General features: G+C 38.2%; 3 long non-coding RNA genes and 3 pseudogenes across 6 annotated transcripts; 1 reads left to right on the forward strand and 5 right to left on the reverse strand.

Moving 5' to 3' along the window:
* The first annotated feature begins 10,514 nt into the window (after positions 1-10,514).
* Positions 10,515-21,818, forward strand: LOC137581657 (ubiquitin conjugation factor E4 B-like; annotated as a pseudogene).
* A 2,676-nt stretch (positions 21,819-24,494) lies between these two features.
* On the reverse strand, positions 24,495-39,000 carry LOC137581661 (ubiquitin conjugation factor E4 B-like; annotated as a pseudogene).
* Positions 39,001-48,047: 9,047 nt separating this feature from the next.
* LOC137581662 (ubiquitin conjugation factor E4 B-like) lies at positions 48,048-85,118 on the reverse strand (annotated as a pseudogene).
* Positions 85,119-97,184: 12,066 nt separating this feature from the next.
* Positions 97,185-102,303, reverse strand: LOC137581658 (uncharacterized). 3 transcript variants are annotated; one of them, XR_011033218.1, is made up of 11 exons: positions 102,063-102,303; positions 101,491-101,868; positions 100,447-100,732; positions 100,196-100,372; positions 99,802-100,143; positions 99,555-99,736; positions 99,395-99,498; positions 98,426-99,201; positions 98,067-98,353; positions 97,358-97,999; positions 97,185-97,229 (listed from the first exon to the last, which is right to left on the reverse strand). It is a non-coding gene; the product is annotated as an uncharacterized lncRNA (long non-coding RNA). The 3 variants fall into 3 exon arrangements; XR_011033216.1 differs by lacking the exon at positions 102,063-102,303 and adding an exon at positions 101,925-101,972 and having other exon boundaries at positions 99,395-99,736; XR_011033217.1 differs by lacking the exon at positions 101,491-101,868 and having other exon boundaries at positions 97,187-97,229; positions 99,395-99,736.
* A 483-nt stretch (positions 102,304-102,786) lies between these two features.
* On the reverse strand, positions 102,787-106,306 carry LOC137581659 (uncharacterized). Of its 2 annotated transcripts, none has more exons than XR_011033220.1 (7): positions 106,161-106,306; positions 105,768-106,086; positions 105,361-105,702; positions 104,165-104,460; positions 103,684-104,078; positions 103,325-103,611; positions 102,787-103,257 (listed from the first exon to the last, which is right to left on the reverse strand). It is a non-coding gene; the product is annotated as an uncharacterized lncRNA (long non-coding RNA). The 2 variants fall into 2 exon arrangements; XR_011033219.1 differs by having other exon boundaries at positions 105,768-106,109.
* A 2-nt stretch (positions 106,307-106,308) lies between these two features.
* On the reverse strand, positions 106,309-108,007 carry LOC137581660 (uncharacterized). Its single transcript, XR_011033221.1, has 3 exons — positions 107,775-108,007; positions 106,412-106,697; positions 106,309-106,337 (listed from the first exon to the last, which is right to left on the reverse strand). It is a non-coding gene; the product is annotated as an uncharacterized lncRNA (long non-coding RNA).
* Positions 108,008-138,139: the final 30,132 nt, after the last annotated feature.

Consider the following 138,139-nt stretch of genomic DNA (forward strand, 5'->3'; position numbering starts at 1 on the left):
CCAGTACTATTCACACTATTAACAAGACCTCAAGTACTTGATCGCCCATATAGGCTTACAAACAACAAAACAAATTGGCTTAAATTTAAAATGTACATGAGTGCCCACATTGACTGTTCGCCGAAACTGAATGCTGCAGAGGACATTGATATGTGCGTCTCTGCACTTGAGTCTATGATGGCAGCTGCAGCAAAAGTATCTACTCCACCTGCCTCTTCTTACACTAAACCTGTTGACAGGCCTACGAACCGGCGGATAGAACAATTAGTAACGGAAAAACGACGTCTAAGAAGAGAATGGCAGATTACTCGCTCACCAGCAGCAAAACTTCGCCTAAGGCATGCTAATCGCAACCTCTCCAAGGCGTTAAGACAAGAGGAAAGCTGGGCTCAAAGAAAATACATAGAAAAGCTCAGCCCAACCAGCACTAAACATCCTCTGTGGAAAGCCCACCCAACTTTAAGCGCTCCTGCAGAGACAATTTCACCGATAAGGAGTCCAACCGGTGGATGGGCCCGCAGCGACGAAGAGAGGGCATCCGTATTTGCCACACATTTTAAAATGGTTTTCCAGCCAAATCCAACATCAAACTCATCTGTACTTCCCCCTTCGAGCACACTAACGGATAGTGAGTACTCGGAACTCCAATCGGACGAGATCACTGCAGTTATTAAAAACCACATAAAGCCAAAAAAAGCCCCTGGCCATGACCTAATCACACCGAAAATGATCCTGGAACTCCCTATCATTGCCATACAATACATCTGCAAACTGTTCAACGCTATAATAAGAATTGGCTACTTCCCAAGAACATGGAAAAGGTCCACTATCATCATGATTCCTAAAGTGGGAAAGGACAAAACCCAGCCATCATCCTATAGGCCAATTAGTTTGCTGCCATGTCTTTCGAAGCTTTTTGAAAAGGTCCTGCAGATCCGACTAAACTCATTTCTGGCATCGGAGAACACAATCCCTTCACACCAGTTCGGCTTCCGCGAAAAACATGGTACAATTGAACAAGTCAATCGCATAACATCCGAAATACGAACAGCATTCGAACTAAAAGAATACTGTGCGGCTGTCTTTCTCGACGTTGCCCAGGCTTTCGATAGAGTTTGGCTGGAGGGTCTGATGTTCAAAATCCGGCAAAAACTGCCACAGTACACCCACAAACTCATGGAATCTTACCTTTACAATAGGCAATTCGCTGTAAGATGTAATGGCTCATTCTCGGCTGATTTTGAAATCAAAGCTGGTGTACCGCAAGGCAGTGTACTCGGCCCATTGCTCTACCTACTGTACACTGCAGACTTACCAACGAGTTTAGGACTTACAACGTTCACTTTTGCCGATGACACGGCAATCCTCAGCAGATCCAAATGCCCAATACAAGCCTCTGCAAAATTAGAGGAACACCTCAAGGTGGTAGAGGAATGGCTAGCAACCTGGCGTATCCGGGTCAACGAGCAGAAATGCAAACATGTTACATTTACGCTTAACAAAAGAATCTGTCCAGCTCTAATGCTAAACAACGTACCAGTTCCTCAAGCCGAGGATGTCACTTACCTTGGCATCCACCTAGACAGAAGACTAACTTGGCGCAAGCACATCGAAGCAAAAAAAGTCACAGCTTAAACTGAAAGCAAGTAGCCTACATTGGATCATCAATGCTCGGTCCCCTCTACGTCTGGAATATAAAGTCCTCCTATACAACACCGTACTGAAACCCATCTGGACTTACGGAGCCGTACTATGGGGGAAGGCAAGTACCAGCAATGTCGATATTATACAAAGAGCGCAGTCGAAAATTTTAAGATCAATCACGGGGGCCCCGTGGTACATACGGAACGACAACATTCAAAATGATCTAAATATACCTAGCGTAAAATCTGAAATAGGTAGTCAACAACTAAAGTATTCTGCGAAACTGGATGCACACCCAAATGTTCTTGCCAATTCCCTTACGCGAACTAATAATAGAACTCGTCTTAAAAGAAATGACAGACCAACCCAATAACAAGTGATTCGGGCCGCCTGCAATATCCCCAGGATTTATCTTAAGTACTAGATTAAGAAAAATATCTCAAACTTGTTGTTAGGCTCTAATTTAAGAGTAGATTCAACAAATATATATTAAACGTTAAAAAAAAAAAAAAAAAAAAAAGGACTGCAAGGGTATATAAACTTCGGCTTAGCCGAATTTAACTTCTTTGATATTTTTTTTACATATTTCCTACCTATAGTTTCGTATAGCTTTACGGGATTCACTTCTAAACGTGCGGAAAAGGTTCCGCAGGCTTTTACAAAATTATTGTTTTATATTTAATTAAAATATGTATGCCATGTATTATCCTCTGCATCCTCTGCGTCAGCTGGTCGTCGCCGGTTGGCTGCACTGACGCTCCTTCGCAGGCGAAAGTGGCGGTTTGTCCCTCTCGCTGTTGTTGTCCTGGGCCTATGGGCTCAGGCGGGGTTGGGCTTGGGATATTCGGTTTTGTTAAGGTTTTTTGTTTTATATCTTTTAACTGATGTGCTGAGTGAGTTGTGACTTGTGGTACTCTATTTTGGAGGGTCTCTTTTAAAAATTCAAGCTCATTGTAAAGTTTTTGCGCCGTCGTCCATGCGGGCGGTGTTGATTGAGCAAATAGCAGCCACTTTATGTGTGCTATTCTTTTGTTAATTTTGTTTTTCTGACCTCCACGTACCATCACGCACACTCTACTCTCTCAGACTTTTTTTTTTTTGTGTATCCTAAACCAGGAGGTTTAGTTGCCACAATCCTCCCGATGCGCTGCTCCTTGTGACTCTAGTCACGGTCGCCATGTATTATCAGTAAGGTGTTGATTGATTGAATGTCTTTTATTGTATGCATTTGGTTCTCTTAGCTAAAGGCTTGCTAGCTGTCGGCGCAGCGGCAGAGCAGCCGTTTTATACAAACATTATATATAAGTAAAGTAACAATATGTAAGACGGGCAGAGAGTGTGAGTTATGCATGCACATATGTATATAAGCGGTCAGTATGGGAAACATGCTGACCTGGCTCTAAGCGATGAATGCAATGAGTGCATATCATATTACGTTTGCACTTGAAATGTGTGCAATAACTTGGCACGCTGTCGCTGAGTGACAAAGACAATGCCCTCTGCATATTCGGCTAACAAAGTGTTGCCGCTCAATATTTATGTTGAGTAATAAGAACTCGTATGTGCATACACTATACTACAACATAAATTTGGTATCAAACGAAAGAGAAAAATTGCACGAGCACTGCTCTGGCAGCCGAATACTCCCTCGATTTTATAATTCAATATTTTAGGTACGGCGTCGGCCACTTGATATCCTGCCGTAGAGATCTTTTGGGTTAGTTTAAAAGTTTTTTTTTTACAAAGTCTGTGGCTGAATGTGATTCTAGTCATTAATAGGTAAGTTGTTTGGTGAAGCCGCTTCACTCTAGAGCCTAGACAGGCTGCGTTTCTATAGTCTGCGAAGCTTATAGAAAATTGCTTCAGCAGACGGCAGAACTTTTTGTTGTTACAGGCGGATATACCCTTGCAGAGGGTGTTTTGAAATTGGTCAGATGTTTGTAACGCCCAGAAGGATACGTTTCCGACCTCATAAAGTGTATATACAATTGCGAACTTAAAAAATAGCACCACTTGCTGAGGTCACGTGTTCAAAGGATTCCTAAGCATAGTTTAAGGTTCAAGGAACGTTTGAATACGTTTTTGAACGCTTAACATTTCCTACTGATGGAAGCAAAAAATAATTATATTATTATCCAACGTTTTGAAAGTTTTTTATAAAACTTCTTAAAAAACTCAACAAATATCCGAAACTAAAAATAGCACCACTTGCAGTATTTTGCAAAAAACCGTCATATTTAGCAGGATTGCAATATAAAATATCAAAGAAGTTAAATTCGGCTATGCCGAAGCTTATATACCCTTGCAGTCCTTGACAATAATAATTTTACATGTTCAAAATTTGTTTTCTGCAACTCAATTCATCAATATACAAACAAACCAATTTTACTCTTCAAACTGCGTGTGTATGCATGTGCTCTGTTGATTTGATGATGACGTAGTATGCAGCAAGCAGCGCTGCCGGCAGCAATTGAACCGATTTATATTGACTGTAACTTGTGTTCTATTTATCCGATCGGATTGAAATTTGGGATGGGATCTCATGTTTTATATCCAATACTATCACATTAGCAAATTTCATGGGGAAACTCAAATTTTTATGAAAATGTTTCTTCAACGCATACACACGGACGGACAGACGGACATGGCTATATCGACTCAGCTTCTCATGCTGAAACGTCTCCTTTTGCAAACATCTGACCAATTTTGTAATACCCTCTGCAAGGGGATCAAAATTAAATTAACGTTGAAATGAAATGAAATATATGTACATATATTTAAAACACATTTTTATTCTTTACAATTTGGATAGCAGTTTCTAATCTTCCTCTTGGGTAATTGACATCATTGTTGAACTTAAAGTAGACTTCAAATTCGATGATGAATCTGCACTTTCTGGAGCAGAACTATAAGCTGATGGGATGAAATTCTTAGTCTGTTCCTTTTATGCAGCACGTAAGCCTAACTCTGTTACTAACATTTGCGAATTCTCGAATTGTACAGGGCCATGTTGCTACCTGTTCAAGCCGAAAAGGTGAAGATATGTCCATTAGCTTCGATCAACTGCCATCCGTACCGGATCAACAGCAAGTAGAAACAAGTGACAATTCTGGTCTGAATTCACGGTGAGAGACTTCAGAGTAAGCGGGAACCGGATGCAATAGGATAAATACAAGTTGTGACTAAAAAAAATATAAAACTATAAATATAGTTGATTGTTGGCCATAACTGTCATCGTTTGCAACCGTAGTTTAATTTAAAAGTCGAAGTTATTGTTCGCTCTTTAACCGTACCGGGTAATGCGTTTAAAAAAAGTTAAATTTAAGAAAGGTAAAGGAAGGGAAAAGTAATACCAAAAATAGTTTAAGTTGCTGTTGCTCTCATCTCGAGAGCCAAAAAGCAACTGTTTAAGCGTCACACAATTCGGCACCACGTGTACTGTTAGGCATGGGCAAAGCTTCGATTAACAATCGATAAAAAACAATCGATATTGAAGGGGTTGTCGGTAAATATTGACTTACTCGAGATTTCAGTGTTGAAAAGCGGAAATAATCGGCTAAAGCTGGATTTCAGTGATGGCAAACGCCAAATATTAGGCGAATATTTTACTCAAATTATAAATTCGAGGAATATTCAGCTGCTCTGGCAGCCGGATATTGTATTCTGAACTATTTTATTATTATTATTTTTTATTATTAATTATTATACAAAATAATATAATAACTAACGGGTTAAAAGTGCTAGCTGCTAAGGCCATCGACTCGACCGTTAACTTATATCTTATTGAGTAAGTTATTTACATCTAGGAAGTTGATTACTAATTTTATGTTATTGGGTGTGGGTGAAATAAGAAGAGAGGTGGGTTGGGTTTGGCCAAATGGACAAATCCTTGAATTATGCAGTTGTGGGCAGGTATCCAATATGTGTTTGGTTGATAATTCTCCCTCGCATTTCGGGCATCTGGGCATAGCTTTTCCATTTAGCAGATGGTCGTGGGTTAAGGCGGAGTGCCCCGTTCTGAGGCGGGTGATGATATTGCAATGTTTTCTGTGGCATGAAGGTGGGTATCGGACTGGTTCCATGCTTGTGTTAAATTGTTTAAGCCTATGATCGTAACTGTCCCATTGAGTGATTTCCTTTTTTCTTAGTATCTCCTTAATGTTGCGCCATAAGTCTTCTCTAACACCAGGGGTGACAGTTTGGCCGCTGCATCTGCAAGCTCATTACCTTTTACGCCCATGTGACCAGGAGCCCAAAGGAGTTTTATTTTGCTAGCGTGTTTTATGCAAAGATGTCGAATTTCACATATCAGGCTAGTTTGGTTGTATATGTTATTGACTGCATTGAGTATAGAAAGACTGTCGCTGCATACTATGAATTTGCCTTTGAGTTCGAGAGCGTGTTTAATTGCTTTAAGGATTGCAACCGCTTCGGCAGAAAATATTGAGAAGTATGAGGGGAGAATTCCAGATGAGACGAGGGTTCCAGATTGGCTAACGACTGCGAAGCTCGTGGAGTCAATTGTTTTCGATCCGTCACTGTAAAGCCAGATCCAGTTGGGAACTTTTTCCGTTTCGGCAGCTAGCATTTGCTGAAATACATTTTTTGTTGTTTTTGATTTTTTTAATAAGTTGAGAGACGTGTTCACGGTGTGGCCCAGAAGTTGCCAAGGAGGAGATGGGCTGATTTTGTTCCAACGATATGGCATATCCGGTTGATGTTTTTTGAAGAAACTGGAACATCTGCGTATAGTAGACATGACTTTGAAACTTCGTCGCTGTTTAAGCGTTGTATTGAAGTCTTTTAGCAGAATTTGGTTGGTCGAGCAGAGAATTTTAGGTATAAGCTTAAAAGTCAGTTGCGCGGCTCTCGTCTGTATTTCAGGAAGCCCGCTAAAAGGCTTTTCGTCGGAGTTGTGTGGAAGGCGCCAATGCTACGCCGTACTGCTGCATAGTATGCGGGGAGAACAATTTGATGTTGGATGGCGCACACCATCCAGTATTAGGGCTCTTGTCGCATGAATTAGAGATGTTGTTTTTTTACAAATATGAAATAATTTACATTTGTTTAAGGCAAGAGTGGCCCCTGAGAAATTACCCCATTCAACGATATCCATGATTATTTGTTTAAAAGTAAGAAATAGTGAATTTGTATTTTTGCAGTTGCTGTATATTATAGCATCATCCGCGTAAACGGAGAGTTGTATTTTTTTGTGTTTTAGTATTATATTGTCTAGGGAGTGGAAGGCAATCATGAACAATACCACTGAGAGTGGTGATCCTTGTGGAATGCCGTTGTGTAATGCATAGAAATTAGTTAAAGTATTATTAACTCTAACACGGATGGATCGCTTGGTCATGAAAGCCTTCACTAGCCAGTAGCCAGAATGGTCACATGATTTTTGGTGGAAAGAGCATCTGACGCGTAATGATGGATATGCAATAGTGAGTCCATGGTACTGTGTTGTTGTTTGAATGCAGTTTGGTTGGGGCTGATAAGTTTATTTTTGCTAATAAACCACAAGATCCTTTTGGCAAGAATTTTTTCCAGTGTTTTGCTCAAGCAAGAGAGTAGGGATATGGGACGGAAGGATGATAATTCGTGGGAAGGTTTGTTTGGCTTAGGGATTGGGATTATTATGGCCGTTCTCCATGTATGCGGATAGCATCTAACATTTTGTTGTAAATTTCTAGCAATCTTTGCTTTCCTTCTATTGGCAAGTTTCGAAGCATAGGGTATGAGATGCGGTCATAACCAGGAGATTTCCCCTTAGCGTGCTGCAGGGATGTGATCTGAGCATCATGATACTTAGCATCTGCGGAAATGTGATTGGGCGAGTATGCTAGAGAGAGGAAGTTTTCTTTATTTACTTTATACACATTAGAGAAGTTTTCATCGCTGGAATAATTGGACCACATAGCTCCAAAAGCATTACCAATATCAACCGAATTTTGTAGCTCAACATTATTATCTCTGATGGATTTAAGGGGGAAATTCCGATTTTAATTTGTTTATATCCGCCCATAATTTTTTTGTTGTCGAAAGTGGGTTAATGTTAAAAGTAAAATTGCAAAAAGAATCTCGTTTATCTCTAATAGCTTCTCTTTTAAACAGGGCTCTCGCTTTTTTGTAGGCTACTAAATTGGTGGAGTTTCGAATGGTTTTATAGTTATGCCAGAGAGTCTGCTTTTGTTTTCTAAGATCTTGGAGACTTGGGCTGAACCAAACATGGTTTCTTATCTGTTTTTTAGGATTGCTTTGTGGAATGGATACGTTGGCTTCTGTTTAATTCTGGCAACGAAGAGGTTCAAGTCGTTGGTCGAAGGGAACTGGAAGTGTTTTTTATAAACCGATTGGAAGATATTCCAGTTGGCGTAGTCAGTTTTGAACCTAATTATAGGTGGAACCTTTTCAGGTTTTAAATGAGTCAGAAGGTTAATATATAATAATGATCGCTCCCGCGTAAATTTTGGGAAATGGACCATTTGCTGTATGGTACTAGCGATACGGAAGTCATACTCAGATCAATGTTAGTAAAAGAGTTGTGAGTTGAATGGTGGGTGGCAGAGCCGTCATTTAAAATAGCTAAGATTGTTTTGACTATGAGATCTTCAACTTAATAACCTTTGGGATTGCGAGAGCTGGACCCCCAAAGAGGACTCCAAGCATTGAAGTCCCCGACATAGACTATAGGCTTAAGAGCTGACTCTACAATATTTATTAAATCTGAGGCTATTAGTCTTTGGTTGGGGGGGTATATAGGAATTAAATATTATAATATTAGGGTGGGATAAAACCTCGATGCCCATGGAGCAAGTGATCGAGATTATGTTGAGAGTTTTGTGTGGGATGTTTTGACGTATAAGTATACCCACGCCATGCTTCGCATGGTGATTGGGAGAGTTATTGAAAAAATAACCAATAAATAGTTTGGGAGTTGCAACATTAGTATTGTTAGATTTGATATTAGTCTCTTGTAGGCATATAATATCCGGTTTTGCTTGTTTAATTAATAATACTAGATCGATGTAATTGTTTAAATAACCGTTTATATTCCATTGCAGAATTGTAAGGGTCATTATTTGGAAGGCGTAAAGTGGATACTATATGCAGTGGAAAAAGTTTATATCTAATTACGTATCAGAGTCCTCCATAGACTCTTCTGATGTGGTGTTATATTCTTTTTGAGTTAAATTTGTGGAGGTAGTTGGGAGGTTTGTGTTAGAGAATTTGGTAATTTTGTTAGTTTGGGGTTGTTTTAAATATTCAGTGGTTTTAGGCGAGCAGCCCAGAGTAGCATAGTCGAAATCGGCTGAAGCGTTTTTGTTATTTTCGTGTTGTTTTTGCTGATAAAACAGCGGCATAGAGGTGTTTAATGATGTTGTTGTTGTTGTTCCTTCATTTGTGACAGTAATTGTCTTATCTTTGCTTAGTTTGTTGTGATTTGGGCTTGAGTTGTAGTTTTTGTTGTTATTTTGATCAGATGTTTTTTCGTTTCTATTGTGTCCAGCCATCGTCACTGCAGCGTAGGAAGAAGGGTTGGATTGCTTTGTTGTTGTTGCATTGAAGATTAACTTAGCTTCGCGCATTGTACATTTTTTTGCTGTCTTAATTTTCAAAATTTGTCTTTGCTGCTGATATTTGGGGCATTGGCGAGAGTAAGATGGGTGATCTTCTGAGCAGTTGACGCATTTCGTTTGTGTGCAGTTATCAGGCGAATGGGGAGGTAAAGCGCAATTACCACAAAGTGGTTCATTATTGCAGTGTTTAGCTGTATGGCCAAGCAGCTGGCAAGTTTTACACCTCATTGGGTTTGGTATATAAGTTAACACATCCGGCCTGACATAAGTCATCGGCCTAAATTCTGCATGGGCAGCAAACCTGCAACTATATTTCTGCTTCCCATGCAATCGCTTCTCCGCTGACAACGCTACACGCGCGGACGTCGCGACGAACTTGATCCATGCAGCATAATTGCTGACACAGCGATTTTACATAGGTCAGGGCTAGCTTTTTAGTTTTAGTTTAGTTTTAGTCTTTTACATATGTAGGTACAATAAACGGAATCGGTTGATCCAAATTAGTTAAAGAACTATATTAACTGGCGCCCAACTAATTGTAAAAAAAAGTACTCAAACACCCTGAGCAAGAAATCAACATCGTCATTACAGCATTTGAGTTTGCAAGAAAAAAAAAAAATAAATAAATCAACAAGTTATAAAAATAACTATTAAAAAAAAAATCAGCAACAAAAAACCAACAAGAAAACACAAAAAATCAACAACAAAAAACCAAAAAATAACTAAAACGAAAGCAACAACAAAAATCAACAAGTTATATAAAAAAACTAAAACAAAAATACAAAAAAATCATCAAAAAATTAAGAAGTTAAAAAGAATGAAGTAAGTCGACGAGTCGACTTGGGTATACCATACACCAGGTGAAACAAATATTTCAAATTTCGAAAACCAAATGTTTGTCTATTAAATTGTTTTTACATGTCTTATAATATGTGCTATCTCGCTCACTCTACGAACACACGAGCACTCTAGCGCCGCCACTAGCCAACGGCCAATTTCTAGAAATACATAGATAAGATTAATTAGTCTGCCGAATTTGAATGCGATAGTCAAAAAATCGGTTTTTTCTAAATTATGGAGGCGGAAGTGGGCGTGGCAAAATATATATATACTCTACGCGCATGCTTAGCCAGTGTACATACTAAATTTAGTGACTTTAGCTTTGTTGGTTTTCGAGAAAATCAGTTTTGTTTAATTTGCGGGGGCGGAAGTGGGCGTGGCTAAATGTTTAAATAGCCAATATCTGCGCGTCTATTAAGCTAGTCTGCATACCAAATTTGACGTCTCTAGGGCTATCTATTCAACGGTATCGCCAGAAAGTGTGAATTGCAGAACCTCATCGATGAATTGGATCGTCCCAAAGTACATTGGGCTAATTCACGTCATCCCAATCGTTATACTACATAATTAGAATACATTTTTGGATTCTGGATTATTGCAACGATGCCTTGAATTCTATTCCACTGTTTGCGAATTTATGTTGTACCAACTTAACGGTCGGCCCCTTTGAAGGGCCATTTATATCCCAGTTGCCTCTGCAGCAACCCACACCGAGTGATGCGCTTTCCGCACTGCCCGAATGGTATAACGATGATATAGCTGAATTTATATTGTTTACGATGCAGAATGCCATTGTGGATTTACGCCAGGGTGTTGATCATTCAACTATCACATGGCTATTGACTCATGAGTGTGCCTCGCATCTGATTATTTAAACTAACTCGGTCCCCTTGGTAAGCTCTGAGATTCTAGAAGAAAGAAACGACATCAAGTCAAAGCTCAGAATTCTGTGATAAGTTTAAAATAAAATACCATATTAGCCATTTGTTGAAATCTTTGTGGAAAGGTCCTATTTGTCGTCAGGCAGTCATCTGTGAATCGCGTGTGGGCAATCAGCTTGTAAAATTCGCCAATATGCTGATGAATGATACTACATTCTTGCCTGATGAATCCTTGGAGAACTTGAAGCGTATACATCTGACGCAACAGTTATTGCCGGACAGACAGTATTTAAGTAAAATGAGCGCTGATCAGCAACAGAGTCGTCTCACCCAATTGGCTGCAGATTAGCGTTGATCTGTTACACTATCTAACTAGTGACATCAAAGAACAATTTGGCGCGCTAAGTTGGTCGATCAACTTAGCTGTATGCTTAATTTTTAATCTAATACAATTAACTGGCCGCAAATGCTAAGATCTGAAAGTAAGGAATTCATCGAAATAGGGTTGGGAGCCGCGTAGTTTACTTAGATCTTTGATTAATATCTCCGCTTGGACTGTGATAGATTCGCTTAGGCCTTGGCTGCCGATGAGCGTTCCTTTGATGTGCGTATCTGCAATGAGGCGGCCTTAATAAGAATCAAACCTCTAGCGCTAAGCTCAGCCTTTGAGGTGGAGCACTGTAAGGCGTTAACGCTACGAGCCCATGAGATCTATGTTACCATTCAACAGACTAAAGATGAGTGTACCGATGCACCTGATGAGTTTAAGGATCCCTTGATGGATACTTTGCTGCTCGATCCAATGGTCGGTCTTACCCTCCGGCACTGTTATGGATCGTGCTATTATCACATGACCTTAGCTTAAAAGCTGCACAGATCCTTTTAATCGTCAGGCCCTCACCGAAGAGATGTTGATACCAAATATTGAGCTAAGCAGTGATGCATGGCGTGCAAAAGGGCGGCGAATCAAACTGTGTTTTCGTTTAGTGTGCAGTTTTTCTTTTTAGTGTCTACCCATACTTCTTTGTACTTGTGAAATTGTGTATAATTTTATGGATAAATATTTATTTGAATTTATGTATAAATGTGTAAACTATGGAAAGATTTAATGTGAACGTGAACGGAAACACCTTTCATTTGAGAATTGTTTATTATAACTTATAAAACTAGAATAAGTTTCTCTTGACACAATTCATTGTGTTTGCTTTGTTTTGAAAATGTTCAATCGTTACGAGGGCTGCTAAATGTGTATATATCTGGCCTAGGCAACACTAATTGAAAGTGTTGCAAGGTGCAATCTGTATTTTCCATTGCACTGTGGTCCAGACGAGGTTATGTTTTTGGCAAATGGAAACTTGGCAAAAGAAAAAGGTCAAATTTTCCAATGCATCTTTATAGGTATAAACAAAGCAACAATCGACCGTGTGGGTGTTCGAGGACAAATGGTCTCCTGATTCTTCGGCAAAACTGGTCAATTCCATGTGGTACACCATAATATGTTTGCCAGAAGTATTCTGAGAAAAAACGAACAAGAGAAGACATAAAACTTTTTTGAAAATCATGTTAAAACACAGGACAAATCGCATATTGTCATTGATTTATAATCCAGCTAATCCGGAATCTGCGATCAGTTTTTTTGGATCAGCTTTAGTTCTTGAGATTCAGGTACGATCTTGAATTTCGGTGGAAATGTAATGGCATGAAAGCCTTTTTGGCCTCTTGTGTGTGTGTGTGTGAAGCCTTTTTGACTCAAATGTGTGTGACTCTAAGAAACGAATGAATGTTTGTCCTTTCTTATGAATATCCTTTGAGGCCTTAGGAGTTCGCGCAAAGTTTTGGCAGAAAGTTGTATCGGAAGGTGTTTTGCTTAAAAGAGCAACAATACATTTTTTTAATGGCAACTATTTGTAATTAAAATGCTAGAGTATTGGCATTGGCAAACATAAGACCATCTACGCAAAACTCAGAAAACAATTATTAAATTGGAATATTTTAGCTCCTACAATATGGCACCATAATCCATTAATCCACATCCATATGATAAGAAACACTTTGATAAAAAGATTTGCATGTACAGTTATGACAATCCGCCACTAACTCCCAAACTTTTACCCCACGAAACACAAAGAAGATGTAAAAGATAATTTGCAGCCATCACGCTTTTAATTGATTCGGATGAAGAATAATTAAATTAGATAACCAAACTAAAAAAAAAAAAATTAAAATTGGCAAATATTTACTTAAGCTACTTGGGTCCAAAACGCTGCTCGTACTATTCTCAACAAACGAAAATATAGTTGAGTTTACAATATTTCTTGATTTTATAGAACAAATATAGTTGAGAATACAATATTCGGCTGCCAGAGCAGCTGAATATTCCTCGAATTTATAATTTGAGTAAAATATTCGCCTAATATTTGGCGTTTGCAAACACTGAAATCCAGCTTTAGCCGATTTTTTTCACTTTTCAACACTGAAATCTCGAGTAAGTCAATATTTACCGACAACCCCTACAATATCGATTGTTTTTTTATCGATTGTTAATCGAAGCTTTGCCCACACCTAATAGTACACGTGGTGCCGAATTGTGTGACGCTTTAACAGTTGCTTTTTGGCTCTTGAGATGAGAGCAACAGCAACTTAAACTATTTTCGGTATTACTTTTCCCTTCCTTTACTTTTCTTAAATTTAACTTTTTTAAACGCATTACCCGGTACGGTTAAAGAGCGAACAATAACTTCGACTTTTAAATTAAACTACGGTTGCAAACGATGACAGTTATGGCCAACAATCAACTATATTTATAGTTTTATATATTTTTTTTAGTCACAACTTGTATTTATCCTATTGCATCCGGTTCCCGCTTACTCTGAAGTCTCTCACCGTGAATTCAGACCTGAATTTGTCACTTGTTTCTACTTGCTGTTGATCCGGTACGGATGGCAGTTGATCGAAGCTAATGGACATATCTTCACCTTTTCGGCTTGAACAGGTAGCAACATGGCCCTGTACAATTCGAGAATTCGCAAATGTTAGTAACAGAGTTAGGCTTACGTGCTGCATAAAAGGAACAGACTAAGAATTTCATCCCATCAGCTTATAGTTCTGCTCCAGAAAGTACAGATTCATCATCGAATTTGAAGTCTACTTTAAGTTCAACAATGATGTCAATTACCCAAGAGGAAGATTAGAAACTGCTATCCAAATTGTAAAGAATAAAAATGTGTTTTAAATATATGTACATATATTTCATTTCATTTCATTACGCTTGGTCATGATTATGAAAAGTAATTTCCTTACCATTACCAGCCTTCCCGGATTCCATGATTAAGTTAACAGTCAGCATTTTTTCACTTTTTTTACTTTTCAGTTTTCACTTTTTACTTTTTAGAATCTTCAAAGGTAAAGTTTTTGTTTTATTTTTGATGTTGACTCTCTGAGGTCACGAAGTTGAATGATTTATTTACTGTACTCCCTGAACGGGTCGAATTTTCCAAACATCCCAGGCCTTCTTGGATCTCAAAAATTGTTCAGTTACTTCTGTCTAACTGAAAAACAAAGATATGTCGGAGACTGAATCAAAGCCTACTATGGTTCGTTTGTAAGAATAGTCACAATTTTCTTGCGAATGCTTTCCAACTCAGTAGTCGAAACTTTCCTTCCTGATGTTAGGGAATACAACGGCTTTATGACTTCAAAGCATCCGGGTACGAATTTGCGAAAATAGGATGCAAGACCAATAAACTGTCGTACACCATAAACCGTCTGTGGCGGTGGCAACGATGTTAACGCAACAATTTTCGCGAGTTTGGTCGAATTTCCCTGCTCCTACTTCATATCCCAGATATTGAACGACTGTTTTTAAGAAACTACATTTGTTAACATTAAAAATGATCCAGCATCTGTGAGAATGTCTAGTACTATTTTTAACCTTTCCAATCCTAATTCGACTGTGGGTGCCGATATGATATCGTCCTGTAAACAATCACGTATGAATAGGCCAAGTCACCCAAGGCACGCATGACTGCCGTTCTAGTTAAAACTAAATGACTAATTGGCAATTTACATTTAATAAGAGAGTATTGAGTATGTGTACTTTCATGTGTATGTATTTATAGGTAAAATCAAAGTAGGCCAAAAATCAGTTCTGCTGCGAATATTTATTCGACTGCTGCTTTGGTGACTTTAGCTTTGTTCGTTTTTGATAAAATCAGTTTTGTTTAATTTGCGGGGACGGAAGTGGGCTTGGCAAAATTTTTAAATAGCCAGTTTCTGTGCGTTTATTAAACTAGTCTGCATACCAAATTTGATGTCTCTAGCTATTATACTTTTTAAGAAAAACAGTTTTATATATACTTTATAGGGTCGCAGAAGCTTCCTTCTGCCTGTTACATACATTTTGGCGACTTTAATATACCATTTCACCCTATGGGTGTATGGTATAAAAAACACGTCTGTACACGGCGGCAGTTAAATTATTATTTTGAATAGTGTTTCCCCATATTTGTGATTTGGCGTTAAGATCTCCTCCTATGATTGCTAAACCATTAGTCTGGTTTGCCCTCATTAGAATATCTTTGCATCCTTTCTCAAAAAGATCATCATTAAAACTTTCTTAGTGGACACTGAAATTACCTCTACTTCACTAATGCAATTTAATTGCGTAAATTTTATATATTTTTTTAGATATATGTATGTGTGCCTACTCCACCATATCCATCTGCTCTGGGGTTGCAAATAAAGTTGTCATTCGCTAAACTACAATTAGCATTATTTGTAACCCAGATTTCAGATATAATCGCTATATCAATGTCGTTGTTTATTAAAAATATTTCTAGTAGATGTTTATTATTGTTATGTGTTAAGCTCTGTATATTGTACTGTAGAATCTTCATATGTCTATTATAATAAGATGTTAAGTGTAAGGCACTAAGTAAGGATTAAGGTTTGAATTGAATTAAGTTGGTTTATTTTTATAATACCTATCTATTTTTGTGTTAGTTTGTGCGATTCTATTTCTTAGTGTCTCTAAAAATTTATGGTGGTCTGAATTTAGTTGAATGTTCGGATTAGTTATAAATGAGGAGATGTCTATAGCCAGCGTGATTAGCCTTCTTCTGCCATTTCAAGAGCAGAGGGGCTGTCAGTAAGCTGATTAGATTGGGATGTAATGGGTGGGAGTGTTGGTTTAAATCTGTTGTTTGCATGTGTGTTATTTCTCATTTAAAGTAATTTTGTGTTCATTTAGAGTCGCTTTCCAGGTACTCATTGTTTCAGAAGAGTTTCTCTCTTCGTTTCGTCTGTTTTGCATGTTTCCTAATGTTTTATTGTATGGGATGTGAGCGTGTAGTTGTTCTGTTGATAATTTTGTGTTGTTCTGCAGAATTGGGGTTGTAGATGTCTTTTGCCATGTTGGAATGGCAAACTGTGTTGTATCATTAGTGCCTATCGTATTTTGTCTTTGGAAAAGAGCTGGATATCTAATTTTTAGCTCATTTCTGGATAGATTCTCCATTGTCATACATTTCTGTATGGCAAATGCTCTCTTGCGAGCTGGGCAGTCGATTGAGGTAGCTTGGTGGTTTTCTTTGCAATTGATACAAATATTTTGTGTGCAGGTTTCTTCTTTATCATGTGACAGTGAGCATTTGCTGCACTTTTGGTCTAACTGTTTGCAGTGCTGCGCAAAGTGATTAAATCTGAAGCATCTGTAGCATTGACTAAAAGGTACAAAAGGACTTACTGGAACTTTTGACTATAGGAAAGTTATTTCTGTTGGTATTTGAGATCCTTTAAAAACTATTTTAACTCTAGATGTTGCAACTAGATTGTCCTTCTCCTTTCTACGCACACGAATAATCTCGTGTATGTCCACTGGTGCTGAGATATACTCCTTAAGTTCTTCGTCTGCGAATCTTGTGGGGATCTGGAATATGATTCCAGGTTTGTATAGGAAATGCTTTAGTAACTTGGGCGATTAAAATTCTACCTTGCAACGTCCATATCCTATTTTATTGACAGCTATTGTGTCTTTGACTTTTAGTTTAAACAAAACTGCATTTAGCTCTAATGGATTAATTGGTAATCTGCATTTACTGCTCTCTTTGTTATTTTCATCTACTCTGTCTACATACACCACAAATGGTCCCTTGTGTGTATTGTTATAATATGGCAAATCGGTTTTTTGCTTCTGCTTTTGCTGTCAGATTTTCTGATTTCGGTTTTTATACCATACACCCATAGGGTGAAATGGTATATTAAAGTCGCCAAAATGTATGTAACAGGCAGAAGGAAGCTTCTCCGACCCTATAAAGTATATATATTCTTGATCAGGATGAATAGCCGAGTCGATCTAGCCATGTCCGTCTGTCCGTCCGTCCGTCCGTCCGTCCGTCCGTCCGTATGAACACGCAGATCTCGGAGACTATAAGAGCTAGAGCCACCAAATTTGGTACGTATACTCGTGTAGTATGCACATATTCAGAGTTAATTGGAATTTCGGCCACGCCCCCTTACGCCCCCAGGAATCACATAAAACTGTTTTTCTTAAAAAGTATAACAGCTAGAGACATCAAATTTGGTTTATATACTCGTTTAGTTGGCGCGCAGAAACTAATTGTTTAAACTTTTTGCCACGCCCCCTTCCGCCCCCGGAATTTTCATAAAACTGATTTTCTTAAAAACTATGACAGCTACCGACATCAAATTTGGTATGCAGACTAGTTTAATAGACGCGCAGAAACTGGCTATTTAAAAATTTTGCCACGCCCACTTCCGCCCCCGCAAATCAAACAAAACTGATTTTATCAAAAACAAACAAAGCTAAAGTCACCAAATTTAGTATGTATACTGGCTTAGTATTCGCGCAGAGTATATATATTTTCATATTTTGCCACGCCCACTTCCGCCTCCATAATTAAGAAAAAACCGATTTTCTCCTGTAGTTTTTTGACTATTGCATTCAAATTCGGCAGACTAATTAATCTTATCTATTTCTACAAAACTACCAAATTTTATTGAAATCGGACAAGAAACATGCAAAATATGAGTATGAACGTATTTTACTACGCGGTCCACAAGGCCAGAATTGGCCGTTGGCTAGTAGCGGCGCTAGAGTGCTCGTGTGTTCGTAGAGTGAGCGAGATAGCACATACTATGAAACATGTAAAAACAATTTAATAGACATACATATGTACATTTGGTTTTCGAAATTTAAAAAAATTTGTTTCACCTGGTGTATGGTATACCCGAGTCGACGAGTCGACTTACTTGCTTCATTTGCTGTTGCTTTTGCTTCGACTATTCATAGTTTTCGAAGCAGAAGCCTCAGCACACAGAAAAACTGTCGACAGTTTTCGCAGTTTTCAAACCCTGAATTACACTCACCGCTCGTGGTCCTTAACTTTTAATCCGCCACGCCTTTCTACACGCCATGCATCGATGCACTGCTTAGCTCAATATTTGGTATCAACATCTGTTCGTTGAGGGCCTGACGATAAAAGGATCTGTGCAGCTATTAAGCAAAGGTCATGTGATAATAGCACGATCCTAACAGTGCCGGAGGGTAAGACCGACCATTGGATCGAGCAGCAAAGTATCCATCACGGGATCCTAAAACTTGTCAGGTGCATCGGTACACTCATCTTCAGTCAGCTGAATGGTAACATATGTAGATCTCATGGGCTCGTAGCGTTAACGCCTTTCAGTGCTCCACCTCAAAGACTGAGCTTAGCGCTTGACATTTGATTCTTATGAAGGCCTCATTGCGGATACGCACATCAAAGGAACGCTCATCGGCAGCCAAGGCCTGAGCGAATCTATCACAGTCCAAGTGGAGATATTTATCAAAGATCTAAGTAAACTACGCGGCTCCCAACCCTATTTCGCTGAATTCCTTACTTTCAGATCTTAGCATTTGTATTAGATTAAAATTGGGCATACAGCTAAGTTGATCGACCAACTTAGCGCGCAAAATTGTTCTTTGATCAACTGTCTCACGTACCACCGTTAAATAGGAGACGCTCATCTGTAGCCAATTGGGTGAGACGACTCTGTTGCTGATCAGCTCTCATTTTACTTAAATTCTGTCTGTCCGTCAATAACTGTTGCGTCAGATGTATAAGTTAATATAGTTCTTTAACTAATTTGGATCGACCGATTCCGTTTATTTGTACATAAAAGACTAAAACTAAAAGTACAAAATGTTCTTATGCTAAGCTAGCCCTGACCTATAATCGCTGTGTCAGCAATTATGCTGCATGGATCGTTCGTGCGACGTCCCGCGTGTAGCGTTGTCAGCGGAGAAGCGATTGCATGGGAAGCAGAAATATAGTTGCAGGTTTGCTGCCCATGCAGAATTTAGGCCGATGACTTATGTCAGGCCGGATGTGTTAACTTATATACCAAACCCAATGACGTGTAAAACTTGCCAGCTGCTTGGCCATACAGCTAAACACTGCAATAATGAACCACTTTGTGGTAATTGCGCTTTACCTCCCCATTCGCCTGATAACTGCACACAAACGAAATGCGTCAACTGCTCAGAAGATCACCCATCTTACTCTCGCCAATGCCCCAAATATCAGCAGCAAAGAGAAATTTTGAAAATTAAGACAGCAAAAAAATGTACAATGCGCGAAGCTAAGTTAATCTTCAATGCAACAACAACAAAGCAATCCAACCCTTCTTCCTACGCTGCAGTGACGATGGCTGGACACAATAGAAACGAAAAAACATCTGATCAAAATAACAACAAAAACTACAACTCAAGCCCAAATCACAACAAACTAAGCAAAGATAAGACAATTACTGTCACAAATGAAGGAACAACAACAACAACAACATCATCAAACACCTCTATGCCGCTGTCTTATCAGCAAAAACAACACGAAAATAACAAAAACGCATCAGCCGATTTCGACTATGCTACTCTGGGCTGCTCGCCTAAAACCACTGAATATTTAAAACAACCCCAAACTAACAAAATTACCAAATTCTCTAACACAAACCTCCCAACTACCTCCACAAATTTAACTCAAAAAGAATATAACACCACATCAGAAGAGTCTATGGAGGACTCTGATACGTAATTAGATATAAACTTTTTCCACTGCATATAGTATCCACTTTACGCCTTCCAAATAATGACCCTTACAATTCTGCAATGGAATATAAACGGTTATTTAAACAATTACATCGATCTAGTATTATTAATTAAACAAGCAAAACCGGATATTATATGCCTACAAGAGACTAATATCAAATCTAACAATACTAATGTTGCAACTCCCAAACTATTTATTGGTTATTTTTTCAATAACTCTCCCAATCACCATGCGAAGCATGGCGTGGGTATACTTATACGTCAAAACATCCCACACAAAACTCTCAACATAATCTCGATCACTTGCTCCATGGGCATCGAGGTTTTATCCCACCCTAATATTATAATATTTAATTCCTATATACCCCCCAACCAAAGACTAATAGCCTCAGATTTAATAAATATTGTAGAGTCAGCTCTTAAGCCTATAGTCTATGTCGGGGACTTCAATGCTTGGAGTCCTCTTTGGGGGTCCAGCTCTCGCAATCCCAAAGGTTATCAAGTTGAAGATCTCATAGTCAAAACAAACTTAGCTATTTTAAATGACGGCTCTGCCACCCACCATTCAACTCACAACTCTTTTACTAACATTGATCTGAGTATGACTTCCGTATCGCTAGTACCATACAGCAAATGGTCCATTTCCCAAAATTTACGCGGGAGCGATCATTTTCCTATTACTATTAACCTTCTGACTCATTTAAAACCTGAAAAGGTTCCACCTATAATTAGGTTCAAAACTGACTACGCCAACTGGAATATCTTCCAATCGGTTTATAAAAAACACTTCCAGTTCCCTTCGACCAACGACTTGAACCTCTTCGTTGCCAGAATTACGAGCATAAAACAGCAGCCAACGTATCCATTCCACAAAGCAATCCTAAAAAACAGATAAGAAACCATGTTTGGTTCAGCCCAAGTCTCCAAGATCTAAGAAAACAAAAGCAGACTCTCTGGCATAACTATAAAACCATTCGAAACTCCACCAATTTAGTAGCCTACAAAAAAAGGAGCCGTTTAAAAGAGAAGCTATTAGAGATAAACGAGATTCGATTTTTTGCAATTTTACTTTTAACATTAACCCACTTTCCACAACAAAAAAATTATGGGCGGATATAAACAAATTAAAATCGGAATTTTCCCAGGGCCTCTTAAATCCATCAGAGATAATAATGTTGAGCTACAAAATTCGGTTGATATTGGTAATGCTTTTGGAGCTATGTGGTCCAATTATTCCAGCGATGAAAACTTCTCTAATGTGTATAAAGTAAATAAAGAAAACTTCCTCTCTCTAGCATACTCGCCCAATCACATTTCCGCAGATGCTAAGTATCATGATGCTCAGATCACATCCCTGCAGCACGCTAAGGGGAAATCTCCTGGTTATGACCGCATCTCATACCCTATGCTTCGAAACTTGCCAATAGAAGGAAAGCAAAGATTGCTAGAAATTTACAACAAAATGTTAGATGCTATCCGCATACATGGAGAACGGCCATAATAATCCCAATCCCTAAGCCAAACAAACCTTCCCACGAATTATGATCCTTCCGTCCCATATCCCTACTCTCTTGCTTGAGCAAAACACTGGAAAAAATTCTTGCCAAAAGGATCTTGTGGTTTATTAGCAAAAATAAACTTATCAGCCCCAACCAAACTGCATTCAAACAACAACACAGTACCATGGACTCACTATTGCATATCCATCATTACGCGTCAGATGCTCTTTCCACCAAAAATCATGTGACCATTCTGGCTACTGGCTACTGAAGGCTTTCATGACCAAGCGATCCATCCGTGTTAGAGTTAATAATACTTTAACTAATTTCTATGCATTACACAACGGCATTCCACAAGGATCACCACTCTCAGTGGTATTGTTCATGATTGCCTTCCACTCCCTAGACAATATAATACTAAAACACAAAAAATACAACTCTCCGTTTACGCGGATGATGCTATAATATACAGCAACTGCAAAAATACAAATTCACTATTTCTTACTTTTAAACAAATACTCATGGATATCGTTGAATGGGGTAATTTCTCAGGGGCCACTCTTGCCTTAAACAAATGTAAATTATTTCATATTTGTAAAAAAACAACATCTCTAATTCATGCGGCAAGAGCCCTAATACTGGATGGTGTGCGCCATCCAACATCAAATTGTTCTCCCCCGCATACTATGCAGCAGTACGGCGTAGCATTGGCGCCTTCCCCACAACTCCGACGAAAAGCCTTTTAGCGGAAGCTGGGCTTCCTGAAGTACAGACGAGAGCCGCGCAACTGACTTTTGGGCTTATACCTAAAATTCTCTGCTCGACCAACCAAATTCTGCTAAAAGACTTCAATACAACGGTTAAACAGCGACGAAGTTTCAAAGTCATGTCTACTATACGCAGATGTTCCAGTTTCTTCAAAAAACATCAACTGGATATGCCATATCGTTGGAACAAAATCAGCCCATCTCCTCCTTGGCAACTTCTGGGCCACACCGTGAACACGTCTCTCAACTTATTAAAAAAATCAAAAACACCAAAAAATGTATTTCAGCAAATGCTAGCTGCCGAAACGGAAAAAGTCCCCAACTGGATCTGGCTTTACAGTGACGGATCGAAAACAATTGACTCCACGAGCTTCGCAGTCGTTAGCCAATCTGGAACCCTCGTCTCATCTGGAATTCTCCCCTCATACTTCTCAATACTTTCTGCCGAAGCGGTTGCAATCCTTAAAGCAATTAAACACGCTCTCGAACTCAAAGGCAAATTCATAGTATGCAGCGACAGTCTTTCTATACTCAATGCAGTCAATAACATACATATACAACCAAACTAGCCTGATATGTGAAATTCGACATCTTTGCATAAAACACGCTAGCAAAATAAAACTCCTTTGGGCTCCTGGTCACATGGGCGTAAAAGGTAATGAGCTTGCAGATGCAGCGGCCAAACTGTCACCCCTGGTGTTAGAGAAGACTTATGGCGCAACATTAAGGAGATACTAAGAAAAAAGGAAATCACTCAATGGGACAGTTACGATCATAGGCTTAAACAATTTAACCCAAGCATGGAACCAGTCCGATACCCACCTTCATGCCACAGAAAACATTGCGATATCATCACCCGCCTGAAAACGGGGCACTCCGCCTTAACCCACGACCATCTGCTAAATGGAAAAGCTATGCCCAGATGCCCGAAATGCGAGGGAGAATTATCAACCAAACACATATTGGATACCTGCCCACAACTGCATAATTCAAGGATTTGTCCATTTGGCCAAACCCAACCCACCTCTCTTCTTATTTCACCCACACCCAATAACATAAAATTAGTAATCAACTTCCTAGATGTAAATAACTTACTCAATAAGATATAAGTTAACGGTCGAGTCGATGGCCTTAGCAGCTAGCACTTTTAACCCGTTAGTTATTATATTATTTTGTATAATAATTAATAATAAAAAATAATGGTAAATGTTTACTATTACTACTCGGCCAAAACGCTAAAAAATACAATATTTTTGTAAAAAAAAAAAAAAAAAAAAAAAAAGAACACAACCCCCGCCCCCCCGTTTTTTTATTTTTTTAATAAAAAAAAAAAAAAAAAAAAATTTTTTTAAAAAAAAAAAAAAAAATATTTTAAAAAAAAAAATTTAATTTTTTTGAGTTGAATATTAATAAATTTTTTTTTAAAAAAAAAAATTTTTTTTTTTTTTAATAAATATAGTTCAGAATACAATATTCGGCTGCCAGAGCAGCTGAATATTCCTCGAATTTATAATTTGAGTAAAATATTCGCCTAATAATTTGGCGTTTGCCAACACTGAAATCTAGCTTTACCCGATTTCCCACTTTTCAACACAAAAATAAAAAAGAAAAAAAAAAAAAATAAAAAAAAAAAAAAAAAAAAAAAAAAAAAAAAAAAGGCTGGGCAGCTAACCAATAATTTGGTAAATATTTTGTTTGCAACTGAAATCCAGCTTTAGCCGATTATTTCCGCTTTTCAACACTGAAATCTCGAGTAAGTCAATATTTACCGACAACCCCTTCAATATCGATTGTTTTTTATCGATTGTTAATCGAAGCTTTGCCCATGCCTAACAGTACACGTGGTGCCGAATTGTGTGACGCTTAAACAGTTGCTTTTTGGCTCTCGAGATGAGAGCAACAGCAACTTAAACTATTTTTGGTATTACTTTTCCCTTCCTTTACCTTTCTTAAATTTAACTTTTTTTAAACGCATTACCCGGTACGGTTAAAGAGCGAACAATAACTTCGACTTTTAAATTAAACTACGGTTGCAAACGATGACAGTTATGGCCAACAATCAACTATATTTATAGTTTTATATTTTTTTTAGTCACAACTTGTATTTATCCTATTGCATCCGGTTCCCGCTTACTCTGAAGTCTCTCACCGTGAATTCAGACCTGAATTTTCACTTGTTTCTACTTGCTGTTGATCCGGTACGGATGGCAGTTGATCGAAGCTAATGGACATATCTTCACCTTTTCGGCTTGAACAGGTAGCAACATGGCCCTGTACAATTCGAGAATTCGCAAATGTTAGTAACAGAGTTAGGCTTACGTGCTGCATAAAAGGAACAGACTAAGAATTTCATCCCATCAGCTTATAGTTCTGCTCCAGAAAGTACAGATTCATCATCGAATTTGAAGTCTACTTTAAGTTCAACAATGATGTCAATTACCCAAGAGGAAGATTAGAAACTGCTATCCAAATTGTAAAGAATAAAAATGTGTTTTAAATATATGTACATATATTTCATTTCATTTCATTACGCTTGGTCATGATTATGAAAAGTAATTTCCTTACCATTACCAGCCTTCCCGGATTCCATGATTAAGTTAACAGTCAGCATTTTTTCACTTTTTTTACTTTTCAGTTTTCACTTTTTACTTTTTAGAATCTTCAAAGGTAAAGTTTTTGTTTTATTTTTGATGTTGACTCTCTGAGGTCACGAAGTTGAATGATTTATTTACTGTACTCCCTGAACGGGTCGAATTTTCCAAACATCCCAGGCCTTCTTGGATCTCAAAAATTGTTCAGTTACTTCTGTCTAACTGAAAAACAAAGATATGTCGGAGACTGAATCAAAGCCTACTATGGTTCGTTTGTAAGAATAGTCACAATTTTCTTGCGAATGCTTTCCAACTCAGTAGTCCACGCAAAACTTTCCCTTCCTGATGTTAGGGAATACAACGGCTTTATGACTTCAAAGCATCCGGGTACGAATTTGCGAAAATAGGATGCAAGACCAATAAACTGTCGTACACCATAAACCGTCTGTGGCGGTGGCAACGATGTTAACGCAACAATCTTTCGCGAGTTTGGTCGAATTTCCCCTGCTCCTACTTCATATCCCAGATATTGAACGACTGTTTTTAAGAAACTACATTTGTTAACATTAAAAATGAATCCAGCATCTGTGAGAATGTCTAGTACTATTTTTAACCTTTCCAATCCTAATTCGACTGTGGGTGACACGATCATGATATCGTCCATGTAAACAATCACGTATGAATAGGCCAAGTCACCCAAGGCACGCATGACTGCCGTTCTAGTTAAAACTAAATGACTAATTGGCAATTTACATTTAATAAGAGAGTATTGAGTATGTGTACTTTCATGTGTATGTATTTATAGGTAAAATCAAAGTAGGCCAAAAATCAGTTCTGCTGCGAATATTTATTCGACTGCTGCTTTGGTGACTTTAGCTTTGTTCGTTTTTGATAAAATCAGTTTTGTTTAATTTGCGGGGGGCGGAAGTGGGCTTGGCAAAATTTTTAAATAGCCAGTTTCTGTGCGTTTATTAAACTAGTCTGCATACCAAATTTGATGTCTCTAGCTATCATACTTTTTAAGAAAAACAGTTTTATATATACTTTATAGGGTCGCAGAAGCTTCCTTCTGCCTGTTACATACATTTTGGCTACTTTAATATACCATTTCACCCTATGGGTGTATGGTATATAAAAACACGTCTGTACACGGCGGCAGTTAAATTATTATTTTGAATAGTGTTTCCCCATATTTGTGATTTGGCGTTAAGATCTCTCTGAAATTACCTCTACTTCACTAATGCAATTTAATTGCGTAAATTTTATATATTTTTTTAGATATATGTATGCCTACTCCACCATATCCATCTGCTCTGGGGTTGCAAATAAAGTTGTCATTCGCTAAACTACAATTAGCATTATTTGTAACCCAGATTTCAGATATAATCGCTATATCAATGTCGTTGTTTATTAAAAATATTTCTAGTAGATGTTTATTATTGTTATGTGTTAAGCTCTGTATATTGTACTGTAGAATCTTCATATGTCTATTATAATAAGATGTTAAGTGTAAGGCACTAAGTAAGGATTAAGGTTTGAATTGAATTAAGTTGGTTTATTTTTATAATACCTATCTATTTTTGTGTTAGTTTGTGCGATTCTATTTCTTAGTGTCTCTAAAAATTTATGGTGGTCTGAATTTAGTTGAATGTTCGGATTCTTCTTCTGCCATTTCAAGAGCAGAGGGGCTGTCAGTAAGCTGATTAGATTGGGATGTAATGGGTGGGAGTGTTGGTTTAAATCTGTTGTTTGCATGTGTGTTATTTCTCATTTAAAGTAATTTTGTGTTCATTTAGAGTCGCTTTCCAGGTACTCATTGTTTCAGAAGAGTTTCTCTCTTCGTTTCGTCTGTTTTGCATGTTTCCTAATGTTTTATTGTATGGGATGTGAGCGTGTAGTTATTCTGTTGATAATTTTGTGTTGTTCTGCAGAATTGGGGTTGTAGATGTCTTTTGCCATGTTGGAATGGCAAACTGTGTTGTATCATTAGTGCCTATCGTATTTTGTCTTTGGAAAAGAGCTGGATATTTAATTTTTACCTCATTTCTGGATAGATTCTCCATTGTCATACATTTCTGTATGGCAAATGCTCTCTTGCGAGCTGGGCAGTCGATTGAGGTAGCTTGGTGGTTTTCTTTGCAATTGATACAAATAGTTTGTGTGCAGGTTTCTTCTTTATCATGTGACAGTGAGCATTTGCTGCACTTTTGGTCTAAGTGTTTGCAGTGCTGCGCAAAGTGATTAAATCTGAAGCATCTGTAGCATTGACTAAAAGGTACAAAAGGACTTACTGGAACTTTTGACTATAGGAAAGTTATTTCTGTTGGTATTTGAGATCCTTTAAAAACTATTTTAACTCTAGATGTTGCAACTAGATTGTCCTTCTCCTTTCTACGCACACGAATAATCTCGTGTATGTCCACTGGTGCTGAGATATACTCCTTAAGTTCTTCGTCTGCGAATCTTGTGGGGATCTGGAATATGATTCCAGGTTTGTATAGGAAATGCTTTAGTAACTTGGGCGATTAAAATTCTACCTTGCAACGTCCATATCCTATTTTATTGACAGCTATTGTGTCTTTGACTTTTAGTTTAAACAAAACTGCATTTAGCTCTAATGGATTAATTGGTAATCTGCATTTACTGCTCTCTTTGTTATTTTCATCTACTCTGTCTACATACACCACGAATGGTCCCTTGTGTGTATTGTTATAATATGGCAAATCGGTTTTTTGCTTCTGCTTTTGCTGTCAGATTTTCTGATTTCGGTTTTTATACCATACACCCATAGGGTGAAATGGTATATTAAAGTCGCCAAAATGTATGTAACAGGCAGAAGGAAGCTTCTCCGACCCTATAAGGTATATATATTCTTGATCAGGATGAATAGCCGAGTCGATCTAGCCATGTCCGTCTGTCCGTCCGTCCGTCCGTCCGTATGAACACGCAGATCTCGGAGACTATAAGAGCTAGAGCCACCAAATTTGGTATGTATACTCGTGTAGTATGCACATATTCAGAGTTAATTGGAATTTCGGCCACGCCCCCTTACGCCCCCAGGAATCACATAAAACTGTTTTTCTTAAAAAGTATAACAGCTAGAGACATCAAATTTGGTTTATATACTCGTTTAGTTGGCGCGCAGAAACTAATTGTTTAAACTTTTTGCCACGCCCCCTTCCGCCCCCGGAATTTACATAAAACTGATTTTCTTAAAAACTATGACAGCTACCGACATCAAATTTGGTATGCAGACTAGTTTAATAGACGCGCAGAAACTGGCTATTTAAAAATTTTGCCACGCCCACTTCCGCCCCCGCAAATCAAACAAAACTGATTTTATCAAAAACAAACAAAGCTAAAGTCACCAAATTTAGTATGTATACTGGCTTAGTATTCGCGCAGAGTATATATATTTTCATATTTTGCCACGCCCACTTCCGCCTCCATAATTAAGAAAAAACCGATTTTCTCCTGTAGTTTTTTGACTATTGCATTCAAATTCGGCAGACTAATTAATCTTATCTATTTCTACAAAACTACCAAATTTTATTGAAATCGGACAAGAAACATGCAAAATATGAGTATGAACGTATTTTACTACGCGGTCCACAAGGCCAGAATTGGCCGTTGGCTAGTAGCGGCGCTAGAGTGCTCGTGTGTTCGTAGAGTGAGCGAGATAGCACATACTATGAAACATGTAAAAACAATTTAATAGACATACATATGTACATTTGGTTTTCGAAATTTAAAAAAATTTGTTTCACCTGGTGTATGGTATACCCGAGTCGACGAGTCGACTTACTTGCTTCATTTGCTGTTGCTTTTGCTTCGACTATTCATAGTTTTCGAAGCAGAAGCCTCAGCACACAGAAAAACTGTCGACAGTTTTCGCAGTTTTCAAACCCTGAATTAGACTCACCGCTCGTGGTCCTTAACTTTTAATCCGCCACGCCTTTCTACACGCCATGCATCGATGCACTGCTTAGCTCAATATTTGGTATCAACATCTCTTCGTTGAGGGCCTGACGATAAAAGGATCTGTGCAGCTATTAAGCAAAGGTCATGTGATAATAGCACGATCCTAACAGTGCCGGAGGGTAAGACCGACCATTGGATCGAGCAGCAAAGTATCCATCACGGGATCCTAAAACTTGTCAGGTGCATCGGTACACTCATCTTCAGTCAGCTGAATGGTAACATATGTAGATCTCATGGGCTCGTAGCGTTAACGCCTTTCAGTGCTCCACCTCAAAGACTGAGCTTAGCGCTTGACATTTGATTCTTATGAAGGCCTCATTGCGGATACGCACATCAAAGGAACGCTCATCGGCAGCCAAGGCCTGAGCGAATCTATCACAGTCCAAGTGGAGATATTTATCAAAGATCTAAGTAAACTACGCGGCTCCCAACCCTATTTCGCTGAATTCCCTACTTTCAGATCTTAGCATTTGTATTAGATTAAAATTAGGCATACAGCTAAGTTGATCGACCAACTTAGCGCGCAAAATTGTTCTTTGATCAACTGTCTCACGTACCACCGTTAAATAGGAGACGCTCATCTGTAGCCAATTGGGTGAGACGACTCTGTTGCTGATCAGCTCTCATTTTACTTAAATTCTGTCTGTCCGTCAATAACTGTTGCGTCAGATGTATAAGCTAATATAGTTCTTTAACTAATTTGGATCGACCGATTCCGTTTATTTGTACATAAAAGACTAAAACTAAAAGTACAAAATGTTCTTATGCTAAGCTAGCCCTGACCTATAATCGCTGTGTCAGCAATTATGCTGCATGGATCAAGTTCGTCGCGACGTCCGCGCGTGTAGCGTTGTCAGCGGAGAAGCGATTGCATGGGAAGCAGAAATATAGTTGCAGGTTTGCTGCCCATGCAGAATTTAGGCCGATGACTTTGTGTTAACTTATATACCAAACCCAATGAGGTGTAAAACTTGCCAGCTGCTTGGCCATACAGCTAAACACTGCAATAATGAACCACTTTGTGGTAATTGCGCTTTACCTCCCCATTCGCCTGATAACTGCACACAAACGAAATGCGTCAACTGCTCAGAAGATCACCCATCTTACTCTCGCCAATGCCCCAAATATCAGCAGCAAAGACAAATTTTGAAAATTAAGACAGCAAAAAAATGTACAATGCGCGAAGCTAAGTTAATCTTCAATGCAACAACAACAAAGCAATCCAACCCTTCTTCCTACGCTGCAGTGACGATGGCTGGACACAATAGAAACGAAAAAACATCTGATCAAAATAACAACAAAAACTACAACTCAAGCCCAAATCACAACAAACTAAGCAAAGATAAGACAATTACTGTCACAAATGAAGGAACAACAACAACAACATCAAACACCTCTATGCCGCTGTCTTATCAGCAAAAACAACACGAAAATAACAAAAACGCATCAGCCGATTTCGACTATGCTACTCTGGGCTGCTCGCCTAAAACCACTGAATATTTAAAACAACCCCAAACTAACAAAATTACCAAATTCTCTAACACAAACCTCCCAACTACCTCCACAAATTTAACTCAAAAAGAATATAACACCACATCAGAAGAGTCTATGGAGGACTCTGATACGTAATTAGATATAAACTTTTTCCACTGCATATAGTATCCACTTTACGCCTTCCAAATAATGACCCTTACAATTCTGCAATGGAATATAAACGGTTATTTCAACAATTACATCGATCTAGTTTATTAATTAAACAAGCAAAACCGGATATTATATGCCTACAAGAGACTAATATCAAATCTAACAATACTAATGTTGCAACTCCCAAACCATTTATTGGTTATTTTTTCAATAACTCTCCCAATCACCATGCGAAGCATGGCGTGGGTATACTTATACGTCAAAACATCCCACACAAAACTCTCAACATAATCTCGATCACTTGCTCCATGGGCATCGAGGTTTTATCCCACCCTAATATTATAATATTTAATTCCTATATACCCCCCAACCAAAGACTAATAGCCTCAGATTTAATAAATATTGTAGAGTCAGCTCTTAAGCCTATAGTCTATGTCGGGGACTTCAATGCTTGGAGTCCTCTTTGGGGGTCCAGCTCTCGCAATCCCAAAGGTTATCAAGTTGAAGATCTCATAGTCAAAACAAACTTAGCTATTTTAAATGACGGCTCTGCCACCCACCATTCAACTCACAACTCTTTTACTAACATTGATCTGAGTATGACTTCCGTATCGCTAGTACCATACAGCAAATGGTCCATTTCCCAAAATTTACGCGGGAGCGATCATTTTCCTATTACTATTAACCTTCTGACTCATTTAAAACCTGAAAAGGTTCCACCTATAATTAGGTTCAAAACTGACTACGCCAACTGGAATATCTTCCAATCGGTTTATAAAAAACACTTCCAGTTCCCTTCGACCAACGACTTGAACCTCTTCGTTGCCAGAATTACGAAAAGCATAAAAACAGCAGCCAACGTATCCATTCCACAAAGCAATCCTAAAAAACAGATAAGAAACCATGTTTGGTTCAGCCCAAGTCTCCAAGATCTAAGAAAACAAAAGCAGACTCTCTGGCATAACTATAAAACCATTCGAAACTCCACCAATTTAGTAGCCTACAAAAAGTAAAGAGAAGCTATTAGAGATAAACGAGATTCTTTTTGCAATTTTACTTTTAACATTAACCCACTTTCCACAACAAAAAAATTATGGGCGGATATAAACAAATTAAAATCGGAATTTTCCCAGGGCCTCTTAAATCCATCAGAGATAATAATGTTGAGCTACAAAATTCGGTTGATATTGGTAATGCTTTTGGAGCTATGTGGTCCAATTATTCCAGCGATGAAAACTTCTCTAATGTGTATAAAGTAAATAAAGAAAACTTCCTCTCTCTAGCATACTCGCCCAATCACATTTCCGCAGATGCTAAGTATCATGATGCTCAGATCACATCCCTGCAGCACGCTAAGGGGAAATCTCCTGGTTATGACCGCATCTCATACCCTATGCTTCGAAACTTGCCAATAGAAGGAAAGCAAAGATTGCTAGAAATTTACAACAAAATGTTAGATGCTATCCGCATACATGGAGAACGGCCATAATAATCCCAATCCCTAAGCCAAACAAACCTTCCCACGAATTATGATCCTTCCGTCCCATATCCCTACTCTCTTGCTTGAGCAAAACACTGGAAAAAATTCTTGCCAAAAGGATCTTGTGGTTTATTAGCAAAAATAAACTTATCAGCCCCAACCAAACTGCATTCAAACAACAACACAGTACCATGGACTCACTATTGCATATCCATCATTACGCGTCAGATGCTCTTTCCACCAAAAATCATGTGACCATTCTGGCTACTGGCTAGTGAAGGCTTTCATGACCAAGCGATCCATCCGTGTTAGAGTTAATAATACTTTAACTAATTTCTATGCATTACACAACGGCATTCCACAAGGATCACCACTCTCAGTGGTATTGTTCATGATTGCCTTCCACTCCCTAGACAATATAATACTAAAACACAAAAAAATACAACTCTCCGTTTACGCGGATGATGCTATAATATACAGCAACTGCAAAAATACAAATTCACTATTTCTTACTTTTAAACAAATACTCATGGATATCGTTGAATGGGGTAATTTCTCAGGGGCCACTCTTGCCTTAAACAAATGTAAATTATTTCATATTTGTAAAAAAACAACATCTCTAATTCATGCGACAAGAGCCCTAATACTGGATGGTGTGCGCCATCCAACATCAAATTGTTCTCCCCCGCATACTATGCAGCAGTACGGCGTAGCATTGGCGCCTTCCCCACAACTCCGACGAAAAGCCTTTTAGCGGAAGCTGGGCTTCCTGAAGTACAGACGATAGCCGCGCAACTGACTTTTAAGCTTATACCTAAAATTCTCTGCTCGACCAACCAAATTCTGCTAAAAGACTTCAATACAACGGTTAAACAGCGACGAAGTTTCAAAGTCATGTCTACTATACGCAGATGTTCCAGTTTCTTCAAAAAACATCAACCGGATATGCCATATCGTTGGAACAAAATCAGCCCATCTCCTCCTTGGCAACTTCTGGGCCACACCGTGAACACGTCTCTCAACTTATTAAAAAAATCAAAAACACCAAAAAATGTATTTCAGCAAATGCTAGCTGCCGAAACGGAAAAAGTCCCCAACTGGATCTGGCTTTACAGTGACGGATCGAAAACAATTGACTCCACGAGCTTCGCAGTCGTTAGCCAATCTGGAACCCTCGTCTCATCTGGAATTCTCCCCTCATACTTCTCAATACTTTCTGCCGAAGCGGTTGCAATCCTTAAAGCAATTAAACACGCTCTCGAACTCAAAGGCAAATTCATAGTATGCAGCGACAGTCTTTCTATACTCAATGCAGTCAATAACATATACAACCAAACTAGCCTGATATGTGAAATTCGACATCTTTGCATAAAACACGCTAGCAAAATAAAACTCCTTTGGGCTCCTGGTCACATGGGCGTAAAAGGTAATGAGCTTGCAGATGCAGCGGCCAAACTGTCACCCCTGGTGTTAGAGAAGACTTATGGCGCAACATTAAGGAGATACTAAGAAAAAAGGAAATCACTCAATGGGACAGTTACGATCATAGGCTTAAACAATTTAACCCAAGCATGGAACCAGTCCGATACCCACCTTCATGCCACAGAAAACATTGCAATATCATCACCCGCCTCAGAACGGGGCACTCCGCCTTAACCCACGACCATCTGCTAAATGGAAAAGCTATGCCCAGATGCCCGAAATGCGAGGGAGAATTATCAACCAAACACATATTGGATACCTGCCCACAACTGCATAATTCAAGGATTTGTCCATTTGGCCAAACCCAACCCACCTCTCTTCTTATTTCACCCACACCCAATAACATAAAATTAGTAATCAACTTCCTAGATGTAAATAACTTACTCAATAAGATATAAGTTAACGGTCGAGTCGATGGCCTTAGCAGCTAGCACTTTTAACCCGTTAGTTATTATATTATTTTGTATAATAATTAATAATAAAAAATAATAATAATAAAATAGTTCAGAATACAATATTCGGCTGCCAGAGCAGCTGAATATTCCTCGAATTTATAATTTGAGTAAAATATTCGCCTAATATTTGGCGTTTGCCAACACTGAAATCCAGCTTTAGCCGATTATTTCCGCTTTTCAACACTGAAATCTCGAGTAAGTCAATATTTACCGACAACCCCTTCAATATCGATTGTTTTTTATCGATTGTTAATCGAAGCTTTGCCCATGCCTAACAGTACACGTGGTGCCGAATTGTGTGACGCTTAAACAGTTGCTTTTTGGCTCTCGAGATGAGAGCAACAGCAACTTAAACTATTTTTGGTATTACTTTTCCCTTCCTTTACCTTTCTTAAATTTAACTTTTTTTAAACGCATTACCCGGTACGGTTAAAGAGCGAACAATAACTTCGACTTTTAAATTAAACTACGGTTGCAAACGATGACAGTTATGGCCAACAATCAACTATATTTATAGTTTTATATTTTTTTTAGTCACAACTTGTATTTATCCTATTGCATCCGGTTCCCGCTTACTCTGAAGTCTCTCACCGTGAATTCAGACCTGAATTTTCACTTGTTTCTACTTGTTGTTGATCCGGTACGGATGGCAGTTGATCGAAGCTAATGGACATATCTTCACCTTTTCGGCTTGAACAGGTAGCAACATGGCCCTGTACAATTCGAGAATTCGCAAATGTTAGTAACAGAGTTAGGCTTACGTGCTGCATAAAAGGAACAGACTAAGAATTTCATCCCATCAGCTTATAGTTCTGCTCCAGAAAGTACAGATTCATCATCGAATTTGAAGTCTACTTTAAGTTCAACAATGATGTCAATTACCCAAGAGGAAGATTAGAAACTGCTATCCAAATTGTAAAGAATAAAAATTTAATGTTTGTTTTAAATATATGTACATATATTTCATTTCATTTCATTACGCTTGGTCATGATTATGAAAAGTAATTTCCTTACCATTACCAGCCTTCCCGGATTCCATGATTAAGTTAACAGTCAGCATTTTTTCACTTTTTTTACTTTTCAGTTTTCACTTTTTACTTTTTAGAATCTTCAAAGGTAAAGTTTTTGTTTTATTTTTGATGTTGACTCTCTGAGGTCACGAAGTTGAATGATTTATTTACTGTACTCCCTGAACGGGTCGAATTTTCCAAACATCCCAGGCCTTCTTGGATCTCAAAAATTGTTCAGTTACTTCTGTCTAACTGAAAAACAAAGATATGTCGGAGACTGAATCAAAGCCTACTATGGTTCGTTTGTAAGAATAGTCACAATTTTCTTGCGAATGCTTTCCAACTCAGTAGTCCACGCAAAACTTTCCCTTCCTGATGTTAGGGAATACAACGGCTTTATGACTTCAAAGCATCCGGGTACGAATTTGCGAAAATAGGATGCAAGACCAATAAACTGTCGTACACCATAAACCGTCTGTGGCGGTGGCAACGATGTTAACGCAACAATCTTTCGCGAGTTTGGTCGAATTTCCCCTGCTCCTACTTCATATCCCAGATATTGAACGACTGTTTTTAAGAAACTACATTTGTTAACATTAAAAATGAATCCAGCATCTGTGAGAATGTCTAGTACTATTTTTAACCTTTCCAATCCTAATTCGACTGTGGGTGACACGATCATGATATCGTCCATGTAAACAATCACGTATGAATAGGCCAAGTCACCCAAGGCACGCATGACTGCCGTTCTAGTTAAAACTAAATGACTAATTGGCAATTTACATTTAATAAGAGAGTATTGAGTATGTGTACTTTCATGTGTATGTATTTATAGGTAAAATCAAAGTAGGCAAAAAATCAGTTCTGCTGCGAATATTTATTCGACTGCTGCTTTGGTGACTTTAGCTTTGTTCGTTTTTGATAAAATCAGTTTTGTTTAATTTGCGGGGGCGGAAGTGGGCTTGGCAAAATTTTTAAATAGCCAGTTTCTGTGCGTTTATTAAACTAGTCTGCATACCAAATTTGATGTCTCTAGCTATTATACTTTTTAAGAAAAACAGTTTTATATATACTTTATAGGGTCGCAGAAGCTTCCTTCTGCCTGTTACATACATTTTGGCGACTTTAATATACCATTTCACCCTATGGGTGTATGGTATAAAAAACACGTCTGTACACGGCGGCAGTTAAATTATTATTTTGAATAGTGTTTCCCCATATTTGTGATTTGGCGTTAAGATCTCCTCCTATGATTGCTAAACAATTAGTCTGGTTTGCCCTCATTAGAATATCTTTTCCTTTCTCAAAAGATCATCATTAAAACTTTCTTAGTGGACACTGAAATTACCTCTACTTCACTAATGCAATTTAATTGCGTAAATTTTATATATTTTTTTAGATATATGTATGCCTACTCCACCATATCCATCTGCTCTGGGGTTGCAAATAAAGTTGTCATTCGCTAAACTACAATTAGCATTATTTGTAACCCAGATTTCAGATATAATCGCTATATCAATGTCGTTGTTTATTAAAAATATTTCTAGTAGATGTTTATTATTGTTATGTGTTAAGCTCTGTATATTGTACTGTAGAATCTTCATATGTCTATTATAATAAGATGTTAAGTGTAAGGCACTAAGTAAGGATTAAGGTTTGAATTGAATTAAGTTGGTTTATTTTTATAATACCTATATATTTTTGTGTTAGTTTGTGCGATTCTATTTCTTAGTGTCTCTAAAAATTTATGGTGGTCTGAATTTAGTTGAATGTTCGGATTAGTTATAAATGAGGAGATTCTATAGCCGCTGTGATTAGCCTTCTTCTGCCATTTCAAGAGCAGAGGGGCTGTCAGTAAGCTGATTAGATTGGGATGTAATGGGTGGGAGTGTTGGTTTAAATCTGTTGTTTGCATGTGTGTTATTTCTCATTTAAAGTAATTTTGTGTTCATTTAGAGTCGCTTTCCAGGTACTCATTATTTCAGAAGAGTTTCTCTCTTCGTTTCGTCTGTTTTGCATGTTTCCTAATGTTTTATTGTATGGGATGTGAGCGTGTAGTTGTTCTGTTGATAATTTTGTGTTGTTCTGCAGAATTGGGGTTGTAGATGTCTTTTGCCATGTTGGAACTGGCAAACTGTGTTGTATCATTAGTGCCTATCGTATTTTGTCTTTGGAAAAGAGCTGGATATCTAATTTTTACCTCATTTCTGGATAGATTCTCCATTGTCATACATTTCTGTATGGCAAATGCTCTCTTGCGAGCTGGGCAGTCGATTGAGGTAGCTTGGTGGTTTTCTTTGCAATTGATACAAATTTTAGTTTGTGTGCAGGTTTCTTCTTTATCATGTGACAGTGAGCATTTGCTGCACTTTTGGTCTAACTGTTTGCAGTGCTGCGCAAAGTGATTAAATCTGAAGCATCTGTAGCATTGACTAAAAGGTACAAAAGGACTTACTGGAACTTTTGACTATAGGAAAGTTATTTCTGTTGGTATTTGAGATCCTTTAAAAACTATTTTAACTCTAGATGTTGCAACTAGATTGTCCTTCTCCTTTCTACGCACACGAATAATCTCGTGTATGTCCACTGGTGCTGAGATATACTCCTTAAGTTCTTCGTCTGCGAATCTTGTGGGGATCTGGAATATGATTCCAGGTTTGTATAGGAAATGCTTTAGTAACTTGGGCGATTAAAATTCTACCTTGCAACGTCCATATCCTATTTTATTGACAGCTATTGTGTCTTTGACTTTTAGTTTAAACAAAACTGCATTTAGCTCTAATGGATTAATTGGTAATCTGCATTTACTGCTCTCTTTGTTATTTTCATCTACTCTGTCTACATACACCACAAATGGTCCCTTGTGTGTATTGTTATAATATGGCAAATCGGCTTTTTGCTTCTGCTTTTGCTGTCAGATTTTCTGATTTCGGTTTTTTGCTGTTCGTTTTTGCTTCGACTATTCATAGTTTTCGAAGCAGAAGCCTCAGCACACAGAAAAACTGTCGACAGTTTTCGCAGTTTTCAAACCCTGAATTACACTCACCGCTCGTGGTCCTTAACTTTTAATCCGCCACGCCTTTCTACACGCCATGCATCGATGCACTGCTTAGCTCAATATTTGGTATCAACATCTCTTCGTTGAGGGCCTGACGATAAAAGGATCTGTGCAGCTATTAAGCAAAGGTCATGTGATAATAGCACGATCCTAACAGTGCCGGAGGGTAAGACCGACCATTGGATCGAGCAGCAAAGTATCCATCACGGGATCCTAAAACTTATCAGGTGCATCGGTACACTCATCTTCAGTCTGTTGAATGGTAACATATGTAGATCTCATGGGCTCGTAGCGTTAACGCCTTACAGTGCTCCACCTCAAAGACTGAGCTTAGCGCTTGACATTTGATTCTTATGAAGGCCTCATTGCGGATACGCACATCAAAGAAACGCTCATCGGCAGCCAAGGCCTGAGCGAATCTATCACAGTCCAAGCGGAGATATTTTTTAAAGATTTAAGTAAGTAAACTACGCGGCTCCCAATCTTATTTCGCTGAATTCCCTTCTTTCAGATCATAGCATTTGCGGCCAGCTAATTGCATACAGCTAAATTGATTGACCAACTTAGCGCGCTAAATTGTTATTTAATGTCACTAGTTAGATAGTGAAACAGATCAATTGCCTCACGTACCACCGTTGAATAGGAGACGCTCATCTGCAGCCAATTGGGTGAGACGACTCTGTTGCTGCTCAGCGCTCATTCTACTTAAATTCAGTACGTCCGGCAATAAATGTTGCGTCAGATGTATACGCTTCAAATTCTCCAAGGATTCATCGGGCAAGAATTTAGTATCATTCATCAGCATATTGGCGAATTTAACAAACTGATTGCCCACACGCGATTCATAGATGACTGCCTGACGACAAATAGGACCCTTCCACAAAGATTTCAACAATTGGTATTTTATTATAAACTTATCACAGAATTCTGAGCTATGACTTGATGTCTTTTCTTTCTTTCCATTCGTGCTGTGCGGAAAGCGCATCACTCGGTGTGGGTTGCTGCAGAGGCAACTGGGATATAAATGGCCCTTCAATGGGCCGACCCTTAAGTTGGTACAACATAAATTCGCAAACAGTGGAATAGAATTCAAGGCATCGTTGCAATAAACCAGAATCCAATAATGTATTCTTACTGCAAGTTTTTGACCCATTGCTTCTCCCAACGCTCTGGGAACTAATTATGTAGTATAACGATTGGGATAACCTGAATTAGCCCAATGTACTTTGGGACGATCCAATTCATCGATGAGCTTCTGCTATTCGCACTTTCTGGCGATACCGTTGAATAGATAGCCCAAATGATGAGCCTGAAGGAGGACCGTCTTGGTGATAAATCGCTAAGACTGAAAGTATGCTATCTGTACTTCAAAGTATGAATTACACGGGTTTGAAAAAAACCCAAGTTGTCAAACAAATATCTGCTGACAATTCTTGATGCCCGCAGATAGTCTTGAGTTGTCATTCCTAAGTGCCATAGCTCTTTTGCTGTTTTGTACTTATACCACGCACCCATTGGGTGAAATGGTATATCAAAGTCGCCAAAATGTATGTAACAGGCAGAAGGAAGCTTTTCCGACCACATAAAGTATTTATGTATATTCTTGATCAGTGTCAACAGCCGAGTCGCTCTCCCTCCGTCTTTCCGTCCGTCCGTCCGTCGATGTGTCCGTCCGTATGAACACCTACATCTCGGAGACTATAAGAGTTAGAGCCATTAAATTTAGTATGTAGACTCGTGTAGTATGTACAGTGATAGAGTTTACTTAAAATTTTTGCCACGCCCCTTTCCGCTCGCGGAATTAAAAAAAATCGGTTATCTCAAAGACTATTCTAGCTAGAGTCACCGAATTTGGTATGTAAAGGAATAAATTCGGCACACTAGTTAGTCTTATAAATTTTTACCAACCTACCAAATTTGATTAAAATCGGACTAAAAACGTGTGAAATATGCATATAAAAGTGTTTTACTAGGCGGTTCAAGAGGCCGGAGTTGGCCGTAGGCTAGCGGCGGCGCTAGAGGTGTGTCTATTATTGTGAGTGAGCAAGATAGATTAAGCTATAATAAAACATGTAATATAACTAGCTAGCCTCCGATTAGCCTGTTATCTGCCTCTGCAAACAACGTTCTTTCTGGCTCATCGGCACTTGTTGGCGAGTCAAAAAACTAACTTCGTCCCTAACTCTGGGCTATCAGAATGTACGTGGACTAAAGTCTAAACTCTCTAGACTATGTAGATAGATTAGCTTTTGACTTTCATATTCTTGCCTTTACTGAAACTTGGCTGAAGCCTGATATTGCCGATGCTTCAATTTTCACTTCAAAATATTTAACATACAGACATGATCGGACTATCCGTAATGGTGGTGGTGTTTTGATCGCTGTTGATTCAGCGTTCTCGTCTGAAATTGTCCAGTCTTCCAATCAGAAGATTGAATTTGTTTGTGTTAAAATTTTTTAAAACTCTTTTTCTGCCTATATTACTTGTTCGATTCCACCACAGTCCGACTTGGCACTATACATTCACCATCTGCAAGCTATTCAACTTATTTCCTCATATCTCTCTGACAAAGACTTGCTCGTTGTTTTGGGAGATTTTAATTTACCTGAGATTGCCTGGACCCTTTCATAAGATTCTTTATTAATGTTGCCCTCCTAGTCACATTGTTTCATAGATGGTTTGCTTGAGTTATCCCTAACTCAAATCATGTCCGAAATAGTCGTGACAGATCACTAGATCTGGTATTTGTGTTGGATTCTTCCAACTGCGATGTTTCCAGGACTTATCCCTTAGTCATCCCTGAAGACAACTTTCATCCAACTCTGGATGTAACCATTGACCTTCCTTTTGGGGTTATGACTAAATATAATAACTCGATGCCTCCAACCCGATGTTTACTAAACTCAAAAAACTTTTGTTAGCTAATGATTGGTCATATCTGTATACTTGCACGGATATGGACTCTGCCATTTCTGTCTTCTATAAAACTCTTAAGTCGTTCTTCAATGTTTGTGTCCCGCGTGTGACCCAAGGATGGTGTGATAGACCTCCTTGGTTCTCACGTGAGTTATGTAACTTGAAGAACGTAAAATCAAGATGCTATAAAAGATTTCAAAAATCCGGTAAAGCATCGGGTTTTTCCCTTTATGTACTTGTTCGATCAAATTTTATGCTGCTAAATTCACAATGCTATAAAGATTATCTTAAGCGTTGTTAACTTAAGTTTCCTCGCGATGCTAGCAATTTTATAACATTGTCAATGTAAAACTTAAGACATCAGTGCACCCGTCTTACTTGTCTTCCGAAAACAATAAAGCTGACACTGATCAGGCAATTCCCGCTATGTTTGCTGATTCCTTCAAAACAACTTATTCCTCTTCGATTTATCAAGCAAATCCTCCTTACCTTCATCACTTGCAATCGTTTAGCTGCATTTTAGACCCTGTGCTTGATGAAAGTTCGGTTCTTAGCGTGCTCAGTTCCGTAAAACCAGTATATGCACCTGGCCCGGACGGAATACCAGGCTGCGTGTTAAGGTTTTGTGCAGAGGCCCTATGTAAGCCAATACTTAAGTTATTTACACTGTCCGTCACATCTTCCGCCTTCCCGTCTACATATCTGGAAGGAATCATATATTATTCCTCTTCATAAAAAGGGCAAAAAGTCCGAACCCTCCAATTATTGGGGCATTTCTAAATTGTCTGCCATCCCCAAAGCATTTGAGAAAATAATAACATCTCAATTGCAGCATTTTTGTAGCTCAATTATTTCGTCATCGCAACATGGCTTAAAGAAACGTAGATCGACAACTACTAACTTATTAGAATTTAAATATCACTCTATCAAACTGACGTCATTTATACTGACTTCAGCAAGGCCTTTGACTCTGTTAATCATACTTTGCTTTTATATAAGTTGAACACACTTGGCATCCCTTCCCTTTTGCTTGATTGGATTCTTCTAAACGTATTTTTCTAAGCGTACACAAAAGGTCCTCTTTAAGTCTTCATTTTCTAGGACTATCGATGTGACCTCTGGAGTACCTCAGGGTAGTCATTTGGGTCCATTGCTATTCACTCTTTTTATAAATGATCTTTCATTGATAGTGACACATTCTCGTATTCTTATGTACGCGGATGATGTAAAGCTTTACTTCAGTTTTAAAGACATATCGTCTTCTTGCCTGCTTTAATCCGATCTTAATGATCTTCAGAGTTGGTGTGAAACCAACCCATTAAACCTCAACGGCTCTAAATGTAAAGTTATGTCTTTTTATAGATGCACTCCATACTTAGCAACTTATTATCTAAATGGCACTCCCTTAGAGCGGTTAGATATTATCAATGACTTGGGTGTTCTTATGGACCATAAAATAACTTTTAATCCTCATATTTCTGCTACTGTTAGTAAAGCTATGAATGTTCTTGGATTTGTGAAACGATGGTCAAATGAGTTTGACAATCCGTACACAACCAAAATTCTGTATACTTCATTAATCCGTCCTATCTTAGAGTACGGATCCTGCATATGTTCACCTCAATATGAGACGCACCAAAGTAAAATTGAATCTGTGCAAAAGCAATTTCTGCTTTTTTTCTTCCCCTGTTTAATATCGCAATGTCAATTTGCCATCATACTCCAGTAGGCTTCTTTTAATCATCAATCTTCCTTCTTTAATTAATCGTAGAATAATGTTTGGTACTATTTTTATTCACAAACTTTTAATTAAAGAAATAGACTCTCCTGAGCTATTGAACTAGTTAAACCTATCTGTACCTACTAGAAATTTTATTCCTCTATCCTTAAAACACTGTACTTCTAACTATTCCCTGCGTGAACCTTTTCATGTCCTATGTTCTGATTACAATCTTCTGCATCCCGTAATCAGATCAGAAGCCTCGCTTCCCCTTGTAAAAACCTCTATCTTAGCAAACTTAGCTCGTAATTAGCTGTAGTTAATAATATTTTATTTGTTTGTCCGTTTTATTTGTATTTGTAACTGCCCCGTATATTTCGGGTTGGAGAATTTTACTGCTGATCACATCCGGAAACCTTCCATTGACAAGGATGAGTACCACGTCATCGGCATTGGCGATGGTCTTCACTGGGCCCACATTTCACATTCGCAGGGCAAGACAGCTCCTTGGGTTGTGTCTCTGCTTACGTTTCGAGTGGATGTAAGGTCTAAATTGTATAGTAAAGTGAGATGTTATCTTCCTGTGTTTGAGCACCACGGATATCCGGGAAAAATAGGATAATGAATATTTGGATCACAATGGATTTGAAGGGATTGAGGATATTATTTTAACTAGAATGACAATCCAGGCATCGAAATAAGGTACCCAGGTACGGCCAGGGAAGGGCAGCTGCTCCCCAAAAGCTAGGGGGGCGTTTAATTTCTTAAGAATTCAAATCAAAATGTATTACAACCAGAGGGCCGGGTCTATTCGATTTGTCAAAGTAGAAGTTCTTGAACCAACTATATTAACGGTATGTGCTATACCTCATAATAAACAAACTGCGCCGATTCAAGAGCCGAGTAGCAAATTCCCATCAGGCATCTTTCTCTGTTAACATTTTCGTTTATCGTATTCATATATCGTATTTTGTAGAAAATGAATCGAAACTTGGATAGCTCCTGTTGGCGGCAGTGTGCACTCTCTGTGGGCAATATTCGCTAGGGGGCGGTTGGGGAAAAGTAGTTGAAATCATTTGCGTACTTTTAGGCTGACTTTTTAATTGGTTACGAAACTATTTAAACCTATTTACTTAAGTTACTCGGGCCCAAAACGCGCTTTAACTACATTGTATTATCAGTAAAGTGTTGATTGATTGAATGTCTTTTATTGTATGCATTTGGTTCTCTTAGCTAAAGGCTTGCTAGCTGTCGGCGCAGCGGCAGAGCAGCCGTTTTATACAAACATTATATATAAGTAAAGTAACAATATGTAAGACGGGCAGAGAGTGTGAGTTATGCATGCACAGATGTATGTATATAAGCGGTCAGTATGGGAAACATGCTGACCTGGCTCTAAGCGTTGAATGCAATGAGTGCATATCATATTACGTTTGCACTTGAAATGTGTGCAATAACTTGGCACGCTGTCGCTGAGTGACAAAGACAATGCCCTCTGCATATTCGGCTAACAAAGTGTTGCCGCTCAATATTTATGTTGAGTAATAAGAACTCGTATGTGCATACACTATACTACATCTCCCTCCTTTTGAAAAATAACGTAATTTCATGAAGTTATTTTAATTCTTATTATCTATAAATTTAACAAATTTTATTTATTTATTTTTTTTTTTTTTTCTTTTTTTCTATGATGTACTTAATAACGATAAAGAAAATGAAATGATCAAAAATATTCATATATCAAAAAAAAAATTATATATATGCGATTACCTATGTATGTATGTTATTAAAAAATAAAAAGTTTTAATCTATCTTTATGAACTATCTGTTTTTTGTTTTTGTCATTAACTATTATAACATTATTCCTATCTCGCATTGCCGTTACTTTATACGGACCAGTATATTTATAATCTAACTTATGACCTGTTTCATTTCTTAGTAATACTTTATCTCCTACTGTTAAACCTATATTGTTTACTTTCTGATTATACAGTACCTTATTTTTATTCTTATGCTCTTCTAGCATTACCCTAGCTCTTTTATATGCTACTTCTAATCTATATTTGCTTTCTTTAGCATAATCATCTATATTATATATTGCTTCTACGATATCTATGCTATTAAATTGTTTTGGTAAATTATTTGTTTTACCAAATACTAGCTCGTATGGACAATAAGTATTTGCCATAGAGGGGGGTGAAACAGAAGACAAAATGTGGAAGCCATACGTCCCAATCAGTTTTATCAACCGATATGTAGGATCGTATGTATTCATTAAAAGTTCTATGACTTCTTTCTATTGTTCCAACTGTCTGGTGGTGGTGTGCTGTAGATGTAATATTTTTAATATCTAAATATTTTCACAAATTGTCTATAATTGAATTCTTGTATTCTGTTCCCATGTCCGTAATAAACGTCTTCATTGGACCGTCAGGAGAAAAGATTCAAATATTGCTTTAGCGACAGTATTAGCATTCTTATTCGGAACAGGCATGGCAACTAAATATTTAGTTAAATCACATATTAAAGTGACTGCATACTCGTTTCCATTTTCTGATTTTGGTAGTGGACCAATCGTGTCCACTATCACTCTGTCGAAAACATTTATGGGTGTTTCTGTTAATGTTAACGGGGTCTTACTATGTTTCGTTATTTTAGCTTTCTGACATTTTTCACATTTTCGTATGTACTCAGTGATATCACGAGTCATATTCTTCCAAAAATAATGTCTTTTGATTTTTGCTAGAGTTTTTGAAATGCCAGTATGATCTCCTTGCATGGGATCGTCATGGAAGTTAGACAAAATAGCTTCTTTATCTTTTTGTTTATCTATTAGCGTCACCGGGTTGAGTAGCGCTACTCTTAATGTTTTTAATATTTTATTGCCCATTAATTTGAAATTATCTATTGAAGTATTTTCAAAGATATTTTCCCACGGTGCCACTTTGAGTTGTTTGATTTTATTTATACCGGCTTGCAGTTCAAGCCTTTGGAAAAATGGACCTAAGTCTAGGATTCCATTGGTATATAAATCGCTAACATCATATCTTGCAGTAATTTTTCTGCCATGTTTAAATAAGCATAACATATCTTTTACATGCAATGTCACTACTTTGCGTACTTTGTCATTGTTTATGACTTCATATACGCTGGGCTTAGAAGCTGTATTTAAAGATTGCGTAGGCAATTCTTGTTCTTTATTTTCCGCGCGGATTTTCTGTCTATTCTGATATCTTGTAGTGACTTTATTGATATTGCCAGTTATATTTTGTAGGTCTTTGATGGTTATTCTTGATAACGCATCAGCTACATAGTTGTCTTTTCCCTATAAGTATTCAACTGTGAAACCATATTCTTCTAATTCGAGCCTCATACGTGTCAGTTTAGAACTGGGATTGATCATTGAGAAGAGGTATGTTAAAGATCTATGGTCTGTTTTTATTAAGAAATGTTTTTCATATATATATGGTCTAAAGTGTAATATTGCCCAGTGTATTGCAGCTAATTCCTGCTCAGTAGTACACTTATTACTTTCTCCTTTAGTGAAAGATCTAGATGCATAGGCAATGGGAAGTTGGAGTCCATCATGGTTTTGAGTTAAAACCGCTCCACATGCATGTTTGCTTGCATCCGTAATTATACAGAATTCTTTATTAAAATCGGGGTATTGTAACAATGTTGGTTCCATTAGTTTACTTTTTAAATATTGGAATGCGTCTTGGCATTCAACTGACCATTCAAAGGGAACATTCTTTTTACATAATCTTGTTATGTGTCGGGAATATTCGGCGAAGTTTTTAATGAATCGTCTATAATAATTGCAAAAGGCTATAAAACGTCTAGCGCTATCCGCATTGTGCGGGACTGGGTAATTCATGATGACGTCATATTTTTTGTCATCTGGAAGTATTCCTTTATCTGTGCATCTATGACCAAGAAAAGTCACCTCATGCATAAAAAATAAACATTTTTCTAGATGTAGCTTTAGGTTGTATTCCCTGCATTTGTCAAAAACATCTGTTAAGTTTTTAAGCATGTGTTTTTCGGAACAACCTATAACTATTAAGTCATCCATGTAAAGGAATGCTTGTGAAGGTTCTAACCCAGAGAATGCAATGGTCATCATCCTCTGAAATGAGTTAGGCGCTATTTTTAAACCGAAAGGTAATCGCTTGAAACGAAACGAGCCGTTGTTCGTTGAAAATGACGTTATATCTCTTGAACTTTTTTCGAGTTCAATTTGGTGGAATCCTGACATAAGGTCGAAACACGAAAAATATTTTGCTCGCCCTAGTTGATCTAAAATGTCATCAATTCTAGGGAGTGGAAATTTATCGGACAATAATTTTTTGTTTATTTGACGATAGTCAATCACTAATCGCCATTTCTTTGAATCTGAAGTCGGAGATGATTTTTTGGGGACAAGTAATAATGGGCTTTTATATTCAGATACAGAAGGTTCGACTATTCCGTCGGTTATCAATTTTCCGACTTGCTTCTGTATCTCGTTCACCTGACTGTGTGGGCTTCGATAATTTTTGACATATACTGGTACATCATCCTTTAATCTCAGTTTCTGTTTGTAGAAATTATTTGTAGTGATTGGTTCTGTTTCCAATCCGAATATATCGCTGTATTTGGTACATAAGCTTGAGAGCTGTGACTTAAATTGTGAAGGAAAGTTCTTTGATAGTTGAGATAATACACACTTTTCTCTAGTTTCACTATTAGTTTTGACTACTTCGTAGTTCGAAAGTTATTCATATGCCAAGTTATTTGTATTGACTACTTGATCTCTATTTGTAGTATTAAGTAGTCTTATGAATGCATTTTTTGTTTTTGCTATTGTACTAGCTACGTGCATACCATCTTTAATTTCCTGGTTTGGAATCAATACACTGTCTTCTTGGGAATTTAATTGAATTTTTCTAATAACTTGGGATCTTGCTGGTAACAGTATTGAGTTGTTGCCAGAACTGTATGTTATTGGTACATAAATTGGATATTTAAGGTTATCGGGTCTGATTATAAACCAATCTTCAGACGGCTTGAAGTCTAATTGACAGTTGTATTTCTTTATGAAGTCGATTCCTAATATGCCATCGCATGGAATAGCGAAATGTAAATCCACGATATGAAAGTCGTGTTGGATTATATATTTAGTTGTCTGTATCTCAATAGAGGTTAAACCTTTTTTTTGTTACCTCCTGACTTATTCCTTTTATGTCTATTTTATAGTTAACGTTTATGTCATGATAGACATCAGAATTTTCTTTGAATATTGAAATGTCTGCACCTGTGTCTACTATAAAAACCAGTTCTTTTCCTGTGGATACGTTAGCAAAAGTGACAAATATATTCTGACTGAGATTAATTGCATGAACCATTACATTTTCTACTGTTGGGCACTTAAAGGGGCTTGAGAGTTTCCCGATGTATTTTGGACTATTCCCACGTTGTTATTGTTATTGTGGCCTCGATTTGAGTTACCACGTCCTCGATTATATCCTCTGTATTGACCTCTTCCATTATTATTATAGTTGGTACCATTGTAGTTGTTGTAATTATTATTACGACCACGATAGTTACCTCTGGAATTTCCACGTCCGCGGTTTCCACCACGCTGAGGATAATTTCCATAGTAAAGGACAGTATTTGGTTGTCCAGTTGCTTCCGTGCAACTGTTTATGAATATGGATATGGCATCATTCATGGTGTTGAAGGTGCCAGCCTGCATGACAAGTTTTACCTTATCAATTGCGCAATTCTTCGTCATTGCCTTAACTGCAAACTGTGTAGAATAACTTCTGGCTAACGCAAGGGGTAGTCCGTCCGTTGTGTACGCATTTTCTAGAGCTTTTGTCATCTGCTCAACCTCTGAAGTATATTGGTTAGCTGTTTTGTTGCGTTGCTGTAGATTCATCAGCTTAGCTGATAATACTTCTACAGTTTCGCCTTTGACATTGCTTCTTAGTCCGGAAATGACTTCTGATATAGTTGTCTCATTTCCGACTAGGTTTCTGGCGACACCTTTTAGCTTTGTTTTTATTATTGATATAGCTAATTGTTCGTGTTCGCCTTCTATTGATTCTATAATTTCCAATTTCCCGCATCGAGAAAACTTGTTAAGTTTTCTGCTTTACCATCAAATACTGGTATAAGCTTTGATGCAGTGTTGATAAAATCAGTATTTGACTGTGCCATTGTAATCAATTTCTTTTCAACTACACTCGAGCTAGTGTCTGAATCCGTAGAATCGTCCAAATCAGACATTAATATAGCGGGGATAGTGAGATTATCTATTCCTTCCTCTTCCAAATCCTTTTGCTCGATTTTGGTTCTTCACCAGTTTCAATTGTTACTGAGGTATTGAGAATATTAGGTATTGATATATCGAGGTCGAATTTTTCTCTAATAGTTGTCAAATTGGATCTTAGTCTGATCAAAAACTTTGATACGTGAGACCAATGATCTTGAGTAAGTTTATCTTTGTGTTCATAAATTAGTATCCGGGCATCATTGAAGCTTTTAACTAATATTTCCACGTGTTTTCTAACTGTGGTTTTCTGTATCGGTCTATTTTGTGTTAGTGACTTATGCGATTTGTCGAATTCTGCTTTAATGTTTGATAATTCTTTATTCCATTCCATTATATTATGGATGTGAATTATTTCTTGGATACCATCATAACAATTACTCTGCCTAAAATTGGATGTTCATCTATTCTTGATCTAACCTGCACACCCGGAATTGTTGTTAATACTATTGCTTTTAGGGTTCCAGTGCAGTGAAACAGTGGTGAGTGATAACAGTTAAATGTGTCTATATAAAGTATTTCTAACTGGTATACACTAACAGGGGTTGTGGATACTAACTGCTGAACTCTTCTACTGAAATATGGGTCCCTTTCATATGTATTTCTTATGGCTCTTTGGGTATCCATACTTGATATGCATATATACATATATACTTATATTGTTTTAATTTTTTTTCCTTTTTTTTTTATTTCATTTTCTTGTCGTTACTTATTTAATAACATTTAATTATGTTTTGTATCGTTTGTTGTTTGTGCTTTTTTATACCCTTGCAAAAAGGGTATATTAATTTTGGTCAGAAGTGTGCAACGCATAGAACGAAGCGATCTCCGACCATACAAAGTATATATATTCTTGATCAGCACGACGAGACGAGTTTAAATAGCCATGTCCGTCCGTCTGGATCAACGCAAACTCCTCCTAGACCGTAAGAGCTACAGAGCTGAAATTTTTTTGCACATAGGCTTGTATATACTGCAGGCGTTGTATATCTCGGATTCAGCCGGATCGGACCACTATATCATATAGCTCCCATACTAAACCCCAAAGTCACGAACAGTGACTTTTCTCAATAACTTCGTTATTTCCTATGTTATTATCGTGAAACTTAATATTAGAGAGTTTATTACGCTTATAAACGACTGTGCCAAATTTGATCAAGATCGGATGACTAGGAACGATCGGTCGAAAACAGTGACTTTTGTAAATAACTTCGTTACTTTTACCGCGATTGCTTTCAAGTTAAACATTTGTTAGTTTAGTATATCTGTTAATGACTGTGCGGAATTTGATAAAGATCGGGTGACTATATCATATAGCTCCCATAGGAACGATCGGGCGAAAACAGTGACTTTGATCAATATCTTCGTTATTTCCTATGATTGTAGGCCATTCTTTCGCAAACATAAGCCCTTTTAGATAAAACGTTCTTCCACATTGATGGCTAATAGGTAAGGATAGAGTTACCAAAAAAGTTGCAAGGGTATACAAACTTTGACGCGGTCGAAGTTAGCCCCGGCCCTCTGTTTTTTTTAAATCTTGTCCAAGTCGTTTGCTCGGCTCATATATTTTTTTCTCAAACATTTATTGTGCACTTTGTACAGTTTATAAAAGCAATTGGAACACATTATAATAACGATTATTAGAAGCCTTATGTTTACATATTCTAATTCAATGTTATTTGGTTCAACTTTATTTATCACGTTAGCAGTGGAATCCACTGATTTAACGTCTAATAGACCCATTATGGTTTTGTTAAAATTATATTTAGAATTATGATTATTATCTATTTCCTCACTGAATTTACTTATCGAGTTACTTCTCATCTATTTTATGCCGTGTACTCTTTTTTTTTTTTTTTACATATTTCCTACCTATAGTTTCGTATAGCTTTACGGGATTCACTTCTAAACGTGCGGAAAAGGTTCCGCAGGCTTTTACAAAATTATTGTTTTATATTTAATTAAAATATGTATGCCATGTATTATCCTCTGCATCCTCTGCCTCAGCTGGTCGTCGCCGGTTGGCTACACTGACGCTCCTTCGCAGGCGAAAGTGGCGGTTTGTCCCTCTCGCTGTTGATCTGCTGTTGTTGTCCTGGGCCTATGGGCTCAGGCGGGGTTGGGCTTGGGATATTCGGTTTTGTTAAGGTTTTTTGTTTTATATCTTTTAACTGATGTGCTGAGTGAGTTGTGACTTGTGGTACTCTATTTTGGAGGGTCTCTTTTAAAAATTCAAGCTCATTGTAAAGTTTTTGCGCCGTCGTCCATGCGGGCGGTGTTGATTGAGCAAATAGCAGCCACTTTATGTGTGCTATTCTTTTGTTAATTTTGTTTTTCTGACCTCCACGTACCATCACGCACACTCTACTCTCTCAGACTTTTTTTTTTGTGTATCCTCCTGGTTTAGTTGCCACAATCCTCCCGATGCGCTGCTCCTTGTGACTCTAGTCACGGTCGCCATGTATTATCAGTAAGGTGTTGATTGATTGAATGTCTTTTATTGTATGCATTTGGTTCTCTTAGCTAAAGGCTTGCTAGCTGTCGGCGCAGCGGCAGAGCAGCCGTTTTATACAAACATTATATATAAGTAAAGTAACAATATGTAAGACGGGCAGAGAGTGTGAGTTATGCATGCACATATGTATATAAGCGGTCAGTATGGGAAACATGCTGACCTGGCTCTAAGCGATGAATGCAATGAGTGCATATCATATTACGTTTGCACTTGAAATGTGTGCAATAACTTGGCACGCTGTCGCTGAGTGACAAAGACAATGCCCTCTGCATATTCGGCTAACAAAGTGTTGCCGCTCAATATTTATGTTGAGTAATAAGAACTCGTATGTGCATACACTATACTACAACATAAATTTGGTATCAAACGAAAGAGAAAAATTGCACGAGCACTGCTCTGGCAGCCGAATACTCCTCGATTTTATAATTCAATATTTTAGGTACGGCGTCGGCCACTTAACATTCTGCCGTAGAGATCTTTTGGGTTAGTTTAAAAGTTTTTTTTTTACAAAGTCTGTGGCTGAATGTGATTCTAGTCATTAATAGGTAAGTTGTTTGGTGAAACCGCTTCACTCTAGAGCCTAGACAGCCTACGTTTCTATAGTCTGCGAAGCTTATAGAAAATCGCCCATCCCGCAATCTTAAAAAAGAATTATAACTTGTGTTTTATTTCTTTATACATATAATTCTTTCTGGTCAAAAACACAAATTTCTGACGAATTTCAAAAGTTGAAAGAATATATATTTTTTTTTCATAAACTTCATAAAATTGTCAGAGTAATGTAAGGCTGGACCGCTTTATTTTCTTTGGGGCACGCATTTAAAATGTTTATATTGATGATCGCCCATTTATCGGTTTTCAGACCTGCATTTTGTCGTTCGAGTAAGTCGAAAATATTACTCAAGCAGTTTTGTGCCTATGGCAATAGGATCTGAAATTAAAACAGCCTTGTATCCTTCAATTGCGCAGATTCCAATGACTTCCAATATAATCCAGATTCTAGAACGGGAGTTTCCATATTACTCTCTAGACTCTAGACAGCTTACGATTCTATAGTCTGCGAAGCTTATAGAAAATTGCTTCAGCAGACGGCAGAACTTTTTGTTGTTACAGGCGGATATACCCTTGCAGAGGGTGTTTTGAAATTGGTCAGATGTTTGTAACGCCCAGAAGGATACGTTTCCGACCTCATAAAGTGTATATACAATTGCGAACTTAAAAATAGCACCACTTGCTGAGGTCACGTGTTCAAAGGATTCCTAAGCATAGTTTAAGGTTCAAGGAACGTTTGAATACGTTTTTGAACGCTTAACATTTCCTACTGATGGAAGCAAAAAATAATTATATTATTATCCAACGTTTTGAAAGTTTTTTATAAAACTTCTTAAAAAACTCAACAAATATCCGAAACTAAAAATAGCACCACTTGCAGTATTTTGCAAAAAACCGTCATATTTAGCAGGATTGCAATATAAAATATCAAAGAAGTTAAATTCGGCTATGCCGAAGCTTATATACCCTTGCAGTCCTTGACAATAATAATTTTACATGTTCAAAATTTGTTTTCTGCAACTCAATTCATCAATATACAAACAAAACAATTTTACTCTTCAAACTACAATTTGTTCTTCTCTTTCCTCATTCAAAGCAACGCACTCATACACATACAGTTTATGTAGCGTCTGCGTGTGTATGCATGTGCTCTGTTGATTTGATGATGACGTAGTATGCAGCAAGCAGCGCTGCCGGCAGCAATTGGACCGATTTATATTGACTGTAACTTGTGTTCTATTTATCCGATCGGATTGAAATTTGGGATGGGATCTCATGTTTTATATCCAATACTATCACATTAGCCAATTTCATGGGAAAACTCAAATTGTTATGAAATTTTTTGAAAATGTTTCTTCAACGCATACACACGGACGGACAGACGGACATGGCTATATCGACTCACTTTATGGGGTCGGAAACGTCTCCTTCTGCAAACATCTGACCAATTTTTTAATACCCTCTGCAAGAGGATAAAAATTAAATTAATGTTGAAATGAAATAAAATATATGTCTATATTTAAAACACATTTTTATTCTTTACAATTTGGATAGCAGTTTCTAATCTTCCTCTTGGGTAATTGACATCATTGTTGAACTTAAAGTAGACTTCAAATTCGATGATGAATCTGCACTTTCTGGAGCAGAACTATAAGTTGATGGGATGAAATTCTTAGGCTGTTCCTTTTATGCAGCACGTAAGCCTAACTCTGTTACTAACATTTGCGAATTCTCGAATTGTACAGGCCCATGTTGCTACCTGTTCAAGCCGAAAAGGTGAAGATATGAACGCGCTCGTTTTCGTGCTTTCCGCGAGGCTTCTGAGGCGGCACCCAGTAACAAGGATAAGGAAAATGATAAAAATAGGCCACACTTTTAAGTAGCGTTAATAAAACGCTCGCTGATGTCAACAAGTCAAACCGATTTCTTGCCTATAATGTGTCCAATTGGAATCTTTTAGAATGGCATTTGTGCTTGTTTACCTCTTTCATTTTAGAAGGTTCAACTCTGATATATTTCTCGTTTGATCCAGCGTTTCAATAGTCAAGACGTTTGCAGTTGAAGCTCTTTGTTAAGTCTAAAATCCATACTAGATTCTGTTCCCTGTTCTGCGCCAGGGAAAGATGTAATCCAAGCTCCTGCTCAATTTCACAGATATGTACGTAAGCAACAGAGCCACAACTAACTTGATGCTAATCACGGAATAGTGCCCAACGAAATTTAGCAAGGAATTCTTTGCGACCTTGGGATGCATGACAAGAGTGTCCGTTGATGATCCCCAAAGTAGCTGCAAACGGCTCCCAACGATCTGATTGACTATATAATACACGACGATATCCACAATTACTTGCCGACTCCTGATTACTGTTCCTATCTTCTCCACCCGTAAGAGGTGCAGCGTAATGTTGCTGTCGAGAGGGTAACCAAAATGGATGGATACTAACATTTACGAATGCTCGAATTGTACAGAGCCATGTTGCTACCTGTTCAAGCCGAAAAGGTGAAGATATGTCCATTAGCTTCGATCAACTGCCATCCGTACCGGATCAACAACAAGTAGAAACAAGTGAAAATTCTGGTCTGAATTCACGGTGAGAGACTTCAGAGTAAGCGGGAACCGGATGCAATACGATAAATACAAGTTGTGACTAAAAAAAATATTTTAGAAATAAAATTTTAGAATTAATTTGAATTGTTATATAATGTAGAGATAGTTGATTGTTGGCCACTACTGTCATTGTTTGAACCATAATTTAATTTAAAAGTCGTGTTATTGTTCACTCTTATACCGTACCGGGTAATGCGTTTAAAAAAAGTTAAATTTAAGAAAAGTAAAGGAAGGGAAAAGTAATACCGAAAATAGTTTAAGTTGCTGTTGCTCTCATCTCAAGAGCCAAAAAGCAACTGTTTACAGCGTCACACGATTCAGCACCACGTGTACTATTAGGTGTGGGCAAAGCTTCGATTAACAATCGATAAAAAAAACAATCGATATTGTAGGGGTTGTCGGTAAATATTGACTTACTCGAGATTTCAGTGTTGAAAAGTGGAAAAATCGGCTAAAGCTGGATTTCAGTGTTTGCAAACGCCAAATATTAGGCGAATATTTTACTCAAATTATAAATTCGAGGAATATTCAGCTGCTCTGGCAGCCGAATATTGTATTCTCAACTATATTTGTTCTATAAAATCAAGAAATTTTGTAAACTCAACAATATTTTCGTTTTTTGAGAATAGTACGAACAGCGTTTTGGACCCAGGCTTAGTAAATATTTACCAATAATAATTTTTTTTTTAGTTTGGTTATCTAATTTAATTATTCTTCATCCGAATCAATTAAAAGCGTGATGGCTGCAAATTATCTTTTACATCTTCTTTGTGTTTCGTGGGGTAAAAGTTTGGGAGTTAGTGGCGGATTGTCATAACTGTACATGCAAATCTTTTTATCAAAGTGTTTCTTATCATATGGATGTGGATTAATGGATTAAGGTGCCATATTGTAGGAGCTAAAATATTCCAATTTAATAATTGTTTTCTGACTTTTGCGTAGATGGTCTTATGTTTTTGTTTGCCAATGCCAATACTCTAGCATTTTAATTACAAATAGTTGCCATTAAAAAAATGTATTGTTGCTCTTTTAAGCAAAACACCTTCCGCTACAACTTTCTGCCAAAACTTTGCGCGAACTCCTAAGTCCTCAAAGGATATTCATAAGAAAGGACAAACATTCATTCGTTTCTTAGAGTCGCACACATTTGAGTCAAAAAGGCTTCACACACACTACACAAGAGGCCAAAAAGGCTTTCATGCCATTACCTTTCCACCGAAATTCAAGATGGTACCTGAATCTCAAGAACTAAAGCTGATCCAAAAAAACTGATCGCAGATTCCGGATTAGCTGGATTATAAATCAATGACAATACGCGATTTGTCCTGTGTTTTAACATGATTTTCAAAAAAGTTTTATGTCTTCTCTTGTTCGTTTTTTCCCAGAATACTTCTGGCAAACATATTTTGGTGTACCACATGGAATTGACCAGTTTTGCCGAAGAATCAGGAGACCATTTGCCCTCGAACACCCACACGGTCGATTGTTGCTTTGTTTATACCCATAAAGATCCATTATTCTTCAGCTGTGACGATCGAACATTTCTGTGAACTAATCGACTCGAGCCTCTTTTTGAGCGGTCAAAAAGTGCGGGAACCATTGAGAACAAACTAACCATTTTTACTGTCAGGTGATATCGTAATAACCAGCGTCGATAACGATTGAACATTTTCAAAACAAAGCAAACACTATGAATTGTGTCAAGAGAAACTTATTCTAGTTTTATAAGTTTTAAGAAAAAATTCTCAAATCTTTTCATAGTTTACACATTTATACATAAATTCAAATAAATATTTATCCATAAAATTATACATGTCGGATAGTGTTGGTTAAGTCAAAGCCTACTAGTTAGTTCCAATTAATTGACAAGTGTGTCAGTTGTAACCCTGGTTGAGCATCTAAGCAACCTTAGCAACTAATGTTGAGAGCTGTCTTCAGGTCAGGTCCTATATAAAGGGGAGCCTCGGGCTAGAGAGCTGAGTGTGTGTACAACCTCCCCGGGAACTAGCCGTACAGTTCAGAATACAAGTAAAAAAGTGAAAGAAGTGCAAAGTACAAAAAACAGAGTAAAAAGACAATGAGTGATTTAAATAAAACAGGTTACGCCCCGACATCAGAAGTGGGATCAGCACCACCTCCTGCATTCTCAGAGGATCAGTGGCGCATAATTTTACAAATGCAGAACCAGAATCTGCTGGAGCTTGCAAGAACCATGCAAGCGTCTACACGCGAGCAACAGCAGACTTGTGGCGTCACTTTGCCAAAATTTTTCTCTGACACTGCAGGTGCAGATGCCTCAAAGTGGTCCATCACAGCTGACATTATATTAACGGAACATCCCTTAGAAGGAAGCAGACTCATCATGGCACTAAGCGAAGCTATGGTGGGCAGTGCCTTACAGTGGCTAACTCAAATTGCATATCCCGGCATTAAGTGGGCTGAATTTAAGGAATTATTCCTCCGCCGCTACGAAAATAGTGAAACGTCGTCGGCAATGTTTCTAAATCTACTAAACAGTCGCCCAACTAACGGCGAATGTCTTGCGGTTTATGCTAGCCGTTTGGTGACCACTCTAACTTCCAATTGGAAAAACAAAAACATCGAAGAAATTGCTGTGTCAATTGTGCTCGCGCATTTAGCCAATGTGGATAGCCGCTTGAAACGGATTGTGTTCACGTCAAAAGTTCAAACTAGAAGTGACTTGCAATCCGAACTAGGCGCATTCACCTTTAAAAAAACATCGTAATGCCGACCGTGATGACGACTCCGGACCTGGACCTGACGCCAAGAAGAGGAGAATACTGACAATGGTGTGCCATTTCTGTGGCAAACCAGGACATAAAATTGCGGATTGCAGAGCCAAAATGCGACAAAAGGGCGACGCGAAATCTCAGCAAGACAACCAACTGTTACTTGCTTCAAGTGCGGCCAGCCTGGACACTTCAATGCTCGAAAAAGGAATCAACAAGTACACAAGGAGCATTCCAACGGAAGACTGTGAACCAGTGCTTTGTACCAGAGCCAACTGGAGTGATGATGCAGCTCGGTGAGATTTACCCAATTTCTTTTGATTCTGGCGCAGAGTGTTCACTCATTAAAGAGAAAATATGTAGTAAGCTAGCTGGTAAACGTTTTAACAGCACTATCATGTTAAAAGGTATAGGCGATGCTGGCATATATAGCACCTTACAAATATTAAGCCAGGTCACCATAAATGAGAACGCACTTCAAATATTGTTCCATGTAGTGCAAGATAATCATTTGAAAAGCGACATTGTTATTGGCCGCGAAATTCTTAAACAAGGATTTAATGTCACTGTATCACAAAACAAGTTTAACGTAGTAAAAGCCAAAGCTGTAAATATTTGCTCAATAGATAGGGAACCAGTTGACCTTACAAATCTTGATACCGAATTGTGCGAGGCTGATAAAGACAAACTAATAAAAATGCTTGAGAATTACTCGACTGCATTTGTAAAAGGGGCACGATCCACACGAGTCACGACAGGGGAAATGAAAATTCGCTTGATTGATCCAACCAAAACTGTACAACGCCGGCCCTATAGACTTAGCCCTGAAGAAAGAGACATTGTCCGAGAAAAGTTAAGTGAGTTACTTAAATGCAACATCATTCGACCCAGCTGCTCCCCTTTTGCCAGTCCTATGCTGCTTGTCAAGAAGAAAAATGGTACAGACCGACTTTGTGTCGACAACAGAGAGTTAAACTCAAACACAATCGCAGACAGATACCCTTTGCCGCTAAACTACATAGTAGGCTTTGATTCATTCTCCGACATATCTTTGTTTTTCATTTAGACAGAAGTAACTGAACAATTTTTGAGATCCAAGAAGGCCTGGGATGTTTGGAAAATTCGACCCGTTCAGGGAGTACAGTAAATAAATCATTCAACTTTGTGAACTCAGAGAGTCAACATCAAAAATAAAACAAAAACTTTACCTTTGAAGATTCTAAAAAGTAAAAAGTGAAAACTGAAAAGTAAAAAAAGTGAAAAAATGCTGACTGTTAACTTAATCATGGAATCCGGGAAGGCTGGTAATGGTAAGGAAATTACTTTTCATAATCATGACCAAGCGTAATAAAATGAAATGAAATATATGTACATATATTTAAAACAAAACATTAAATTTTTATTCTTTACAATTTGGATAGCAGTTTCTAATCTTCCTCTTGGGTAATTGACATCATTGTTGAACTTAAAGTAGACTTCAAATTCGATGATGAATCTGTACTTTCTGGAGCAGAACTATAAGCTGATGGGATGAAATTCTTAGTCTGTTCCTTTTATGCAGCACGTAAGCCTAACTCTGTTACTAACATTTGCGAATTCTCGAATTGTACAGGGCCATGTTGCTACCTGTTCAAGCCGAAAAGGTGAAGATATGTCCATTAGCTTCGATCAACTGCCATCCGTACCGGATCAACAGCAAGTAGAAACAAGTGAAAATTCAGGTCTGAATTCACGGTGAGAGACTTCAGAGTAAGCGGGAACCGGATGCAATACGATAAATACAAGTTGTAACTAAAAAAAATATTTAAGAAATAAAATTTTAGAATTAATTAGACATTGTTATATAATGTAGAGATAGTTGATTGTTGGCCATAACTGTCATCGTTTGCAACCGTAATTTAATTTAAAAGTCGAAGTTATTGTTCGCTCTTTAACCGTACCGGGTAATGCGTTTAAAAAAAGTTAAATTTAAGAAAAGTAAAGGAAGGGAAAAGTAATACCAAAAATAGTTTAAGTTGCTGTTGCTCTCATCTCGAGAGCCAAAAAGCAACTGTTACAGCGTCACACAATTCGGCACGACGTGTACTATTAGGTATGGGCAAAGCTTCGATTAACAATCGATAAAAGACAATCGATATTGTAAGGGTTGTCGGTAAATATTGACTTACTCGAGATTTCAGTGTTGAAAAGTGGGAAAAATCGGCTAAAGCTGGATTTCAGTGTTGGCAAACGCCAAATATTTTATTCAAATTCTAAATTCGAGGAGAATTGTAAACTCAACAATATTTTCGTTTGTTGAGAATAGTACGAACAGCGTTTTGGACCCAAGTAGCTTAAGTAAATATTTGCCAATTTTAATTTTTATACCATACACCCATAGGGTGAAATGGTATATTAAAGTCGCCAAAATGTATGTAACAGGCAGAAGGAAGCTTCTCCGACCCTATAAAGTATATATATTCTTGATCAGGATCAACAGCCGAGTCGATCTAGCCATGTCCGTCTGTCCGTCCGTCCGTCCGTCCGTCTGTATGATCTCGCAGATCTCGGAGACTATAAGAGCTAGAGCCACCAAATTTGGTATGTATACTCGTGTAGTATGCACATGTTCAGAGTTAATTGGAATTTCGGCCACGCCCCCTTACGCCCCCAGGAATCACATAAAACTGTTTTTCTTAAAAAGTATGACAGCTAGAGACATCAAATTTAGTTTGTATACCCGATTAGTTAGTGCGCAGAAATTAACTGTTCAAACTTTTTGCCACGCCCCCTTACGCCCCCAGGAATCACACAAAACTGTTTTTCTCAAAAAGTATAATAGCTAGAGACATCAAATTTGGTTTATATGCTCGTTTAGTTAGCGCGCAGAAACTAATTGTTTAAACTTTTTGCCACGCCCCCTTCCGCCCACGGAATTTACATAAAACTGATTTCCTTAAAAACTATGATAGCTACCGACATCAAATTTAGTATGTAGACTAGCTTTATAGACGCGCAGATATTGACTATTTAAACATTTAGCCACGCCCACTTCCGCCCCCGCAAATTAAACAAAACTGATTTTCTCGAAAACCAACAAAGCTAAAGTCACTAAATTTAGTATGTACACTGGCTTAGCATGCGCGCAGAGTATATATATATTTTGCCACGCCCACTTCCGCCTCCATAATTTAGAAAAAACCGATTTTTTGACTATCGCATTCAAATTCGGCAGACTAATCTTATCTATGTATTTCTAGAAACTAGAAACGTGCAAAATATGCGTATGAACGTATGTTAGTAAGCGGTCCACAAGGCCAGAATTGGCCGTTGGCTAGTGGCGGCGGTAGAGTGCTAGTGTGTTTGTAGAGTCAGCGAGATAGCACATAGTATAAGACATGTAAAAACAATTTAATAGACAAACATTTGGATTTCGAAATTTGAAATATTTGTTTCACCTGGTGTATGGTATACCCAAGTCGACGAGTCGACTTACTTGCTTCATTTTTTTTTAGTTTGGTTATCTAATTTAATTATTCCTTATCCGAATCAATTAGAAGCGTGATGGCATCTTCTTTGTGTTTCGCGGGGTAAAAGTTTGGGAGTTAGTGGCGGATTGTCATAACTGTACATGCAAATCTTTTTATCAAAGTGTTTCTTATCATATGGATGTGGATTAATGGATTATGGTGCCATATTGTAGAAGCTAAAATATTCCAATTTAATAATTGTTTTCTGAGTTTTGCGTAGATGGTCTTATGTTTGCCAATGCCAATACTCTAGCATTTTAATTACAAATAGTTGCCATTAAAAAAATGTATTGTTGCTCTTTTAAGCATAACACCTTCCGCTACAACTTTCTGCCAAAACTTTGCGCGAACTCCTAATTCCTCAAAGGATATTCATAAGAAAGGATAAACATTCATTCGTTTCTTAGAGTCGCACACATTTGAGTCAAAAAGTCTTCACACACCTACACAAGAGGCCAAAAGGGCTTTCATGCCATTACCTTTCCACCGAAATTCAATATGGTACCTGAATCTCAAGAACTAAAGCTGATCCAAAAAAACTGATCGCAGATTCCGGATTAGCTGGATTATAAATCACTGACAATACGCGATTTGTCCTGTGTTTTAACATGATTTTCAAAAAAGTTTTATGTCTTCTCTTGTTCGTTTTTTCTCAGAATACTTCTGGCAAACATATTTTGGTGTACCACATGGAATTGACCAGTTTTGCCGAAGAATCAGGAGACCATTTGCCCTCGAACACCCACACGGTCGATTGTTGCTTTGTTTATACCCATAAAGATCCATTATTCTTCAGCTGTGACGATCGAACATTTCTGTGAACTAATCGACTCGAGACTCTTTTTGAGGGAACCATTGAGAACAAACTAAACATTTTTACTGTCAGGTGATATCGTAATAACCAGCGTCGATAGTTGTTAATGGGTTAACTCCATTTCTAGGCCGAGAAGAGTTTTTCAAGTCTCTCAAATGACAACGCGTTCAGAGTGATATTTTGCCAAAAAATGTCAACCTTTCCAATGCATTGGAAAATTGGACCTTTTCCTTTTGCCAAAAACCTCGTCTGGACCACAGTGCAATGGAATATTCAGATTGCACCTTGCAACACTTTCAATTAGTGTTGCCTAGGCCAGATATATAAACATTTAGCAGCCCTCGTAACGATTGAACATTTTCAAAACAAAGCAAACACTATGAATTGTGTCAAGAGAAACTTATTCTAGTTTTATAAGTTTTAAGAAACAATTCTCAAATCTTTCAAATAAATATAGCCTACTAGTTAGTTCCAATTAATTGACAAGTGTGTCAGTTGTAACCCTGGTTGAGCATCTAAGCAACCTTAGCAACTAATGTTGAGAGCTGTCTTCAGGTCAGGTCCTATATAAAGGGGAGCCTCGGGCTAGAGAGCTGAGTGTGTGTACAACCTCCCCGGGAACTAGCCGTACAGTTCAGAATACAAGTAAAAAAGTGAAAGAAGTGCAAAGTACAAAAAAAACAGTAAAAAGACAATGAGTGATTTAAATAAAACAGGCTACGCTCCGACATCAGAAGTGGGATCAGCACCACCTCCTGCATTCTCAGAGGATCAGTGGCGCATAATTTTACAAATGCAGAACCAGAATCTGCTGGAGCTTGCAAGAACCATGCAAGCGTCTACACGCGAGCAACAGCAGACTCGTGGCGTCACTTTGCCAAAATTTTTCTCTGACACTGCAGGTGCAGATGCCTCAAAGTGGTCCATCACAGCTGACATTATATTAACGGAACATCCCTTAGAAGGAAGCAGACTCATCATGGCACTAAGCGAAGCTATGGTGGGCAGTGCCTTACAGTGGCTAACTCAAATTGCATATCCCGGCATTAAGTGGGCTGAATTTAAGGAATTATTCCTCCGCCGCTACGAAAATAGTGAAACGTCGTGGGCAATGTTTCTAAATCTACTAAACAGTCGCCCAACTAACGGCGAATGTCTTGCGGTTTATGCTAGCCGTTTGGTGACCACTCTAACTTCCAATTGGAAAAACAAAAACATCAAGGAAATTGCTGTGTCAATTCTGCTCGCGCTTTTAGCCAATGTGAATAACCGCTTGAAACGGATTGTGTTCACGTCAAAAGTTCAAACTAGAAGTGACTTGCAATCCGAACTAGGCGCATTCACCTTTAAAAAAACATCGTAATGCCGACCGTGATGACTACAGAGAGTTAAACTCAAACACAATCGCAGACAGATACCCTTTGCCGCTAAACTACATAGTAGGCTTTGATTCATTCTCCGACATATCTTTGTTTTTCATTTAGACAGAAGTAACTGAACAATTTTTGAGATCCAAGAAGGCCTGGGATGTTTGGAAAATTCGACCCGTTCAGGGAGTACAGTAAATAAATCATTCAACTTCGTGACCTCAGAGAGTCAACATCAAAAATAAAACAAAAACGTTACAAACAATTTTTGAGATCCAAGAAGGCCTGGGATGTTTGGAAAATTCGACCCGTTCAGGGAGTACAGTAAATAAATCATTCAACTTTGTGAACTCAGAGAGTCAACATCAAAAATAAAACAAAAACTTTACCTTTGAAGATTCTAAAAAGTAAAAAGTGAAAACTGAAAAGTAAAAAAAGTGAAAAAATGCTGACTGTTAACTTAATCATGGAATCCGGGAAGGCTGGTAATGGTAAGGAAATTACTTTTCATAATCATGACCAAGCGTAATAAAATGAAATGAAATATATGTACATATATTTAAAACAAAACATTAAATTTTTATTCTTTACAATTTGGATAGCAGTTTCTAATCTTCCTCTTGGGTAATTGACATCATTGTTGAACTTAAAGTAGACTTCAAATTCGATGATGAATTTGTACTTTCTGGAGCAGAACTAAGCTGATGGGATGAAATTCTTAGTCTTTTCCTTTTATGCAGCACGTAAGCCTAACTCTGTTACTAACATTTGCGAATTCTCGAATTGTACAGAGTCATGTTGCTACCTGTTCAAGCCGAAAAGGTGAAGATATGTCCATTAGCTTCGATCAACTGCCATCCGTACCGGATCAACAACAAGTAGAAACAAGTGAAAATTCAGGTCTGAATTCACGGTGAGAGACTTCAGAGTAAGCGGGAACCGGATGCAATAGGATAAATACAAGTTGTGACTAAAAAAAATATAAAACTATAAATATAGTTGATTGTTGGCCATAACTGTCATGGTTTGCAACCGTAGTTTAATTTAAAAGACGAAGTTATTGTTCGCTCTTTAACCGTACCGGGTAATGCGTTTAAAAAAAGTTAAATTTAAGAAAAGTGAAGGAAGGGAAAAGTAATACCAAAAATAGTTTAAGTTGCTGTTGCTCTCATCTCGAGAGCCAAAAAGCAACTGTTTAAGCGTCACACAATTCGGCACCACGTGTACTGTTAGGCATGGGCAAAGCTTCGATTAACAATCGATAAAAAACAATCGATATTGAAGGGGTTGTCGGTAAATATTGACTTACTCGAGATTTCAGAATTTTTACCTTTAGAATTTTTATTTTTTGTATTTCCTTTTTTAATTAAATTAAACTTTTTGATAAAATGGTTGTCTGCTCAAAAAATAATTGCATAGTTGCCACTAATGCGGTTGACTCCCATGATTATATTCTGTGTTGGTTGTGTGACAATGCGGTTCACGTTAAGTGTGCAGGTTACACAGGCAGAATCAAGGAGTCTATTGCTAAAGGTGGTGGCTTAAAATATGGATGTGATGCTTGCCGAGAGGTCGAGAATGAGATGCGCTCTTTCATGAGGCGGACTAGAGATAGTTTTGACACTTTAAGGGCAGGTTTTAATAAACTCCAAGCGGAGTTTACTGCGGTGGAGACTCAGTTCAGAAGTTTATCGCTTATGAATGAGTCTCCGAAACGTAAAAGGACCAGTCCTTGGGGTGTTTCTGCATCTGTAGACCCGCCAGCGTCTCTTATCGTCCCCGACCGGTCTCATGCACCGTCCACTCCTAATGTACAGCAATTGATTTCGTTTAAGAGCCCGGTTGTGAATGCTATTAGTAAGGAATTACCGGTATCACCTGGGAATGATCTCTTAAAAACGATGCCTATTGTAGTGTCCGATGTGTCCGGGCAATTACCCATTCCAATGGAAATTGCCGATAGTTCTAAAAGTATCGAGGGCCCCGTAAACATGTCGACTGCTGCAGTGGGTAACTTGTCCAACGTTACTGCTGCGGCTGACGCTTCGGGACCGCGGCCTCTCGTTGGCATACCACCAAAGAAACATATATTTGTTTCTAGGCTAGACCCTGTTGTCACATCTGATGATGTAATAGCCTATATTCGGAAGAAAGTTAACGTCTCGAATATTGCGGTGGAGAAGTTTAAATTTTCTTATTCTCGGGACATTTCGTCTTTTAAAATTAGTGTTTCTGCCAATATCTTCGACACTATATGTCGAGAAGATTTTTGGCCAAAGCATATAATAGTTAAGGAATATACTGTGAAAAAGAAAAATCGGAAACCGATTCGCTTGCCAACAACAACAACTAATACTAATCCTGTCACATCAGCATCTGCTGGTGTGTCAAAAAACTAGCTTCGTCCCTTAACCTGGGTTACCAGAATGTTAGAGGGCTGAGATCTAAACTTTCTAATCTCTTTGTAGATAGTCTTTCTTTTGAACATAACATTCTAGCTTTTACAGAGACGTGGCTAAAACCTGATATTGCTGATGCATCGGTTTTTTCCACAAACTTTTCTATATTCAGACGTGACCGGATTTCTCGTATAGGTGGTGGCGTTCTGATAGCTGTTGATGCTGCTTTATCATCTGAAATGATTCAATTTTCTAGTACCCAGGAGATTGAGTTTGTCGGTGTTAAAGTAAATTTTAAATCTTTTAATGCTTTCATTACTTGTTCCTATATTCCACCATTGTCAGACATGGCGGTATATTTAAATCATTTAGAGGCAATTCAGTTTGTCTCCTCTTTAGTTTCCAGTCAAGACTTGCTCATAGTTGTAGGTGATTTTAATTTACCCGCTTTAGCATGGTCACTAACAGATGAATCTACCACGTTGCTGCCCTCTTTGTCACATGACTTTATTGATGGCCTTCTAGGCTTATCTTTATCCCAAGTCAATCCCGTCTTAAATTCTAATAGAAAATCGTTAGATCTTATTTTTGTATTGGATTCTTCTTATTGTGAGGTTTCTAGGATCGAACCTTTTGTTCTTCCAGAAGACAAATTTCATCCTACATTAAATTTAAAAATTGATTTGCCCTTGCTTTCACCATTACTTGGTTCAAATGAGTTACCTCTAACTAGGTGCTTTCGTAAGACTGACTTTGCCAGCCTTAATGAAAACATTGCTACTACTGATTGGTCTTATCTGTACAATTGTAGAGATATGAACTCAGCTGTTCGTTTTTTCTATGATACTCTGAATTCACTCTTTGATATTTGTGTGCCTCTTGGTAGGCTGGAGCGGCTTAACAAACCTCCCTGGTTCTCTCGTGAGTTATCCAATTTGAAAAATGTGAAGACACGATATTATAAGAAGTTTCAAAAAACACGTCGTTCATCAGATTATGCTCTGTATACAGTCGCTCGTTCAAAATTCATGATGCTTAATACACAATGCTATAAGAATTATCTTCAGCGGTGTAAGCTTCAGTTTTCTTCCGACCCTAAACAATTTTATAACTTTGTTAATTCTAAACGTAAGACCTCTGTGCACCCATCTTTTTTGTCTTTTCAAAATAAAAAAGCAAGCACTGATCAGGCAATTGCCGATATGTTTGCGAGTTTTTTCAAAACAACTTATTCCTCAACGGAATATCGAGCAAGTCCGTATCCTTATCATTTAAAAAAGGCTAATTGCATTTTCAATCCAGTCATTGATGAAAGTTCTATTCTTAGCGAACTTAAATTAGTTAAACCTGTTTATTCTCCGGGGCCAGATGGTCTTCCTGGATGCGTACTCAGGTTCTGTGCAAACGCATTATGTAAACCCATTTTAAAATTGTTTCTATTGTCTGTCGAATCTTCCTCTTTTCCATCTATTTGGAAGGAGTCGTATATCATTCCTCTGCATAAAAATGGCAAAAAGTCCGAAGCCTCTAACTATAGGGGTATCTCAAAATTGTCCGCTATTCCGAAAGCTTTTGAGAAAATTATAACTTCTCAATTGCAACATTTTTGCAGTTCTATTATTTCACCATCCCAACATGGGTTTGTGAAACGTAGATCTACAACCACTAACCTTTTAGAATTTACATCAGTAATTATCAAGGGGTTTAAAAATGGTAAACAAACTGATGTAATATATACTGACTTTAGCAAAGCCTTTGATTCCGTTAATCATACCCTATTACTTTCTAAGCTGAGCGACATTGGGTTTCCACCCCTTTTCCTTTCTTGGGTTCGTGAATATTTAACAAATAGAAAACAGAAGGTACTTTTTAAGTCTTCTTTTTCCGCTTCCATTCCTGTGACTTCTGGTGTACCTCAAGGTAGTCATCTTGGCCCTCTGCTCTTCACACTATTCATTAACGATCTTCCATCAGTCATTGTTCATTCGCGTGTGCTTATGTATGCTGACGATGTCAAGCTTTGTCTTACTCATAAAGATACAGATTCATTTAGTCGGCTACAAGCTGATCTTAAAAACTTTCAATCCTGGTGCCAGTTTAATCTACTAAATCTTAACACTACCAAATGTAAGGTAATGACTTTTTTCCGTAACTCTCCTCAACTGGTCACTTATTTTCTAAACAATAGCCCTCTGGAACGTCTAAATAATATGAATGATTTGGGCGTACTTATGGACCATAAGTTAAATTTTAACACCCATATTTCCACCACGGTCGCAAAGGCCATGAGTGTCCTGGGTTTCATTAAAAGATGGTCAAAAGAATTTGATGACCCCTATACAACTAAAGTTCTTTTCACTTCGCTTGTCCGTCCTATTTTAGAGTATGGATCTTGCATTTGGTCACCTCAATATGAGTCGCACCAGATTAGACTTGAATCCGTTCAAAAGCAGTTCTTGTTATTTGCTCTTCGTGGCTTAAGCTGGGATCGCAATGTCAATTTGCCTTCGTATTCTAGTAGACTTCTCTTGATTAACCTTCCATCCCTAACTAACCGTAGAATTATGCTTGGTGTCATTTTTATGCACAAGCTCCTAATTGGTGATATCGACTCGCCTGAGTTATTAGCTCAGGTGAATCTGTCGGTACCATGTAGACGGAGTAGACATCCTTTGATACCTTTATCCCTTAGTCGTTGTTCTTCTAACTATGCTATGCATGAACCTTTTAGGGTCCTCTGCTCTGATTACAACCTTCTATTCCCTGTAATCGGCTCAGAGTTTTCTATTAATATGCTTAAAACATCTATCCTATCCCATTTAGTTAATAGATAGCTGTAGTATTATTTGTTTGTCTGTTTTTTCTATTGTGTACTTGTCCACGCGATTCGTGCCGTGCGTTATACGGCTGCACCCCTCGGTCGGTTGGGTGGGAGGTGGTGCTTGGGCTCGCGCGTAAAAAAAAAAAAAAAAAAAAAAAAAAAAGCGGAAATAATCGGCTAAAGCTGGATTTCAGTGTTGGCAAACGCCAAATATTAGGCGAATATTTTACTCAAATTATAAATTCGAGGAATATTCAGCTGCTCTGGCAGCCGAATATTGTATTCTGAACTATTTTATCATTATTATTTTTTATTATTAATTATTATACAAAATAATATAATAACTAACGGGTTAAGAGTGCTAGCTGCTAAGGCTATCGACTCGACCGTTAACTTATATCTTATTGAGTAAGTTATTTACATCTAGGAAGTTGATTACTAATTTTATGTTATTGGGTGTGGGTGAAATAAGAAGAGAGGTGGGTTGGGTTTGGCCAAATGGACAAATCCTTGAATTATGCAGTTGTGGGCAGGTATCCAATATGTGTTTGGTTGATAATTCTCCCTCGCATTTCGGGCATCTGGGCATAGCTTTTCCATTTAGCAGATGGTCGTGGGTTAAGGCGGAGTGCCCCGTTCTGAGGCGGGTGATGATATTGCAATGTTTTCTGTGGCATGAAGGTGGGTATCGGACTGGTTCCATGCTTGGGTTAAATTGTTTAAGCCTATGATCGTAACTGTCCCATTGAGTGATTTCCTTTTTTCTTAGTATATCCTTAATGTTGCGCCATAAGTCTTCTCTAACACCAGGGGTGACAGGAGTTTTATTTTGCTAGCGTGTTTTATGCAAAGATGTCGAATTTCACATATCAGGCTAGTTTGGTTGTATATGTTATTGACTGCATTGAGTATAGAAAGACTGTCGCTGCATACTATGAATTTGCCTTTGAGTTCGAGAGCGTGTTTAATTGCTTTAAGGATTGCAACCGCTTCGGCAGAAAATATTGAGAAGTATGAGGGGAGAATTCCAGATGAGACGAATGTTCCAGATTGGCTAACGACTGCGAAGCTCGTGGAGTCAATTGTTTTCGATCCGTCACTGTAAAGCCAGATCCAGTTGGGGACTTTTTCCGTTTCGGCAGCTAGCATTTGCTGAAATACATTTTTTGGTGTTTTTGATTTTTTTAATAAGTTGAGAGACGTGTTCACGGTGTGGCCCAGAAGTTGCCAAGGAGGAGATGGGCTGATTTTGTTCCAACGATATGGCATATCCAGTTGATGTTTTTTGAAGAAACTGGAACATCTGCGTATAGTAGACATGACTTTGAAACTTCGTCGCTGTTTAACCGTTGTATTGAACACTTTTAGCAGAATTTGGTTGGTCGAGCAGAGAATTTTAGGTATAAGCTTAAAAGACAGTTTCGCGGCTCTCGTCTGTACTTCAGGAAGCCCAGCTTCCGCTAAAAGGCTTTTCGTCGGAGTTGTGGGGAAGGCGCCAATGCTACGCCGTACTGCTGCATGGTATGCGGGGGAGAACAATTTGATGTTGGATGGCGCAAACCATCCAGTATTAGGGCTCCTGTCGCATGAATTAGAGATGTTGGATGGACAAGAGAGCGCTTAGACCCAAGAAACTTAATGATATTAAGGCGCTTGTTAAGGCTATCTCTAAGATTAAAACAATGTTGCTTAAGTGTAAGTCGACTGTCGAGTGTAAGGCCGAGAACTTTAAGACTAGATGTATATTCTAATGTTGTGTTATTTACAGTTAGAGTTGGATATGTACAACGATGTTTTTTACAAATATGAAATAATTTACATTTGTTTAAGGCAAGAGTGGCCCCTGAGAAATTACCCCATTCAACGATATCCATGAGTATTTGTTTAAAAGTAAGAAATAGTGAATTTGTATTTTTGCAGTTGCTGTATATTATAGCATCATCCGCGTAAACGGAGAGTTGTATTTTTTTGTGTTTTAGTATTATATTGTCTAGGGAGTGGAAGGCAATCATGAACAATACCACTGAGAGTGGTGATCCTTGTGGAATGCCGTTGTGTAATGCATAGAAATTAGTTAAAGTATTATTACCTCTAACACGGATGGATCGCTTGGTCATGAAAGCCTTCACTAGCCAGTAGCCAGAATGGTCACATGATTTTTGGTGGAAAGAGCATCTGACGCGTAATGATGGATATGCAATAGTGAGTCCATGGTACTGTGTTGTTGTTTGAATGCAGTTTGGTTGGGGCTGATAAGTTTATTTTTGCTAATAAACCACAAGATCCTTTTGGCAAGAATTTTTTCCAGTGTTTTGCTCAAGCAAGAGAGTAGGGATATGGGACGGAAGGATCATAATTCGTGGGAAGGTTTGTTTGGCTTAGGGATTGGGATTATTATGGCCGTTCTCCATGTATGCGGATAGCATCTAACATTTTGTTGTAAATTTCTAGCAATCTTTGCTTTCCTTCTATTGGCAAGTTTCGAAGCATAGGGTATGAGATGCGGTCATAACCAGGAGATTTCCCCTTAGCGTGCTGCAGGGATGTGATCTGAGCATCATGATACTTAGCATCTGCGGAAATGTGATTGGGCGAGTATGCTAGAGAGAGGAAGTTTTCTTTATTTACTTTATACACATTAGAGAAGTTTTCATCGCTGGAATAATTGGACCACATAGCTCCAAAAGCATTACCAATATCAACCGAATTTTGTAGCTCAACATTATTATCTCTGATGGATTTAAGAGGCCCTGGGAAAATTCCGATTTTAATTTGTTTATATCCGCCCATAATTTTTTTGTTGTGGAAAGTGGGTTAATGTTAGAAGTAAAATTGCAAAAAGAATCTCGTTTATCTCTAATAGCTTCTCTTTTAAACAGGGCTCTCGCTTTTTTGTAGGCTACTAAATTGGTGGAGTTTCGAATGGTTTTATAGTTATGCCAGAGAGTCTGCTTTTGTTTTCTAAGATCTTGGAGACTTGGGCTGAACCAAACATGGTTTCTTATCTGTTTTTTAGGATTGCTTTGTGGAATGGATACGTTGGCTTCGTAATTCTGGCAACGAAGAGGTTCAAGTCGTTGGTCGAAGGGAACTGGAAGTGTTTTTTATAAACCGATTGGAAGATATTGCAGTTGGCGTAGTCAGTTTTGAACCTAATTATAGGTGGAACCTTTTCAGGTTTTAAATGAGTCAGAAGGTTAATAGTAATAGGAAAATGATCGCTCCCGCGTAAATTTTGGGAAATGGACCATTTGCTGTATGGTACTAGCGATACGGAAGTCATACTCAGATCAATGTTAGTAAAAGAGTTGTGAGTTGAATGGTGGGTGGCAGAGCCGTCATTTAAAATAGCTAAGTTTGTTTTGACTATGAGATCTTCAACTTGATAACCTTTGGGATTGTGAGAGCTGGACCCCCCAAAGAGGACTCCAAGCATTGAAGTCCCCGACATAGACTATAGGCTTAAGAGCTGACTCTACAATATTTATTAAATCTGAGGCTATTAGTCTTTGGTTGGGGGGTATATAGGAATTAAATATTATAATATTAGGGTGGGATAAAACCTCGATGCCCATGGAGCAAGTGATCGAGATTATGTTGAGAGTTTTGTGTGGGATGTTTTGACGTATAAGTATACCCACGCCATGCTTCGCATGGTGATTGGGAGAGTTATTGAAAAAATAACCAATAAATGGTTTGGGAGTTGCAACATTAGTATTGTTAGATTTGATATTAGTCTCTTGTAGGCATATAATATCCGGTTTTGCTTGTTTAATTAATACTAGATCGATGTAATTGTTGAAATAACCGTTTATATTCCATTGCAGAATTGTAAGGGTCATTATTTGGAAGGCGTAAAGTGGATACTATATGCAGTGGAAAAAGTTTATATCTAATTACGTATCAGAGTCCTCCATAGACTCTTCTGATGTGGTGTTATATTCTTTTTGAGTTAAATTTGTGGAGGTAGTTGGGAGGTTTGTGTTAGAGAATTTGGTAATTTTGTTAGTTTGGGGTTGTTTTAAATATTCAGTGGTTTTAGGCGAGCAGCCCAGAGTAGCATAGTCAAAATCGGCTGATGCGTTTTTGTTATTTTCGTGTTGTTTTTGCTGATAAGATAGCGGCATAGAGGTGTTTGATGATGTTGTTGTTGTTCCTTCATTTGTGACAGTAATTGTCTTATCTTTGCTTAGTTTGTTGTGATTTGGGCTTGAGTTGTAGTTTTTGTTGTTATTTTGATCAGATGTTTTTTCGTTTCTATTGTGTCCAGCCATCGTCACTGCAGCGTAGGAAGAAGGGTTGGATTGCTTTGTTGTTGTTGCATTGAAGATTAACTTAGCTTCGCGCATTGTACATTTTTTTGCTGTCTTAATTTTCAAAATTTCTCTTTGCTGCTGATATTTGGGGCATTGGCGAGAGTAAGATGGGTGATCTTCTGAGCAGTTGACGCATTTCGTTTGTGTGCAGTTATCAGGCGAATGGGGAGGTAAAGCGCAATTACCACAAAGTGGTTCATTATTGCAGTGTTTAGCTGTATGGCCAAGCAGCTGGCAAGTTTTACACCTCATTGGGTTTGGTATATAAGTTAACACAAGTCATCGGCCTAAATTCTGCATGGGCAGCAAACCTGCAACTATATTTCTGCTTCCCATGCAATCGCTTCTCCGCTGACAACGCTACACGCGCGGACGTCGCGACGAACTTGATCCATGCAGCATAATTGCTGACACAGCGATTATAGGTCAGGGCTAGCTTAGCATAAGAACACTTTGTACTTTTAGTTTTAGTCTTTTATGTACAAATAAACGGAATCGGTCGATCCAAATTAGTTAAAGAACTATATTAACTTATACATCTGACGCAACAGTTATTGACGGACAGACAGAATTTAAGTAAAATGAGAGCTGATCAGCAACAGAGTCGTCTCACCCAATTGGCTACAGATGAGCGTCTCCTATATGAGATCTATGTTACCATTCAACAGACTGAAGATGAGTGTACCGATGCACCTGATAAGTTTTAGGATCCCGTGATGGATACTTTGCTGCTCGATCCAATGGTCGGTCTTACCCTCCGGCACTGTTAGGATCGTGCTATTATCACATGACCTTTGCTTAATAGCTGCACAGATCCTTTTATCGTCAGGCCCTCAACGAAGAGATGTTGATACCAAATATTGAGCTAAGCAGTGCATCGATGCATGGCGTGTAGAAAGGCGTGGCGGATTAAAAGTTAAGGACCACGAGCGGTGAGTGTAATTCAGGGTTTGAAAACTGCGAAAACTGTCGACAGTTTTTCTGTGTGCTGAGGCTTCTGCTTCGAAAACTATGAATAGTCGAAGCAAAAAACCGAAATCAGAAAATCTGACAGCAAAAGCAGAAGCAAAAAGCCGATTTGCCATATTATAACAACACACACAAGGGACCATTTGTGGTGTATGCAGACAGAGTAGATGAAAATAACAAAGAGAGCAGTAAATGCAGATTACCAATTAATCCATTAGAGCTAAATGAAGTTTTGTTTAAACTAAAAGTCAAAGACACAATAGCTGTCAATAAAATAGTATATGGACGTTGCAAGGTAGAATTTTAATCGCCCAAGTTACTAAAGCATTTCCTATACAAACCTGGAATCATATTCCAGATCCCCACAAGATTCGCAGACGAAGAACTTAAGGAGTATATCTCAGCACCAGTGGACATACACGAGATTATTCGTGTGCGTAGAAAGGAGAAGGACAATCTAGTTGCAACATCTAGAGTTAAAATAGTTTTTAAAGGATCTCAAATACCAACAGAAATAACTTTCCTATAGTCAAAAGTTCCAGTAAGTCCTTTTGTACCTTTTAGTCAATGCTACAGATGCTTCAGATTTAATCACTTTGCGCAGCACTGCAAACAGTTAGACCAAAAGTGCAGCAAATGCTCACTGTCACATGATAAAGAAGAAACCTGCACACAAACTATTTGTATCAATTGCAAAGAAAACCACCAAGCTACCTCAATCGACTGCCCAGCTCGCAAGAGAGCATTTGCCATACAGAAATGTATGACAATGGAGAATCTATCCAGAAATGAGGTAAAAATTAGATATCCAGCTCTTTTCCAAAGACAAAATACGATAGGCACTAATGATACAACACAGTTTGCCATTCCAACATGGCAAAAGACATCTACAACCCCAATTCTGCAGAACAACACAAAATTATCAACAGAACAACTACACGCTCACATCACATACAATAAAACATTAGGAAACATGCAAAACAGACGAAACGAAGAGAGAAGCTCTTCTGAAACAATGAGTACCTGGAAAGCGACTCTAAATGAACACAAAATTACTTTAAATGAGAAATAACACACATGCAAACAACAGATTTAAACCAACACTCCCACCCATTACATCCCAATCTAATCAGCTTACTGACAGCCCCTCTGCTCTTGAAATGGCAGAAGAAGGCTAATCACAGCTGGCTATAGACATCTCCTCATTTATAACTAATCCGAACATTCAACTAAATTCAGACCACCATAAATTTTTAGAGACACTAAGAAATAGAATCGCACAAACTAACACAAAAATAGATAGGTATTATAAAAATAAACCAACTTAATTCAATTCAATCCTTAATCCTTACTTAGTGCCTTACACTTAACATCTTATTATAATAGACATATGAAGATTCTACAGTACAATATACAGAGCTTAACACATAACAATAATAAACATCTACTAGAAATATTTTTAATAAACAACGACATTGATATAGCGATTATATCTGAAATCTGGGTTACAAATAATGCTAATTGTAGTTTAGCGAATGACAACTTTATTTGCAACCCCAGAGCAGATGGATATGGTGGAGTAGGCATACATATATCTAAAAAAATATATAAAATTTACGCAATTAAATTGCATTAGTGAAGTAGAGGTAATTTCAGTGTCCACTAAGAAAGTTTTAATGATGATCTTTTTGAGAAAGGATGCAAAGATATTCTAATGAGGGCAAACCAGACTAATGGTTTAGCAATCATAGGAGGAGATCTTAACGGCAAATCACAAATATGGGGAAACACTATTCAAAATAATAATTTTATACCATACACCCATAGGGTGAAATGGTATATTAAAGTCGCCAAAATGTATGTAACAGGCAGAAGGAAGCTTCTGCGACCCTATAAAGTATATATAAAACTGTTTTTCTTAAAAAGTATAATAGCTAGAGACATCAAATTTGGTATGCAGACTAGTTTAATAAACGCACAGAAACTGGCTATTTAAAAATTTTGCCAAGCCCACTTCCGCCCGCGCAAATTAAACAAAACTGATTTTATCAAAAACGAACAAAGCTAAAGTCACCAAATTTAGTATGTATACTAGCTTAGTATGCGCGCAGAGTATATATATATTTTGCCACGCCCACTTCCGCCTCCATAATTTAGAAAAAACCGATTTTTTGACTATCGCATTCAAATTCGTCAGACTAATCTTATCTATGTATTTCTAGAAACTAGAAACGTGCAAAATATGCGTATGAACGTATGTTAGTAAGCGGTCCACAAGGCCAGAATTGGCCGTTGGCTAGTGGCGGCGCTAGAGTGCTCGTGTGTTCGTAGAGTGAGCGAGATAGCACATATTATAAGACATGTAAAAACAATTTAATAGACAAACATTTGGTTTTCGAAATTTGAAATATTTGTTTCACCTGGTGTATGGTATACCCAAGTCGACTCGTCGACTTACTTACTTCATTATAAATGATCTTCCATTGGTAGTGACACATTCTCGTGTACTTATGTACTCGGATGATGTTAAGCTTTACCTCAGTTTTAAAGACAAGTCTTTAAAGTCTTCTTGCCTGCTTCAATCCGATCTTAATGACCTTGGTGTGAAACCAATCCATTAAACCTCAACGGCTGTAAATGGAAAGTTATGTCTTTTTATAGATGCACTCCATACTTAGCAACTTATTATCTAAATGGCACTCCCTTAGAGCGGTTAGATATTATCAATGACTTGGGTGTTCTTATGGACCATAAGATAACTTTTAATCCTCATATTTCTGCTACAATTAGTAAAGCTATGAATGTTCTTGGATTTGTGAAACGATGGTCAAAAGAGTTTGACAATCCGTACACAACCAAAATTCTGTATACTTCATAAATCCGTCCTATCTTAGAGTACGGATCCTGCATATGTTCACCTCAATATGAGACGCACCAAAGTAAAATTGAATCTGTGCAAAATCGCAATGTCAATTTGCCATCATACTCCAGTAGGCTTCTTTTAATCATCAATCTTCCTTCTTTAATTAATCGTAGAATAATGCTTGGTACTATTTTTATTCACAAACTTTTAATTAAAGAAATAGACTCTCCTGAGCTATTGAACTAGTTAAACCTATCTGTACCTACTAGAAATTTTATTCCTCTATCCTTGAAACACTGTACTTCTAACTATTCCCTGCGTGAACCTTTTCATGTCCTATGTTCTGATTACAATCTTCTGTATCCCGTAATCAAATCAGAAGCCTCTCTTCCCCTTGTAAAAACCTCTATCTTAGCACACTTAGCTCGTAATTAGCTGTAGCAAATAATATTTTATCTGTTTGTCCGTTTTATTTGTATTTGTCCACGCGATCGTGCCGTGCGATATTCGGCTGCGCCCCACGGTCGGTCGGGCGGGAGGTGGATAGCTCTCTGCTTGGGCTCGCGCGAAACAGGATATGTCCTGGTGTCAAATGGGCCGCTTGTACGTTATTCGCATTTTAAGCGTCAACATCGAGACAATACATTTGGTCTTCAAAATTTAAAATACTTGTTTCACCTGGTGCATGGTATACCGAAGTCGGCGAGACGACTTACTTACAGTACAGTCCGTTAACAGTGTTACATTTGGATGTAGACCCCTAGTTACCCCAAAGGGTATATGAATTAAAGGCATTACAGGCTTTCCATATTCTTACTTCAATGTGTTTTATGAAATAGAGTGAACTGCACCGTATATTTTGGGTTGGAGAATTTTACTGCTGATCACATCCGGAAACCTTCCATTGACGAGGATGACTACTACGTCATCGGCATGGGCGACACCTCCTTGGGTTGTGTCTCTGCTTACGTTTCGAGTGAATGTAGGGCCTAAATTGTAGAGTAAAGTGAGATGTTATCTTCCTGTGTTTGAACAGCTGTTAACATTATGTGAGCCGAGTGCAGATAGAACTTTCGATGTCCAGAAAGGTCGCATTGATGTATCCTTTATACTGCAGTGAGGATGAGTACGACATCATGCGCAAAGTAGTCTCCTCTCGAATGCTCTTTGGCAAGCACCTTCCACAATCTCGCTCTTTTATTACAATGACTTTATTTTCATCGCTGTGCAAATCTCTAATTTAAGCTTCCTCCGAGACGTTTGTATGCTTCCCGAACCTTCATCCTAAACGATTCAAGGATATAATTGAAAATTGAGTTATTTCCTCTCAATTCATTTCAATTACCCCATAAGATAGCGGGAGTAGTAGGTAGGCTTAGTTCTAAACAAAGATTAAATTATTATAGATGCTATCGGTAATCAATTTTGCTGATCTGCCAGTCGGTACCAGTGACTCCGAAAATAATTCCAACATCAAGTGCTTAAATGCAGTTCAATCCAAAAATAATTAAAATTAAGTTTAACAATACTTTGTTCCATTCGTGTTTTGATAGAAGTGCAATATTATCCACAATTTGGTTGAAAATCACCTACAATTGCTTTTGACATGGATTTCTTGGATTACTGGATTACTTGTATATATTCAAAGGGTATTCTTAGGGAGGGAAAAAAATAGGATGATGATTATTTGGATCACAATGGATTTGAAAGGATTGAGGATATTATTTTAAGTAGAATGACTAACCAGGCGTCAAAACTAGGGGGCGTTAAATTTCTTAAGAATTCAAATCAAAATGTATTACAACCAGAGGGCCGGGGCTATTCGATTTGTCAAAGTAGAAGTTCTTGAACCAACTATATTAACGGCATGTGCTATATCTCATAATAAACAAACTGCGCCGATTCAAGAGCCGAGTAGCAAATTCCCATCAGGCATCTTTCTCTGTTAACATTTTCGTTTATCGTATTCATATATCGTATTTTGTTGAAATTGAATCGAAACTTGGATAGCTCCTGTTGGCGGCAGTGTGCTCTCTCTGTGGGCAATATTCGCTAGGGGGCGGTTGGGGAAAAGTAGTTGAAATCATTTGCGTACATTTAGGCTGACTTTTTAATTGGTTACCAAACTATTTAAACCTATTTACTTAAGTTACTCGGGCCCAAAACGCGCTTTAACTACACTCCTCGAATACTCCTCGATTTTATAATTCAATATTTTAGGTACGGCGTCGGCCACTTGATATCCTGCCGTAGAGATCTTTTGGGTTAGTTTAAAATTACAAGTTTTTTTTTTTACAAACTCTGTCGCTGAATGTGATTCTAGTCATTAATAGGTAAGTTGTTTGGTGAAACCGCTTCACTCTAGAGCCTAGACAGCCTACGTTTCTATAGTCTGCGAAGCTTATAGAAAATTGCTTCAGCAGACGGCAGAACTTTTTGTTGTTACAGGCGGATATACCCTTGCAGAGGATGTTATGAAATTGGTCAGATGTTTGTAACGCCCAGAAGGATACGTTTCCGACCTCATAAAGTGTATATACAATTGCGAACTTAAAAATAGCACCACTTGCTGAGGTCACGTGTTCAAAGGATTCCTAAGCATAGTTTAAGGTTCAAGGAACGTTTGAATACGTTTTTGAACGCTTACATTTGCTACTAATGGAAACAAAAAATAATTATATTATTATCCAACGTTTTGAAAGTTTTTTATAAAACTTCTTAAAAAACTCAACAAATGTCCGAAACTAAAAATAGCACCACTTGCAGTCATATTTAGCAGGATTGCAATATAAAATATCAAAGAAGTTAAATTCGGCTATGCCGAAGCTTATATACCCTTGCAGTCCTTGACAATAATAATTTTACAACTCAATTCATCAATATACAAACAAAACAATTTTACTCTTCAAACTACAATTTGTTCTTCTTCTTCCCTCATTCCCCAAGCAAAGCAACGCACTCATACACATACAGTTTATGTAGCGTTGCGTCTGCGTGTGTATGCATGTGCTCTGTTGATTTGATGATGACGTAGTATGCAGCAAGCAGCGCTGCCGGCAGCGATTGAACCGATTTATATTGACTGTAACTTGTGTTCTATTTATCCGATCGGATTGAAATTTGGGATGGGATCTCATGTTTTATATCCAATACTATCACATTAGCAAATTTCATGGGGAAACTACAATAGCAGGTTCTAATCTTCCTCTTGGGTAATTGACATCATTGTTGAACTTAAAGTAGACTTCAAATTCGATGATGAATCTGCACTTTCTGGAGCAGAACTATAAGCTGATGGGATGAAATTCTTAGGCTGTTCCTTTTATGCAGCACGTAAGCCTAACTCTGTTACTAACATTTGCGAATTCTCGAATTGTACAGGGCCATGTTGCTACCTGTTCAAGCCGAAAAGGTGAAGATATGTCCATTAGCTTCGATCAACTGCCATCCGTACCGGATCAACAACGAGTAGAAACAAGTGAAAATTCAGGTCTGAATTCACGGTGAGAGACTTCAGAGTAAGCGGGAACCGGATGCAATACGATAAATACAAGTTGTAACTAAAAAAAAGTATTTAAGAAATAAAATTTTAGAATTAATTAGACATTGTTATATAATGTAGAGATAGTTGATTGTTGGCCATAACTGTCATGGTTTGCAACCGTAATTTAATTTAAAAGTCGAAGTTATTGTTCGCTCCTTAACCGTACCGGGTAATGCGTTTAAAAAAAGTTAAATTTAAGAAAAGTAAAGGAAGGGAAAAGTAATACAAAAAATAGTTTAAGTTGCTGTTGCTCTCATTTCGAAAAAAAGCAACTGTTACAGCGTCACACAATTCGGCACTACGTGTACTGTTAGGTATGGGCAAAGCTTCGATTAACAATCGATAAAAAACAATCGATATTGTAGGGGTTGTCGGTAAATATTGACTTACTCGAGATTTCAGTGTTGAAAAATGGAAAAATCGGCTAAAGCTGGATTTCAGTGTTTGCAAACGCCAAATATTAGGCGAATATTTTACTCAAATTATAAATTCGAGGAATATTCAGCTGCTCTGGCAGCCGAATATTGTATTCTCAACTATATTTGTTCTATAAAATCAAGAAATATTGTAAACTCAACTATATTTTCGTTTGTTGAGAATAGTACGAACAGCGTTTTGGACCCAAGTAGCTTAAGTAAATATTTGCCAATTTTATTTTTTTTTTTTAGTTTGGTTATCTATTTTAATTATTCTTCATCCGAATCAATTAAAAGCGTGATGGCTGCAAATTATCTTTTACATCTTCTTTGTGTTTCGTGGGGTAAAAGCTTGGGAGTTAGTGGCGGATTGTCATAACTGTACATGCAAATCTTTTTATCAAAGTGTTTCTTATCATATGGATGTGGATTAATGGATTATGGTGCCATATTGTGGGAGCTAAAATATTCCAATTTAATAATTGTTTTCTGAGTTTTGCGTAGATGGTCTTATGTTTTATGTTTGCCAATGCCAATACTCTAGCATTTTAATTACAAATAGTTGCCATTAAAAAAATGTATTGTTGCTCCTTTAAGCAAAACACCTTCCGCTACAACTTTCTCCCAAAACTTTGCGCGAACTCCTAAGGCCTCAAAGGATATTCATAAGAAAGGACAAACATTCATTCGTTTCTTAGAGTCACACACATTTGAGTCAAAAAGGCTTCACACACACACACAAGAGGCCAAAAAGGCTTTCATGCCATTACATTTCCACCGAAATTCAAGATCGTACCTGAATCTCAAGAACTAAAGCTGATCCTAAAAAACTGATCGCAGATTCCGGATTAGCTGGATTATAAATCAATAACAATATGCGATTTGTCCTGTGTTTTAACATGATTTTCAAAAAAGTTTTATGTCTTCTCTTGTTCGTTTTTTCTCAGAATACTTCTGGCATATTATGGTGTACCACATGGAATTTACCAGTTTTGCCGAAGAATCAGGAGACCATTTTTCCTCGAACACCCACACGGTCGATTGTTGCTTTGTTTATACCTATAAAGATGCATTGGAAAATTTGACCTTTTTCTTTTGCCAAGTTTCCATTTGCCAAAAACATAACCTCGTCTGGACCACAGTTCAATGGAAAATACAGATTGCACCTTGCAACACTTTCAATTAGTGTTGCCTAGGCCAGATATATACACATTTAGCAGCCCTCGTAACGATTGAACATTTTCAAAACAAAGCAAACACAATGAATTGTGTCAAGAGAAACTTATTCTAGTTTTATAAGTTATAATAAACAATTCTCAAATGAAAGGTGTTTCCGTTCACGTTCACATTAAATCTTTCCATAGTTTACACATTTATACATAAATTCAAATAAATATTTATCCATAAAATTATACACAATTTCACAAGTACAAAGAAGTATGGGTAGACACAAAAAGAAAAACTGCACACTAAACTGAAATTACACTCACCGCGCGTGGTCCTTTTATTCGTGGTCCTTTTATTCCGCCGCGCCTTTTTGCACGCCATGCAATGATGCACTGCTTAGCTCAATATTTGGTATCAACATCTCTTCGGTGAGGGCCTGACGATTAAAAGGATCTGTGCAGCTTTTAAGCTAAGGTCATGTGATAATAGCACGATCCATAACAGTGCCGGAGGGTAAGACCGACCATTGGATCGAGCAGCAAAGTATCCATCAAGGGATCCTTAAACTCATCAGGTGCATCGGTACACTCATCTTTAGTCTGTTGAATGGTAACATAGATCTCATGGGCTCGTAGCGTTAACGCCTTACAGTGCTCCACCTCAAAGGCTGAGCTTAGCGCTAGAGGTTTGATTCTTATTAAGGCCGCCTCATTGCAGATACGCACATCAAAGGAACGCTCATCGGCAGCCAAGGCCTAAGCGAATCTATCACAGTCCAAGCGGAGATATTTATCAAAGATCTAAGTAAACTACGCGGCTCCCAACCCTATTTCGATGAATTCCTTACTTTCAGATCTTAGCATTTGCGGCCAGTTAATTGTATTAGATTAAAAATTAAGCATACAACTAAGTTGATCGACCAACTTAGCGCGCCAAATTGTTCTTTGATGTCACTAGTTAGATAGTGTAACAGATCAACGCTAATCTGCAGCCAATTGGGTGAGACGACTCTGTTGCTGATCAGCGCTCATTTTACATAAATACTGTCTGTCCGGCAATAACTGTTGCGTCAGATGTATACGCTTCAAGTTCTCCAAGGATTCATCAGCATATTGGCGAATTTTACAAGCTGATTGCCCACACGCGATTCACAGATGACTGCCTGACGACAAATAGGACCTTTCCACAAAGATTTCAACAAATGGCTAATATGGTATTTTATTTTAAACTTATCACAGAATTCTGAGCTTTGACTTGATGTCGTTTCTTTCTTCTAGAATCTCAGAGCTTACCAAGGGGACCGAGTTAGTTTAAATAATCAGATGCGAGGCACACTCATGAGTCAATAGCCATGTGATAATTGAATAATCAACACCCTGGCGTAAATCCACAATGGCATTCTGCATCGTAAACAATATAAATTCAGCTATATCATCGTTATACCATTCGTGCAGTGCGGAAAGCGCATCACTCGGTGTGGGTTGCTGCAGAGGAAACTGGGATATACATAAATGGCCCTTCAATGGGCCGACCGTTAAGTTGGTACAACATAAATTCGCAAACAGTGGAATAGAATTCAAGGCATCGTTGCAATAATCCAGAATCCAAAAATGTATTCTTACTGCAAGTTGGATCCATTGCTTCTCCCAACGCTCTGGGAAATAATTATGTAGTATAACGATTGGGATAACGGGAATTAGCCCAAACAAAACTGATTTTCTCGAAAACCAACAAAGCTAAAGTCACTAAATTTAGTATGTACACTGGCTTAGCATGCGCGCAGAGTATATATATATTTTGCCACGCCCACTTCCGCCTCCATAATTTAGAAAAAACCGATTTTTTGACTATCGCATTCAAATTCGTCAGACTAATCTTATCTATGTATTTCTAGAAACTAGAAACGTGCAAAATATGCGTATGAACGTATGTTAGTAAGCGGTCCACAAGGCCAGAATTGGCCGTTGGCTAGTGGCGGCGCTAGAGTGCTCGTGTGTTCGTAGAGTGAGCGAGATAGCACATATTATAAGACATGTAAAAACAATTTAATAGACAAACATTTGGTTTTCGAAATTTGAAATATTTGTTTCACCTGGTGTATGGTATACCCAAGTCGACTCGTCGACTTACTTACTTCATTATAAATGATCTTCCATTGGTAGTGACACATTCTCGTGTACTTATGTACTCGGATGATGTTAAGCTTTACCTCAGTTTTAAAGACAAGTCTTTAAAGTCTTCTTGCCTGCTTCAATCCGATCTTAATGACCTTGGTGTGAAACCAATCCATTAAACCTCAACGGCTGTAAATGGAAAGTTATGTCTTTTTATAGATGCACTCCATACTTAGCAACTTATTATCTAAATGGCACTCCCTTAGAGCGGTTAGATATTATCAATGACTTGGGTGTTCTTATGGACCATAAGATAACTTTTAATCCTCATATTTCTGCTACAATTAGTAAAGCTATGAATGTTCTTGGATTTGTGAAACGATGGTCAAAAGAGTTTGACAATCCGTACACAACCAAAATTCTGTATACTTCATAAATCCGTCCTATCTTAGAGTACGGATCCTGCATATGGTCACCTCAATATGAGACGCACCAAAGTAAAATTGAATCTGTGCAAAAGCAATTTCTGCTTTTTGCTCTTCGCGGTCTAAATTGGGATCGCAATGTCAATTTGCCATCATACTCCAGTAGGCTTCTTTTAATCAATCTTCCTTCTTTAATTAATCGTAGAATAATCCTCGGTGCTATTTTTATTCACAAACTTTTAATTGATGAAATAGACTCTCCTGAGCTATTGAACCAGTTAAACCTATCTGTACCCCGTAGACCTACTAGAAATTTTATTCCTCTATCCTTAAAACACTGTACTTCTAACTATTCCCTGCATGAACCTTTTCGAGTCCTATGTTCTGATTACAATCTTCTGTATCCCGTAATCAGATCAGAAGCCTCTCTTCCCCTTGTAAAAACCTCTATCTTAGCACACTTAGCTCGTAATTAGCTGTAGCAAATAATATTTTATCTGTTTGTCCGTTTTATTTGTATTTGTCCACGCGATCGTGCCGTGCGATATTCGGCTGCGTCCCACGGTCGGTCGGGCGGGAGGTGGATAGCTCTCTGCTTGGGCTCGCGCGAAACAGGATATGTCCTGGTGTCATATGGGCCACTTGTACGTTATTCGCATTTTAAGCGTCAACATCGAGACAATACATTTGGTCTTCAAAATTTAAAATACTTGTTTCACCTGGTGCATGGTATACCGAAGTCGGCGAGACGACTTACTTACAGTACAGTCCGTTAACAGTGTTACATTTGGATGTAGACCCCTAGTTACCCCAAAGGGTATATGAACTAAAGGCATTACAGGCTTTCCATATTCTTACTTCAATGTGTTTTAACAAATAGAGTGAACTGCACCGTATATTTTGGGTTGGAGAATTTTACTGCTGATCACATCCGGAAACCTTCCATTGACGAGGATGACTACTACGTCATCGGCATGGGCGATGGTCTTCACTGGGCCCATATTTCACGTTCGTAGGGCAAGACTCCTCCTTGGGTTGTGTCTCTGCTTAGGTTTCGAGTGAATGTAGGGCCTAAATTGTAGAGTAAAGTGAGATGTTATCTTCCTGTGTTTGAACAGCTGTTAACATTATGTGAGCCGAGTGCAGATAGAACTTTCGATGTCCAGAAAGGTCGCATTGATGTATCCTTTATACTGCAGTGAGGATGAGTACGACATCATGCGCAAAGTAGTCTCCTCTCGAATGCTCTTTGGCAAGCACCTTCCACAATCTCGCTCTTTTATTACAATGACTTTATTTTCATCGCTGTGCAAATCTCTAATTTAAGCTTCCTCCGAGACGTTTGTATGCTTCCCGAACCTTCATCCTAAACGATTCAAGGATATAATTAAAAATTGAGTTATTTCCTCTCAATTCATTTCAATTACCCCATAAGATAGCGGGAGTAGTAGGTAGGCTTAGTTCTAAACAAAGATTAAATTATTATACATGCTATCGGTAATCAATTTTGCTAATCTGCCAGTCGGTACCAATGACTCCGAAAATAATTCCAACATCAAGTGCTTAAATGCAATTCAATCCAAAAATAATTAAAATTAAGTTTAACAATACTTTGTTCCATTCGTGTTTTGATAGAAGTGCAATATTATCCACAATTTGGTTGAAAATCACCTACAATTGCTTTTGACATGGATTTCTATCGATTGTATATATTCAAAGGGTATTCTTAGGGAGGGAAAAAAATAGGATGATGATTATTTGGATCACAATGGATTTGAAAGGATTGAGGATATTATTTTAAGTAGAATGACTAACCAGGCGTCAAAACTAGGGGGCGTTAAATTTCTTAAAATGTGGCGACACCGAAAATACTGGTTCGCCCTCTGTTTGTCGTTTACCAATTCTGAACGGAATTACTAGTATTATTAAGTTAGTCAACACTACTTATCTCTCTTCTAAAACTTGTCTAGACGCGTCAAGACGCTTTGATCGGACTTCCAATAAACGTTTATATATTTTAAGATAAATGGCTGCCTTGTAAATAACAGAGTAGCCAAAGTGGTGACCCCGACGTGATATTATGCATCACACAACGTTCCTGGGAATCTGTCCGGTCTACTAGCAAATTTCGTCATCCGAAGTCAAACTGGTCATAAATTTTTTTGGCGGGTTTATGACACAGAGACGCTACGACTTGCGCGCGCTCCCAAAAAGACGACTAGAATTTCAACAAGAGACGCCCTTTGAAAATTTCACGATGGACGAAATGAAAAGGGAACTAGACGATCTCAGAAGCCAATTGGAGCTTCTGCATGCAACTGGCAACGCCACCACAAATAATGCGGCAACCAACCAACGTGCGCCCATGCGCTTACCACGATTCGCAAGAAACAACCCCCATTTGTGGTTCGCTCAAATCGAACGCTTATTTCGCTTGCACAACATTGACGACGACACAGACAAATTTGATCTGATCACAGTGCATATAGACGAGGAGATCATCATTGCTGTAGAAGATTTGGTTTTACGACCACCTGCGACTGACAAATATCTCGCCATCAAGAATCGCCTGCTTGAGAAATTCGCCGAATCGGCTGAGTCAAAATTTAGACGTCTACTTCACGGCGATGGAGCATCTGGATCAAAACCATCCGAAATTCTGGCAAATATGCGACGCCTCGCGCCGGATCCGGCAAGTGAAAGCTTAATTCGCACACTCCTTCTTGCAGAGATGCCTCAGTCAATACGTCCAATGCTGACAGTGTGGGAGGAGACCAACTTAGACAAGCTTGCCAAAATAGCAGACAAAATGATCGAAGCAGTGGAAAGCAAATCTCTTTATTCGATGGAACCCAACAATGCCATTTGCTCTGTAACACCTAACGATTCAACTTCAGATGTTATAGAGAGCATACGTTTGCTCAACGTAAAGTTTGAGAATCTTCAAAAGGAGCTAAAACAATTTCGATCGCCTAAACATGATGCTCAGTCTCGCTCACGTAGCGCATCAAGTGGCCGACCGCAATGGAGCAACTCATCGCCCAAAAAAACGGAGGAACAACAATCCAAACCTTGTTTCTACCATCTTAAATTTGGGGATGATGCCAAGAAATGTCGTTCTCCTTGTGTACATTTCCAGTCGTCAAACTAATAAAGCTGTCGTCTAAAGGGCTGGTCGGCGACAGCACACTCAACACCGGCCAAACCACAACACAACTCCAGTATCGAACCACGCCTGCACATAACTGATCGCATCTCCAACATACGTTTTCTCATTGACTCAGGGTCTGTGATTTCCGTTGTTCCACGATCATTCTGCAAGCAAAAAACCAAACCTTGCGATCTCATTTTATATGCTGCCAATCAATCAATCATCAACACGTACGGTCAATACGTTGCAGAGCTCAATCTTGGCCTACGCCGCAGTTTCACCTGGCCTTTCATCATCGCAGATGTCCAAGTAGCCATCATTGGAGCTGACTTTCTAACCAAAAACGAATTACTCATTGATTTGGCAAATAAACTTCTCATTGACTCGATTACAGGTCTTTCGACGCCTGGATGCTTAGCTGCAACGCGACAACATTCCATATCGACAGTAGAAGACCCACGCAAATATCCGGAAATCCTTCACGAATTTATTGACATAACGAAACCGTCAATGAAAACTAATATCCATAACGACGTCTCTCATGTCATCGAAACGCATGGTAGACTTGTTGCGGATCGGCCTCGTCGCCTATCGGGTGATAAGCTAGTCTCAGCGAAACAGGAATTCAATCTTCTAATCGAACAGGGAATTTGTCGTCCGTCGAAAAGTCCATGGTCAAGCCCACTTCATTTGGTAATTAAGAAAAATGGAGGTTGGCGTGCCTGCGGCGATTATCGGAAACTAAACTCAATAACGGTTCCGGATCGTTATCCTATCGCTCATATCAACGATTTTACCGATCAACTATATGGGAAAAAAGTTTTTTCGACGCTCGATTTGGTAAAAGCTTACTATCAAATCCCCATGGAGCCAAGCGACGTCCCAAAGACAGCTGTCTGCACGCCTTTTGGACTCTTCCAATTTTTGTACATGCCCTTTGGGTTAAAAAATGCGACCCAAACCTTTCAAAGATTCATGGACAACATTTTTCGTGGCATTAACTTTGTATTCTGCTATATCGACGACATTCTCGTCATGTCGAGCTCTTTGGAAGAGCACAAAGAACATCTTCGCTCGGTTTTTCAAATTCTTCAAAACCATGGTCTAAGTATTAACCTTAGTAAATGCCAATTTGAAAAACGAGAGGTCAACTTTCTTGGATACACAATCAACGACTGTGGAATAAAGCCGCCAACTGATCGGATAAATGCTATCCTTAACTATCCAAGACCTCAAACAATATGCCAACTTGGCCGATTTCTGGGTGTGATCAACTACTATCGAAAATGCCTTCAACATGCGTCAGACATACAAGCACCATTAACTGAATTGCTCAGAGATGTGAAAAAGAACGACCAACGAAAGATCGAATGGACACCGACACTCATTGCTACCTTTGAGAACTGTAAGCAAAGCATGGCTAATGCAACACTTTTATCGTTTCCGTCACCAGACGCAAAACTCAGTTTAACCTGCGACGCTTCTGACTTGGCCATCGGCGCGGCCCTCGAACAACAGATAGATGACATCTGGAAGCCACTAGGGTTTTTCTCTAAAAAACTCAGCATCACGGAACGAAATTACATCACGTACGATAGAGAACTCTTAGCAGTCTTTGAGGCAATTAAATACTTTAAACACCTGGTAGAGACACGAGCCTTTATCATCAGGACTGATCATAAGCCGCTTGTTTATGCCTTCAATCAAAAACCTGAAAAAGCATCGCCTCGTCAGCTTCGACACTTAAGCTATATTTCGCAATTCTCCACGACAATCCTGCACGTAAAAGGCGAACATAACATTGTCGCAGATGCTTTCTCAAGATTATGTGCCATTCGGATGCCCACTTCAGTAAACTTGTCTGAAATCGAAGAGGCACAGGCCACAGACCTTGAATTATCGAAGTTGTTAGAAGGAAATTCATCGCTAACTCTAAAAAGCATTAGATTCGACAACAATGTGTCATTATATTGCGATGTTTCATTGGGACACAACCGACCGTATGTACCTAAATCTCATCGGTACAAAATTTTCTCCTTCTTCCATAGTTTATCACATCCAAGTGGTCGGGCTACATTAAAACAAATTCGCCAGAAGTTCGTTTGGCCATCAATGAACAAAAACATTACCCAATGGTGCCGAAACTGCCTCCCTTGTCAGCGTGCGAAAATCAACAAGCACAACCACGTACTACCAGAGAAGATACCCGTTCCGGATAACAGATTCGACCACGTGCACTTGGACATCATAGTAATGCCTTACTATCAAAACTTCCGCTACTGCCTAACGATGATCGACCGATTTTCACGTTGGCCCGAAGCTGTCGCTCTCACTGACATCACTGCAGAGACAATTGCAAATACCTTCTACGCCCAGTGGATATCACGTTTTGGAACGCCCAAAACAATAACAACAGACCAAGGCTCGCAGTTCGAATCCGCTGTCTTCAAAGAACTCGCACGACTCATCGGCAGCACACAGATACATACCACTGCCTATCACCCACAATCCAACGGTTTAATCGAACGATGGCATAGCGGCATTAATGTGCAACGACGGCACACCTTGGACAAAACTTTTGCCAACTGCGCTGCTTGGACTACGTACTTGTTTTAAACCGGACATCAACGCATCAGCTGCGGAAATGTTGTATGGAACGGCATTACGACTACCCAATGAATTTTTTGAAGATTTGGACAAACCATCAACACCTACATCATTTTTAAGCCCTTTTCGTGAACATATGCAAAAACTTCGCCCAAAGCCCACGGCTCATCATATCAAGGAAAGAATGTTCATTTTAAAAGGCATTGATCAATGTTCACACGTGTTCATCAGAACTGACGCAGTCAAGCAACCGCTTGAACCTCCGTATTCTGGCCCTTACGAAGTTATAAAGCGCCAAACGGACCGTGAAGAGGATTTTAGCACCGCAAACTAAAACACCATCTTCATTCGTTGAATTCAAAATATGAACTGATTTTATTAACAAACGTCTTGTGTACATCAAAGAATTCTTAGACTCTAAGAGGCGACAATTGTTCTTAAAAATGCTTACTCTAATGTTTATATTTCATGCTCAGCGTCGGTTACTTGATACCGCGCCGCTGTTACAATCTTAAGTGTTTTCCACAGAGTGTGGATGCATGTTTTGTTTGGTTTTTGAGCCATACTTGAAATATGAATTTGTATCAGCTATTTTTGTTTTTGGAATTAAGCAATAATTGTCATAGGAATCTTTATGACTTATTTTTCTTGTATGTTTTGTGTATTTCGTTGTTCAATCTGATTTGGTGAAGCCATTTCAGATGAACGCGATGTTTATTCTTAAACATTCTGCCAAAGGGCCGCCAAATGTGACGTTTTGGTTTTTGATTTAAATAGTTAGTTGTCTTATACAAATTAATTTTAATATTGTCATTAGTAAGATAACTCTTGTTAAAGAAGCATGACGAGCTACATGAGAGAAGTTAACCCTAGCAAATCAATGTTATCCTTCTTATAAACTGACTTCCTATTATTTTGTATGATTTACCGAATTTGTTTACTAATATCGCCCGATGCTTAACAATTTTTGTTTCGGGATATCTACCCACTCCTGATGTGTATTACTGTGCTGACTTCTAGCCTTTTTATACGGTGGAGACTTTGGAGACCAACAACTTCTACCTCTCGGCTTTTGCTCCACCGTTTTGACATTTCGCTGATAGCTGACCTTTGAGCGTTTATTCTGTTTAAATGTTGCCCCTTTTTGAACATTTTGCAATATCTGCCTTTTTTGTACTATAGACTCGGACAATTTGTTACCTGAATTTATTATAACACTATTTTTTAAATGATCATTATTTAATTTACCGTTTGCCATCTGAAGATTTTCATTTTGTACTGGCTCTGGGATATATACTTTTTCTTCCCCACATTTTAGTTTACCTCCAAAGTGAGGTCCTGCCGGGGGACATAAACTTATTTCTTTTTTACTTTCAAAAATTATTTCTTTTACCTCAGCTTTTATGTTACCTCTAAGGTGAGGTCCTGCCGGGGGAGTCAAGTGCGGATCTTGAGTTTTGTGGTTGAGTTTGTTTTGAAATGTCTTGTATTTATCCTCACTATTACCATTCTTCTTCTTTTCCCAACGCTTTTTTAAACCTGTGACATCTATTGTTGTTGCGACTACAGATTTATTACTTTTTGATTTGTTGCATCCCGAGACGATCCAACCAAATTGAGTATTTTGACCTAGTAGGCCATCAATCTTTGTAACTCCTTCTTTTATGATTTGGGTGTATACGTTTACCCCCATTATTATATCAACCTTACCAGGTTTATTAAAGGTAGGATCAGCCAGTACGTAGGATTGCCATTTTGACATATCCACGCTTACCCTTTTTAATGGAAGAGCTTTTATTAACTTTGGCAATACAATTGCCTCAACCTTAAGAAGTTTATCCCGTGGATTCCGCGTCCTCACATCTATTTTTACCTTATATTTTGATTTTTTGGATTTTATTGATGACACGCCACTTATTTCTGTATATTGTTTAATTTTATGTAAATTTAGTATTTGAGCCGCCTTTTCAGACAAAATGGTACTCTGTGAACCACTATCAATAAGGGCTCTTAGAGTCTTATATCCTCCATTTACATTTTTTACTTGTATTAGAGCTGTAGCCAACAGTGTTGATTGTGCCGTTACACAAGTATTAACTCTCTCCTGTTTTTCTTCAAAATGGAGTAAGGTATGGTGTCTCTTACTACACAATGAACAGACCATTTCATTTGTGCATACTTTATTGCTTGAATGGTTCAAGCATCTTGTGCAAATCTGTACTTCTTTGGCCATTTCATACCTTTCCATTGGTGTCAAACCTTTAAATTTATAGCACTTATACGCCTTATGCCCTGCAACTTTGCAAATCGGACAATTGTCTTGGAACACCGAACCCGACGTTTTCTGTAATGGTTTTTTCTCTTCTTTGCTCATGGCACTTAGCGAACAATATCTTTGCTCCAAGTATTCCATGACATCAGATAGCAATTGTATCTGCCTTGTTTTTCTAATTTGACTCTCATATAATTGTAGAGTATCTCTGTCAAATTTTCTAAGTAGTATTTGTGCAAATATTATGTCCACTTCATCGGACAAATTTGTTTTAATTTTAATTAAGTGCACTGACTCATTAACTATGTCAATCACTCCCTTTATACTTTTTGCGGACTCATTGTCGATCATCGGTAAATCAACGATCCGATTTAACTGTTCGGAAAATACGCTCCGATTATTTTCATACCGCTTGGTTAACAGTTCCCAAGCGGCACTATAATTGTCAGCTGAACCTGACAATAGATGAGCTACCATGCTCTTAGCTTCGCCTTTTAACGCGGATTTCAAATAATTAAACTTAAGAGCAAGACTTAAATCTTCTCTTTTTTCAATTAACTCCGTAAATAATTCTACAAACAGGTCCCACTCTCTAGGTTCTCCAGAAAATGTGGGTACCTGAATCTTTGGCAACACCGGTAGTTCGCCTCTCACGGTAACATTCTCAACTTTCAAACTTTTCTGATCGTTTATTTTTTCTTCTAATGCTACCAAGGTATTCTGAAGGTCGAACTCTAATTCTTCTATGACCTCTTTAAACGTATCATTACCTATAAACTCAACTGTATAAGCCTGACACATCTGTACCTTCCTGAACAAGAATTTTATTTTTTTTAACATACATTTCGCCTGTTCTATTATCTATCGTACGTAAATCTTTGCTCACCATGTCTAAATATTCCTGCAGCTGACGAACCTTTTCTTGCAATTTCTGCTGGCTAACCTTAGCATTCTCATTACTGGAGGTCGCGTTTCCCCGCGACTCTCCGCTGCTGTCTTCAAAATTCTCTAACATCGTTGCATCTGCTTCAATGTTCTCCGAATCAACAGTGCCCTGCCTGATTGCTTCTCCTTTGGCTATTAATCTATTAATCATATTTAAGCCTTCCTCATATTTTCCATCTGTAAAATAGATATGTTCGGTTGCTCCACTCTCTAGCATTTGGTTATTGTAACTAATCCATTGCTTCTGTATGTCTCTTACTTCATTAAGAATTTTGCTAGTGAACTTACTAGCGTCTATTTCTTCTATCTTCTTCACCCTTTTATGCAACTCGTGCTGCTTCGCTAACAATTTTTCAATTTTGGTAGGGAACATTTTATATGGTGTCTGTATATGTATGCGACAATATATCTATTTATTTTTGTTAATATGTATTTACTTAAGTATATGGAAAATTTTCACTTTTTTTTTTTTTTACTTTTTGGTCTTGACTTTTTAACGGGCAACTTTCTTAAAAATGTTGTTATATATTTTTTTTATCACCAATTTTGGGTATTATTTTTTAACTTCCCTACTTTGTCTCTTAGAATATATGAATGTATATTACTTTTTTTTTTTTTTACATATATCCCTGCCTAGTTTTGCGTGTGGTTTTCAGGCCACACTCTAATTGAACAGCTTTAATGCCGCACAATTGTACATAGTTTGTTTTATAATTTATATAAAAAAAATATGCATCGCAGTGCATTAAAAAAATTATGCGACGCAGCGCACAGTTTTATTATTAATTTTTGTTGGGCGCTCTTTGTAGCGCTATCGGTTCACTTCAATCTCGGTTGCTGCAACTGCTTTTTTTTTTTGTTTTTCCTGCATCAGCTGGTCGTCGCCGGTTGGCTGCACTGACGCTCCCTCGCAGGCGAAAGTGGCGGTTTGCCCCTCTCGCTGTTGATCTGCTGCTGTTGTCCTGGGCCTATGGGCTCAGGCGGTACCGGTGCCGGTCAGTGCACCAGATTTCCTTGTTCTTCAGTAGCCTCTTCTTTGCAACTATCCTGTTGCCTTGCAAATGCGTCGTTCATCTGCTTCTTGTTGCCGACTTGCAACTGCCTCGTTAATCTGCTTCTTGTTGCCAGTCGACTTGTAACCGCCTATAGTGTATATATAGGCGAGGATGTTTTTTTTTTTTCGATATTAGGGCTTCGAATACGCCACACACGAACTTTATATTGTTCTTTTTTTTTTTAACGCCGCCGAAATTATTGCAGTTGCTCGACTAGCCAAACTGCCTTTATATATTCGGTCGCACGCACTTTTTTTTTTATTGGGCTTCGATTACGCCACACACAAAAAACACTCCGCCGTCGAAATTACTACAGTTGCTCCGCTAGCCAAACTGCCTTTAAATTCGAACGCACGCACTTTTAATTTATTAAGCAATAATATTTTGCTTTTATTTTATACTCTGTCTCTTACCACTGGTGGGGGAAAACAAGAGTTAATTTATTTTGCTACCTTTAGCTGATCTTGTCAGAAGAATTCAGACTTTAAGGAGCTGATTCATTCTCTGAGTCTCTTACCACTGGTGGGGGAAAACTACAGAGTTCCTTTTTTCTCGAAGGACCAAAATGAAGAGGATTTTAGCACCGCAAACTAAAACACCATCTTCATTCGTTGAATTCAAAATATGAACTGATTTTATTAACAAACGTCTTGTGTACATCAAAGAATTCTTAGACTCTAAGAGGCGACAATTGTTCTTAAAAATGCTTACTCTAATGTTTATATTTCATGCTCAGCGTCGGTTACTTGATACCGCGCCGCTGTTACAATCTTAAGTGTTTTCCACAGAGTGTGGATGCATGTTTTGTTTGGTTTTTGAGCCATACTTGAAATATGAATTTGTATCAGCTATTTTTGTTTTTGGAATTAAGCAATAATTGTCATAGGAATCTTTATGACTTATTTTTCTTGTATGTTTTGTGTATTTCGTTGTTCAATCTGATTTGGTGAAGCCATTTCAGATGAACGCGATGTTTATTCTTAAACAGACCGAGTCTTCGTTCTAAAAGTCAATGGAAAGGAGGTCGCCGTTTCTGTGGACAGACTCAAGCCAGCATTCATAGCAAACGAAGACCAACAACCCGAGACTCAAGACTCGGAACGCCCTGCACCAAGGACATATGAGAAACATCATCGAGTTCGTTTTTCATCTTCAAATTCATAACTACCTCATTGGACGGGGAGTACTGTGGCGACACCGAAAATACTGGTTCGCCCTCTGTTTGTCGTTTACCAATTCTGAACGGAATTACTAGTATTATTAAGTTAGTCAACACTACTTATCTCTCTTCTAAAACTTGTCTAGACGCGTCAAGACGCTTTGATCGGACTTCCAATAAACGTTTATATATTTTAAGATAAATGGCTGCCTTGTAAATAACAGAGTAGCCAAAAGAATTCAAATCAAAATGTATTACAACCAGAGGGCCGGGGCTATTCGATTTGTCAAAGTAGAAGTTCTTGAACCAACTATATTAACGGCATGTGCTATATCTCATAATAAACAAACTGCGCCGATTCAAGAGCCGAGTAGCAAATTCCCATCAGGCATCTTTCTCTGTTAACATTTTCGTTTATCGTATTCATATATCGTATTTTGTTGAAATTGAATCGAAACTTGGATAGCTCCTGTTGGTGGCAGTGTGCTCTCTCTGTGGGCAATATTCGCTAGGGGGCGGTTGGGGAAAAGTAGTTGAAATCATTTGCGTACTTTTAGGCTGACTTTTTAATTGGTTACGAAACAATTTAAATCCATTTACTTAAGTTACTCGGGCCCAAAACGCGCTTTAACTACACTCCTCAAATACTCCTCGATTTTATAATTCAATATTTTAGGTACGGCGTCGGCCACTTGATATCCTGCCGTAGAGATCTTTTGGGTTAGTTTAAAATTACAAGTTTTTTTTTTTACAAACTCTGTCGCTGAATGTGATTCTAGTCATTAATAGGTAAGTTGTTTGGTGAAACCGCTTCACTCTAGAGGTTAGCTGGCTTATAGAAAATCGCCCATCCGCAATCTTAAAAAGAATTATAACTTGTGTTTTATTTCTTTATACATATAATTTTTTTTGGTCAAAAAAAAAAATTTTTAAAAAAAATAAAAAAAAAAAAAAAAAAATTTTTTTTTATTTAATTTCAGAGTAATGTAAAGCTGGACCCTTTTTTTTTTTTTGGGGAACCCCTTAAAAAATTTTTTTTTTTAAAACCCCCCTTTTTTGTTTTTTAAACCCCATTTTTTTTTTTGTGAAAATAAAAAAAAAAAATAAAAAAATTTTTTTTTTTTAAAAAAAAAAATTAAAAAAAAAAAAAACCCCCCCCCCCCCTAAAATCCAAAAAAATAAAAAAAAAAAAAAAAAAAAAAAAAAAAAAAAAACTCTAGACAGCCTTTACGTTTCTATAGTCTGCGAAGCTTATAGAAAATTGCTTCAGCAGACGGCAGAACTTTTTGTTGTTACAGGCGGATATACCCTTGCAGAGGGTGTTTTGAAATTGGTCAGATGTTTGTAACGCCCAGAATGATACGTTTCCGACCTCATAAAGTGTATATACAATTGCGAACTTAAAAATAGCACCACTTGCTGAGGTCACGTGTTCAAAGGATTCCTAAGCATAGTTTAAGGTTCAAGGAACGTTTGAATACGTTTATGAACGCTTAACATTTCCTACTGATGGAAGCAAAAAATAATTATATTATTATCCAACGTTTTGAAAGTTTTTTATAAAACTTCTTAAAAAACTCAACAAATATCCGAAACTAAAAATAGCACCACTTGCAGTATTTTGCAAAAAACCGTCATATTTAGCAGGATTGCAATATAAAATATCAAAGAAGTTAAATTCGGCTATGCCGAAGCTTATATACCCTTGCAGTCCTTGACAATAATAATTTTACATGTGTTATGGGCCAAATATTTGATAAACAACAATACAGCTGTTATCGATGGTGCTGGCTCGTTAGCTAGAAAATTAGCTGGGAATTTGGCGGGAAAAAACCAAGGGAACCGAGCTAGTTCTGGGAGCGGTTCCGGTTCCGGGAACAAAATTTGAATTTTTAGGAATCTAAGAGAGTGGAGGAGTTGAGTCTTTTTTGGAAAAAAAGAGGAAGAGGACGAAGAAAAAAAGGGAGTCAAGTTCTAGAAGGCACGTGGAGTTGTTAAGTTGGAGAAGAAAAAAAACTGAAAAGTGCGTGTGCCTAGAAGGAGCATCTCACCCATCCTTGAAGACCAAGAATTGCATGCGAGACGCAGGACGGACACACACAGGAGCCTTCGGACAGCCAATTCGACGGGATCCAATCGGCCACCCAGATCCGGGTGCTCCAGGTTTTTTTTCCATTTAACCTCAACATTAGGCTGTTAGAATAAGTAATTGTATTTTGTTTATTTATATTATTTATTTAATTTATATTTGTATTCGTCCCAGTGGTACCCTGGTTAGGCTCCGTTATTATTGTAAAAAAAAAAAAAAAGTGAAATTGTTTAATATAATATATGTGTGATAAAAAAAAGGAGAAATGTCTGAGTAGAGTCTTGTCTATGTGGAGGTGAGATGACGACGGGCTAGTCCACAGAACATGGGGGCTGCCAGGGAGTACGGGGCCCAAGGTAGGGTGGGTAGATCCTAATTAATATACCAGCTAATTGTTAATTCCATAGTCCATCTTCCCGTCCGAGTGTAACGTTTTTTGTATAATTTTTTGTTACCCGATTAATCCATCCATCGAGGTCGAATCCATTCCTGAGCCATGCGAGTTAGCCGGTGATCGATGATGGATTGCAGAAGAAAAATAATCGGATCATAACAAATGGCGCCCAACGTGGGGCCCGAAATGGTACATCCGAGAAGATGGGGTCTGGTTTTTGATGGAGGATCAAAAGGAATGCCAGTAAATGAATTTATATTTCGTCTGGAGCACTTACAGACGGCGTACCAAGTAAGTTGGGGCGAAGTACTGCGAGATTTCCACTGCTTGGTAGAAGGGCAGGCCAAGGACTGGTACTGGATGCACGTACGCTCAGCAGGGCCAGCAGATTGGCCAAATATGAAGCACGCACTGCAGCAGAGATTCCAGACGCAACGATCAAACTTTGAGCGGGAACGTGAGTTGCGAGAGCGGCGACAAAGGACAGGAGAAAGCGTGGATGAATACCTCCAAGCGATGTTTAGCCTCCGATCACGCTTAGAAAGCAACTTCTCGGCCCATGACCTGATCAGAGTAATTAAGGTTAATATCAAAGACAGTATATCGAAAATTATTTATCCAATATGGATAACAAACCTGGAGAAGTTGCGAGAGGAATGCCATGAGGCGGAAAGACTCTTGGCAACTAGATGGTCTCGTGCATCGGGAGGAGCGGAGCCGCATAGAGTGCAGAGGGATCGGCATCAACTACACGAAGCGGTTTTGGCCGAGCCCGAAGGTCATAAAGTGGAGTTTGTTGAAGCGGTGTATAAGCCACGCGAAGGCAGCAAGGATCGGCCAGAACTCGCCTGTTAAAACTGTGCGGAGAAGGGCCGTACATTTTGGGAGTGCGAGAGTGTAGTTCGCAAGACATTCTGGTACAAATGCGGACTACCAGGAGTAGTGTTACCCAAATGCCAGGCGGGAAACGCGATGCGGAGCAAAACGAAGGAGGAGTTGCGCTCAATGCCGCGGAAGAACGAGTGAAAACCTCCAAAAATTGCATGTTAGAAATAGATATTGTTAATAGATTAAGGCCAATATATAATAAATTAGAATATAAACAATCTAACCTACCCATATCAGCATATTCTCACCAGCAACTTAGTGAAAAACGAAACCCATTGGGATTGGTAGAAGGAACCAATAGGAAAAAGGCCATATCTAACCGAGTCAAGCGTGTGAGAGAGCGGTACAGACAACGAAGAACAAAACGCCAAGAGGTTTGTTCGGCCTTAGAAGCAGTGTCAAGGCAAAAGGAGAATCGGGCATTCGCTACGGTAAAGATGCAAAAGTTTCACGTAGAAGGTCTGCTAGACACGGGAGCTTCAGTGAGTTTCCTGGGCGACGGATGTGAAGATCTGATGAATAAACTAGAATTAAAAAGAAAAACATATTACTCGAAAGTTCAAACGGCAGGAGGAGTGAATCATGCTATAACGGAAAAGGTGGATGTGCATATGACGTATCGAGGTAGAACACAAGAAATGACGCTGTACCTGTGCCCGTCACTGCGTCAAAGGTTATACTTAGGCATAGATTTCTGGCGCAAATTCGAGCTCGCACCTGATCTCTTGGGAGTAGAGGAGTTGTCCATCGAGGATGAGGAGTTTAATTCCAAAAAGGAGCCGGTGGAACCACATGTCCTCAACAAGACGCAACAAGAGGTCCTGGCAGAAGTCTGTGAGCAGTTTCAGGCATATGAGAAATGTGGACTCGGACGTACCACATTAGAAGAGCACACGATCCAACTGGTGCTGGATACAGTGCCAGTGAAAGAGAGATTCTATCCAGTATCACCACCAAAGCAGAAGTTGTTGTTCCAAGAGGTCGACGAAATGCTCAAATTGGGAGTGATCGAACTGAGCGAAAGCCCGTGGAACAATAGGGTAACATTGGTGCAGAAACCTGGGAAAAATAGACTTTGCTTAGATGCACGGAAATTGAATAAAGTAACAATCAAAGATGCTTACCCGTTGCAAAATATTGAGTCCATTCTGAGCCGGGTCGAGGATACGATCTTCATTAGTAGTGTTGACCTAAGGCACGCGTTCTGGCAGGTAGAGTTGGAGGTGGAAAGTCGGAAATACACGGCATTTACCATCCCGGGGCGCCCGCTGTATCAGTTCCGCAGAATGCCTTTCGGGCTTTGCAATGCGGCGCAGCGCTTATGCCGACTCATGGATAAGGTCATTCCCCAAGGCTTGAGAAGCCACGTATTCGTATATCTGGATGATCTTCTGATTATATCCCGCACATTTGAAGAGCACATGGAGCATCTGAAGGCAGTAGCTGAATGTTTAAAGAAGGCCAATCTAACTATCGGATTAAAAAAAATACAAATTTTGCTTCAGATTCCTTAAATACCTGGGATTTGTGATCGGAGATGGAAAATTAAAGACGGATCCCGATAAAGTGAAAGCGATCACGGAAATTCCATTGCCAAACACGGTGAGACAGCTCCGTAGCTTTCTAGGGACGGCCGACTGGTATCGTCGATTCGTCCAAGGCTTTGCAGAAAAAGCAGCACCGTTGACCGATTGCCTGAAATCAAAAGGAAAATTCAAGTTAACAAAGGAGGCTACCGAGTCATTTAATTTACTTAAACAAGCCCTAACCAACGCTCCAGTATTAGTACATCCTGATTTTAGCCGCAGATTCTTCATTCAGTGTGATGCGAGCCATGTAGGATTGGGAGCGGCCCTGTTCGAGCAGGATGACGAAGGAAACGAGAGGCCTATCTCATTCTTTTCACAGAAGCTACGAGGACCCCAGTTAAATTATACGGTAACGGAGAAGGAATGTTTAGCAGCAGTCAAGGCGATAGAGAGATTCCGTCCATATGTAGAGCTTATGCCGTTTACCGTCATCACAGATCATTCGAGTCTCCAGTGGTTGATGACGCTGAAAGATTTAAATGGGAGATTAGCTCGCTGATCATTGGCATTGCAGTCATACGATTTCGTGATAGAGCATAAGAAAGGAAAGGACAACGTGGTGGCAGATATGTTGTCGCGGACCGCGGTAATCGAGGAATTGAATTTTTTTGGTTTTGAGACTACCGAATTTGAAAGCGAGGAGTACCGGCAACGATACAAGTGCGTGCTGTCCAATCTAGATAAATTACCGGACCTACATGCAGAGGACGGATTGGTGCTGAAGAGGATGCGGATTACCGATAATGAAATCGGGGATGTGGCGTGGAAATTGTGGATACCAGAGGCATTGACCCATACACTCATACAGCAAGCGCATGATAGCGAAGAGGCGATGCACGGTGGAGTCGCACGAACGCTCGGCAGGCTTAAACAGTTTTACTATTGGCCACGAATGGCCGTGCAAGTCAAAAATTACATTGCTGCATGTGATACGTGTAAGGAGGCGAAACATACCACGCAGACGACTAGACCAACTATGGGAGCAGAGGTGTGCACGTCGCGGCCGATACAGAAGCTGTATCTGGACTTCCTGGGCAAATATCCACGATCCCGGAAAGGTAATGCCTATATTCTAATAGTGTTGGATCACTTTACTAAGTTTGTGTGGCTCAAAACCATGCCAAAAGCGACGTCCGCAGCGACAATAAAGTTCTTGAGGGAGGAACTCTTTAACACGTTTGGAGTACCGGAGATAGTACACACCGACAACGGGAAACAGTTTACCTCCAAGGAGTTCGAGGAAATGGTGTCCCGTTTCGGGATCACACATACGCGGACAGCAGCCTATTCACCCCAGGCAAACGCGTCGGAGCGGGTGAATCAGTCTATTTTGGCGGCGATAAGAACACATGTTGGCGAGGATCACACGCATTGGGATGTAAAGATACCAGAGATACAAGCGGCACTGAGAAGCGCGGTGCACTCAACGATTGGAACATCTCCGTATTATGCGATGTTTGGCCAACACATGTTTCGCAACGGGGGCGACTACCGATTGGCTCGGAAGCTGGATGCTGATGCGGCAGTGGAAATTAAGCAACTGCCCAGAGAAGACCAGTTGCAAATCCTCCAGGAAAAGATCGTGGCCAGGGCCCATCAAGCCTTTGAAAAGTCGGAAAAAAGGTATAATTTAAAAGCTAGGGAGATACAATACCGACCAGGACAGGAGGTGTGGAAGCGCAACTTCGTTCTCAGCGACTTCAGGCGAAATATAAATGCAAAATTCTGCAAAAGGTATTCTCGATGCAGGATAATGAGACCAGTGGGCAAAAACATGTATGAATTAGAGAACTTACATGGCATCCGATTGGGAGTTTTCCACGCCAAGGACTTGAAGCAGTAGATGCAGATGCCTGTAGTTTAGCCCGGCTAACTAATGATTGTGATTGTGGCGGAAAAATATGATCGGCTGACTGAGAGAAGGTATCTCAGGGTGTGGGCGAGGGCCTGCGTTGGGCGAGAATGATCCTCAGAACCTAGACAAGGCCCACTTTTCACTCCTGTTTCCTGGTAAGACCGAAAACCGAAGTGTGCTGTTATGGGCCAAATAATTGATAAACAACAATACAGCTGTTATCGATGGTGGTGGCTCGTTAGCTAGAAAATTAGCTGGGAATTTGGCGGGAAAAAACCAAAGGAACCGAGCTAATTTTGGGAGCGGTTCCGGTTCCGGGAACAAAATTTGAATTTTTAGGAATCTAAGAGAGTGGAGGAGTTGAGTCTTTTTTGGAAAAAAAGAGGAAGAGGACGAAGAAAAAAAAGGGAGTCAAGTTCTAGAAGGCACGTGGAGTTGTTAAGTTGGAGAAGAAAAAAAACTGAAAAGTGCGTGTGCCTAGAAGGAGCATCTCACCCATCCTTGAAGACCAAGAATTGCATGCGAGACGCAGGACGGACACACACAGGAGCCTTCGGACAGCCAATTCGACGGGATCCAATCGGCCACCCAGATCCGGGTGCTCCAGGTTTTTTTTTCCATTTAACCTCAACATTAGGCTGTTAGAATAAGTAATTGTATTTTGTTTATTTATATTATTTATTTAATTTATATTTGTATTCGTCCCAGTGGTACCCTGGTTAGGCTCCGTTATTATTGTAAAAAAAAAAAAAGTGAAATTGTTTAATATAATATATGTGTGATAAAAAAAAGGAGAAATGTCTGAGTAGAGTCTTGTCTATGTGGAGGTGAGATGACGACGGGCTAGTCCACAGAACATGGGGGCTGCCAGGGAGTACGGGGCCCAAGGTAGTGTGGGTAGATCCTAATTAATATACCAGCTAATTGTTAATTCCATAGTCCATCTTCCCGTCCGAGTGTAACGTTTTTTGTATAATTTTTTGTTACCCGATTAATCCATCCATCGAGGTCGAATCCATTCCTGAGCCATGCGAGTTAGCCGGTGATCGATGATGGATTGCAGAAGAAAAATAATCGGATCATAACAAATGGCGCCCAACGTGGGGCCCGAAATGGTACATCCGAGAAGATGGGGTCTGGTTTTTGATGGAGGATTAAAAGGAATGCCAGTAAATGAATTTATATTTCGTCTGGAGCACTTACAGACGGCGTACCAAGTAAGTTGGGGCGAAGTACTGCGAGATTTCCACTGCTTGGTAGAAGGGCAGGCCAAGGACTGGTACTGGATGCACGTACGCTCAGCAGGGCCAGCAGATTGGCCAAATATGAAGCACGCACTGCAGCAGAGATTCCAGACGCAACGATCAAACTTTGAGCGGGAACGTGAGTTGCGAGAGCGGCGACAATGGACAGGAGAAAGCGTGGATGAATACCTCCAAGCGATGTTTAGCCTCCGATCACGCTTAAAAAGCAACTTCTCGGCCCATGACCTGATCAGAGTAATTAAGGTTAATATCAAAGACAGTATATCGAAAATTATTTATCCAATATGGATAACAAACCTGGAGAAGTTGCGAGAGGAATGCCATGAGGCGGAGAGACTCTTGGCAACTAGATGGTCTCGTGCATCGGGAGGAGCGGAGCCGCATAGAGTGCAGAGGGATCGGCATCAACTACACGAAGCGGTTTTGGCCGAGCCCGAAGGTCATGAAGTGGAGTTTGTTGAAGCGGTGTATAAGCCACGCGAAGGCAGCAAGGATCGGCCAGAACTCGCCTGTTGAAACTGTGCGGAGAAGGGCCGTACATTTTGGGAGTGCGAGAGTGTAGTTCGCAAGACATTCTGGTACAAATGCGGACTACCAGGAGTAGTGTTACCCCAAATGCCAGGCGGGAAACGCGATGCGGAGCAAAACGAAGGAGGAGTTGCGCTCAATGCCGCGGAAGAACGAGTGAAAACCTCCAAAAATTGCATGTTAGAAATAGATATTGTTAATAGATTAAGGCCAATATATAATAAATTAGAATATAAACAATCTAACCTACCCATATCAGCATATTCTCACCAGCAACTTAGTGAAAAACGAAACCCATTGGGATTGGTAGAAGGAACCAATAGGAAAAAGGCCATATCTAACCGAGTCAAGCGTGTGAGAGAGCGGTACAGACAACGAAGAACAAAACGCCAAGAGGTTTGTTCGGCCTTAGAAGCAGTGTCAAGGCAAAAGGAGAATCGGGCATTCGCTACGGTAAAGATGCAAAAGTTTCACGTAGAAGGTCTGCTAGACACGGGAGCTTCAGTGAGTTTCCTGGGCGACGGATGTGAAGATCTGATGAATAAACTGGAATTAAAAAGAAATATCAAAGAAGTTAAATTCGGCTATGCCGAAGTTTATATACCCTTGCAGTCCTTGACAATAATAATTTCACATGTTCAAAATTTGTTTTCTGCAACTCAATTCATTAACATACAAACAAAACAATTTTACTCTTCATACTATGTACAATTTGTTCTTCTTCTTCCCTCATTCCCTAAGCAAAGCAACGCACGCATACACATACAGTTTATGTAGCGTTGCGTCTGTGTGTGTATGCATGTGCTCTGTTGATTTGATGATGACGTAGTAGGCAGCAAGCAGAGCTGCCGGCAGCGATTGAACCGATTTATATAGACTGTAACTTGTGTTCTATTTATCCGATCAGGGTCAAATTTTGGGATCTGAGATTTTATATCAAATTCTATTATATTGGTAAATTTCATGGGGATACTCCAATTTTTGCAAAAATTTTTGTTCCAGAGTTATATGATATAGTAGTCCGATCCCAAAGATTTTCATACTTTATCTCACCCGGGTAAAAAAAAGCTCCCAAAAAAAATTTCATCCCGATAGCTCTTAAGATGGCTGAGTAAAACGCGTACGCACCGACGGACAGACGGACATGGCTATATCGACTTAGCTTCTCATGCTGATCAAGAATATATATACTTTATGGGGTCGGAAACGTCTCCTTCTGTGCGTTACAAACATCTGACCAATTTTATAATACCCTCTGCAAGGGTATAAAAACATATTACTCGAAAGTTCAAACGGCAGGAGGAGTGAATCATGCTATAACGGAAAAGGTGGATGTGCATATGACGTATCGAGGTAGAACACAAGAAATGACGCTGTACCTGTGCCCGTCACTGCGTCAAAGGTTATACTTAGGCATAGATTTCTGGCGCAAATTCGAGCTCGCACCTGATCTCTTGGGAGTAGAGGAGTTGTCCATCGAGGATGAGGAGTTTAATTCCAAAAAGGAGCCGGTGGAACCACATGTCCTCAACAAGACGCAACAAGAGGTCCTGGCAGAAGTCTGTGAGCAGTTTCAGGCATATGAGAAATGTGGACTCGGACGTACCACATTAGAAGAGCACACGATCCAACTGGTGCTGGATACAGTGCCAGTGAAAGAGAGATTCTATCCAGTATCACCACCAAAGCAGAAGTTGTTGTTCCAAGAGGTCGACGAAATGCTCAAATTGGGAGTGATCGAACTGAGCGAAAGCCCGTGGAACAATAGGGTAACATTGGTGCAGAAACCTGGGAAAAATAGACTTTGCTTAGATGCACGGAAATTGAATAAAGTAACAATCAAAGATGCTTACCCGTTGCAAAATATTGAGTCCATTCTGAGCCGGGTCGAGGATACGATCTTCATTAGTAGTGTTGACCTAAGGCACGCGTTCTGGCAGGTAGAGTTGGAGGTGGAAAGTCGGAAATACACGGCATTTACCATCCCGGGGCGCCCGCTGTATCAGTTCCGCAGAATGCCTTTCGGGCTTTGCAATGCGGCGCAGCGCTTATGCCGACTCATGGATAAGGTCATTCCCCAAGGCTTGAGAAGCCACGTATTCGTATATCTGGATGATCTTCTGATTATATCCCGCACATTTGAAGAGCACATGGAGCATCTGAAGGCAGTAGCTGAATGTTTAAAGAAGGCCAATCTAACTATCGGATTAAAAAAAATAAAATTTTGCTTCAGATTCCTTAAATACCTGGGATTTGTGATCGGAGATGGAAAATTAAAGACGGATCCCGATAAAGTGAAAGCGATCACGGAAATTCCATTGCCAAACACGGTGAGACAGCTCCGTAGCTTTCTAGGGACGGCCGACTGGTATCGTCGATTCGTCCAAGGTTTTGCAGAAAAAGCAGCACCGTTGACCGATTGCCTGAAATCAAAAGGAAAATTCAAGTTAACAAAGGAGGCTACCGAGTCATTTAATTTACTTAAACAAGCCCTGACCAACGCTCCAGTATTAGTACATCCTGATTTTAGCCGCAGATTCTTCATTCAGTGTGATGCGAGCCATGTAGGATTGGTAGCGGCCCTGTTCGAGCAGGATGACGAAGGAAACGAGAGGCCTATCTCATTCTTTTCACAGAAGCTACGAGGAGCCCAGTTAAATTATACGGTAACGGAGAAGGAATGTTTAGCAGCAGTCAAGGCGATAGAGAGATTCCGTCCATATGTAGAGCTTATGCCGTTTACCGTCATCACAGATCATTCGAGTCTCCAGTGGTTGATGACGCTGAAAGATTTAAATGGGAGATTAGCTCGCTGATCATTGGCATTGCAGTCATACGATTTCGTGATAGAGCATAAGAAAGGAAAGGACAACGTGGTGGCAGATATGTTGTCGCGGACCGCGGTAATCGAATTGAATTTTTTTGGTTTTGAGACAGTTTTACTATTGGCCACGAATGGCCGTGCAAGTCAAAAATTACATTGCTGCATGTGATACGTGTAAGGAGGCGAAACATACCACGCAGACGACTAGACCAACTATGGGAGCAGAGGTGTGCACGTCGCGGCCGATACAGAAGCTGTATCTGGACTTTCTGGGCAAATATCCACGATCCCGGAAAGGTAATGCCTATATTCTAATAGTGTTGGATCACTTTACTAAGTTTGTGTGGCTCAAAACCATGCCAAAAGCGACGTCCGCAGCGACAATAAAGTTCTTGAGGGAGGAACTCTTTAACACGTTTGGAGTACCGGAGATAGTACACACCGACAACGGGAAACAGTTTACCTCCAAGGAGTTCGAGGAAATGGTGTCCCGTTTCGGGATCACACATACGCGGACCGCAGCCTATTCACCCCAGGCAAACGCGTCGGAGCGGGTGAATCAGTCTATTTTGTCGGCGATAAGAACACATGTTGGCGAGGATCACACGCATTGGGATGTAAAGATACCAGAGATACAAGCGGCACTGAGAAGCGCGGTGCACTCAACGATTGAAACATCTCCGTATTATGCGATGTTTGGCCAACACATGTTTCGCAACGGGGGGCGACTACCGATTGGCTCGGAAGCTGGATGCTGATGCGGCAGTGGAAATTAAGCAACTGCCCAGAGAAGACCAGTTGCAAATCCTCCAGGAAAAGATCGTGGCCAGGGCCCATCAAGCCTTTGAAAAGTCGGAAAAAAGGTATAATTTAAAAGCTAGGGAGATACAATACCGACCAGGACAGGAGGTGTGGAAGCGCAACTTTGTTCTCAGCGACTTCAGGCGAAATATAAATGCAAAATTCTGCAAACGGTATTCTCGATGCAGGATAATGGGACCAGTGGGCAAAAACATGTATGAATTAGAGAACTTACATGGCATCCGATTGGGAGTTTTCCACGCCAAGGACTTGAAGCAGTAGATGCAGATGCCTGTAGTTTAGCCCGGCTAACTAATGATTGTGGCGGAAAAATATGATCGGCTAACTGAGAGAAGGTATCTCAGGGTGTGGGCGACGGCCTGCGTTGGGCGAGAATGATCCTCAGAACCTAGACAAGGCCCACTTTTCACTCCTGTTTCCTGGTAAGACCGAAAACCGAAGTGTGCTGTTATGGGCCAAATAATTGATAAACAACAATACAGCTGTTATCGATGGTGGTGGCTCGTTAGCTAGAAAATTAGCTGGGAATTTGGCGGGAAAAAACCAAAGGAACCGAGCTAATTTTGGGAGCGGTTCCGGTTCCGGGAACAAAATTTGAATTTTTAGGAATCTAAGAGAGTGGAGGAGTTGAGTCTTTTTTGGAAAAAAGAGGAAGAGGACGAAGAAAAAAAGGGAGTCAAGTTCTAGAAGGCACGTGGAGTTGTTAAGTTGGAGAAGAAAAAAAAATGAAAAGTGCGTGTGCCTAGAAGGAGCATCTCACCCATCCTTGAAGACCAAGAATTGCATGCGAGACGCAGGACGGACACACACAGGAGCCTTCGGACAGCCAATTCGACGGGATCCAATCGGCCACCCAGATCCGGGTGCTCCAGGTTTTTTTTTTCCATTTAACCTCAACATTAGGCTGTTAGAATAAGTAATTGTATTTTGTTTATTTATATTATTTATTTAATTTATATTTGTATTCGTCCCAGTGGTACCCTGGTTAGGCTCCGTTATTATTGTAAAAAAAAAAAAAGTGAAATTGTTTAATATAATATATGTGTGATAAAAAAAGGAGAAATGTCTGAGTAGAGTCTTGTCTATGTGGAGGTGAGATGACGACGGGCTAGTCCACAGAACATGGGGGCTGCCAGGGAGTACGGGGCCCAAGGTAGGGTGGGTAGATCCTAATTAATATACCAGCTAATTGTTAATTCCATAGTCCATCTTCCCGTCCGAGTGTAACGTTTTTTGTATAATTTTTTGTTACCCGATTAATCCATCCATCGAGGTCGAATCCATTCCTGAGCCATGCGAGTTAGCCGGTGATCGATGATGGATTGCAGAAGAAAAATAATCGGATCATAACACATGTTCAAAATTTGTTTTCTGCAACTCAATTCATCAATATACAAACAAAACAATTTTACTCTTCATACTACAATTTGTTCTTCTTCTTCCTTCATTCCCCAAGCAAAGCAACGCACTCATACACATACAGTTTATGAAGCGTTGCGTCTGCGTGTGTATGCATGTGCTCTGTTGATTTGATGATGACGTAGTATGCAGCAAGCAGCGCTGCCGGCAGCAATTGAACCGATTTATGTACATATATTGACTGTAACTTGTGTTCTATTTATCCGATCGGATTGAAATTTGGGATGGGATCTCATGTTTTACAGACGGACATGGCTATATCGATACTTTATGGGGTCGGAAACGTCTCCTTCTGCAAACATCTGACCAATTTTTTAATACCCTCTGCAAGGGGATAAAAATTAAATTAATGTTGAAATAAAATGAAATATATTTATACTTAAAACACATTTTTATTCTTTACAATTTGGATAGCAGTTTCTAATCTTCCTCTTGGGTAATTGACATCATTGTTGAACTTAAAGTAGACTTCAAATTCGATGATGAATCTGCACTTTCTGGAGCAGAACTATAAGCTGATGGGATGAAATTCTTAGTCTGTTCCTTTTATGCAGCACGTAAGCCTAACTCTGTTACTAACATTTGCGAATTCTCGAATTGTACAGGCCCATGTTGCTACCTGTTCAAGCCGAAAAGGTGAAGATATGAACGCGCTCGTTTTCGTGCTTTCCGCGAGGCTTCTGAAGCGGCACCCAGTAACAAGGATAAGGAAAATGATAAAAAATAGGCCACACTTTTAAGTAGCGTTAATACAACGCTCGCTGACGCCAGCAAGTCAAACCGATTTCTTGCCTATAATGTGTCCAATTGGAATCTTTTAGAATGGCATTTGTGCTTGTTTACCTCTTTCATTTTAGAAGGTTCAGCTCTGATATATTTCTCGTTTGATCCAGCGTTTCAATAGTCAAGACGTTTGCAGTTGAAGGTCTTTGTTAAGTCTAAAATCCATACTAGATTCTGTTCCCTGTTCTGCGCCAGGGAAAGATGTAATCCAAGCTCCTGCTCAATTTCACAGATATGTACGTAAGCAACAGAGCCACAACTAACTTGATGCTAATCACGGAATAGTGCCCAACGAAATTTAGCAAGGAATTCTTTGCGACCTTGGGATGCATGACAAAGTGTCCGTTGAAGATCCCCAAAGTAGCTGCCAACGGATCCCAACGATCTGATTGACTATATAATACACGACGATATCCACAATTACTTGCCGACTCCTGATTACTGTTCCTATCTTCTCCACACGTAAGAGGTGCAGCGTAATGTTGCTGTCGAGAAAGTAACCAAAATGGATGTATACTAACATTTACGAATGCTCGAATTGTACAGAGCCATGTTGCTACCTGTTCAAGCCGAAAAGGTGAAGATATGTCCATTAGCTTCGATCAACTGCCATCCGTACCGGATCAACAACGAGTAGAAACAAGTGAAAATTCTGGTCTGAATTCACGGTGAGAGACTTCAGAGTAAGCGGGAACCGGATGCAATAGGATAAATACAAGTTGTGACTAAAAATAATATTTTAGAAATAAAATTTTTGAATTAACTAGACATTGTTATATTATAAACTTAAACTTTTAGTACCGGGTAGTGCGTTTAAAAAAGTTAAATTTAAGAAAAGTAAAGGAAGGGAAAAGTAATACCGAAAATAGTTTAAGTTGCTGTTGCTCTCATCTCAAGAGCCAAAAAGCAACTGTTTAAGCGTCACACAATTCAGCACCACGTGTACTATTAGGTGTGGGCAAAGCTTCGATTAACAATCGATAAAAGACAATCGATATTGTAAGGGTTGTCGGTAAATATTGACTTACTCGAGATTTCAGTGTTGAAAAGCGGAAATAATCGGCTAAAGCTGGATTTCAGTGTTGGCAAACGCCAAATATTAGGCGAATATTTTACTCAAATTATAAATTCGAGGAATATTCAGCTGCTCTGGCAGCCGAATATTGTATTCTGAACTATTTTATTATTATTATTTTTTATTATTAATTATTATACAAAATAATATAATAACTAACGGGTTAAAAGTGCTAGCTGCTAAGGCCATCGACTCGACCGTTAACTTATATCTTATTGAGTAAGTTATTTACATCTAGGAAGTTGATTACTAATTTTATGTTATTGGGTGTGGGTGAAATAAGAAGAGAGGTGGGTTGGGTTTGGCCAAATGGACAAATCCTTGAATTATGCAGTTGTGGGCAGGTATCCAATATGTGTTTGGTTGATAATTCTCCCTCGCATTTCGGGCATCTGGGCATAGCTTTTCCATTTAGCAGATGGTCGTGGGTTAAGGCGGAGTGCCCCGTTCTGAGGCGGGTGATGATATTGCAATGTTTTCTGTGGCATGAAGGTGGGTATCGGACTGGTTCCATGCTTGGGTTAAATTGTTTAAGCCTATGATCGTAACTGTCCCATTGAGTGATTTCCTTTTTTCTTAGTATCTCCTTAATGTTGCGCCATAAGTCTTCTCTAACACCAGGGATGACAGTTTGGCCGCTGCATCTGCAAGCTCATTACCTTTTACGCCCATGTGACCAGGAGCCCAAAGGAGTTTTATTTTGCTAGCGTGTTTTATGCAAAGATGTCGAATTTCACATATCAGGCTAGTTTGGTTGTATATGTTATTGACTGCATTGAGTATAGAAAGACTGTCGCTGCATACTATGAATTTGCCTTTGAGTTCGAGAGCGTGTTTAATTGCTTTAAGGATTGCAACCGCTTCGGCAGAAAATATTGAGAAGTATGAGGGGAGAATTCCAGATGAGACGAGGGTTCCAGATTGGCTAACGACTGCGAAGCTCGTGGAGTCAATTGTTTTCGATCCGTCACTGTAAAGCCAGATCCAGTTGGGGACTTTTTCCGTTTCGGCAGCTAGCATTTGGTGTGGTCCAGAAGTTGCCAAGGAGGAGATGGGCTGATTTTGTTCCAACGATATGGCATATCCAGTTGATGTTTTTTGAAGAAACTGGAACATCTGCGTATAGTAGACATGACTTTGAAACTTCGTCGCTGTTTAACCGTTGTATTGAAGTCTTTTAGCAGAATTTGGTTGGTCGAGCAGAGAATTTTAGGTATAAGCTTAAAAGTCAGTTGCGCGGCTCTCGTCTGTACTTCAGGAAGCCCGCTAAAAGGCTTTTCGTCGGAGTTGTGGGGAAGGCGCCAATGCTACGCCGTACTGCTGCATAGTATGCGGGGAGAACAATTTGATGTTGGATGGCGCACACCATCCAGTATTAGGGCTCTTGTCGCATGAATTAGAGATGTTGGATGGACAAGAGAGCGCTTAGACCCAAGAAACTTAATGATATTAAGGCGCTTGTTAAGGCTATCTCTAAGATTAACACAATGTTGCTTAAGTGTAAGTCGACTGTCGAGTGTAAGGCCGAGAACTTTAAGACTAGATGTATATTCTAATGTTGTGTTATTTACAGTTAGAGTTGGATATGTACAACGATGTTTTTTACAAATATGAAATAATTTACATTTGTTTAAGGCAAGAGTGGCCCCTGAGAAATTACCCCATTCAACGATATCCATGAGTATTTGTTTAAAAGTAAGAAATAGTGAATTTGTATTTTTGCAGTTGCTGTATATTATAGCATCATCCGCGTAAACGGAGAGTTGTATTTTTTTGTGTTTTAGTATTATATTGTCTAGGGAGTGGAAGGCAATCATGAACAATACCACTGAGAGTGGTGATCCTTGTGGAATGCCGTTGTGTAATGCATAGAAATTAGTTAAAGTATTATTACCTCTAACACGGATGGATCGCTTGGTCATGAAAGCCTTCACTAGCCAGTAGCCAGAATGGTCACATGATTTTTGGTGGAAAGAGCATCTGACGCGTAATGATAGATATGCAATAGTGAGTCCATGGTACTGTGTTGTTGTTTGAATGCAGTTTGGTTGGGGCTGATAAGTTTATTTTTGCTAATAAACCACAAGATCCTTTTGGCAAGAATTTTTTCCAGTGTTTTGCTCAAGCAAGAGAGTAGGGATATGGGACGGAAGGATCATAATTCGTGGGAAGGTTTGTTTGGCTTAGGGATTGGGATTATTATGGCCGTTCTCCATGTATGCGGATAGCATCTAACATTTTGTTGTAAATTTCTAGCAATCTTTGCTTTCCTTCTATTGGCAAGTTTCGAAGCATAGGGTATGAGATGCGGTCATAACCAGGAGATTTCCCCTTAGCGTGCTGCAGGGATGTGATCTGAGCATCATGATACTTAGCATCTGCGGAAATGTGATTGGGCGAGTATGCTAGAGAGAGGAAGTTTTCTTTATTTACTTTATACACATTAGAGAAGTTTTCATCGCTGGAATAATTGGACCACATAGCTCCAAAAGCATTACCAATATCAACCGAATTTTGTAGCTCAACATTATTATCTCTGATGGATTTAAGAGGCCCTGGGAAAATTCCGATTTTAATTTGTTTATATCCGCCCATAATTTTTTTGTTGTGGAAAGTGGGTTAATGTTAGAAGTAAAATTGCAAAAAGAATCTCGTTTATCTCTAATAGCTTCTCTTTTAAACAGGGCTCTCGCTTTTTTGTAGGCTACTAAATTGGTGGAGTTTCGAATGGTTTTATAGTTATGCCAGAGAGTCTGCTTTTGTTTTCTAAGATCTTGGAGACTTGGGCTGAACCAAACATGGTTTCTTATCTGTTTTTTAGGATTGCTTTGTGGAATGGATACGTTGGCTTCGTAATTCTGGCAACGAAGAGGTTCAAGTCGTTGGTCGAAGGGAACTGGAAGTGTTTTTTATAAACCGATTGGAAGATATTGCAGTTGGCGTAGTCAGTTTTGAACCTAATTATAGGTGGAACCTTTTCAGGTTTTAAATGAGTCAGAAGGTTAATAGTAATAGGAAAATGATCGCTCCCGCGTAAATTTTGGGAAATGGACCATTTGCTGTATGGTACTAGCGATACGGAAGTCATACTCAGATCAATGTTAGTAAAAGAGTTGTGAGTTGAATGGTGGGTGGCAGAGCCGTCATTTAAAATAGCTAAGTTTGTTTTGACTATGAGATCTTCAACTTGATAACCTTTGGGATTGCGAGAGCTGGACCCCCAAAGAGGACTCCAAGCATTGAAGTCCCCGACATAGACTATAGGCTTAAGAGCTGACTCTACAATATTTATTAAATCTGAGGCTATTAGTCTTTGGTTGGGGGGTATATAGGAATTAAATATTATAATATTAGGGTGGGATAAAACCTCGATGCCCATGGAGCAAGTGATCGAGATTATGTTGAGAGTTTTGTGTGGGATGTTTTGACGTATAAGTATACCCACGCCATGCTTCGCATGGTGATTGGGAGAGTTATTGAAAAAATAACCAATAAATGGTTTGGGAGTTGCAACATTAGTATTGTTAGATTTGATATTAGTCTCTTGTAGGCATATAATATCCGGTTTTGCTTGTTTAATTAATAATACTAGATCGATGTAATTGTTTAAATAACCGTTTATATTCCATTGCAGAATTGTAAGGGTCATTATTTGGAAGGCGTAAAGTGGATACTATATGCAGTGGAAAAAGTTTATATCTAATTACGTATCAGAGTCCTCCATAGACTCTTCTGATGTGGTGTTATATTCTTTTTGAGTTAAATTTGTGGAGGTAGTTGGGAGGTTTGTGTTAGAGAATTTGGTAATTTTGTTAGTTTGGGGTTGTTTTAAATATTCAGTGGTTTTAGGCGAGCAGCCCAGAGTAGCATAGTCGAAATCGGCTGAAGCGTTTTTGTTATTTTCGTGTTGTTTTTGCTGATAAGACAGCGGCATAGAGGTGTTTGATGATGTTGTTGTTCCTTCATTTGTGACAGTAATTGTCTTATCTTTGCTTAGTTTGTTGTGATTTGGGCTTGAGTTGTAGTTTTTGTTGTTATTTTGATCAGATGTTTTTTCGTTTCTATTGTGTCCAGCCATCGTCACTGCAGCGTAGGAAGAAGGGTTGGATTGCTTTGTTGTTGTTGCATTGAAGATTAACTTAGCTTCGCGCATTGTACATTTTTTTGCTGTCTTAATTTTCAAAATTTCTCTTTGCTGCTGATATTTGGGGCATTGGCGAGAGTAAGATGGGTGATCTTCTGAGCAGTTGACGCATTTCGTTTGTGTGCAGTTATCAGGCGAATGGGGAGGTAAAGCGCAATTACCACAAAGCGCTAAGCTCAGTCTTTGAGGTGGAGCACTGAAAGGCGTTAACGCTACGAGCCCATGAGATCTACATATGTTACCATTCAGCTGACTGAAGATGAGTGTACCGATGCACCTGATGAGTTTAAGGATCCCTTGATGGATACTTTGCTGCTCGATCCAATGGTCGGTCTTACCCTCCGGCACTGTTAGGATCGTGCTATTATCACATGACCTTTGCTTAATAGCTGCACAGATCCTTTTATCGTCAGGCCCTCAACGAAGAGATGTTGATACCAAATATTGAGCTAAGCAGTGCATCGATGCATGGCGTGTAGAAAGGCGTGGCGGATTAAAAGTTAAGGACCACGAGCGGTGAGTGTAATTCAGGGTTTGAAAACTGCGAAAACTGTCGACAGTTTTTCTGTGTGCTGAGGCTTCTGCTTCGAAAACTATGAATAGTCGAAGCAAAAGGAACAGCAAAAAACCGAAATCAGAAAATCTGACAGCAAAAGCAGAAGCAAAAAGCCGATTTGCCATATTATAACAACACACACAAGGGACCATTTGTGGTGTATGCAGACAGAGTAGATGAAAATAACAAAGAGAGCAGTAAATGCAGATTACCAATTAATCCATTAGAGCTAAATGCAGTTTTGTTTAAACTAAAAGTCAAAGACACAATAGCTGTCAATAAAATAGGATATGGACGTTGCAAGGTAGAATTTTAATCGCCCAAGTTACTAAAGCATTTCCTATACAAAACTGGAATCATATTCCAGATCCCCACAAGATTCGCAGACGAAGAACTTAAGGAGTATATCTCAGCACCAGTGGACATACACGAGATTATTCGTGTGCGTAGAAAGGAGAAGGACAATCTAGTTGCAACATCTAGAGTTAAAACAGTTTTTAAAGGATCTCAAATACCAACAGAAATAACTTTCCTATAGTCAAAAGTTCCAGTAAGTCCTTTTGTACCTTTTAGTCAATGCTACAGATGCTTCAGATTTAATCACTTTGCGCAGCACTGCAAACAGTTAGACCAAAAGTGCAGCAAATGCTCACTGTCACATGATAAAGAAGAAACCTGCACACAAACTATTTGTATCAATTGCAAAGAAAACCACCAAGCTACCTCAATCGACTGCCCAGCTCGCAAGAGAGCATTTGCCATACAGAAATGTCTGACAATGGAGAATCTATCCAGAAATGAGGTAAAAATTAGATATCCAGCTCTTTTCCAAAGACAAAATACGATAGGCACTAATGATACAACACAGTTTGCCATTCCAACATGGCAAAAGACATCTACAACCCCAATTCTGCAGAACAACACAAAATTATCAACAGAACAACTACACGCTCACATCACATACAATAAAACATTAGGAAACATGCAAAACAGACGAAACGAAGAGAGAAGCTCTTCTGAAACAATGAGTACCTGGAAAGCGACTCTAAATGAACACAAAATTACTTTAAATGAGAAATAACACACATGCAAACAACAGATTTAAACCAACACTCCCACCCATTACATCCCAATCTAATCAGCTTACTGACAGCCCCTCTGCTCTTGAAATGGCAGAAGAAGAATCCGAACATTCAACTAAATTCAGACCACCATACATTTTTAGAGACACTAAGAAATAGAATCGCACAAACTAACACAAAAATAGATAGGTATTATAAAAATAAACCAACTTAATTCAATTCAAACCTTAATCCTTACTTAGTGCCTTACACTTAACATCTTATTATAATAGACATATGAAGATTCTACAGTACAATATACAGAGCTTAACACATAACAATAATAAACATCTACTAGAAATATTTTTAATAAACAACGACATTGATATAGCGATTATATCTGAAATCTGGGTTACAAATAATGCTAATTGTAGTTTAGCGAATGACAACTTTATTTGCAACCCCAGAGCAGATGGATATGGTGGAGTAGGCATACATATATCTAAAAAAATATATAAAATTTACGCAATTAAATTGCATTAGTGAAGTAGAGGTAATTTCAGAGAGATCTTAACGCCAAATCACAAATATGGGGAAACACTATTCAAAATAATAATTTAACTGCCGCCGTGTACAGACGTGTTTTTTATACCATACACCCATAGGGTGAAATGGTATATTAAAGTAGCCAAAATGTATGTAACAGGCAGAAGGAAGCTTCTGCGACCCTATAAAGTATATATAAAACTGTTTTTCTTAAAAAGTATAATAGCTAGAGACATCAAATTTGGTATGCAGACTAGTTTAATAAACGCACAGAAACTGGCTATTTAAAAATTTTGCCAAGCCCACTTCCGCCCGCGCAAATTAAACAAAACTGATTTTATCAAAAACGAACAAAGCTAAAGTCACCAAATTTAGTATGTATACTAGCTTAGTATGCGCGCAGAGTATATATATTTTCATATTTTGCCACGCCCATTTCCGCCTCCATAATTTAGAAAAAACCGATTTCCTCCTGTATTTTTTGACTATCGCATTCAAATTCGGCAGACTAATTAATCTTATCTATGTATTTCTAGAAACTAGAAACATGCAAAATATGCGTATGAACGTATGTTAGTAAGCGGTCCACAAGGCCAGAATTGGCCGATGGCTAGTGGCGGCGCTAGAGTGCTCGTGTGTCTATAGAGTGACCGAGATAGCACATAGTATGAAGCATATAAAAACAATAGACATACATTTGGTTTTCGAAATTTAAAAGAATTTGTTTCACCTGGTGTATGGTATACCCAAGTCGACTCGTCGACTTACTTCATTATAAATGATCTTCGATTGGTAGAGACACATTCTCGTGTACTTATGTACTCGGATGATGTTAAGCTTCACCTCAGTTTTAAAGACAAGTCTTTAAAGTCTTCTTGCCTGCTTCAATCCGATCTTAATGACCTTGGTGTGAAACCAATCCATTAAACCTCAACGGCTGTAAATGGAAAGTTATGTCTTTTTATAGATGCACTCCATACTTAGCAACTTATTATCTAAATGGCACTCCCTTAGAGCGGTTAGATATTATCAATGACTTGGGTGTTCTTATGGACCATAAGATAACTTTTAATCCTCATATTTCTGCTACAATTAGTAAAGCTATGAATGTTCTTGGATTTGTGAAACGATGGTCAAAAAAGTTTGACAATCCGTACACAACCAAAAATCTGTATACTTCATTAATCCGTCCTATCTTAGAGTACGGATCCTGCATATGTTCACCTCAATATGAGACGCACCAAAGTTAAATTGAATCTGTGCAAAATCGCAATGTCAATTTGCCATCATACTCCAGTAGGCTTCTTTTAATCATCAATCTTCCTTCTTTAATTAATCGTAGAATAATGCTTGGTACTATTTTTATTCACAAACTTTTAATTAAAGAAATAGACTCTCCTGAGCTATTGAACTAGTTAAACCTATCTGTACCTACTAGAAATTTTATTCCTCTATCCTTGAAACACTGTACTTCTAACTATTCCCTGCGTGAACCTTTTCATGTCCTATGTTCTGATTACAATCTTCTGTATCCCGTAATCAGATCAGAAGCCTCTCTTCCCCTTGTAAAAACCTCTATCTTAGCACACTTAGCTCGTAATTAGCTGTAGCAAATAATATTTTATCTGTTTGTCCGTTTTATTTGTATTTGTCCACGCGATCGTGCCGTGCGATATTCGGCTGCGTCCCACGGTCGGTCGGGCGGGAGGTGGATAGCTCTCTGCTTGGGCTCGCGCGAAACAGGATATGTCCTGGTGTCATATGGGCCACTTGTACGTTATTCGCATTTTAAGCGTCAACATCGAGACAATACATTTGGTCTTCAAAATTTAAAATACTTGTTTCACCTGGTGCATGGTATACCGAAGTCGGCGAGATGACTTACTTACAGTACAGTCCGTTAACAGTGTTACATTTGGATGTAGACCCCTAGTTACCCCAAAGGGTATATGAATTAAAGGCATTACAGGCTTTCCATATTCTTACTTCAATGTGTTTTATCAAATAGAGTGAACTGCACCGTATATTTTGGGTTGGAGAATTTTACTGCTGACTACTACGTCATCGGCATGGGCGATGGTCTTCACTGGGCCCATATTTCACGTTCGTAGGGCAAGACTCCTCCTTGGGTTGTGTCTCTGCTTAGGTTTCGAGTGAATGTAGGGCCTAAATTGTAGAGTAAAGTGAGATGTTATCTTCCTGTGTTTGAACAGCTGTTAACATTATGTGAGCCGAGTGCAGATAGAACTTTCGATGTCCAGAAAGGTCGCATTGATGTATCCTTTATACTGCAGTGAGGATGAGTACGACATCATGCGCAAAGTAGTCTCCTCTCGAATGCTCTTTGGAAAGCACCTTCCACAATCTCGCTCTTTTACCACAATGACTTCATTTTCATCGCTGTGCAAATCTTTAATTTAAGCTTCCTCCGAGACGTTTGTATGCTTCCCGAACCTTCATCCTAAACGATTCAAGGATATAATTGAAAATTGAGTTATTTCCTCTCAATTCATTTCAATTACCCCATAAGATAGCGGGAGTAGTAGGTAGGCTTAGTTCTAAACAAAGATTAAATTATTATACATGCTATCGGTAATCAATTTTGCTAATCTGCCAGTCGGTACCAGTGACTCCGAAAATAATTCCAACATTAAGTGCTTAAATGCAATTCAATCCAAAAATAATTAAAATTAAGTTTAACAATACTTTGTTCCATTCGTGTTTTGATAGAAGTGCAATATTATCCACAATTTGGTTGAAAATCGCCTACAATTGCTTTTGACATGGATTTCTATCGATTGTATTCAAAGGGTATTCTTAAGGGGGGAAAAAAATAGATTTTCGGCTTTAGAAATGCAGTAACTTTAAGAATTTATCAAATCAGTTTGCAAAGAAGGACGAAAAAGTAACAAACTACTCGAAATATAGATTTTGAGGGTGTCCAAGCATCCAAACCATATCCCCAGAACCGTCCCTGCGTTAATTAGTTTATGAAATAAGAATATGCCAGAAATAAGTCAGAATGCAAAGGATGATGATTATTTGGATCACAATGGATTTGAAAGGATTGAGGATATTATTTTAGCTAGAATGACCATCCAGGCATCGAAATAAGGTAGCCAGGTACGGCCAGGGGAGGGCAGCTGCTCCCCAAAACTAGGGGGCGTTAAATTTCTTAAGAATTCAAATCAAAATGTATTAGGTACGACCAGAGGGCCGGGTCTGTTCGATTTGTCAAAGTATAAGTTCTTGAACCAACTATATTAACGGCATGTGCTATATCTCATAATAAACAAACTGCGCCGATTCAAGAGCCGAGTAGCAAATTCCCATCAGGGATCTTTCTCTGTTAACATTTTCGTTTATCGTATTCATATATCGTATTTTGTTGAAATTGAATCGAAACTTGGATAGCTCCTGGTGGCGGCAGTGTGCTCTCTCTGTGGGCAATATTCGCTAGGGGGCGGTTGGGGAAAAGTAGTTGAAATCATTTGCGTACTTTTAGGCTGACTTTTTAATTGGTTACGAAACTATTTAAACCCATTTACTTAAGTTACTCGGGCCCAAAACGCGCTTTAACTACACTCCTCGAATACTCCTCGATTTTATAATTCAATATTTTAGGTACGGCGTCGGCCACTTGATATCCTGCCGTAGAGATCTTTTGGGTTAGTTTAAAATTACAAGTTTTTTTTTTTTACAAACTCTGTCGCTGAATGTGATTCTAGTCATTAATAGGTAAGTTGTTTGGTGAAACCGCTTCACTCTAGAGCCTAGACAGCCTACGTTTCTATAGTCTGCGAAGCTTATAGAAAATCGCCCATCCCGCAATCTTAAAAAAAGAATTATGACTTGTGTTTTATTTCTTTATACATATAATTCTTTCTGGTCAAAAACACAAATTTCTGACGAATTTCAAAAGTTGAAAGAATATATATATTTTTTTTTCATAAACTTCATAAAATTGTCAGAGTAATGTAAGGCTGGACCGCTTTATTTTCTTTGGGGCACGCATTTAAAATGTTTATATTGATGATCGCCCATTTATCGGTTTTCAGACCTGCATTTTGTCGTTCGAGTAAGTCGAAAATATTACTCAAGCAGTTTTGTGCCTATGGCAATAGGATCTGAAATTAAAACAGCCTTGTATCCTTCAATTGCGCAGATTCCAATGACTTCCAATATAATCCAGATTCTAGAACGGGAGTTTCCATATTACTCTCTAGACTCTAGACAGCCTACGATTCTATAGTCTGCGAAGCTTATAGAAAATTGCTTCAGCAGACGGCAGAACTTTTTGTTGTTACAGGCGGATATACCCTTGCAGAGGGTGTTTTGAAATTGGTCAGATGTTTGTAACGCCCAGAAGGATACGTTTCCGACCTCATAAAGTGTATATACAATTGCGAACTTAAAAAATAGCACCACTTGCAGTATTTTGCAAAAAACCGTCATATTTAGCAGGATTGCAATATAAAATATCAAAGAAGTTAAATTCGGCTATGCCGAAGCTTATATACCCTTGCAGTCCTTGACAATAATAATTTTACATGTTCAAAATTTGTTTTCTGCAACTCAATTCATCAATATACATATGTACAAACAAAACAATTTTACTCTTCAAACTACAATTTGTTCTTCTTCTTCCCTCATTCCCCAAGCAAAGCAAAGCACCCATACACATACAGTTTATGTAGCGTTGCGTCTGCGTGTGTATGCATGTGCTCTGTTGATTTGATGATGACGTAGTATGCAGCAAGCAGCGCTGCCGGCAGCGGTTGAACCGATTTATATTGACTGTAACTTGTGTTCTATTTATCCGATCGGATTGAAATTTGCGATGGGATCTCATGTTTTATATCCAATACTATCACATTAGCAAATTTCATGGGGAAACTACAATAGCAGTTTCTAATCTTCCTCTTGGGTAATTGACATCATTGTTGAACTTAAAGTAGACTTCAAATTCGATGATGAATCTGTACTTTCTGGAGCAGAACTATAAGCTGATGGGATGAAATTCTTAGTCTGTTCCTTTTATGCAGCACGTAAGCCTAACTCTGTTACTAACATTTGCGAATTCTCGAATTGTACAGGTCCATGTTGCTACCTGTTCAAGCCGAAAAGGTGAAGATATGTCCATTAGCTTCGATCAACTGCCATCCGTACCGGATCAACAGCAAGTAGAAACAAGTGAAAATTCAGGTCTGAATTCACGGTGAGAGACTTCAGAGTAAGCGGGAACCGGATGCAATAGGATAAATACAAGTTGTGACTAAAAAAAATATAAAACTATAAATATAGTTGATTGTTGGCCATAACTGTCATCGTTTGCAACCGTAGTTTAATTTAAAAGTCGAAGTTATTGTTCGCTCTTTAACCGTACCGGGTAATGCGTTTAAAAAAAGTTAAATTTAAGAAAGGTAAAGGAAGGGAAAAGTAATACCAAAAATAGTTTAAGTTGCTGTTGCTCTCATCTCGAGAGCCAAAAAGCAACTGTTTAAGCGTCACACAATTCGGCACCACGTGTACTGTTAGGCATGGGCAAAGCTTCGATTAACAATCGATAAAAAACAATCGATATTGAAAGGGTTGTCGGTAAATATTGACTTACTCGAGATTTCAGTGTTGAAAAACGGAAATAATCGGCTAAAGCTGGATTTCAGTGATGGCAAACGCCAAATATTAGGAGAATATTTTACTCAAATTATAAATTCGAGGAATATTCAGCTGCTCTGGCAGCCGAATATTGTATTCTCAACTATATTTGTTCTATAAAATCAAGAAATATTGTAAACTCAACTATATTTTCGTTTGTTGAGAATAGTACGAACAGCGTTTTGGACCCAAGTAGCTTAAGTAAATATTTGCCAATTTTAATTTTTTTTTTTAGTTTGGTTATCTATTTTAATTATTCTTCATCCGAATCAATTAAAAGCGTGATGGCTGCAAATTATCTTTTACATCTTCTTTGTGTTTCGTGGGGTAAAAGTTTGGGAGTTAGTGGCGGATTGTCATAACTGTACATGCAAATCTTTTTATCAAAGTGTTTCTTATCATATGGATGTGGATTAATGGATTAAGGTGCCATATTGTAGGAGCTAAAATATTCCAATTTAATAATTGTTTTCTGAGTTTTGCGTAGATGGTCTTATGTTTGCCAATGCCAATACTCTAGCATTTTAATTACAAATAGTTGCCATTAAAAAAATGTATTGTTGCTCTTTTAAGCAAAACACCTTCCGATACAACTTTCTGCCAAAACTTTGCGCGAACTCCTAAGGCCTCAAAGGATATTGATAAGAAAGGACAAACATTCATTCGTTTCTTAGAGTCACACACATTTGAGTCAAAAAGGCTTCACACACACACACACAAGAGGCCAAAAAGGCTTTCATGCCATTACATTTCCACCGAAATTCAAGATCGTACCTGAATCTCAAGAACTAAAGCTGATCCAAAAAAACTGATCGCAGATTCCGGATTAGCTGGATTATAAATCAATGACAATATGCGATTTGTCCTGTGTTTTAACATGATTTTCAAAAAAGTTTTATGTCTTCTCTTGTTCGTTTTTTCTCAGAATACTTCTGGCAAACATATTATGGTGTACCACATGGAATTGACCAGTTTTGCCGAAGAATCAGGAGACCATTTTTCCTCGAACACCCACACGGTCGATTGTTGCTTTGTTTATACCTATAAAGATGCATTGGAAAATTTGACCTTTTTCTTTTGCCAAGTTTCCATTTGCCAAAAACATAACCTCGTCTGGACCACAGTGCAATGGAAAATACAGATTGCACCTTGCAACACTTTCAATTAGTGTTGCCTAGGCCAGATATATACACATTTAGCAGCCCTCGTAACGATTGAACATTTTCAAAACAAAGCAAACACAATGAATTGTGTCAAGAGAAACTTATTCTAGTTTTATAAGTTATAATAAACAATTCTCAAATGAAAGGTGTTTCCGTTCACGTTCACATTAAATCTTTCCATAGTTTACACATTTATACATAAATTCAAATAAATATTTATCCATAAAATTATACACAATTTCACAAGTACAAAGAAGTATGGGTAGACACTAAAAAGAAAAACTGCACACTAAACTGAAATTACACTCACCGCGCGAATTAAGATTGAGTCTGTTCTGGTTGAGTGTTAAATCAAGACTGCTTTATTGAATAAAATCATATTCTGGTTTGGCTTACATCTAAGTGTTTATAATGTTTTCTTCTGGTCACTTTTCTTGTGACACTCTATGTTTAGGGAAACTGTCACTTATCTTGTGACACTCTATGTTTAATGGAATGGTATTGTTTATGTTTACATTAATGTGGAGTGTAGACCTCTTGGGTCGGCTGTTATAGGAAGTGTTGCTAATGGCATAACTCCTCCCCTCTGAGAGTATGAATTCTCCTGAATTCTGTTTACATTAATGTTTATATTTTTCTTTTTACAGTATATATGTATATAAATGGATAAACATATAATAATAATAATAATAAAAAGTGTTAAAAATATGCCATTTGTCATTTTCTTTTCGTATTTAAGTTCTGTGATTTCTTTTAAATTGTGAAAATTATCTATTGTTACATGATCAAAGTTAATAGTGTTTTTTGTAGGTTTGATTCAATAGTTCTGTTGGATAAAAAAATTTTTCGTGAAATTCTGTTTTTTCGTTAAAAAATATTTCATTTAGAATTTGAATTTTACAGTTACCGAATTGAATTAAGTTACTTCCCTTAAGTATAATATTTCTTTTATCGCAATTTTGATATATTTTTGTATTCTTGGCATTTTTGATTATAATTGTATCATCGTCAATTTCTTCGATACTCGTTATATTGTTGAATATAAATTTGCAATTATTATTAATGGTACAACTTTTACTTAATTTTAATTCTTTTAAAATTTTGTTGGGTTCATATGTAAATGTTTTATTATTTATTTCTACAATTAACTGATTTTCTTGGTCTATTTGTATATAATCTATATTTGGTATAGGAATAATTAACTTGACATCTATGGTTATAAATGATTTTGGGATTTTAATTGCGATTATGATGCAATTATTCTTATATTTTAAAATGCCCATACGGATTAGCTTTAATTTATAAAAATCAATGTCAAATTTATTTATTTCCTCTTCTGATAAAATTTCTGGTACGATTATATTATTTTTTGCTGATGCTATGTTTTCCTGAATATAATTTATTTTTAATGCAATTTAATTTATTTTTAATTTCCCCATTTGGTCATTATGAAGTATTTTCATTTCTATTTCTTGATTTTGATTGTCCATGCTTGTAAGTATGTCCTTGATTATTGTTCTGTCTTGTTTAATTGTTTCTGCTAAGTTGTGTATTGTTTTATTAAAATGTGTATTTATAACAATTTGTTGGTTCATGTCTTGTATAATATTATGGTTGTTTTGGTCAATATTGTTAAGGTGATCTAAAATATCTGTTCTATCTTCATCATCCATATTTCCAAAAAGCCATTTGTATGTTGTTCCTACAATATTTAACATTCCTCTTTTTATTCTGTTGTTTGGGGTTATGGATTTTATTTTAGCTCTAATTAGATTTATTTCGGCTAATAGCTCCTTTTTTCCCGTGATGTTAAAATTTTTAATGTTTGTCTCCATTTGATTTATTATATTACTTAAAGGGTCGATATTAATAATGTGTAGTATAATTACTGTTTCATTAACTATTTCCGTGGAATAAGTTTGTATAGGTGCATATCCTGCATTTGATTGAATTGGTTCAATTTGTAATCTGCCTTGAACACACATTATAACGTAAAAAATTTTGAAAATCTGAGGATAAGAGAAACAAAAAATTTTTGTTTCAAGGATGTCAATCTGTATTTTGTTGGAAATTAATATTTTCCTGCTTTGACGGTCTTTTTATATTACATGGATGAATATTATTTAATGTTGTAATTCTAAAATAAGGTTCATCCTTATGCCTAACTCGTTTATAGTTTTTAATTGGTCCTTCCTGTCTTTCCTCCTCATAATCTTCTCTTGTATTATTTTGTTTGCTTAAAATTTTTTCTTTGTGCTTGATAATAGTGTTTTTTAGTTTTTCCTCATCTTCTATGTTTTTTGCATAATTTGGTGTACATTTTATTGTAGAGTGATAACGGTTATTATAAGCTGTTATTGCTAATTGCATTTTGGATGAAATTGATAAATCATCATCTATTCCTGCTATTATTTCAATGAGAGTAGAATGTAGTCTTTCTATGTCTGCATTTCCTGTATGTGAATTTGGCTTTGTATAATGGATTTCTATTTGTTCTTGGTTTAAGTATTGTTTTATCTGTTCTGATCGAAATTCATTATCCATTATTATTTTATGTGGCTTATTGAATTTGGCAAAGTGTTCAATCATAATTTCCATTTTAGTTTTCCAGTTTCTATCTGTTATATTATAAGCGACTGCGAATTTTGTGAGCTTGTCTATGATTGTAACAAACGATTTATGTTTTATATGAAATATGTCTAAATGTATAATTTGATTTTTAACATCCGGTGTTTCTGTGAATTGAAACTTAGGTTTGATTGGTTTTCTGTCATATTTAATTTCCTTACATTTTTTTACAATTTGAAATTATCAACTGAATATGGTCTCTTAGCTTTGGAAAATATATTTTGTTCTTTAACGAATTAAAAGCTTCATTTATTCCGCTATGTAATGAATCTTTGGTGTGGTAAATAGCTATTTGTTTGTGTAACTCTTCCTCGCTTGAAATTTCCTGAGCTCTCTTAGTACATTTAAAAAATTTTATATTATTACAGTGTGAAAAAATGTTCATTAAGATACATTGTATCTTATAATATTCTGAGTCTGGAACTTCTGAAAAAATTTCTACTGTTCCTTTATTTATATTATTTTGCATTTTGATTTCGATTTCAATTTCTGTTTCTGCTGGGCTTACTTCTATTATTTTTCTACCATGCTGAATATTAATATTGTCCGTTGTTGTATAAGTTACTATTATCTGAGTTTTATATTTGTTTACAATATCGTCTTTTATATAGAAATTTGTAAATCCTCCTTCCTCTGCTGAATGCTGTGTATCTGATAGTTCAAAGTTTGACTCATTTGTTTTATCCTTGTTTATTAGTTCAGCTGTTTCCTGTCTACTTAAAAAATCTGCCACTTTATTGTCTTTTCCTTTCAAATATATTATGTCATAATCGAATTCTTGTAATTTTAAAATCCATCTTTGGTGTCTTGCTGTCATTTCTTTCCCTTTGTATTTTGAGTTTAGATATTTTATCGGAGCATGATCTGTTATAATTTGGAATTTATTACCTATCAAATAGTGTCTAAAATAGTTTACTGCATGTATAATGGATAAAAATTCTTTATCAATTGTACTGTAATTTTTTTCGTGTTTATTTAAAGTTCTTGAAAGGAATGCAACTGGTTGCTCTTGTTGAGACAATACTGCACCTATTGCGAAGTCACTGGCATCTGTTGTAATGGTAAATGGTTTATCAAACTCTGGATATTTTAAGATTGGATGTGAGCTTATAAGTGTTTTAAGGTTTTCAAAGGCATCTATAAACTGTGGGTCATTTGTATTAATTTGTGTGCCTTTTTGTAAATATCTGATCATTGGGTAAGCTACTTTGGAATAGTCCTTAATAAATTTTCTGTAAAATCCTGTCATACCAAGAAATCCTTTCAATTGCTTTTCTGTTTTAGGTAGCTGCATTGCTTTTATTGCTTCTATTTTATGTGGATTGGGTTTAATCCCTTCCTTTGTGAGAATGTGTCCTAAATATTCAGTATATTGTTTCATGAAGGAACATTTGTCTGGTTGAATTTTTAAGTTATGATTTCTAAGTATTTTGAAAATGTTTTCTAAAGCAATCTTATGTTCCTCAAGTGTTGTTGAAAATATCAAAATATCGTCCATGTATACAACACAACTTTTGTTTATATAATCCCTCAGTATTTCATTCATTAAACGTTGAAATGTGGCTGGGGCATTTTTTAACCCAAAAGGCATTCTACAATATTCATATAAACCCATTGGTGAAATGAATGCTGTTTTCTCTATATCTTCTTCTGCCATTAAAATTTGGTGATAGCCTTTTGCTAAATCTAATGTAGTAAAATATTGGGCTTTACCGAGTTTGTCTAATACAGCGTCCATGATAGGTATTGGGTACTTATCTGGAACGGTTACTTGGTTTAAACGCCTATAGTCTACACAAATACGATACTTTTGAATTCCAGAGCTATCTCTTTTTTTAGGTATGACACATATTGGAGAACTATATTTGCTTTTGCTTTTTCTTATAATTCCATTGTTTTCCATGTAAATTATTTGTTTCTTTATTTCTTCTTCATATTTTGGGGAGACCCTATAGTTTTGAATTAATAGGTTGGTCTGTAGTAGTTTTTATGCTATGAACTATAGTGTTAGTATTGGTTAAGTGATCCCCTTCTTTGAAACATAACTTTTCGTACTTTTTCGAAAGATTTCTTATTATTTGTTCTTCCTCAGTATTGAGTTCTTTTAACTTAAGATCATCAATTTCACTTACTTCCATTACGCAAACATCTTCTGATTGTTTGGAAAGGAATGGAATTTCCACCCCATTGTTAAGTTTAATAATTTTGTTTTGAAAATCAATATTTGCAAAATTCCTTTGAATGAAGTCCATGCCCAATAGAAAATCATATGATTTTTCCAGGGGCATAGCCACCCATTTTGTTCTTGCATAATTTATATATTTAAACTCCCTTGGCACTTTTGTTTTCACTAAGTAACTGTCACTTTCTATTTTTCCCTTTATCGTATGTATGGTTTTTGAATATTTTTCAATTATTTTGTATTTGGAATTATGTACATTATGCTTATGGTTGATCCTGTATCTACTAAAATAATATAAGTATCTTCCTCTATTGTTCCTTTTATAAAAATTTTTTTTTCATCCAAGGCTAGTTGGTAAAAAACTCTTGATTATCTGTGCTGTTTACTACTTCCTCATTTATATTATCTACACTCATTGCTTCTGCTGGTGGTTGCTGATAATTTTGATTTTGTCTTACGTTCTGACTCTGTTGTCTATTCGGATTTTGATACTGTCTAATATTTTGACTCTGTTGTCTATTGGGATTTTGAGACTGTTTTACATTTTGACTCTGTTCAGTATTTTGAGTTGTATTTTTATTAGTTGTCTGTTTGTTATATGTACTATGGTCATTGTCATTTTTGGTTAATAATAGTTTTTTATTTAAATTTCCATAATTCAGACCAATATAATTTGCAAGTTCAATTCTTATATCTGTTAATGTTGTTTTATTCATTAAGGCAATGGCCATTGGACCACAAGATAATTCTTTTACTCTTTGAATTAAGAGACCACTTAATATGTCAACTAATCTGCTATTGTTTTCAAAGACCGAAAAATCAGTAATTTCCTCAACAATTGCTCTTACTTTAAAATCAAGATCTCGAACGGTAGTTACCCTTAAGTTATTAATTTTTCTGGTTAGACCCATTTGATCCGTTCTTGGGCGATAATGATGTCGAAGACGAGTTTTGCAATCAGCCCAAGATGTAGGGGGGTTAATATTAAGCATAGTTCTTGCCTGACCTTGAATTTTGGTGTTGAATATAACAGTGAAGACCTGGTCGTTATCATCATACTCCTCCATGATTTGGTTGACTGCCGAAATGAAGCCATGTAACGTTCCCTCCTGTCCAGTGAACACCGGCAAGTACCTTGTTTCCATCTCGATGCTGTTTCTCTCCCTTGTTGTTGGATTAGAATGCATCTCTTGATTGGATATTATTATTGATGTTAGCATTTGAATGCACTGTTGTATTTCGTTAATTTGTGCCATTTTAATGGTGTATGTTTTATTGTTTCGTTAACTTTTTTTTTTTTTTTTAAGTTTCCACAATAATTCTGTTTGTTTGCACAAAGTGTTTTTACAATATTATATTGTTTCGTTATTTGTCACAAAATGTTTTTATAATATTATATTGTTTCGTTGGCTTAGATTTTCTCCAAAGTTTCCACAATATATATATTTTATTTTGTCACTAAATGTTTTGTTTTCCACAGTATTATATTGTTTCGTTATCTTTGATTGCGTTCAAAGTTTCCACAATATTTTAGCTGCGAACTCGAGTACCGACTGCGCCAATTAAGATTGAGTCTGTTCTGGTTGAGTGTTAAATCAAGACTGCTTTATTGAATCAAATCATATTCTGGTTTGGCTTACATCTAAGTGTTTATAATATTTTCTTCTGGTCACTTTTCTTGTGACACTCTATGTTTAGGGAAACTGTCACTTATCTTGTGACACTCTATGTTTAATGGAATGGTATTGTTTATGTTTACATTAATGTGGAGTGTAGACCTCTTGGGTCAGCTGTTATAGGAAGTGTTGCTAATGGCATAACTCGCGTGTAGCGTTGTCAGCGGAGAAGCGATTGCATGGGAAGCAGAAATATAGTTGCAGGTTTGCTGCCCATGCAGAATTTAGGCCGATGACTTATGTCAGGCCGGATGTGTTAACTTATATACCAAACCCAATGAGGTGTAAAACTTGCCAGCTGCTTGGCCATACAGCTAAACACTGCAATAATGAACCACTTTGTGGTAATTGCGCTTTACCTCCCCATTCGCCTGATAACTGCACACAAACGAAATGCGTCAACTGCTCAGAAGATCACCCATCTTACTCTCGCCAATGCCCCAAATATCAGCAGCAAAGAGAAATTTTGAAAATTAAGACAGCAAAAAAATGTACAATGCGCGAAGCTAAGTTAATCTTCAATGCAACAACAACAAAGCAATCCAACCCTTCTTCCTACGCTGCAGTGACGATGGCTGGACACAATAGAAACGAAAAAACATCTGATCAAAATAACAACAAAAACTACAACTCAAGCCCAAATCACAACAAACTAAGCAAAGATAAGACAATTACTGTCACAAATGAAGGAACAACAACATCATCAAACACCTCTATGCCGCTGTCTTATCAGCAAAAACAACACGAAAATAACAAAAACGCATCAGCCGATTTCGACTATGCTACTCTGGGCTGCTCGCCTAAAACCACTGAATATTTAAAACAACCCCAAACTAACAAAATTACCAAATTCTCTAACACAAACCTCCCAACTACCTCCACAAATTTAACTCAAAAAGAATATAACACCACATCAGAAGAGTCTATGGAGGACTCTGATACGTAATTAGATATAAACTTTTTCCACTGCATATAGTATCCACTTTACGCCTTCCAAATAATGACCCTTACAATTCTGCAATGGAATATAAACGGTTATTTAAACAATTACATCGATCTAGTATTATTAATTAAACAAGCAAAACCGGATATTATATGCCTACAAGAGACTAATATCAAATCTAACAATACTAATGTTGCAACTCCCAAACCATTTATTGGTTATTTTTTCAATAACTCTCCCAATCACCATGCGAAGCATGGCGTGGGTATACTTATACGTCAAAACATCCCACACAAAACTCTCAACATAATCTCGATCACTTGCTCCATGGGCATCGAGGTTTTATCCCACCCTAATATTATAATATTTAATTCCTATATACCCCCCAACCAAAGACTAATAGCCTCAGATTTAATAAATATTGTAGAGTCAGCTCTTAAGCCTATAGTCTATGTCGGGGATTTCAACTCTTGGAGTCCTCTTTGGGGGTCGAGCTCTCGCAATCCCAAAGGTTATCAAGTTGAAGATCTCATAGTCAAAACAAACTTAGCTATTTTAAATGACGGCTCTGCCACCCACCATTCAACTCACAACTCTTTTACTAACATTGATCTGAGTATGACTTCCGTATCGCTAGTACCATACAGCAAATGGTCCATTTCCCAAAATTTACGCGGGAGCGATCATTTTCCTATTACTATTAACCTTCTGACTCATTTAAAACCTGAAAAGGTTCCACCTATAATTAGGTTCAAAACTGACTACGCCAACTGGAATATCTTCCAATCGGTTTATAAAAAACACTTCCAGTTCCCTTCGACCAACGACTTGAACCTCTTCGTTGCCAGAATTACGAAGCCAACGTATCCATTCCACAAAGCAATCCTAAAAAACAGATAAGAAACCATGTTTGGTTCAGCCCAAGTCTCCAAGACCTTAGAAAACAAAAGCAGACTCTCTGGCATAACCATAAAACCATTCGAAACTCCACCAATTTAGTAGCCTACAAAAAAGCGAGAGCCCTGTTTAAAAGAGAAGCTATTAGAGATAAACGAGATTCTTTTTGCAATTTTACTTCTAACATTAACCCACTTTCCACAACAAAAAAATTATGGGCGGATATAAACAAATTAAAATCGGAATTTTCCCAGGGCCTCTTAAATCCATCAGAGATAATAATGTTGAGCTACAAAATTCGGTTGATATTGGTAATGCTTTTGGAGCTATGTGGTCCAATTATTCCAGCGATGAAAACTTCTCTAATGTGTATAAAGTAAATAAAGAAAACTTCCTCTCTCTAGCATACTCGCCCAATCACATTTCCGCAGATGCTAAGTATCATGATGCTCAGATCACATCCCTGCAGCACGCTAAGGGGAAATCTCCTGGTTATGACCGCATCTCATACCCTATGCTTCGAAACTTGCCAATAGAAGGAAAGCAAAGATTGCTAGAAATTTACAACAAAATGTTAGATGCTATCCGCATACATGGAGAACGGCCATAATAATCCCAATCCCTAAGCCAAACAAACCTTCCCACGAATTATGATCCTTCCGTCCCATATCCCTACTCTCTTGCTTGAGCAAAACACTGGAAAAAATTCTTGCCAAAAGGATCTTGTGGTTTATTAGCAAAAATAAACTTATCAGCCCCAACCAAACTGCATTCAAACAACAACACAGTACCATGGACTCACTATTGCATATCTATCATTACGCGTCAGATGCTCTTTCCACCAAAAATCATGTGACCATTCTGGCTACTGGCTAGTGAAGGCTTTCATGACCAAGCGATCCATCCGTGTTAGAGGTAATAATACTTTAACTAATTTCTATGCATTACACAACGGCATTCCACAAGGATCACCACTCTCAGTGGTATTGTTCATGATTGCCTTCCACTCCCTAGACAATATAATACTAAAACACAAAAAAATACAACTCTCCGTTTACGCGGATGATGCTATAATATACAGCAACTGCAAAAATACAAATTCACTATTTCTTACTTTTAAACAAATACTCATGGATATCGTTGAATGGGGTAATTTCTCAGGGGCCACTCTTGCCTTAAACAAATGTAAATTATTTCATATTTGTAAAAAACATCGTTGTACATATCCAACTCTAACTGTAAATAACACAACATTAGAATATACATCTAGTCTTAAAGTTCTCGGCCTTACACTCGACAGTCGACTTACACTTAAGCAACATTGTGTTAATCTTAGAGATAGCCTTAACAAGCGCCTTAATATCATTAAGTTTCTTGGGTCTAAGCGCTCTCTTGTCCATCCAACATCTCTAATTCATGCGACAAGAGCCCTAATACTGGATGGTGTGCGCCATCCAACATCAAATTGTTCTCCCCGCATACCATGCAGCAGTACGGCGTAGCATTGGCGCCTTCCCCACAACTCCGACGAAAAGCCTTTTAGCGGAAGCTGGGCTTCCTGAAGTACAGACGAGAGCCGCACAACTGACTTTTAAGCTTATACCTAAAATTCTCTGCTCGACCAACCAAATTCTGCTAAAAGACTTCAATACAACGGTTAAACAGCGACGAAGTTTCAAAGTCATGTCTACTATACGCAGATGTTCCAGTTTCTTCAAAAAACATCAACTGGATATGCCATATCGTTGGAACAAAATCAGCCCATCTCCTCCTTGGCAACTTCTGGGCCACACCGTGAACACGTCTCTCAACTTATTAAAAAAATCAAAAACACCAAAAAATGTATTTCAGCAAATGCTAACTGCCGAAACGGAAAAAGTCCCCAACTGGATCTGGCTTTACAGTGACCGATCGAAAACAATTGACTCCACGAGCTTCGCAGTCGTTAGCCAATCTGGAACATTCGTCTCATCTGGAATTCTCCCCTCATACTTCTCAATATTTTCTGCCGAAGCGGTTGCAATCCTTAAAGCAATTAAACACGCTCTCGAACTCAAAGGCAAATTCATAGTATGCAGCGACAGTCTTTCTATACTCAATGCAGTCAATAACATATACAACCAAACTAGCCTGATATGTGAAATTCGACATCTTTGCATAAAACACGCTAGCAAAATAAAACTCCTGTCACCCCTGGTGTTAGAGAAGACTTATGGCGCAACATTAAGGATATACTAAGAAAAAAGGAAATCACTCAATGGGACAGTTACGATCATAGGCTTAAACAATTTAACCCAAGCATGGAACCAGTCCGATACCCACCTTCATGCCACAGAAAACATTGCGATATCATCACCCGCCTGAAAACGGGGCACTCCGCCTTAACCCGCGACCATCTGCTAAATGGAAAAGCTATGCCCAGATGCCCGAAATGCGAGGGAGAATTATCAACCAAACACATATTGGATACCTGCCCACAACTGCATAATTCAAGGATTTGTCCATTTGGCCAAACCCAACCCACCTCTCTTCTTATTTCACCCACACCCAATAACATAAAATTAGTAATCAACTTCCTAGATGTAAATAACTTACTCAATAAGATATAAGTTAACGGTCGAGTCGATGGCCTTAGCAGCTAGCACTTTTAACCCGTTAGTTATTATATTATTTTGTATAATAATTAATAATAAAAAATAATAATAATAAAATAGTTCAGAATACAATATTCGGCTGCCAGAGCAGCTGAATATTCCTCGAATTTATAATTTGAGTAAAATATTCGCCTAATATTTGGCGTTTGCCAACACTGAAATCCAGCTTTAGCCGATTATTTCCGCTTTTCAACACTGAAATCTCGAGTAAGTCAATATTTACCGACAACCCCTTCAATATCGATTGTTTTTTATCGATTGTTAATCGAAGCTTTGCCCATGCCTAACAGTACACGTGGTGCCGAATTGTGTGACGCTTAAACAGTTGCTTTTTGGCTCTCGAGATGAGAGCAACAGCAACTTAAACTATTTTTGGTATTACTTTTCCCTTCCTTTACCTTTCTTAAATTTAACTTTTTTTAAACGCATTACCCGGTACGGTTAAAGAGCGAACAATAACTTCGACTTTTAAATTAAACTACGGTTGCAAACGATGACAGTTATGGCCAACAATCAACTATCTCTACATTATATAACAATGTCTAATTAATTCTAAAATTTTATTTCTTAAATATTTTTTTTAGTCACAACTTGTATTTATCCTATTGCATCCGGTTCCCGCTTACTCTGAAGTCTCTCACCGTGAATTCAGACCAGAATTTTCACTTGTTTCTACTTGCTGTTGATCCGTTACGGATGGCAGTTGATCGAAGCTAATGGACATACATATCTTCACCTTTTCGGCTTGAACAGGTAGCAACATGGCTCTGTACAATTCGAGCACTCGTAAATGTTAGTATCCATCCATTTTGGTTACCCTCTCGACTAGAGATGGGATCGGGAAAGAAAATGCTTCCCGTCCCATCCCGTCCCGAAATCAAATTTGCTTTTCCCATCCCGGTTATCCCGAAGAAAATTTTCAGTCCCGACCGCGGGTCCCGACACTTTCCCGAAAATTTTTTTTCATATATGCATATTACTTAATTTATATATTTGTTTTTCCAATAAACTCTTACATTATATATCCATATTTTTATTTAAAAACAATATTTTTTCAAAATTGTCTCCAATAAGCCGAGTTCTTCTGTCTTCCAAAATTCTACTTGAAGTAGAAAAAACTCTTTCGCTAGTTGCAGAGGATGTCGGAACATTTAAAGTTTGCCTAGCCAGCATTTGCAATAATGGCAATTCATTGCACTGCTTCCAAAAAAGATAATATATCCACATTTTTCTTAAGTTTAACATTCTTAATATAATTACTAATTACTGGTACTATGAAATTGTCTTGATCAACCACTTTTTTTGCTGATGGGGTTGTTATCATTTCAATTATTGATTTGACTGTCACGTATACTTCATTCTTCTCCTCAGATGTCAAAAAGCTTAAATCTTTAAAATGTGGATTTAAAAAAAGGCCACGTTGTGAAACGTATTTGGCACACAGCGGGTGTGTAAAGATAATTTACATTTGCTTTTAATTTCTTTCATTGTTTCGGTATCAAGTACACTTCCATCACAATGATTACTTAATTTTTTAAACCACAGTGCGTATTCATGCATTGTTGGTTCCTTGTCGGCACTCCAACACTCGGAACAATCCTTAAACAATGACAAAAATTGTACAATATCCTTTAAAAAGTGGAAGTCAATATTTAATATTCTTTTGACATCATTACGTGAAACTAGAATTGACTGAATTTCTGAAAATGATTCTAGAATGCTATCAAACATGATATATATGGAATTCCACCTAGTTTTAACATGTTGTTTAAGTGATTTCGATAGTAGGCTGTTTAGCTCCGAATGCTTAAAATGGCCAACTAGGGACTTTGAAGCATCTAATAAAGCATCCAATTCAATAACATTACCTTTATCGAAAAGGTCAGTCATAACTAAATTTAAATTATGGCATGCACATGCAATGCGCTTATAATGTTTAAATGCTGCCTTGACATTGGCACCATTGTCGGTTATAATATAACTATTTTGAAAATTTGGTTCCAAATCATATTCTCTTGCTATTTCTAACACACAGCTCAATATGTTAGCACTATCCTTTTTGCCAAGTAGAAATTCGCGATTTGCGAGGACCTTTACATTTAGCTTAAACTCCTGACATATGTATGTAATGTGCTGTCAGTGTGAGAAAACTGCGCTGTGTGTGTTGGTCCGTCCACATGTCTGTTGTATATGCTATAGACTGATCCACCAGTTTTTTTTCAGATCGTCTTTAAGCTTGGTGTATGCTTCCGGCAACACAACGTTAGTCATGGTTTTTCTACTTTTCACAAGTTGAGAAACGTTCTGCCTGCCGTAGTCAGCTCCAATGTCAATAAAAGTTTGAGCCAGTTTCAAAAATCCTTCACCTAATAAAGATATACAGTTTTTATACTAACATGTAAACATAAATCAATGTCATATACAGGGAAAGATACATGGACGGCTAGCTACGGTTTTAGTATTTCTGGAGAGCTTTCACTGTATATCATAAATATATTTACCTTCTGTTGTGGAAAACGGTCTTAGATCATTTGTAAAAAATAACAGCTGATGCCGAGCCAGTTTTTCCATAACGCTGGACGGAACCTTTCTTTGTAGAAATGTTTCCAGACTTGGTTGCACAGCGTCGCTGTTATTTTGGGCGCATTTATGTCTGTGAAGTCCAGAAGTGCCATTTTTCGGTTTGTATGGCACGATGGCTTTACAAGCTTTGCACTGCACAAAATCGACAATTTCTTTGTCGTGCTTAATAATTTGGAAATTCTTCCATATATCAGCTTTGGAAGTATTGTTAAATATTGTTATTTTGTCCGATTTTTGGGCAATTAACTTTACAATTTCTTTTTGCGTGGCCATTTCTTTAGCATTATATGTATAAAAAGAGTGACCAGGTTTCGTCACAGTAAAATCACATGGAAAACACGAAATATTGCACGAGTAATATTTCGTGTTACTAATAAATTGCAGTCAGTGAGTAATATCGATAAATACTGAAAGTTTTATCGAACATTTTATTTTTGGGTCCCGAGTATTTTTTGGGTCCCGATAGTTTTTCCGGGACTTGCGGGAATTTCGGGATCGACCTCTTATCCCGTCCCGTCCCGGTTTTTTGAAAATCTTTCCCATCCCGCCCAATTCCCATAAAGTTTTCGGGTCCCGCGGGATTCCCGAAAATCCCGATCCCGACGCCCATC

The sequence above is a fragment of the Drosophila tropicalis genome, unplaced genomic scaffold (genome assembly GCF_018151085.1).
Source record: "Drosophila tropicalis isolate 14030-0801.00 unplaced genomic scaffold, ASM1815108v1 contig_854, whole genome shotgun sequence".
Classification (NCBI taxonomy): Eukaryota; Metazoa; Arthropoda; class Insecta; order Diptera; family Drosophilidae; genus Drosophila; species Drosophila tropicalis.